Here is a 144,179-nt window from a genome sequence, read left to right on the forward strand (position 1 = left end):
AGAGCTCCAGCAGGGACTGAACGGGAGGTACGGGATCTGATCGCTGTATGGGGAGAGGAATCCGTGCTATCAGAACTCCGTTCCAGTTTTCAAAATGCCAAAACCTTTGTCAAAATCTCCCAGGGCATGAAGGACAGAGGCCATAACAGGGACCCGAAGCAATGCCGCGTGAAACTTAAGGAGCTGAGGCAAGCCTACCAGAAAACCAGAGAGGCGAACGGCCACTCCGGGTCAGAGCCCCAAACATGCCGCTTCTATGATGAGCTGCATGCCATTTTAGGGGGTTCAGCCACCACTACCCCAGCCGTGTTGTTCGACTCCTTCAATGGAGATGGAGGCAACACGGAAGCAGGTTTTGGGGATGAAGAAGATGATGATGAGGAGGAGGTTGTAGATAGCTCACAGCAAGCAAGCGGAGAAACCGGTTTTCCCAACAGCCAGGAACTGTTTCTCACCCTGGACCTGGAGCCAGTACCCCCCGAACCCACCCAAGGCTGCTTCCTGGACCCGGCAGGCGGAGAAGGGACCTCCGGTGAGTGTACCTTTTAAAATACTATACGTGGTTTAAAAGCAAGCATGTGAAAGGATTACTTTGCCCTGGCATTCGCGGCTCTCCTGGATGTACTCCCAAAGCCTGTACAAAAGGTTTCTGGGGAGGGCAGCCTTATTGCGTCCTTCATGGTAGGACACTTTACCACTCCACGACAGTAACACGTACTCGGGAATCATTGTACAACAAAGCATTGCAGTATATGTTTGCTGGTGTTCAAACAACATCCGTTCTTTATCTCTCTGTGTAATCCGCAGGAGAGTGAGATATCATTCATGGTCACCTGGTTGAAATAGGGTACTTTTCTTCAGGGGACACTCAGAGGAGCCCGTTCCTGCTGGGCTGTTTGCCTGTGGCTGAACAGAAATGTTCCCCGCTGTTAGCTACGGGGAGGGGGGAGGCTTGAGGGGGTAGCCACGCGGTGGGGGGAGGCAAAATGCGACCTTGTAACGAAAGCACATGTGCTATGTATGTAATGTTAACAGCAAGGTTTACCCTGAAAGAATGTAGCCACTGTTTTATAAAATGTGTCTTTTTAAATACCGCTGTCCCCCTTTTTTTTCTCCACCAGCTGCATGTGTTTCAATGATCACAGGATCTTCTCCTTCCCAGAGGCTAGTGAAGATTAGAAAGAAAAAAAAAAGGCACTTGTGACGAAATGTTCTCTGAGCTCTTGCTGTCCTCCCACACTGACAGAGCACAGATGAATGCGTGGAGGCAAATAATGTCAGAGTGCAGGAAAGCACAAAATGACCAGGAGGAGAGGTGGTGGGCTGAAGAGAGTAAGTGGCGGGCTGAAGAGAGGGCTGAAGCTCAAATGTGGCAGCAGCATGATGAGAGGAGGCAGGATTCAATGCTGAGGCTGCTGGAGGACCAAACCAGTATGCTCCAGTGTATGGTTGAGCTGCAGCAAAGGCAGCTGGAGCACAGACTGCCACTACAGCCCCTGTGTAACCAACCACCCTCCTCCCCAAGTTCCATAGCCTCCACACCCAGACGCCCAAGAACGCGGTGGGGGGGCCACCGGCCAACCAGCCACTCCGCCACAGAGGATTGCCCAAAAAAAAAGAAGGCTGGCATTCAATAAATTTTAAAGTTATAAACTTTTAAAGTGCTGTGTGGCATTTTCCTTCCCTCCTCCACCACCCCTCCTGGGCTACCTTGGTAGTCATCCCCGTTCGTGTGATGAATGAATAAAGAATGCATGAATGTGAAGCAACAATGACTTTATTGCCTCTGCAAGCAATGATTAAAGGGAGGAGGGGAGGGTGGTTAGCTTGCAGGGAAGTAGAGTGAACCAAGGGGCGGGGGGTTTCATCAAGGAGAAACAAACAGAACTTTCACACCGTAGCCTGGCCAGTCATGAAACTGGTTTTCAAAGCTTCTCTGATGCGTACCGCGCCCTCCTGTGCTCTTCTAACCGCCCTGGTGTCTGGCTGCGCGTAACCAGCAGCCAGGCGATTTGCCTCAACCTCCCACCCCGCCATAAACGTCTCCCCCTTACTCTCACAGATATTGTGGAGCACACAGCAAGCAGTAATAACAGTGGGAATATTGGTTTCGCTGAGGTCTAAGCGAGTCAGTAAACTGCGCCAGCGTGCCTTTAAACGTCCAAATGCACATTCTACCACCATTCTGCACTTGCTCAGCCTGTAGTTGAACAGCTCCTGACTACTGTCCAGGCTGCCTGTGTACGGCTTCATGAGCCATGGCATTAAGGGGTAGGCTGGGTCCCCAAGGATACATATAGGCATTTCAACATCCCCAACAGTTATTTTCTGGTCTGGGAATAAAGTCCCTTCCTGCAGCTTTTGAAACAGACCAGAGTTCCTGAAGATGCGAGCGTCATGTACCTTTCCCGGCCATCCCACGTTGATGTTGGTGAAATGTCCCTTGTGATCCACCAGAGCTTGCAGCACTATTGAAAAGTACCCCTTGCAGTTTATGTACTCGCCGGCTTGGTGCTCTGGTGCCAAGATAGGGATATGGGTTCCGTCTATGGCCCCACCACAGTTAGGGAATCCCATTGCAGCAAAGCCATCCACTATGACCTGCACAGTTCCCAGGGTCACTACCCTTGATATCAGCAGATCTTTGATTGCGTGGGCTACTTGCATCACAGCAGCCCCAACAGTAGATTTGCCCACTCCAAACTGATTCCCGACTGACCAGTAGCTGTCTGGCGTTGCAAGCTTCCACAGGGCTATCGCCACTCGCTTCTCAACTGTGAGGGCTGCTCTTATCTTGGTATTCATGCGCTTCAGGGCAGGGGAAAGCAAGTCACAAAGTTCCATGAAAGTGCCCTTACGCATGCGAAAGTTTCGCAGCCACTGGGAATCGTCCCAGACCTGCAACACTATGCGGTCCCACCAGTCTGTGCTTGTTTCCAGAGCCCGGAATCGGCGTTCCACAGCATGAACCTGCCCCATCAGCACCATGATGCATGCATTGTCAGGGCCCATGCTTTCAGAGAAATCTGTGTTCATGTCCTGATCAATGTGCTCCTAATTGCCAAAGTGAGCTGAGCGGCCTCCATGCTTGCCTTGGTATGGCGTCCGCACAGAAAAAAGGCGTGAAACGATTGTCTGCCGTTGCTCTGATGGAGGGAGGGGCTTCTGACGACACGGCTTACAGGGTTGGCTTCAGGGAGCTAAAATCAACAAAGGGGGTGTCTTTACATCAAGGAGTATTTCAGGCAGGACTTCACGGAGGGTTCCAATAAGAAATGGTGCACCTAAGTTATTGTTCTTATTGGAACAAGGAGGTTAGTCTGGCCTCTGATTGATACATGGCTTGATTTACCTCGCTGCACCTTCTCTGTGAGTGACTGCAGTGTGACCTAGAGGAATGAGTCCCCTAGACGGGGGAGGGGAGGGGAAGCAAATGAGTACAAAACAAATCTGGTCTATTTTTTGTTTTGATCCACTCCATCTATCTTTTACATCTTTGGCTGGCAGCAGACGGTGCAGTAGGACTGCATGCCATCCACATCTCATGGCTGCTCGGCAGAAGATGGTGCAATACGACTGCTAGCCATCCTCATCTCTTGCCTGCCCGGCAGAAGATGGTACAATACGACTGCTAGCCAGCCTCATCTCTTGCCTGCCCGGCAGAAGATGGTACAGTACGACTGCTAGCAATCGTCTCGCCTGCCTGCTCAACATAAGACGGTTCAATAGGACTGACTGCAGGACTAAAGAGAATGACCTGCTCAAGTCACTCCAAATTTAGTCCCTGCGCCTATGTCTGCCCAGACGCTCCCGGCCGACGTGGCCATGAGCACCTCAGACATGACGATGACGGCTACCAGTCGTATTGCACCATCTGCTGCCAGAAGGCAATGGGTTGCTGCTACTGTGTAGCAATGCAGTACCACGTCTGCCAGCACCCAGGAGACATAGGGTGACGGTTACCTGAGCGGGCTCCATGCTTGCCGTGGTATGGCATCTGCACAGGTAACTCAGGAAAAAAGGCGCGAAATGATTGTCTGCCCTTGCTTTCATGGAGGGAGGGAGGGAATGGGGGCCTGACGATATGTACCCAGAACCACCCGCGACAATGTTTTAGCCCCATCAGGCATTGGGATCTCAACCCAGAATTCCAATGGGTAGCGGAGACTGCGGGAACTGTGGGATAGCTACCCACAGTGCAACGCTCCGGAAGTCGACGCTTGCCTCGGTACTGTGGAAGCACTCCGTTGAGTTAATGCACTTAATGCACTTAGAGCATTTTCTGTGGGGACACACACACTCGAATATATAAAACCGATTTCTAAAAAACCGACTTATATAAATTCGACCTTATTCCGTAGTGTAGACATACCCTTACTGTGACAATCTGAGGCCCTGTGCTTAGGCTAAGGCCTTTGGCTAAGCAGCAGAGGCAGCCATAAGCTAGGAAGCGAACAGTCACATCCTCACATTCGAAACTAGTCACATTGAAATCAGGTGCTGTTGGGCTGTTAGGAATACAATCCTGTCCTGATAGTGCCTATCACCTCCAGAGAAAGGGAAGTGCCTAGAAAATGTAAAAGGAAACTTAGTTTGATAGCATCCTGTCTGGCAAGAAATCACTTATCAATAGCTGGGATGTGAAATCCTCACTTCTGTATTGTTTTGTCATTATAGTTCCCACTTTGCTATTGTTTGTCTGTATAATCTCTGTCTGGTACTGTGATTGTTTCTGTCTGCTGTATAATTAATTTTGCTGGGTGTAAGGCTAATTAAGGTGGTGGGATATAATTGAGTACATAATCATGTTACAATATGTTAGGATTGGTTAGTTAAATTTCAGGAACATGATTGGTTAAAGTATAGCAAAGCAGAACTCAAGTTTTACTATATAGTCTGCAATCAATCAGGAAGTAGGGGTGTGGGGGTGGGCATGCGGGTGGGGGAAATGGGAACAGGGAATGGGGGTGGGGAAATTGGAATCATGTTTGGCTAAGGGCAGGAATGGGAACAGGGACACAGGTGTAAGGCTCTGTGGTGTCAGAGCTGGGAAGGAGGATACTAAGGAAGGAAACTGGAATCATGCTTGCTGGAAGTTCACCCCAATAAACATCGAATTGTTTGCACCTTTGGACTTTGGGTATTGTTGCTCTCTGTTCATGCGAGAAGGACCAGGGAAGTGAGTGGGTGAAGGAATAAGCCCCCTAACAACTACCCATATTCAACAAGCCATAGACCAAGTGCTGTAATAGGATCACAAATTTTTAGCTGATTTGTCTTTTAGTGATTAAGTCTAATAAACCAGACTTAAGACCCAATTTTGCCACCTTTGCTCACATTAAATACCTTGCTACCCAAGTAGTCATATCCATTCCAGTTGGATTATTTGCAGAATAAGGCCCTTAATCAATACCCTGGCAACTTTTAAAAATTTAGTCTTCTCTGAACTTTCAGATCTGTGTTGCCCTCCCACCCCATAGGTTTTGTGTTGGTAACACGATTAGGGAGCTAGAGCTATCTAAATATTTCTATGAACAGCAACAATGGCTACCAGTGAAGTCTGGTGTTTGCACTGTTGTGATTTGAACAAAATCCTTTCCAAGAATTTCTGTAGTGGTTTTAGATATTTTATGTACATTTATCAGATACCTTTCTCCTCCACTCTCCAGAGGGGACATTGTCACCCTGGCCGCCAAAAGAGAGTAAGGAAGATAATGCAGAAGCAGGCTCCACTATCGATACCGATGAAAACAGACTTGAGCCAAGATCGGATGATGACGACACGTAAGTCACTGATGTGGATAAGGTAACTTAAGTCAAGTTACTCCAGAAGAGGGAAAAGCTATGAACGGACAGATTCCTTCTCTTAAGAAAATTGGCCCAGCAGGCTAAGTTGCTTAAAAAAAAATTCTGTACCTTTAGATTTTTCAGTGTAATTAAACAGAGCAAGTTATTAGCAGTCAAATTGGATTTTACATGTTGTTAAACTACAGAATTAGGTCGACTTAAATTAGTTCATGAAGATGCCAATACTAATGGCATCTATACTACACCATTAGTGTAGAAAAATGCAGATACAATAATGATAAAATTGGCCGTCTCCATATCATTTACATTGTCGTTTTAGTGAAGCTTAACAGGATGGAGGAATGGGGGCAGGAAAATATTTAAAATTCATACCCAGCTTTTATACTCCTCACAAAACAATTTTTTTTTTAAATGGAGACCTTATGGGCTTTGAGACCAGGACAGCTAATAACAGACACATTTTACTAACATCCATTTTCTCTGTTTAAACATGTAGGAACTTTGAAGAATCTGAAGATGAATTGAGGGATGAACTGGTGGAATCACTAGAAAAAGTGATAACTTCTCTGGCAGAGGAAGTCAGAGAGGTGCCAATCCAGTCAGCGAACAAAGACGAACCAGAAGAAGAGAAAGACAGGTTAGCTAGTGAAATACCTGGGAAACCTGATGAGATTTTAGACAGAAACACTGATCCATTTACTGCTGACATATGTAATGGAGAAGGCAGGCAGGAAGCAGCACTCAGCTAAAATAGGAGATTGACTGCTGTTTCAAGACTTTCATAAGTTGCTGGAAGACACAGCCATAGCAGGGCCAATATTTTAAAAACGGGGGCCTAAAGTTAGGTTCTTCAATCCATATTTAGGCACCTGAAGTGGCAGCCTGCTTTTCAAAGTGCTGAGCACTCATTTGAAACAAATGGGACATGCTGGGCATGCTGCACTTTTAACATTCAGGCTACTTATTCAAGTGGCTAAAATTAATCTTTTTTAAAAATCTTGGGCTAAAATGAAAAGCAAACTCAGCTTCTGCTTATATCTTTACTCGTCTACACTGCCTCTCTCTATCCACTCTTTAGTACATTCCTGATTCTTTTATCTGTTCCACATGACAGAATTGCACTCTTCGGTTATCTACTCCCCTACTTCTCTTCCCCAAAATCCATCTGTTTTGTGAAGCTTTCCAGTCATTATATGTTGTCCTGTGCAGCTTGAAGCTCCTGCTAGTAAGCCATTAAGAGACAGGAACCCATAGTTTGACTTGCACAGATCTTATTTTATATAGCACCAGGTACACTTAAACTCTTTTATAATGATTAATAGCAGCAGCAAAGGTTACTAGTACCCCAGTATGTTATGTATCTGAATTTCTAATTAAAAGTGCCATTATGCAAAAAATTTGACAGCTGGAACATGGTAAAGAGTTATTCCAGCTGTCATTTTCTCCTGTCCTCTCAAATTTTAGATGTAAGCTGTCTGGATACTATTTAAATGGAAGGAACACAAATAATAAAACTTTTTGATTTTAATAGTTTTTGCCTGTCTCTTACTAGCTTTTTTACTTAGAATCATAGAATATCAGGGTTGGAAGGGACCTCAGGAGGTCATCTAGTCCAACCCCCTGCTCAAAGCAGGACCAATCCCCAATTAAATCATCCCAGCCAGGGCTTTGTCAAGCCTGACCTTAAAACTTCTAAGGAAGGAGATTCTACCACCTCCCTAGGTAACGCATTCCAGTGTTTCACCACCCTCCTAGTGAAAAAGTTTTTCCTAATATCCAACCTAAACATCCCCCACTGCAACTTGAGACCATTACTCCTTCTCCTGTCCTCTTCTACCACTGAGAATAGTCTAGAACCATCCTCTCTGGAACCACTTCTCAGGTAGCTGAAAGCAGCTATCAAATACCCCCTCATTCTTCTCTTCCGCAGACTAAACAATCCCAGTTCCCTCAGCCTCTCCTCATAAGTCATGTGTTCCAGACCCCTAATCATTTTTGTTGCCCTTCGCTGGACTCTCTCCAATTTATCCACATCCTTCTTGAAGTGTGGGGCCCAAAACTGGACACAGTACTCCAGATGAGGCCTCACCAATGTCGAATAGAGGGGGACGATCACGTCCCTCGATCTGCTCGCTATGCCCCTACTTATACATCCCAAAATGCCACTGGCCTTCTCGGCAACAAGGGCACACTGCTGACTCATATGCAGCTTCTCGTCCACTGTCACCCCTAGGTCCTTTTCCGCAGAACTGCTGCCTAGCCATTCGGTCCCTAGTCTGTAGCTGTGCATTGGGTTCTTCCGTCCTAAGTGCAGGACTCTGCACTTATCCTTATTGAACCTCATCAGATTTCTTTTGGCCCAATCCTCCAATTTGTCTAGGTCCCTCTGTATCCTATCCTTGCCCTCCAGCGTATCTACCACTCCTCCCAGTTTAGTATCATCCGCAAATTTGCTGAGAGTGCAATCCACACCATCCTCCAGATCATTTATGAAGATATTGAACAAAACCGACCCCAGGACCGACCCCTGGGGCACTCCACTTGACACCGGCTGCCAACTAGACACGGAGCCATTGATCACTACCCGTTGAACCCGACAATCTAGCCAACTTTCTACCCACCTTATAGTGCATTCATCCAGCCCATACTTCTTTAACTTGCTGACAAGAATACTGTGGGAGACCGTGTCAAAAGCTTTGCTAAAGTCAAGAAACAATACATCCACTGCTTTCCCTTCATCCACAGAACCAGTAATCTCATCATAGAAGGCGATTAGATTAGTCAGGCATGACCTTCCCTTGGTGAATCCACGCTGACTGTTCCTGATCACTTTCCTCTCATGTAAGTGCTTCAGGATTGATTCTTTGAGGATCTGCTCTATGATTTTTCCGGGAACTGAGGTGAGGCTGACTGGCCTGTAGTTCCCAGGATCCTCCTCCTTCCCTTTTTTAAAGATTGGCACTACATTAGCCTTTTTCCAGTCATCTGGGCTTCCCCCGTTCGCCACGAGTTTTCAAAGATAATGGCCAATGGCTCTGCAATCACAGCCGCCAATTCCTTTAGCACTCTCAGATGCAACTCGTCCGGCCGCGTGGACTTGTGCACGTCCAGCTTTTCTAAATAGTCCCTAACCACCTCTTTCTCCACAGAGGGCTGGCCATCTATTCCCCATGTTGTGATGCCCAATGCAGCAGTCTGGGAGCTGACCTTGTTAGTGAAGACAGAGGCAAAAAAAGCATTGAGTACATTAGCCTTTTTCCACATCCTCTGTCACTAGGTTGCCTCCCTCATTCATTAAGGGGCGCACACTTTCCTTGGCTTTCTTCTTGTTGCCAACATACCTGAAGAAATCCTTCTTGTTACTCTTGACATCTCTTGCTAGCTGCAGCTCCAGGTGCGATTTGGCCCTCCTGATTTTATTTCTACATGCCTGAGCAATATTTTTATACTCTTCCCTGGTCATATGTCTAAGCTTCTTTTTTATGTTTCAGATCCGCTAGGATTTCACCGTTAAGCCAAGCTGGTCGCCTGCCATATTTACTATTCTTTCGACACATCGGGATGGTTTGTCCCTGTAACCTCAACAGGGATTCCTTGAAATACAGCCAGCTCTCCTGGACTCCTTTCCCCTTCATGTTAGTCCCCCAGGGGATCCTACCCATCCGTTCCATGAGGGAGTCGAAGTCTGCTTTCCTGAAGTCCAGGGTCCGTATCCTGCTGCTTACCTTTCTTCCCTGTGTCAGGATCCTGAACTCAACCAACTCATGGTCACTGCCTCCCAGATTCCCATCCACTTTTGCTTCCCCCACTAATTCTTCCCGGTTTGTGAGCAGCAGGTCAAGAAAAGCTCCCCCCCAGTTGGTTCCTCTAGCACTTGCACCAGGAAATTGTCCCCTACGCTTTCCAAAAACTTCCTGGATTGTCTATGCACCGCTGTATTGCTCTCCCAGCAGATATCAGGAAAATTAAAGTCACCCATGAGAACCAAGGCGTGCGATCTAGTAGCTTCTGCAAGCTGCCGGAAGAAAGCCTCATCCACCTCATCCCCCTGGTCCGGTGGTCTATAGCAGACTCCCACCACTACATCACTCTTGTTGCTCACACTTCTAAACTTAATCCAGAGACACTCAGGTTTTTCTGCAGTTTCGTACCAGAGCTCTGAGCAGTCATACTGCTCCCTTACATACAGTGCTACTCTCCCACCTTTTCTGCCCTGCCTGTCCTTCCTGAACAGTTTATAACCATCCATGACAGTACTCCAGTCATGTGAGTTATCCCACCAAGTCTCTGTTATTCCAATTACGTTGTAATTCCTTGACATCACCAGGACCTCCAGTTCTCCCTGCTTGTTTCCAAGGCTTTGTGCATTCGTATATAAGCACTTGAGATAACCTGCTGATCGCCCCCCATTCTCAGTATGAGGCAGGAGCCCTCCCCTCACAGACATTCCTGCCTGTGCTTCCTCCTGGTATCCCACTTTTCCACTTACCTCAGGGCTTTGGTCTCCTTCCCCCAGTGAACCTCACTAGGTTAGCCAGCCTGCTTGCAAAGATGCTCTTCCCTCTCTTCGTAAGGTGGAGCCCGTCTCTGCCCAGCACTCCTCCTTCATGGAAGACCATCCCATGGTCAAAGAATCCAAAGCCTTCTCTCCAACACCACCTGCATAGCCATTCGTTCACTTCCACGATTCGACGGTCCCTACCCAGGCCTTTTCCTTCCACGGGGAGGATGGACGAGAACACCACTTGCGCCTCAAACTCCTTTATCCTTCTTCCCAGAGCCACTTAGCCTATAGTAGGCTGTAGCAAACTAACCATTTTTGTTAAAAGCAGAAGTCTACTGCTGCAGTGTTTTAACCATTAGACTAAAGTTTCCATGTTACATGAAGCAATAGTTTAAAGTCCAAATTTGTGACCCAATGGAATAGGCTCTGTCTGATCAAGTTTTCAATTTTCTTTAAAAATAGAAAAAACATAGGAGGGTAGGAGAAAACAACAAGATGTCCTTATAAGAGGAAGAAAGAAATGGTTAAAACAAGGGACAACTGCAAGTAGTTATACCTCTGCTCCTGCTTTTTTTAAAAGTACTGTAGGATTAAACTTTAGTGAACACTACAGCTAAGGCTGCAAAATAGTCTGTTTAATCTGATTTGAGATAGCTGTCTGAAAAATTTGCACTGGTGAATGCAAGCAAAGAAACCGTAAACTGAACTTTTCTTTTACATTGTGAAAGGAGAGTACCTAATATAAATATTGGTAGATTTAGGTAATATTTCAGGGAGGATTTGGTAATATTAAGGTTTGCATCAGAAATACAAAGAAGTGTTCATCATGAGAGTTTGTACTCAAAGAGCAAGCAGAGCCATCACTGGAAACTTCAGAATAGTGTTTTACCACTAACCCTGGAAATACATTTTTTGTCTTGAGCATCTGACTCATCAAAATCAGCAAAGTGTTAATCTTTAAAAACTGAATCCCTCTACTGTAGCTACTCCAATCTGTCTTTCTTCAGGCAAGAAGTCTTAAAAAAAACAAAAACAAACAACTTTAAAATAACCTAAATATGAGGAGTTTCCACATGCAGTTCTACTACTCATGAGAAAACATTAAGAATTTAGAAAGTTTAGTAGTGCCCTGTAAATCCATTGGAAAAAAGTTAATTTTCATGGAATGGGGTTTCCTCCCTCTCCTAATAAAAATCTTTTAATGCACAGAGCTGATGTCCTAACAGAAGTATAGGACTCTTTATTGCACCATGATAGCACAGATTAGAAAAAATATTTACAAGTGACATATGTATAAAATTATCTTTATACATGTACACAAATACGACATTTATTTAAATAACTGTTCCACAGACAATAGGAATGCCACTTCAAACTCTTGGTCAGAAAATCTGTTCACAGACTGGCGAGCATTTTGTCTGATTTCCAGCCTCTTTTCAGGAGACAAAGAAAGGATCTGAGCCATGGTCTCAGAATAATCATCCTCATTTTCTGCTAGAAATCCTGTAATATGTCCTTCATAGGGTACCACGATATCTAGTTTCGGGCCACCAGAATTGTGAGCCAGAATAATTGTGCCAGCTGCCATACATTCAACTATTCCTGGAAAGATACAAAAAACATGTTATTAAGAATACAGTTCTCATATGTACATAGAGCTGGTTGAGCTTTTTCAGTAGAAGTGTTTTTTCAATGAATTTTTTGTCAAAATAGACACTTCAGAACCATTTTTTCCAAAATGTTTCATGTTTTTCATTAAAAAACCTACACCAAAATTTTCATTTTTTTTTGGCAACTAAAAAAATGAAGATTTCAGCTGATTGGATAAAAATAAAAACTTTAAGTGAAACCAAAACTGCTTACTCCCTCAGCTTTTTTTTTTTTTGGATACTGGAAAATCAGTTTTCTATTTGTTGTTCCATCTGAACCCCGAAAAATTTTTCTAGATAAGATGACAATTTTTTAAAAAAATGTTATCAAAATTTGGGGGAGGGGAAGTGGGGAGACCATCTCTACTTATGGATTTCAATAAAATTTAAAAATGTAGGGAAAAGACATCCAGTAACAGAATTCTAAACTGGTAATAGGTGCTGTTTTATCATTTAATTTCTTAGCACCTGACTGTTTGACATCTGAGTTCAAGCTCAGTCTGACAAGACTCGGAGGTGTTATAACAAAAGAGAATCAGTTTGTTTGTCAGTGATATCCATGGGCTTGAGCCATATCTTTCAAGATACAGCCAACACGTATTGTGACATTGGATTTCTAGGTTGAGATTTTTAGTATATTTTGCTAGTCTGATTTGTATAATAGACTTGAATAAAAAGCTACATATTGAAAAGAATAGAGGTGTACGGAATGAAGGTGCACTGAACTAGGCATACTACTAACCGCAGGGACCAGCAACACCTGAAGCCAAACAGTTAAAACACCTTTGAAAATTCAAAGAGTGCTGGAATTGAATGGTATATAGCATTTGTATTCGATCCCCATAGATTACACAACAACCCCAACAGACATTCTGATTACTGCCTTGCTGCTTCTTCGCTGCAATTCTGAGATTTTAAATGCTGTTAGCTCAAGAACTGCCAGAGGTAGAAAATAATGCTGTAACTATATCCTAAAGCTTGGAATATAAAGATAAAAAGCCATAAAAGGTGAGCTGCTAAATCATCCTGGAATTCAGGGCCATAATCTGAGTGGGGTGTCTACATGCTATTCTGGCAAAAGGCGAAGTCTTTGGGAAGAGGGAGTGTGTGTGGAAATGAACAAAATTATAATTGTGGATTTAAAAGTCCAATATCTTGTGACCTGCCAGGACTAGAATTCCTTTGAGGGACCATTACAAAAAATTAGAAGTACCTTCAATACCAGTAAGTACTGAGCCTGGACCAGAACTTGGAAGAAAACATTTTTGATCACTGCACAGTCATAAGACAAATCAGCTAACTATGTTACAATTGACACCATTGCTAATATTTATCCCTTTACTGCAACAAAATGGGAGCATGACTGAAAAGTCTCAGCAGTTTTAGTAATGGGAAAAATCCAATAAGAAGTAACAGGAAATGGGAAAAAAGCCAATAACAGAAGACAAAAATTCTCACATGTGGAAACAAAGTAGATATTGTAAAAAAAATATGGCTTGGGGGAGGTGAGAAGCAAGAGTAGGCGAATGAAGACAGTAACAGAGGCAACAGAAAAGCCATCAAGATACTACATAGGAGGAAAATTCTATCAGCTAGAGAGTATGCTTCTGAACTGACTCAACAGGCTTTACTTATATCATGGTCCTGTACAGCGTAAGTCGCTTCTGTTAATTGTAATTTAGTAATGGCTGATGACATCAGTTTCAGCTTGCTGAAGCCACAGCCAAGTAATCAGTCCATCCATTAGGATGCAAGCTTGTCTCATCCTGCATGCATGCCAGAGAGGTATGGTTAGTCTTACCCCATTCCATAAATGGGAAAAGCGAGCAAGTCCCTATTTCTGTGCCTCATTCATCTCCATAAAGCAAGCCTCCCTCCCCTCCCCCAGCTGAAGTCAGAGCCTTAAGGTGCTTGAAGTCGAGGAAAAGTACTCACCAATTCCAAAGTGCTCATTCCACATGGTGTGCAGACCAATAACTGCATCTGCCAGGTACTTCTTTAGCTCCTCAAATGGAATGTTTACTTTGAACTCCACCTTTTTGTCAACTCCTAGCTCTTCACAAAGCTTTTTAAGTCTGTTTACACGCTGCTCATCTTGTTGGTTACGACAGCCTCCAATCAGGATAAGCTTTGGTGAGGACTGCTGCCCCAGAGCTTTCTTTTCCAAGAATTTGGCAAAGGCTCTGATTTGCAAAGGATGGTCCTTCTCGGGCCTAAACTGTCCTACAGAGACAATGGAATATTCTGTGGTGCTCTTTTCCTCCTGTAACGGAATATCCAGGAATGTCTGAACATCACAAGGTGGATACACAACACTTGTGCAAATGCCAGTTCTCCAGAGGGAAAGGATGTGATTTAGGGTCCATGAAGAATTAACCATAATGACATCACTGCGAGAACCAACCAATCCATATACAAAAGCAAACAAGTAGTAATAGACAAATTTAAGTTTGCTGAGAAGGGGATTCCTTGTAATGAAGGCTGCATTGTTAAATCTGGCATTCTGACTCCTAACCACAGAAAGCATGTCAGTGCTGATAGTTGGATAATGAACATAACACCCAACACGGCAACCTCCTAAGTACTTAAACAGAGGCAATGTGAAGGCATAACCCATTGAGTCAATGTAAACATCAGGAACACACTTCATAAGAGCTTCCCAACCAAGAAACACAGACCCTAAGCTTTGACCCAGCAAAGTGAAGTGGGGGTAAAGAGAGGCCTCCACAAGGTAACGTTTTTCTAGAAATACAAACTTCACAGGATGAGTTAATTTGATGTTGAATCTTCTGAAAGCACTTTCTACAATCTGTTCTCCAGTGACATCTTTATCGCCAGTATAGACAACATATATTGCATCTTTGTACCTGAAAGAGTACAGTAAAGAAGAATTTCACAAATCTTTTTCTATAAAAATTTGTCACAAGTTATGCAACTGAGACTTATTTCCGTCTCAAAATTACCAGAAGTGAGAACAAACTTTTAGCCTCGGTCTTAAACATGTTGGCCTTAAAACATATTGGTTTTGGTTTAACTGAACCAGATTTTTTTTTTTAAACCACATTTCTGGAGCCTTAAGAGTCTTTGATCTGCCAAAAAGCATGGTTGTTTTTTGGCTAATTAAAAGAAACCATGTTATTCAATAGAATTCAACTTGCAGGGCAGGATATTCCCATTCCAAAAATGAAATATCAAGACTGCAGAATTGGTCCTCCTAGTGCAAACAAAAAGTAAAAAGGAGGAAGAGTGTAGCATAGACCAATGGATGTGTCAAAAGGGTAAAGAGGTTTTAGATGAGTGTTTGAATGCCTCAGGCAACTGTTTGGATTAGATGTGATTTACTTAAATATATGGGATGCCAAAAATTGCATAGATAATACCATAAAAAGTATCAGGAAAAATCAGACTGCAATATAAACTTGCACTTTGCTAAGTACGTGCACTTACTTTTTCTGCAGTGTTCTTACAGCACACCACAAAACTCTCTCCCCTCCACCACCTGCATTGCAATATGGATGGAAAAATGCAACAACCAGTTGATGTTTCCCATCTTTTCCTATTGAGGCCAACTGATTTTTCCTTTGTTGTAGCCACAGCCGTATTCCCCACAGTAGTACAACCAAACAGAGACATAAAGCTCCACTTAGGAACAATCCAGGGATGAACAATGAGCACAGCAACCTGGAACAAGCAGGGAAAATTAAATTCAAACATCATTTGTAAAAAATAGTATATGTAAGAAAATATTAAAAACAGTAAATACTATATATATTTCCTAGGCAATTTCTCAGATTATTCTCTCAGGGGTAATGGATATCAGTACCTTGTTTTAACAGCTAGCTTATTACTGGTTTGTTTTCAAACCTCTGCTTGGAAGACCGCAATAGACAAGAAGGTTACAACTAAGCTTATGGAGGTGATCTAAAATTATAATAAAGTAAAAAATCCAAAATATAGCTATCTCTAGCATGACTCCTATAGAATTCTGCCAACAGACACTGACTCTTGTGGTGAGTTTACTACATGATAGCAATAAATGAAGCAGGTTATTTCATCCTTCCCTTTCTCATCCATCTGTTCCAGCTTCTCATAGCCACTGTAAACTCTTTGGGGCAGGGACTAATTTTTTTTGGGGGGGGGGGGAGAATATACAGTGCCTTGATCTTTGATTGATGATGCTATATATTTCAGCAACACAGCAAGTGATTTTCTGTTTTATTAACAGTAAATTAAGCATCCCAGCACCTACATGGGAAATCAGTGTAATCCCATTTTGCAGATGTGAAAACTAAAGTACAGAGGTATTAAGTGACTTGTTTAAAGTCTCACAAATGGGTGGCAAAGCTAAGGACAAAAAACAGGAGTCCATACTGCCTATTCTTTGCTTTAGACCTCTGTATGGTCCTTCTGAGCAAGTGGAAGGCACAGAATCACCAAGATGCCACACCTGACTACAGCACATAAGAGATTTGGGGTAAAATTTTCAAAAATGGCTAAGTGACTTGGGAACCTAAGTTTCATTTTGAGAGGTGACTTGGGCACCAAGGACCACCAGGCTTGGTCTGCAGTACAATGTTAAGTCAGCATAACTACACCACTCAGAGCTGTGAACAATGTCACACCCTGTGTGATGTAATTACAGGTTTCAGAGTAGCAGCTGTGTTAGTCTGTATCCGCAAAAAGAAAAGGAGGACTTGTGGCACCTGTGACGGGGCAAGGCCAGATGGCTATTGAAAAGTAGTGGGAGATACATATATTAGCTCCAGGCTAAACAAATCTCTGGTACCAGGTTAAGTAAAATGGAAGCTGCTCCAGGTCATTTAAGTCACCTGGGGCCAATTAAGAGCTTTCCAGAAGGCAGGGAGAATGCTAGGTTGATTGGGACACCTGAAGTCAAACAGGGGCTGGCTGAAACTAGTTAAAAGCCTCCCAGCCAGTCAGGTGGGTGTCTATGTCAGGAGCTGTAGAAGAAAGTTGTGCTATTGGAGAGGCTGAGTAGTACACACCATATCAGGCACAAGGAAGGAGACCCTGAGGTAAGGGTGAAGTAGAGCTTGAGGAAGTGAGGTCTGCTGTGCGGGAAGTAGCCCAGGGATTTGTACATGTCATGTTTCTAAAAGGTCAGCTACCATAGCTGATACTATTAGGGTCCCTGGGCTGGAGCAGAAGGTGGGCCTGGGCTCCCCCCCCTCCCTTTGCCCCCTGATTAATCACTGAGACTGGGAGACAGAGACTGTGCAAGGAAGGATAACTTCTCCTCACCTCCCTTGCTAGGTTATCATGAAAATGGCTCTGTAGACTGTGACCCTTATCTCTAGAGAAAGAAGGGTTACGTGAAGGGTCACAGAAAGCCTCTGAGGCTAGCGAAATCTGCCAGGAAACACAGGACCCATGGAGGCAAGGACAGAGCTTTGTCACACACCTTAGAGACTAACAAATTTATCTGAGCATAAATTTTCGTGAAGTACAACTCACTTCATCAGATGCATCCGATGAAGTGAGCTGTAGCTCACAAAAGCTTATGCTCAAATAAACTTCTAAGTCTCTAAGGTACCACAAGTCCTCCTTTCCTTCCTGTGTGATGTAGTCAGACATAGCTGGGGCACTGGAAGAATTCTTCCACTGACCTAGCTGCTGGCTCTCAGAGAGGATTTCCTGCAGCCATGGAAGAACGCCTCCTGTTGCTGTAATGTCTACACTTAGGGTTGCCACCTGACTGAGTTTTGGCTTCTGTGTCCAGGTGCAATTTAGGGTTGCTTGGTGCCTGGTTTTTAACTGGAAAGCCCAGTGGAAAAGGGGACCTTGCAGCATCCAGTCATAGACTGACTGGACACCAAAAGTCCAGCTACCGCAGGGCTGGGGGAGGTGCCAGGTCATTAATCCAGGCCAGACCCTGCTCAGTCAGGGCTTCCTCCTACCTGCAGACTGCAGCAGCTCTCAGCCCAGCGGGGAGAGGACTCGGGAGTCCCGTTACCAGTAAACAGAAAGGGGGCAACCCTATCTGCACAAAGCTGGACTGCTGCAGTGCTTCCAGTGCAGCCGTGGCCTGCGTCTCACGGACAGCCACCAGGACTTGAGCGCCTGCGTGACTCAGGAGCCTTTCCAGGGGCGCCCCGTGGGGTGACAGCTCCTAAGGCAGGGGCAGCCGGGGAGAGCCAAGAGCCCGCTCCCGAGAAGGTCAGCGGGGAGGGAGCAGACCACGTTAGAGAGGAAGAGCAACAGGGCGCCCGCAGCCAAAGCCGCCTCCCCGCCGCAGGCCCCGGCCCCCACACAGCGCAGCCGGGCGACGCCCCGGCGCGGGACGAGCGCTCGGGTCGCGGGGGCCGAGTGAGCGGGAGGAAACCCCGGCCCGGCGGCTGTGGGGTAGACACGGGGGGGGGTGGGGGAGAGCGGCTGCTTCCCCTGCGGGAGGGGAATGGCGCCCCCGCCAGCGGGCCGGGAGGCGGCGGGACTATTTTCTTTCCCTCCCCCCAACCGTGGAGCTGAGGCGCCCGCCCTCACCTGACTAGCGAGCACAGACAGAACTCTCCCGCCGCCATCTTGGACAACGCCGGGTAACCTTTCACCCGGGAAGCGATCGCGCCGCTGGAGGCCCGGCCTGACTATTCCTCCTTCCCCATTGGCTCCCGCTGGGAGAACCCGGCTGGAAAGAGGGGCGGGGCTAGAACGCTAGCGGGGATTAGGGGGCGGGGCTAGGTCTGCATGGGGGTGGGGCGCGCGCGGTCTCGAGTGGGCGGGGCAGGGGGCGTGCCAGGGTGGGGGCCGTGCTCCCGGGTTTGCAGGGAGAAGCAGGTAAGGACCGTCCCCTCTCCCCCCTCCCCCGCTGGTGACTGGCGCTGCGCCCCTCTCGTTAGGGGCAGCGCCTTTGCCTCACGGTTCCTGTAGCGTGGCTGCAGCCCAGGGGCGTGGGCGTCTGAGAAACCTGCGGCGCTGACCCCAGGTAGCCCCTATATGCCACCCCCCACCTCAAACAGCACTTCTTGTCGAGTTAGTGCCTACTCCTGCCAGGCCACACTGCTTTCCCCCTGCCCTCCCCAGGGGGGATGTTTCCCCCAGAGGGTGGGTGCAAAGGAGGAGAAATTTGCAGCACCTGAGTGAGGTGAGATAGAGGCATTTGTCTCCTCACCCTGAACTGACTGCTCCCAGGGCACAACCTGATGGTTAAATCTCCTCTGGGCTGCAAAGGTTGTGTGCAGTGACAGAGAAGCATATTCCCTGCAAGTGGCAGAGGGGCACATGCACTATAAGGGCAGGGCTCGGCTAGGAAAGAGTGTGGTTTGAACTCAAATTAGTTAACGCATGGGAACTAAAACGAGGGGAAATCCTGTCTCTTTGTGTAAACCTGCCTTTTTTGGCAGTGAAGACATAGCCAAGGCAAAGGCAGTTTGTAGTTTTAACACAAGTTAGCAGGTTAAGGTAAAGTGGAAAGCCGAGGATTTCTGCTGACTCGTGTTAAACCAATGCACTGCCTTGCCTTAACTAGGATTTTACCCTTGTTTCTACTTGTTAGCTAACAAGAACTCACTGTTTTTCCTAGTGAAGATAAGGCAAGAGGATGGTGGGTGGTGTACCCCGGGCCACAGACCACGGTGTATAACTTCACATTACTTCCTACACCACTGGGTAAGTCATGTGGGGAGTGTTTGCTCAAAATACATGAAAACAGTGAGAAATTGCCTACTGGTTAGAGCATAAGCCTGGCAGTTGTACATTCTGGGTTCTACTTCCAGCCTTGTCACTGTTTTGTTGTGTAATGTTAGGCAAATTATGTCACTCCTCTGCCTCAGTCTAAGGATATTTAAGGCACTCTACAAGTGCAACGTATTATCACTTTTTTAGAAAAAGAAGGGCTGTGTTTGTAAATGGCTAATCATTTTCCTGTATGGACGATCTTAAAAAGATATTGTCAGGTCAAATTTGGCCCAATAGTATAAGCTTTTATAATATTTAAAACCAATAGACATTGTTACATGATTTTAAAAGAAAAATCTAATGGAAAGTTTTCTTTAAAACACAAGAACTTCCTTTGTAGGGTCCGCAACTTAAAAATCGCATATTCTGCAGGAGAGCCTGAAAATATTTTCTAGACATAGAAGTGGAGTTAGGCTGTTTTCATTAAAAGGAATGCAAAAAAGTAGGCAATCATAAATGCTGATGAGCTTATTATATTTCTGAAATTGGTAATATGCTTAACATTGTTTAACATAACAGCATCCCCTTAAATTCATGGACATAAGGATTTAAAAAAACGTAATGACAAACTTTTGATCTGAGGTCCTTTAAAAACTACCTGTAAAGAAGAAATTATGCTAGAGCTAATCCATTAGCTCCAAAGAGGCACAATACCCTGTTTTGGCCCTGATCCTGCATTGGTATTTGCTAGCATAGACTCTTGTGCTTAGGCATCTCATAAGCACATTAGCGGATCCCAATGCAAGATTTTTCTCTTTCTTATCACATTTCCATTGTTTGTTTAATTTTCATCCTTTACAGGCATTATTTCTGCATGTGTCTCTTCATTATGGCAAAATGGTATGTATTCACTTTCCTTGCTTCAAATCACACTTTTGATCTCTGACTGCCTGATAAGCCTAAACAAACAGATGGTATAGTCTCCTGGCAAAGTACACATGTAACTCATTAACACTAAGAGATTTAATTGCATATATACTCCAGAATATCCAGCATCTGCTTCTCACTCTTCCTAGACACACACAAATTGCCAGATAGGATTTCCAGTGGCGGGTGTTTTGTTTTATTTCATCTTCCATTTTCCCTGCATTGAGAGACAATGTACGCAGACCAAAGGTCAGAAATGAAATGGAATGTGAAGAGGGCACTTCTGCATTCACCACAGTGAACTTCAGTTTATGGGGAGAAGACGGGAAGAAGATGACGTAGTTGTAGATAAGGTGGCTCATTTTAATAGGCACAGTCATAATGTGGGCTTCTATGAATCAAACAACCCAGAAAAAAACTTCATAACAAAACTGGACAAAGGTCACTCATTGACGGGCTGCTCTGTCTCAGAAATGGCTAAACATGCTCAGAAAGGGATTCTGAAGGGCATCCTCTCATCAGGAGCCTTGCAGGTACCGTACCCAAAGAGGGAACCAGATTTACTGAAAAGTACTATATACGGTTTGAAAAGATAAAAGGGCATAACAAAGCTGTGTTTGTGTCTAACATACCTGCCCAGCCGTGTGCTGCTATACCAACAACCACCTGAATGACCGTTTCCAGTATTATGAATGTTGTTTTTTATAGTAAACGAATTTTTTTAAAAAATTCATAACTCAATAACAAAAGAATGTGAGGCAGAAATGTGGGAATTTACAAGCAAAAACTTTTATCCTGCACTTACAAATGCTGTGTTATTAGAGTCCAGTGGTTGTAAGCTTAGAATTTATATATCTATTTCTATCTTTCTATTTTCAAAGTATCATTAGTGTTTCATCACAGAACAGTTAGTGTGTTTTGCTGTTTATAAATTAATCTTTCACTGAATAATGGGAATGAATCCCACATCTTTCCTGTGTTGGAGGAAGTGTGAAGCTGGCTAAAGCATGGAAGGCAAAATCTAATCATCTGCAATACAGAGAATTTCTGAAGTCCTATGTGGAGCTGAAGATAAATGTCTTCATCTCCATTGTAATATCGGCAGTGTATCACATGAAAGATCCATTCCAGGTGGGTGAATCCTCACTGTCTCCAGTCTGTTACAGAGTCAAGGTTTTTCACATTTTTGAAGAGTTTTCAGTTCATTTTATGAATAGAATCGCTTAGATATGTACTGATCTGTCTGCCTCAATGAAGACAGAGCAACAGTCTTTCTGTGTCATAGTTCTGGCCTGTTTTGCTCACTGAGATTCTGGAGCTGTTAGGGGTTCTCTGAGCCATGACCTGTGAGTTAGATCAATGTCTTTCTTGACTGGGGTAAGCCAGTGGTGAAGTACTGGGTCCATTGCTGGTGGAGTGTGTCAACACATCCCTATGCAGGGAGGCTGGGTGCCTGCTGTCCTTAAATCAAGAATCATACAACAGCTGCCTTAAGAAATTATCACTTGAAGCTGATGACTTGGATCAAACTTCCCATTTGTGAAGCATCATTGAGAAGGCTATGGTAGGAAAACATCAATTTCTTTAGTCATCAGAATTCCTACATTTTGACCAATTGGGTGTCCAGTGGCAAGGAAGTCCAAGACAACTGCGGGCTTCTTCTCTGTTGAAGCCTTCGTCCACCTTCACAGCCATTAAGTGGTGATCCTGCTTCATCCACCTTTCTGCCATTGAGATCTTGTATTGGGTTGTGTTGTGCTGGGCTGCACTTTGTCTGGTATCTCCCCTTTGACCTTACGGCCATGGGTGGCCCTACCAGGAGTACAGGATTCCAGACGGCATTGCTCTTAGGGTCTTAAGTATATGCAAGCTTCTCCACCACGTCTTGGTGGCAGCCCAAGAAGTAGCATCTTTATGAAGCTGAAGGAATGGATGAGGGCAAGCTGGCTGAGGCTTACTTAAGGTGAGATGTGTGGAAGTATAACATTGTATAAGTATAACGTTGTATAAGGGGACATGCTGGATACATTGTATATGAGAGGGCATGCCAAAACATGTTACAAAGTAGCTGAGGGAGCACGCGTAGGGACAGTTAGCTTTTGAATGGAGAAGCAATTAAGATAGAGCCAGCATGTCTAAGAAGCAGACATCAGAATGGAAGGTGTGAAGGGCAATTAGTTAAGTTAACTGGAAGCTGTTAAAGGAGATTAAGGGTGGCAGGTAATTGAAGATACGTGACTGGTCTCGGGGATCTCGAAGGGTGGTGACTAAAATCTTTTTCTTCTTTTGTCTGTAACTTCTCTAACTTGTTCTCCAAAAAACTGTATAAATTAAAAGACACAAGCCCCACTCGGGGGGCTCACTTCTAAATGTATTAGCAGAGCAGCTTTGCTAATAAAACAGAGTGGTCTGATAAATTGTGAGTCTGAGTCGAACTTTGACAATTTGGAGGTTCCACCGAGATGGCAAGCGGCTTCACTGAGGCTGTGTGATCCCTGAGTGCCTTGCAGGACGATCATGGCAGCCGGCGCCTGGACGCTTAGTCCAAGTGATCCTCCACAAGACAGAAAGGTACACACAGCAGCGCAGTCTACGCCATTGAACTTGTTGGTTCCCACTCTGTTCGGGTAGGGGTCTTTGGATCCAGCTTCTGGAATCAGATGTCTCAGGTAATTATTATTTTTGTGCTTTAACCAGTTTGAGGACTGTCTTGTCTTTGTGTCTATCCATCTTCCCCATGGGGTGTGTGTGTGTGAATCTGGGAGCCATCTCTGTCCAGAGACTGGCTGACCAAGGGGTCCCCATCCCCACGGTCTGAATAAGTAGAATCTGCACAGCTGCAGCCGCACCACGTCTTGGGTATAACCCCTGGTGTGAAAGCAAGGGCAGTTGAGGCAGTAGCCTGTGGGCTCCTTTCTGTGTGTTGCACTGGGTACCGCTCTGCTGAGCCCAAATTTCCTTCTTGTGGGAGTGCTGTGTGAAGCCCTCCTGGATGGGTAATCAGAAGTCTAAGGTAGAACAGTTCCCTAAGGGAACTCCAGCTTATTTTATGTATTTTAGGAGGGGTCCAGACTCTTGGACCATTTTTCAAGAAACCTACAAATTAGCTCTAGAGAACCCCAAATTACAGTGGCCACTGTTAGGTTCTTGGGACAAGGATCGAGTGGACGCTTTAAAAAGCAAACTCGTCCTCCCAAAAACCAAATTTGGAGAGAGAAGAAGTAGACTGCTTCATGCAGTGGTGGGAAGAGGCAAATCGTAGATGGACTGAGTCAAAACTCACCTCTCTCAAAAATTCTATCAAAAAACTAACAGTTCAATTGGATGCAGTCTCTCCCACCACTAGTCCGAGCACTCCCCTTTGCCCAGTCCTGTGCAATGATCCGGATCAAACCTGACCCCCACCATACTCCTGCGCAAATAAGAAATCAGAAAAGGAAAAATCTTCGGTGACTACAGATAATGAAAGTGAAGAAGACATACCCTCATTGGCCTCACAGCTCTGCAAAATATTATGAAGAAGAAATCCAAAGCAGACTGCAAAGATTCTCTCGACATCTCTTCTTGGAAAAGAGAACCTGATGGGAGGTTAATGAGAGACTCTGATCAAACTGTTGTGGCACCCTTACGACTCCTTAAGATGGGAGAAAGTGAGTCCATATGGGATTATAAGCCCTGGACTCATACGGAACTTTTATCTATAGTTAAGTTTTCCCAAACCACAGGAAAACTCTGTTAAATTTGCTGAGGAGTTTCTGTTAATCTGTTAAACCTATGAACCCTCTGAGACAGATCTCCTCCAACTGAGTAAATTGTTAGCTCCTGCCAGTTATTATGAAAAATGGTTGGCTGCCGCAGGCTGGTTGAGTGGTGTGCCTCAGCTGGCCATAAAAAGTACTGGCCCAGATTCGGCATACAGAGACCGGTGTATGGCTCTTTGGAAGCGCCTGCATCAAGCCATTCCCAAAGTGTGGTCTCCTAAAACAAACTGGACAGCAATACGTTGCTGTAAGCAAGGGCAAGGAGAAAGCCCAGGCGACTCTAGGTCCCGGCTAACTGATATTTTCCTACAACATTCAGGAATACAAGAGCCCGATGTAAATGGGCCGGGGGCCTTGGCACATGCATTTGTTGATGGTCTTCTCCCTGCCACAGGCAGCATGTTAAAACGAATAAGTGTGGGATGGGAGACTGAAACCATGGACAAATTGCTGGCAGTAGCAGAGCATTGCCACCGCACTTTAAAAGGAAAGGAGGAACAGTCCTCCCAAAAGTTAATGGCTCTGCAGATACAGCATTATTCAGGACTAAGCAACCACACCGGGGACAGGGACGGGTTTGCAGAAGGGGGCGGGGGCTGGATTAACTGGGGTTTGTAACTACTGTAAACAGCCTGGACACTGGAAAAAAGAGTGTCCGAGACGACCTAATAATTGTATGGGAAATCAAGTGAACCCCCCGCTGGTTCCTCCAGCTGATCCCCAACCCTATTTTTCACCCCAACAATGACAGGATGCTGGGGAACCTCACAAAGTTTTAGCTCCCTTATTACCTCTGTCCCCTACTGGAGAATGTGTCCTGACTGTAAATGATTTCTCTCTCCCTTTCCTTGTTGATACTGGAGCTTCTCTTTCTACAATCCACACCACTGACTTGCCTGAGGTTCCCCGATCTGGAAAATCTGTGTCTGCTGTTGGCATTACAGGGATCCCTACCTCTTTTCCTCTCTCAAAACCTTTGTCTGTTCAGGTCGGTCCCCTCTCTGAGGAGCATGCATTCCTCCTCTCTGATTCCACCCCTGCAAACCTTCTGGGACGGGACTTGCTATGCAAACTTGGCTGTTCTATTTACTGCTCCCCAGATGGTGTCTATCTGCAAATCCCTCAGTCTTCCTTATGTGATTCTGTAGCCTCCCTGCTGTCTGAAACTTCCCTCTCCACTCCGGTCCCTTGCTGTCCCTTAACTCTGTCCCTAGAGCACCTAATCTCTCAGGTTCCTTCCTCCCTATGGCCATCTCACCCATCTGAAGTGGGCCGATCTTAAATACTGACCCAGTTCGGATTACTGTAGACAATTCCAAACCTCTGCCTCGCCTGTCTCAGTATCCTTTGAATCCTGAGGCAGAGGCTGGGATTGCTCCAGTTATATCTGCATTAAAAGAACAAGGAATTATTGTCCCTTGTTCCAGCCCCTGTAACACCCCTATCCTCCCAGTTCAAAAGGCTGATGGCAAATCGTGGCGATTTGTTCAAGACCTTCGAGCTATTAACCGTATTGTCATACCTTCTTTTCCAGTGGTTCCTAACCCTGCTACAATACTAGCGTCTATTCCCCCAAATGCAACCCACTTTAGAGTTGTAGATTTGTGCTCTGCTTTCTTCTCTGTCCCAGTTCACTCTGAATCCCAGTATCTCTTTGCCTTCTCCTACAAGGGTCAGCAATATACATGGACTACCCTTCCCCAGGGGTATACAGAGAGTCGATCCTATTTTTCTCAAGCCCTAGCCAGGGATCTTGCTGATCTGGTTTTCCCATCAGGATCCACACTGATCCAATATGTGGATGACTTACTCCTGTGCTCCCCCTCTGTCTGCCTCAGAAACGGATTCACTAACACTTCTCACAGCTTTAGCAAACAAGGGTCATAAGGCACAAAATTGCAGCTCTGCCAAACCTCTGTCACATACCTAGGCTTCCTTCTCTCCCAGGGCTCCCGTACACTCTATCCAGCCCGGGTACAAGCCATCCTTAGCTTTCCCCAGCCTTGCTCTCCACGCCAGGTCAGAAAATTCTTAGGCATGACAGGGTTCTGTAGGCAATGGATTCCCCAATATGCTTCTCTGGCTAAACCACTCCAAGAACTCACTTGATCCTCTGTACCTAACCCCATGCCATGGCCACTTGAAGCAAATGCTGCTTTCATCTCCCTTAAGCAGAATTTAGCCTCTGCCCCTGCCTTAGGGTTACCTAACTGTGACAAGCCTTTTACCCTTTTCTGTCACGAACAATCTGCTTGTGCCCTCAGGGTTCTTACTCAGGAGCACGGTGACAGAAATCGCCCGGTGGCTTATTTTTCTGCAACCTTGGACCCTGTAGCCCAGGGTTTACCCCCTTGCCTATGCGCTGTAGCTGCTGCAGCGCACCTGGTCGAGATGTCTGAGTCCCTTGTCCTCCGCTCTCCTCTCACTCTCATAGTTCCCCATTCTGTGGAAACTCTCCTTCTGCAACGCAACACTGCTCGCCTTTCCTCTGCTTGCCTCACTAGGTATGAACTTTTGCTGCTTTCAGCCTCACATATCACTATTAAGCACTGCTCCCAGTTAAACCCTGCTACTCTCCTTCCTTTACCTAGTGATGGTGAACCCCATGACTGCCTTGCAACTGTCTCCGCTATCGCTGTCCCGCGCCCCGACCTTTCAGATGTACCTCTCCCTAACTCTGACCTGGTATTATTCACTGATTGGGTCCTTTTATAGAAATGACCAAGGCCACCTTCTTGCAGGGTACGCTGTGGTCTCTCTCTCTGAGACCATAGAAGCTGCGCCCTTACCCTCTGTGACCTCTGCCCAGGTGGCTGAACTGATTGCTCTAACCCGTGTCTGCTTTCTAGCCAAGGGGCTCTCTGCCACTATTTTTACTGATTCTCGGTATGCCTTTGGGGTTGTGCATGACTTTGGCACCCTCTGGCAGGCTCGAGGTTTTCTTACCTCTACTGGTACCCCTATCAAGAATGGCCCCTACATTGCCGCCCTCCTGTATGCAGTTTTACTACCGTCTGCCTTGGCAATTGTTAAGTGTACTGGTCACTCAGCGGCAGACACCAAGGTGGCAAAAGGTAATGCACTTGCTGCTGCTGCTGCAAAACATGCTGCCACTATAAAACTTTCACCAGAAGCATTTCTTGGTCCCCTCTCTGTCTCTGTAACGCCACCATCCCTGTCTCATCTCGCTCAGCTCCAGGATTCTGCCCTGGAGTGCTTTGGGTTGCTCTTTGCATTCAGATTCCCTTTGGCGATCACCCACTGGTACCTTTGTAGCCCCCCTCTCACTCTACCCATCTCTAGCTGCCCTGCTAAATGGTGTTTCACATGTCGGCAAGGAGGGGATGGTCTCTGCTATGAGTAAGGCGGGGTGGTGGGCTCCCCATTTCAGCTCCTTTGCAACCCGCCACTGTGCCGCTTGTGTTACTTGTCAAAGCCACAATGTAGGCAAATCTGTAAAAGTAACACGAGTTCCAGGGTTTGCCTCAAGCACCTTTCCTACACTGGCAACTTGATTTTGTACAGATGCCAAAGTGTCAGAAATATGAATTCATTTTAGTTATAATATGTCTGTTTTCGGGTTGGATTGAAGCCTTTCCCTGTAGCAAAGCTGATTCATTGTCCGTTGCAAAATGTCTGTTAAACCACATTATCCCTACCAAGGGAATTCCTGCCACTTTGTCTAGTGACCGGGGAACACATTTTACTGGAAAAATTGTTCAACATCTAAACCAGGTATTACATGTCACCCACCTGTTGCACTGCCCTTACCATCCACAGAGTGCAGGGGCAGTTGAAAGGCGAAATGGTGTGCTTAAAAATAAGCTGGCAAAAATCTGTAGTTCCACAGGGTTAAACTGACCAGCTGCTTTACCACTGGCCCTTATGGAAATTCAGTCATCCCCATCCCAGAGACACAAATTGAGTCCATTTGAAATCATCATGCCCTATGCGAACAATGGCTACTATTATCCCAGCCCCAGACCTAAACCTAACTCACAGCACGCTCCTCCAGTACTGCAAAGGGTTAATGCAAGCTGTGAGCTCCTTCCATTCGCAGGTGCAAGCAGCTTAGCCGACGGAACCCACCTCTGCTGCCTGTCACACTCTTGAGCCTGGTGATTGGGTATACCTGCAGCACCACCTTCAGAAGCATGCCTTGGAACCCCAGTGGAAGGGTCCATACCAGGTACTGCTCACCACCCAGACAGCAGTGAAATTATCCGGCATCGCTGCATGGATCCATGCCGCACAGTGTAAGCCAGTGCCACCTCAAGGGGACCAAGCACCTCTGCAAGACCATGTAGAACCAGCTTCAACCCCAGAAGACAGAGGAACAGCCTGCAATACCTTAAAATCTGCGCTCTCGTAAGGGTTGCCAGAAGCAGAGGGTAAGCAGACGGCAGGACCCAACAAACAAGAAGCAGTAGTGAGCCTAGCGCCTGCTGCCTGGTGGATGTAAAACCGTGACTGCGGTTCCCTCAAAAGGGGTTGTCGGAACCAGAAAGGGTCCTGCTTCCAACATGTGTCCTTTGAGAAGCTTAATCCTTAGAGAAGCTTATTCCTCAGCTACTGTGTCCTGAGGGTCTGGGGAATCCAGAGTGACAGTGACAATTCTTTCATCCAATAGGTGCAGATAGCCCAGATCCTGAATATTTCTAATTGCTGGGTCTGCAGCCACATCCCAGCTCACTCACAAGCTAGTATCCCCACCATGGCAATCCCTTTGAATTCCTCAGAGCTTGCTGGAGAACCCTATCCACTTAAAAGGACATGGAAAGAAAATGACACTTGGGGGCTGGGAAAAACATATGTTCCTAAACTTATAAGTGTGGTGAAAGAAAAGGGCCACTGGTGCTGGGTGTGTAATGGGACAGGGCTGAATCTAGGGAGGAGCAGCTGTCTCCAATACATCGTGTCCCATGGTGTATGGGACTATCCAAACAAGGTTGGAGAAATAAACTTCCTCTCAACCTGGGACCAAACCAAAGATTCAATCTCTTGCTCCCCCTACAGCCTCCCTGAGAAAAACAGCACCATCTACAAATGTCATGTGAATGCTACCTCTTTTTCTCCCCAGTGAAAATCATCCTGTGCCCTTTGGGGGATACTATTCGTAAATTCTTACATGTCAAAGGGTTGCAGTCAACCCTTCCCAGCTTTAATGGGACATCATTGGGTTTGTGGGGAAAATGCTTACACTGTGTTACCAGTAAATTGGTCAGGTATCTGTTATCCTGCTCAGCTTTTCCCACAATTCCGGGTGCTTCAATCCCTCCCATGAAATCGGTTCCATAATTTCAGGCGAAAAAGGAGGGACTTGCCAGATGCTAAATGGTATGTGGATAACATAAGCCCCCAAATTTGGGAAGAAGCTGTTGGCATTTCTTTAGTCCCGGGGGGGGGGGGGGTAATCCACCATGCAAAAAGGCTTTTAAGGTTACAAGCGGTGATTGAGATCATGGCCAATGAAACGGGAGAGAGCTTAAAAGCTCTAGCCAAAGAAGCAGGAGCAGTCGACAAGTGGCCCTCCAAAACCATCAGGCATTAGATATAATACTGGCAGCCAAAGGAGGAACCTGTGCTCTAATTGGAACAGAATGCTGTGTATACATACCTGATAATACTAATGCGGTAATAAATCGTGCTAGCCATCTGGAGCAAATTGCATACCTTCCCCATGAAGAACCAAGTTCCTTGTGGTAATGGATAAGTAACTTATTAAATTTCTCTAGTCTGGGAAACTGGTTGTTTCAAGGAATCCTGACTATCCTATTTGGAATTCTAATAATCTTTGTGTGTTTTCAACTGATTTCTTGTTGTATCCAAAACTGCACAAAACACACCATCCATCAGGTTACCTCTAACCAGAGTGCTAATCTAATGTTGTTAAATGTCACCAGTGAAAGTAATGAAAAAACAATTGATGTATGGAATCCAGTAAGTCATTGGTCATGGGCGTAGCCTTGACCAAAAGGGGGGATTGTGGAAGTATAACATTGTATAAGTATAACGTTGTATAAAGGGACATGCTGGATACATTGTATATGAGAGGGCATGCCAAAATGTTACAAAGTAGCTGAGGGAGCACACGTAGGGACAGTTAGCTTTTGAATGGAGAAGCAATTAAGATAGAGCCAGCACATCTAAGAAGCTGGCATCAGAATGCAAGGTGTGAAGGGCAATTAGTTAAGTTAACTGGAAGCTGTTAAAGGAGATTGTTAAGGGTGGCAGGTAATTGAAGATACGTGACTGGTCTCAGGGATCTCGAAGGGTGGTGACTAAAATCTTTTTCTTTTGTCTGTAACTTCTCTGTAACTTGTTCTCCAAAAAACTGTATAAATTAAAAGACACAAGCCCCACTCGGGGGGGCTCACTTCTAAATGTATTAGCAGAGCAGCTTTGCTAATAAAACACAGTGGTCTGATAAATTGTGAGTCTGAGTCAAACTTTGACAGATGATGGAAGGGATGTTGGAGGGTTGTAGAAAGCAACTGGAAGAGTTAGTGAGGATATCTGCACTCCTGACCAATGAAGTGTATCTGCCACTTGTGGCCCAGGTTTATTAGAACTAGGGCTGCTTTTCGAAGATCAGATAGCAATGGTAGCTAGGGCTATGGCACTGGAGTATTACTGGCTCCCTGTGTGATTAATTGCTCAACAACAGGCAATTGCATTCTGCACTAGCTTATGTTTCAGAGGGCCAGGTGGTCTAGTGAGTAGCACACCCAGTATCTCCCCTTACTGGGAAGACCTTTCAGTCCTGTCCTTCACCTGATAATGTGGAGAGTTTATTTATTGGAAAGTGTATCGTTAACTGTGTGTGTGTGGTTAAATTTTGGGAGTTGCCTAAAGCCCATGAAAACAGGCACGTCGGTAATTGATAAAATAAATAAAAATGTAAATGCAATTTTGCATTTTATATTTCATTCTTAAGATTTTCATGAAAGTACAAAGCTTTTTTTCCTGTTAATGCTTGGCTTATCTTGTGAAGTTTGGCTTAGAGACCAGAACGTGTTGCTCACACATGATCTGAACTAGAGGTAATGCTTCAACACACATAATCTAGTTCTTGCATAATTAGGGTTGCGATATTTCAAGTTCTCAAATAGAGGACACTGCTGGGGAAGAGGGAGGGGGATCTGGAAGGGTGAGGGGTACAATTTCTATTGTACAGTTTCTTTCTACCACCCTTACTTCTGCACTGCTGCTAGCGGCGGTGCTGCCTTCAGAGTTGGGCGCCCGGCCTGCTGCCCAGGTCTGAGGGCAGCGCCACCACCAGAAGCAGCACAGAAGTAAGGGTGGCAATACCATACTTCCTGGACACTTGTTCATATGTCAAAAGTCTGCCCGGACAGAGATCGGAGGACCAAAAAAGATGTCATGTCTGGGGAAATCCGGATGTATGGAACTGGTCATAGGCACTGACTCTGTGGGCACTCCAGCCCTGGAGCACCCAGGGGAAAAAAATAGCAGGTGCTCAGCACCTGCTAGCAGCCCTGTGGTTCAGCTCCTCCCTCCCACCTGCCACAATCAGCTGTTCGGTGACGTTCAGGAGGTTCTGGGAACTAACCGGGACTACTTCAGTTGAGCCAACTGGAGTTTGGACCCTGCAGGAATTTCTCTTTAGGAACCTGTGACAGCACTTGATTCAAGTGACTCAAAAACAACTTATTCAAAACAAAGCATTATTTAGTCTTTCACCCAATGGTACAAAGGGTACAGGGCCAGCTTATAAAACAAGAGTCATACATGCATTTCCTTACCTGTGCTTTAACCTCGCTTTCAATAGCTCAAGGCAGGACATCTTATTCTCCGCCTGGGTTGGGAGAAACAGCCTGCACTTTTTACAGCATGCTCCCTCTATCGCTAAGTAAATCTTAGCAGCCTGTCAGCTTTCACAGACATGCTGGAAAGCCTAACCCACACCTGCTCCCTTTTCCAGGGTCTTTGAGGTTTAAGAGGCCTGGCTCCCCGCAGTTGATGGACCAGCCATTCTTATCTTAACTCCTTTGAAGCTGTCTTTATCTGTTTCAGAGTGTTAGCCTGTATCCGCAAAAACAAGGCGGAGTCCTTGTGGCACCACCTCTGTTTTCTCATCTGTGTCATCTGTCCTGCTTGGTTCCTTACCAGCCCCGTTACAGCCTCCTTTGATTTAATCCTATGCTTCCAGTCAGGTAGCAATACAAAATGGAACAAGGACACCGAATTACACATAGTATCTATTATAATAATAATGCAGATATCTCCCAGTTCATCAGCGATGATGCCACATAAAACTTGTATTGTTCTATCAGTTCAGAGAACTGCTAATGATTTTGTTTCTACAGTCCCTCCTGTGACAGCACTAAAATTGCATCTGATATAAAAGGACGGGTTTTTTTTCCACCACTGTGTTAAACATTCTACTGATTATTTTTTTTTAAATCACAAATTATTTGACTTGTGACTTCAGCCTCTGTGAAAGCTGCAGGGTTGGCAGCCCTAGGGACTGAAAGCACTGTATTTCACATAAAGAAAAGGAGTACTTATGGCACCTTAGAGACGAACCAATTTATTTGAGCATAAGCTTTTGTGAGCTACAGCTCACTTCATCGGATGCATACTGTGGAAAGTACAGAAGATCTTTTTATACACACAAACCATGAAAAAATGGGTGTTTACCACTACAAAAGGTTTTCTCTCCCCCCACCCCACTCTCCTGCTGGTAATAGCTTATCTAAAGTGATCGCTCTCCTTACATTGTGTATGATAATCAAGGTGGGCCATTTCCAGCACAAATCCAGGGTTTAACAAGAACGTCCTGGGGGGGGGGGGAATGGTAGGAAAAAACAAGGGGAAATAGGTTACCTTGCATAATGACTTAGCCACTCCCAGTCTCTATTCAAGCCTAAGTTAATTGTATCCAATTTGCAAATCAATTCCAATTCAACAGTCTCTCGCTGGAGTCTGGATTTGAAGTTTTTTTGTTGTAAAATAGCGACTTTCATGTCTGTAATCGCGTGACCAGAGAGATTGAAGTGTTCTCCGACTGGTTTATGAATGTTATAATTCTTGACATCTGATTTGTGTCCATTTATTCTTTTACGTAGAGACTGTCCAGTTTGACCAATGTACATGGCAGAGGGGCATTGCTGGCACATGATGGCATATATCACATTGGTGGATGTGCAGGTGAACGAGCCTCTGATAGTGTGGCTGATGTTATTAGGTCTTGTGATGGTGTCCCCTGAATAGATATGTGGGCACAGTTGGCAACGGGCTTTGTTGCAAGGATAGGTTCCTGGGTTAGTGGTTCTGTTGCTGGTGAGTTGCTTCAGGTTGGGGGGCTGTCTGTAGGCAAGGACTGGCCTGTCTCCCAAGATTTGTGAGAGTGTTGGGTCATCCTTCAGGATAGGTTGTAGATCCTTAATGATGCGTTAGAGGGGTTTTAGTTGGGGGCTGAAGGTGACGGCTAGTGGCGTTCTGTTATTTTCTTTGACAGGCCTGTCCTGTAGTAGGTGACTTCTGGGAACTCTTCTGGCTCTATCAATCTGTTTCTTCACTTCAGCAAGTGGGCATTGTAGTTGTAAGAATGCTTGATAGAGATCTTGTAGGTGTTTGTCTGTCTGAGGGGTTGGAGCAAATGCAGTTGTATCGCAGAGCTTGGCTGTAGACGATGGATCATGTGGTGTGGTCAGGGTGAAAGCTGGAAGCATATAGGTAGGAATAGCGGTCAGTAGGTTTCCGGTATAGAGTGGTGTTTATGTGACCATCGTTTATTAGCACTGTAGTGTCCAAGTGTGTGGACTGGACCAGGCTGAGGTTGATGGTGGGATGGAAATTGTTGAAATCATGGTGGGATTCCTCAAGGGCTTCTTTTCCATGGGTCCAGATGATGATGTCATCAATATAGTGCAAGTAGAGTAGGGGCGTTAAGGGACGAGAGCTGAGGAAGCGTTGTTCTAAGTCAGCCATAAAAATGTTGGCATACTGTGGGGCTATGCGGGTACCCATAGCAGTGCCGCTGATCTGAAGGTATACATTGTCCCCAAATGTAAAATAGTTATGGGTAAGGACAAAGTCACAAAGTTCAGACACCAGGTTAGCCGTGACCTTATCAGGGATAGTGTTCTTGACAGCTTGTAGTCCATCTTTATGTGGAATGTTGTTGTAGAGGGCTTCTACATCCATAGTGGCCAGGATGGTGTTATCAGGAAGATCACCGATGGATTGTAGTTTCCTCAGGAAGTCAGTGGTGTCTCGAAGATAGCTGGGAGCGCTGGTAGCGTAGGCCCTGAGGAGGGAGTCTACATAGCCAGACAATCCTGCTGTCAGTGTGCCAATGCCTGAGATGATGGGGCGCCCAGGATTTCCAGGTTTATGGATAGAATATCCCAGGTCAGGGTCCAGGGGTGTATCTGTGCGGATTTGATCTTGTGCTTTTTCAGGGAGTTTCTTGAGCAAATGCTGTAGTTTCTTTTGGTAACTCTCGGTGAGATCAGAGGGTAATGGCTTGTAGAAAGTGGTGTTGGAGAGCTGCCGAGCAGCCTCTTGTTCGTATTCCAACCTAGTCATGATGACGACAGCACCTCCTTTGTCAGCCTTTTTGATTACGATGTCAGAGTTGTTTCTGAGGCTGTGGATGGCATTGTGTTCTGCATGGCTGAGGTTGTAGGGCAAGTGATGCTGCTTTTCCACAATTTCAGCCCATGCTCGTCGGCGGAAGCACTCTATGTAGAAGTCCAGTCTGCTGTCTCGACCTTCAGGAGGAGTCCACCTAGAATCCTTCTTTTTGTAGTGTTGGTAGGGAGGTCTCTGTGGATTAGTATGTTGTTCAGAGGTGTGTTGGAAATATTCCTTGAGTCGGACACAAACTTCCTTGTGGCTGGACTTTACTAAAACTAGACAAGCCATTTACAACACACACTTTGCTTCTCTACAAAAGAAAAAGGACACTACACTTTCTAAACTACTACATGCCACAAGGGGCCACAGCAATGGTTCCCTCAACCCACCCAGCAATACTGTTAACCTATCCAACTATACTCTTAGCCCAGCAGAAGCAGCTGTCCTATCTCGGGGCCTCTCCTTCTGCCCCTCCACCCCCACGAACATGATACAGTTCTGTGGTGATCTAGAATCCTATTTTCAACGTCTCCGACTCAAGGAATATTTCCAACACACCTCTGAACAACATACTAATCCACCTTACTAATCACGAAAGCTTATGCTTATGCTCAAATAAATGTGTTGGTCTCTAAGGTGCAACAAGTACTCCTCGTTCTTCTTAGAAGGCTTGTCTCTGGAAACCTTGGGTGGCTAAGATGCCAGAGGAATTATGCTGGCTCCCACCCTCTTCATACAAAATTTTGCATCGGAATTTTGAAGATACTGTAGACTAAATGCTGTGGGAGGTTGAGCCATTCCTGCCTCATTATAGCTGACCTTTAGGTAGGCCTCAGTTACTAACAACATTCCCTCTAAATTTACTTTGTACTAAGTGGGCTACAAATGCCATTGAACACTACATTTGTGTCCTGGGGCAAGCTTACACTTTTTTTTTTTTTAAAGTCTTCTTACTGTACTAATTTGTCCTGCATGTGAGAGGGGTGTGCATAGGGGGGAGGAAGTGTGAAAGGGGTGTGCACCGGGAGTAGGAGTGTGCGCATGTGTGTACAGGGAGCTGCCCTAAGGTGCCCCTCAGTATCATACATTAGTTTCCATCACTGCCATTTGTGGGGTCTTAGAGGAAAGCGATTAGCTTTGTAGTAGGCAGCCCTAGCAGCCTGGCCAGGAGTCCGTGTGTGTGTGGGTGGTGGGGTGTGGTGTCTGACTGCACCTCCCCAGGCCAGGGATTTCAGAGCCCCAAGCTGGAAACGCTCAGGATGGGGCCCAGGCTGCAGCTCCTGTTGGCAGCAGCAACCACTGAGTGGAAACCAACTGCTGGGCGGCATATGGCAGTGCTATGGCACTATCAGGCCGCAGCTCTGGAGTCTCCACTGTCCTGGGATGGTACCGCAGAGCCCATCTAGGCCTTCACCTGAACTCCTGCACAAGGGGTATTCAGGTGCCTTGTCTCCTCCCAGCCAGACTGAGCGTGTCCCTGAGACTAGAAACGCTTCCACTCCTCCCACAGCAAGGAGATGGGCCATGTCTGGGGAGAGCCGTTCAGGGTCTTAAAGGGCCACACCATGTCCCTGCTGGGGCTGCACAGAGGAGACGTGAGTGGAACTGTTTTTGACTTGCACAGTGTAGACAAGATTGCTGCATGGCCCTGTGTGCACACAGTTGATAGAGTACTGGTTATTAAAGCCCTCATCCTGAAATGAATTCCATGCAGTTAGATCCATTTGAAGCCCATTGAAACCAGTGGGGATCTGCATGGGCACAGGGATCCATGGCCAGGGGCTCTGGAACAGTTTGTTTTTTTTTATAGTGGGGTGCTGAGAGCCATTGAACCAAACAGTAAACTCTGTATATGATAGAAACCACTTCAAGCCAGGGGGTGCAGCAGCACCCCTAATTCCAGCACCTATGCCCATGGAACTCTTTGCAGAATTGCGGCCTAAGACTCTGGAGAAAAATGTGTATTTTTTAGTTCCTAAATTCAATGCATGCAAATGACTTGATAAGATAAAGCCACTGGTCAGTAATCAAACACAGAGAAATTGGAGTAATTGCATGCAAGTATATTCATCTGACAGTCATGTGGCCTTTAATACTTGGTTGTACAGTTGAGAGCTTTCTTTGCTCACCATGTGCATTACAATACTGTGAACTTAGGCATTTCTACACGGATGCACTCTTAGCTTCCAAAATGCTTGGGACTGTATGTAACAGGAGGAGTTTTAGATCATGTGAGTACACTAAGGGTTTTTTTGTTTTGTTTTTAATATATCTCTTTTGACTGTGCATTACAGCAGCTTATTGTAGAATTGTTAGATACATAGCATAATGAGTATACATAGCATCGTGCAGAAAGCAAACTGTGCCATTTAACAAGCTCTTTGCTCCAAAGGGCTTGTAGTTTAAGGCCCCCACTGGGACAGTACAGAACAATCCAAAACCAAGGACAGAGAAGTGGATGTGTAAAATGAGAGCTGTGTATTTAGGAAGAAATTTTGGTGGTGTGGTTTTTACTAGAATGTTGTGATTATGTTAAGTTACTGAACACAGTAAATGCTGGTAAAAATAATTTTTTTTTTAGTCAGGCTTATTTAGAGACCGATTCTACTTCTAGCTGAACCAGAGTAAATCTGAAGTAAGTTGAACTGAAGCCAATGGAGATATATGAGGCTAAGGACATGTATACACTTCAAACTTTTACTGATGCAAGTTATGTTGGCATAAAGCAGCTATATATTGCTTGTGATTGTGCATTCTTGGCTCCTCGCAGTGGTGCTGCACATACTCACCAGGAAGTGGTTGTTTTGATGCACAGTGCAGTGTGTCATGGATAGGTATCCCAGTGTGCAACTTGCCACCATCCAGTGCACTGTCTATTTTGGGAAATTTAGACAGTGCTTGGTGGGGCAGAAACACAGGGGTGACAGAGACTGATTTCACCAGACATATCAGGTCCTTTGATGGCACTGTGCATTTTGATGGATTTCTGTTAAGCTTACATTATAAGTCGTTGCCATCTGTATGTTAATCTGTTGGCTATGATACGATGTACACATTTAATTGTTAGTAACAACCACAATCGCAGTTTTGCTTTTGCTCTTATTAAATGGATTGCTGGCTCTGTTTGAATCAATGCCTTACTGTTCTTAACATTGAGTGAGAGTTGAATGTTGGTTTTTTTTAAAATCAGTATATATACGTGTGGCAGGGTGGCTTAAACTACTATAGGCCCAAAGAATGGGGGCGTGATCAAATAAGTTGGAGAACCACTGGTCTACCTGGCCCTGCAGTTTGCAGGCCTGTTAGGAGGTGATGCATATCTGTGAATATAACACTGACAATGCACCTCTTAATTTTGTCGTGTTTGCTGTAAATTTTATAACTATTATACTGTTTGTCATTGATCCTGTGTTGTCACAGAGTACAATAACAAGTAAGTGCATGCTATCACTACTGCCAGGCATTCTGCAGCAATATATTGGGAACTATTAAGATGAATTATTTTCCAATCAGGAGCTTTGGGTAATGAAAACGCTTCATAAATTCTGTGCAAATTAAAAGCAAATACATTAAAACCTTAAGAAATGTGTGGAACTCTTCTTAAAGAAGGGGAAGGAATATTCATGTCCATTTTAGTTATACACACTGACCTGTGAGAGCCAGAGCTGATGTGTATATGTGAAGCTGTGATTGTCCTTACTGTCCCCTGGTGTGGAGTGGTAGGGGTAGGGATGCAGACCCTGATGGCATGTGCGCACGCGCACACATCAACATGCTTAACTACTCACTTTCCCCCAAAATATGTAGTATTCAGTCTGTTTATATGGAATATGGGAGTTGGGTGAGGAGCCATTTCAGCATATGTATGACTTATTAAAAGACAAATTTTAAGTAGAACTGTGTCCTAAACTGCTTTATGGTGTTGTACCCAAACATTGCATTTCAATGGGGGATTCCATTTCTTTTATAGGAACACTGTACTTCAGTGAGCTGTAGCTTACAAAAGCTTATGCTCAAATAAATTTGTTAGTCTTTAAGGTGCCACAAGTACTCCTCTTCCTTTTTATAGGAACAGCCTCCTGAAACTCTTACTAGTCCACAAAAGTGGTCCATAGTCCTGCAAATGGTCCCATTGTCTTCAGTGGGACTGATCAAATGATTTAAGGTTTACAGGATTAGGTTCCAAGTTTGTCAATTGTTCTGGACAAAACTGACAATGCCTGAGCTGTCCGATCAGAAGGAGCTTCATTCGAATAAAGGTGGGCAGATGTCTGGTAAGTCTTAGTTCCGTTGCTAAGATGAACATATTTTTCAGCAAAATTCTTGGCAGATTCCTGAGGCAGCTGGTTTAAGGCCATCATTGTCCGGCATTAATCTTCACTTATTATTCTCTCATCCACAAAGCTGGAAAATTAGGCACTTGTTTTCTTTGTTTTGCTGCTCCAGTTCCAGTTAACAAAATGCATGTTAGACTAGTTTGGCAGCAAAGAAGAATTCTGTGTACGCTGGGGACAACTCCTGATTCCTATCAGGCTGCAGAATTGGGCTGACATCACAATCCAAAAATTCTCTGGTCAGTGCAAGCAGAGGCATTCATCTAATGATTTGGACTTGATGTGATATAGTATGGATGTCATGGATAATTCAGACCAATGGGGAGAAACCGAATCAAAAACATTGTTTAAACACCTTCCATCCCCCCACTTCCCTCTTGAGGACTCCTGATCAACGTAACAGCGTAATACATATGCTAACAAACTTAAACAAAGCCTATGTTTAAGTTTGTTAGCATATGTATTGTGCTGTTAAAGCCAAATAAAGAATGAATGCGCTCCCGGGTTAGCCATGTTCTGCTCCTTTAAGTAGCAGAGCACAGCCCCACCCACCCCCTCCAGTAGGGGCGGGGTTAGCTCCAAGTCTTTCTGGTACCCTTTACCTGCTAAAAATTTCTTGCCTGTACTGTGTACTGGCAGGTACTGCCCTACTTGCACTCTTGGGTTTAAGGCTTCCCCAGGTGTTCCATCTAGGTGGACTCACTGCAGGAAGCTCCTGGTGTCAACAGAGGTGCTGAATGCACTGAGGTCAGAACCAGGAAGCGCTGAACCTGAGGAGGCTTCTTGTCCTGGTGAGTGTGCCCTGAGGGGGAGATGCTGCACTAGAGTCCTGACTGACTTCATTCAGAGCACTGAGACTGTGATTCAATGACAACATACATCACACAATAATATTAATGGCCAGTGTGTTACCAGTTGGCATACAACGCCTTACGTGACATCTTTTAGATACAGTTTATGACAACAGTGAGCTGTGGCCAGGAGTGTGTAAGACCTGATGAGTTATGGTATGGTGTGTCCTCGGCCAGTTGGCATCTGCAGGGCTCTTGTGTCACAAGTATGTGACTTAAACAGCTAATGTCCTATGGCTCAATTGTTCTCACATGGATTATTCTTATAGGGACTATAAACTCTATACAGTTGCACTTCTGCAGTGTCCTTCGCACTGTTCCATCAGAGGGCTCCCTGCTACTAGCTGCTCTGGCAGAATTCGCAAAAAGAAAAGGAGTAACTTGTGGCACCTTAGAGACTAACCAATTTATTTGAGCATGAGCTTTCATGAGTTACAGCTCACTTCATCGGATGCATACCATGGAAACTGCAGCAGACTTTATATACACACAGAGAATATGAAACAATACCTCCTCCCACCCCACTGTCCTGCTGGTAATAGCTTATCTAAAGTGATCATCAAGTTGGGCCATTTCCAGCACAAATCCAGGTTTTCTCACCCTCCATCTCCCCCCCCCCGCCCCCCCCCACAAATTCACTCTCCTGCTGGTAATAGCCCATCCAAAGTGACAACTCTCCCTACAATGTGCATGGTAATCAAGGTGGGCCATGTCCAGCACAAATCCAGGCTTTCTCACCCCCCCCCCCACTTTTTTTCCCAGGGACACACACACACACACACACACACACACACACACACACACACAAACTCACTCTCCTGCTGGCAATAGCTCATCCAAACTGACCACTCTCCAAGTTTAAATCCAAGTTAAACCAGAACGTCTTGGGGGGGGGGGGGGGAGGTAGGAAAAAAACAAGGGGAAATAGGCTACCTTGCATAATGACTTAGCCACTCCCAGTCTCTATTTAAGCCTAAATTAATAGTATCCAATTTGCAAATGAATTCCAATTCAGCAGTTTCTCGCTGGAGTCTGGATTTGAAGTTTTTTTGTTTTAAGATAGCGACCTTCATGTCTGTGATTGCGTGACCAGAGAGATTGAAGTGTTCTCCGACTGGTTTATGAAGGTTATAATTCTTGACATCTGATTTGTGGCCATTTATTTACATGGGGAAAACCTGGATTTGTGATCATCATGCACATTGTAGGGAGAGTGGTCACTTTGGATAAGCTATTACCAGCTAGGACAGTGGGGTGGGAGGAGGTATTTTTTCATGCTTTGTGTGTATATGAAAAGATCTTCTACACTTTCCACAGTATGCATCCGATGAAGCGAACTGTAGCTCACGAAAGTTTATGCTCAAATAAATTGGTTAGTCTCTAAGGTGCCACAAGTCCTCCTTTTCTTTTAGTGGAATGGAAAGAGTGTTATCACCATATGATGAAACTATATCAGTTGTTTTTTCTCCAAATACAGAACAGAAGTATTTATTGAATGCTTCTGGGTTTTTTGCATTATTATTGATAATTCTACCATTTTCCTCTAGTAATTGATCAATATCATTGTCAGGATTCTTTTTGTTCCTAATATATTTAAAAACTCCTTCTTATTGCCCTTACCTCTGCAGCCATAGTTTTTTGCCTTGGGTGTGCAGAAGTACAGATATTGATCTTCCTTGCAGTTCTACTGAACTCGGTGATCTTAAGCTGTTGTAAAACTGGTGTCAGATCAGAACTGGGCACACTCTTATTTTGGGAAATAAGGTTGCTAGTCTTTTGTTGTTAAAAGTTTATAAGACAGATTCCTTAGTTTTTAGTTTGGGGACAGGAAGAGACTCCAAGTTTTACAAAGAATTGAAGCCAAAATTCAGACCTGGTTCGAACTGGGATAAATTCACCAACTTCTGTTGATGCTGTTGCTTAAGCAGGTATGAATTTGGCTCCAAGTGTATAGATTTTATGAAATCAAGTGGTTTGTATAACTTGTGTTATGATGATCCCAGGCTTTTTCATATAAGAAACTATATTGTTTGTGATCATTTCATCTATTAATCTTTTAGAGGAATATGTTTACCTTTCAATTTATGACGACACTGGTATATCTAAGAACTGCTATTATGCTTTTCCTGCAATGTTGTAATGCAGTCAAGAAAAGTTGGTCGAGGCTCTTTTGATCTCCTAGGTCAAAGCTGCAGTTCTGAAGTCTGGGTGTGAATCCAATCCCTCTCTTTAAGAGTGAAGAAAGTCAGCTAAGTGTAAAATACCTAGTTGGTGCCCTGTTCATGATAAATAGATATGGCCTTTTTTTTTTCGTTAAAAAGTATGTCTGTTGGTTTGGAAAAGTACAGAGTGTAGTTAAATGCCCTGAACCTGATTCAACTTTCAATGAAGTCAGTAGCAGAACTGACTGTCTTCAATGGAAAAAGCGTCTAGCCTTGTGTGGATTAATATGAAAGAAAAATGTCATGATATGCAAAGATGTGTTAATACCATAGATTTATTTGAGTAGAAAATGTATAAATGTAATGACCCCAGGCCTTTGATTTACAGAACTCATAAGAATTGTATGAGTGGGATATTTCCCTTAAATTCAGTGGCTGTTTTTCTACAGAGTAAATTTTTGTTTTGTTGTTGTTTTTTCCTCCCAGTCCAAGCAATATTTTGGAAACCAACTGCAAAGTTATCAAGTCTCATGATTTTACTGTGTTTCATGATATTTTGTGGGGGGGTTTCTTAAAGCTCCATCTCCTGGAATCACATGAATATGTGAGATCTCAGCTCATTGAAACAAAAGTATGATTGCAGCTACAAGGGCTAGAAAGCAAATCTTAAACACCAGCTGAGTGGACCTCAGGGCTCAAAAATGCAAAGGCAAATTAAAAGAACCTTATAATATATTCAGATCTCTTGCTTTTTAACCCAACATCATGGTTTTGGGCAGCTGCCTTGTGATTGTTGAACACTTAGGGATGACAATATTGCATTTGTTCTCAATGATGTATCTAAATCAGAAGAATGACAATCAAGGCCATTCTGACTTTGTCAAGTGGTAGATTTTATATGTACTTTAAGTAGTAAAATTTCTCGACTTCCCTCTTCTGTTCCACCTGACATACATGCATCTGAGCCTGTTCTTTTTGTCTGTCAGCTTAAGGAAATCTAACCCCCTAGGTTTATCCTTGAACCCAGGCTTCTCATGTTGCAGTGTAATTGTTTTGGAAATTTTAAGATGTTTTCCTTTTGAGAAGAACCTAGAGAGATTAGAAATGGGCAGCAACCATCTTTTTTAAAATGCAGGCGAGTTCATCTTGGGAACATAATCTGCAAGCAATGAGTGTCGTCTTTTGGGTTTAGAAAGCACTTAGCACATTATGGATGCTACGATAGTCTAAATAAATAATCATGTTTACTAATTCCTGATGCCTTAATAAAGCAAACTCTGGGGTGTCCTTTTAATTTTCTGGCATGTGTTCCTTATCCTCATAATACTCTGCTATTGAAATCCTGCATTTCTGCAGAAAGCATCAGATTACATGCCAGCAAACCAAAATGGACCCTTATTATTTCTAATCAAGCCCATAATGTGCAAAAACAGTCCTAGAGCAATCCCTTTACACCTCTGCACCAAAGACTAGCTCAGTGAAGCCTAAATGAGATCCTTAACTTCAGTCTACTATCCCTGATCACCTGAATGTGTCTCTCCCATCCATAGAGAACTATCTGCATCCAAAAGGCCCTTTTAAAATGCAGATCCATACATTGCAAATACTAAAACAACTTTTTTTGTGCATGCACAAAACCCTATAATAAATATGGCTACTTTAGTCCACATCCAAATTAATATTCAATATCCCCCTCAGTCAGGGAAGATGAAGACACTTGACCAAACTTAGGGCAGATCTACACTTAAAATGCTGTATCAGTGCAGCTGCGCTGCTGTAGCTTAAGTGAAGGTGTTCCTACGCTGGTTGGGGAGCTTCTCCCGTCAGCGTAGTTAATTCACCACTTCTGCCGACAGAGTGCTGTCTACTTGGGGGGATTAGGTTATTATAATTATATCACTCGGGGTTGTATGTGGATTTTTCACGCCCTTGAGCAATGTAGTTATACTGATACAAGTCTGGAGTGTAGACCTGGCCATCGTCTGAGAGTCCAAATTTATCTTAACTGGAAACTTGTCAGAAACCAGAATTTCTGTCCCGCAGAAATTACCAACATTTCAAATTTTGAAACCTTTTGAATCGGAACAAAAAGCTGAAATTTCATGCAAAATAAAATCTCTGAAAAATTTCAATTCAGGATCATTAAATCATTTTTTTGTTGTGATAAGGTAAAACGTGTCACTTTGACTCTTATATTTAAAAGAGATGTTCCGTATAAATGGATTTTACATAGAAGTAATAATAAAAGTACAAAAACATTACATATAAAAGTAACCTTATATAATATATTAAAATATTAATTGTAAATATGTATTATATTAGGTTACTTTTATATGTAAGTATTACAAATAATTAGGGTTGTCAATCGCAGTTAACTCACGCAATTAACTCAAAAAAAAAAAAAAAGTAATCGCGATTTAAAAAATTAATCGCGATTAATTGCACTGCTAAACAATAGAATACCAATAGAAATTCATTAAATATTTTGGATGTTTTTCTACATTTTTCAAAAATATTTCTATTACAATACAGAATACAAAGTGTACAGTGCTTACTTTATATTATTTTTATTACAAATATTTGCACTGTAATATCCCGCTGGAGCACCCATGGAGTTGGTGCCTATGCCTGGAAGCTTAAATTCATAACTTTGCAAGACACTAAAAATCACAGGCTGACTAGAGAGACTGCATTTATGGCTTATTACAACACCCTATAACCCATTAAATAACACCCTCCCCCAGCCAGGTTTTTTTCTGCCTTTCCCCCTGTGACTGGAGAGGTGTTAACTGGCCACTTTACCTTGAATGGTCCTTGGCAATTATTTATAATTATTAATGGGAAAGAAGGCAAAGAAAGGTTTACGTAATTGTAGCAAGTCTTACTAGACTGCTAATTTAGAATTATTTCTAAACTACTTGTTCCACCTTGTACTCAGCATGTCGCAGATAAATACATTTCCCAGACCCGAAGAAGAGCTCTGTGTAAGCTCAAAAGCTTGTCTCTCAAAGACATTACCTCACGAACCTTGTCTTTTTAATAGACAAGAAGAAATTTTCAGTTAGTGCAGCTGACAACAGAACTGTATGCAGGGGGGCGCTGGAACAATTTGTACAGTGGGAGTACTGAGAGACATTAAACTAAACTGTAAATCCTGTATAAAATGGAAACCACTTCAAGCCAGAAGGTGCGACAGCACCCCTAGTTCCAGCACCTATGATTGTATGTTTGCAGTAATTGAATAACTTTTCATATAAATGCAAGTCTGACAGGCTGGGAAATAACTACCTGCCAGTGTAATCTGAGGCATCTCTGAAACATAGAGGGGACTGTATTTCATTCAAGAAATTGCGGTTCGTTTAATAATAAAAGGAAGTGGATTACGTGCTACTACCCATAGGCTGTGTGTCCAGGAGCTGTGGTTATGCACACGGCCACAGTGGAGCTACTGCTTGGCTGTTTGAGTTAATTGTGCACTGGGTTGCTGCACACAGGTCATGTTTGAGGAGCTTGTGAAAGGCAGCCTTGGCTGAGCAAGCAGAAGTGCCGTGTGCAAAGATTAGTAGAGTGCAAAGTGATGCTGATTGGTGGGGAGTATTTAAACCGGGTGTAAGAGCATACAGTTGAGTGCAGCATGCTACTTACATGTAAAGGGGGCAGATTATGTGTTCATGGTGAACTCCTAATTCTAAAGAGGAGAATATTGATGTAAAGGAACAGAATTTTTGTTCTGGATATCGCTGGAACAAGTTTTTCTGGTAATTTATGGAATAACATCTCTCTAAAAACTCCCATTTGGCATTACAATATTTGAAGCCTGGAAAGATAATGGAGAGTGAATCAGACAGTGATCTGAAAAGGGACCAGTCCACCCTGGCTACTTTAAATAACAAAAATGTAACCTTGGTGACTTTTCATAAGCGGCAATCATCTAATGGTGTGCCTGCACTAATGATTGTCAGTGAACCCTCCAAGTCAGGATCTCCTGGAAAAGCAGGCGGCTGTTCTCAGAAAGAAGAGAAAGTTTCACAGAGTTACTCTGTGGGAGCATCAGAAGTCAACAGCATGCATGTAAGTTTGCACGTAAATGTACTGGAACTTAAAACAAAGTGTACTGGATATAGATTGTAAATTGATACATTACCCCTTTATATTCAAAGTTCGTTACGATCCCAGGAGTGCTGAAGTATAACTAATGTCTGTAAACTCCTGGATTTTCTCGCATAAAAAAATTGCTGTACAAGTGCAAAGTATTTTGACAGGTTTCAGAGTAACAGCTGTGTTAGTCTGTATTCGCAAAAAGAAAAGGAGTACTTGTGGCACCTTAGAGACTAACCAATTTATTTGAGCATGAGCTTTCGTGAGCTACAGCTCACTTCATCAGATGTATGCCGTGGAAACTGCAGCAGACTTTATATATACACAGAGAATATGAAAAAATACCTCCTCCCACCCCATTGTCCAGCTGGTAATAGCTTATCTAAAGTGATCATCAGGTGGGCCATTTCCAGCACAAATCCAGGTTTTCTCACCCTCCACCCTCCCACACAAATTCATCTATGCATAAATGCAAAGTTTTAAAATATTAGGCAGTTTTAACTAGTAGGCATCATTACCAGCTCTACCTAGAATAATATAATATGAAGTGGGAATCCCTAATACTTACAACATATACATATAATGTGTTAGCCTTCCTTCTTTTTAAGCTGCGTTTATTTCAGAAGTTAGGCATCTGTCTGTGGTTTGGTTATCCTGTGGCATGAGAGAAATTGCCTGAACAGTTTTCAAAGTCAGATTCAGGACTCACATAATTTCTCAGACCACTCTGTTTATTAGCAAAGTGCTTTGCCAATGCACCCAGATGTGAGCCCCTCTCTGAGGCTAAAGATAACTTATTTATACAGCTAAGCCAAAGCCAATTTAACATAAGAGACAAAAGGAAGCAGAAACTGACAAATATACATACATATCTTATTTGCATACTAATGTTTACCAATCTCCTAGCTCAGTAGGAGCGCTAAGTTAATTAGTTTGAGGACCCATTGTCTCACACGCCTTAATGTTTCTCTTCCTGACAACTGTATTTCAACAAACCCTTCAAGTAGCATTTCTTTAATGAATTATAATTTCAATATAATTCATTCTACTTCCACACAGTGAAAATGATCATAATTATAGATAAGTAACTTATCTAAAACTATACCACTAATACCGGCAAAAGTTCATGGTAGTACAATTGCCACAACTGCCTTCTCACTTGGGCTTGTCTGTAATTGTATCCTAGTTTTGTACAGTAAGTCTTATTAGGAGGAAGTGCTATTTCATTTTGAAAAACCTGAACTTGCAAAATACAGTTGTGATTCTTCCTAAAAATACAGATGATACAGCATAATACTAAAGTGCACATAAACTATAACAGTGTAACTTGACTCACAGTCTGGTGTTTTAACTGACAGGATATTTTTAATGACTTATTTTTTAAACTTGTGTATGTTTATAGTTAGTTTTAAAGTGACTTAAACAATTGCCATCAATCAGGGACAGGCCAAGTAAACCTGAAGGCATTTACTATCTATAGTTGTTTGTTTCTCATATTATAGCTGTTTTCCATAAAACATGACATAAGATTAGGTTACTTCTGCCAGCTGGTCTTTCTACATACTTGGTTCAGGTATTTACTATGTTGGGTATACTGTACTACTAATTATATCAGAAACATGAAAACTGCATGCAGTCAGGCTTTTTTCATTCCAAATCAGAAATAAAAGTACATGTACCATAGAGGCCTTCCCCCTCTGCACCAATGTAAAAGTTTTAAACAAAGCTGCTTAAAGTAATCCATTTTTAATTAAACTTAAACTGAGACCTCAGAGGCATTAAATGTGCGGTATATGGTATAGCAGTCTAGTAAGACTTGCTACAATTACGTAAACCTTTCTTTGCCTTCTTTCCCATTGGTAAAATGGGAGTGACAATACCTCCTTCACAGAGATGTAGCAGGGTTTAGTTAGTAAAGTGCTTTGAAGCTATAAACGATCATACAGAGGTATTGCCTTTTAAAATTAACCTTCTCCTGAAGGATGAATTCCATGGAATAATATTGAGCTCCTGGTTGTGTTTTTAAAAGGGCCGAGGACTGTAACAACTATGTATGGGTATTATTAGCTACTAATAATGGCCAGTAATAATAGCAGCTATTATTACTTGTTAATGGTCTTCCTTTGTTTGTGTTTACTACACTAGGTTGAGAGTGAAGGGAGGAAAGAAATGTCTAGGTGGACACTCATAGCTTTAAACCAGTATGGTAACCAGAACAGGGACCCAGCCCTCACCTTGAGTGAAATCTTGAGCTTGGTGAAGTCAGTGGCCAAACTTCAGGTAACAGTGGTGTCACTTCAGGTGACATTGCAAACAAGAAGCGGGTGGCATTATCTTCTGCAAATTTAAACAAACTTGTTTGTCTGAGCGACTGGCTGAACAAGTACTAGGACTGAATGGACTTGTAAGCGTTAAAATTTTACATTGTTTTATTTTTGAATGCAGTTTTATTGGTACATAATTTTACATTTGTAAGTTCAACTTTCATGATAAAGAGATTGCTCTACAGTACTTGTATTAGGTGAATTGAAAAATACTGTTTCTTTTGTTTTTTTTATAGTGCAAATACTGGTAATCAAAAATAAATATAAAGTGAGCACTGTACACTTTGTATTCTGTGGTGTAATTGAAATCAATATATTTGAAAATGTAGAAAACATCCAAAAATATTTAAATAAATAGTATTCTATTACTGTTTAATAGTACGATTAATCGTGCAATTAATTACACTTAATTTTTTAAATTGCTTCACAGCCCTAGTTTAAACCTTAAGGTATTTTGTATTAAATTCAGATTTCATTTTAAACAGGTTTATTTTTAAAAAGAAAAACATAATTTATATAACCAAATAAAAACACACAATTTTTTTTCAAGAAAATAGGTTTTTATCCCCTTTGTATAAAAATATTTTTTAAAGCCGTGAAATAAACTGAAGACGAGTTCCCAGTGCAACATGGACAAGAGAGCTATTGCAATCCTTGGACATATGAACAAGGGAATCTCAAGCAGGAGTCGCGAGGTTACATTACCTCTGTATTTTGCCCTGGTGCCACTGCGGCTGGAATAGTAGGCCAATTCTGGTGTCAACCATTCAAGAAATACATTGATAAACTGTAGCGGGTTCAGAGAAGAGCCATGAAGAGAATGATTAAAGGATTAAAATCATGCCTTATAGTGATAGACACAAGGATCTCAATCTATTTAGCTTAACAAAGAGAAGGCTAAGGGTGTCTTGATTACAATCTGTAACATGGGCACAAGGTATTGAAGGCGGGGGGAGGCTGTGCCTCCCCAAACAGCCTTGTGTGGCCCCACCCACACTCCACCCCCAGGCCAGGCCCCTTACTGTTTCCCAGGCTGTGCTGTGGGGGGCTCTTCCCCATGGCCAGGGCCCTAGGCTGGGGCTGGGAGGCTAATAGGAGGCGGTCTGTGCTCTGGGGCTGGGGGAGGGAGGCCATGCCACCTGTGGGGAGGGGCGCTGCCCACCCTCCCGGTGCTTTGGGGCTGGGGAGGGCCATGCCTCCCTCTCACCCACCCAGCTCTCCGGGGCTGGGGGCACTCAGGCATCCTGGGAGTATGTAGGGGGGGTGGGGCCTTGGGCAGAAGGGGTGGTCAGGGCTGGGGGATAGGCTCCCGGGATTCACCTGCTGCCCATGATCTGTAGTACGTACATGAAGAACAAATATTTGTTAATGAGGCCTTCAATCCAGCAGACAAAGATATAACCAGATCCAATGGCTGGAAATTGAAGCTAGATAAATTCAGACTGGAAATAAGGCATAAGTTTTAACAGTGGGGGAGCACTAGAACAATTTGCCAAACGCAGTGGTAGATTCTCCATCCCTCGATATTTTTAAAGCAAGTTTGGATGTTTTTCTAAGAGATCATGTTCAGCTTCAAACAGGAATTAATTCAGGGCAGTTTTATGACCTGTGTTATACAGGAGATCAGAGTAGATGATCACAGTGGTTCCTTCTGCCCTTATTTATGAATTCATAAAAAATTTCTGGGTTGTGAGTGTGTATTATTGTTTTTTTTCCCCACGTATTGACATCTTCCCACCCCCCTTTGCTCCCTTTTCCTTTTTTTCCTGTTTTCTTCAGTGGCAAAAGGAAACAGGGGAAGGAGAAAAAAGAAAAACTGTATACAAATCTGAAGATTTTAAAAAAATATTTACACAGAATATTTTTAATTAGAAAAAAAAGGTTTTTTTGTAAAAATTGTTTTGGGGATCAGTCCTAACTCTTACAGATTTTGGGATCACTTCCTATTTAAGCTAAGAATTCAAGTAATGGACAAGCTTAGCAGCTTTCTGTTACTGATGACTAGGATCCTACCTAATTCACAGCTGTGAAAAACGCATAACAGACTGGTTTCAGAGTAACAGCCGTGTTAGTCTGTATTCGCAAAAAGAAAAGGAGTACTTGTGGCACCTTAGAGACTAACCAATGTATTTGAGCATAAGCTTTCGTGAGCTACAGCTCACTTCATCGGATGCATACTGTGGAAAGTTTAGAAGATCTTATTATATACACACAAAGCATGAAAAAAATACCTCCTCCCACCCCACTCTCCTGCTGGTAATAGCTTATCCAAAGTGACCACTCTCCTCACATTGTGTATGATGATCAAGGTGGGCCATTTCCAGCACAAATCCAGGGTTTAACAAGAACGTCGGAGGGGGAGAGGGGGTTAGGAAAAAACAAGGGGAAATAGGCTACCTTGCATAAAGACTAAGCCACTCCCAGTCTCTATTCAAGCCTAAGTTAATTGTATCCAATTTGCAAATGAATTCCAATTCAGCGGTTTCTCGCTGGAGTCTGGATTTGAAGTTTTTTTTTGTTGTAAAATAGCGACTTTCATGTCTGTAATCGCGTGACCAGAGAGATTGAAGTGTTCTCCGACTGGTTTATGAATGTTATAATTCTTGACATCTGATTTGTGTCCATTTACTCTTTTAAGTAGAGACTGTCCAGTTTGACCAATGTACATGGCAGAGGGGCATTGCTGGCACATGATGGCATATATCACATTGGTGGATGTGCAGGTGAACGAGCCTCTGATAGTGTGGCTGATGTTATTAGGCCCTGTGATGGTGTCCCCTGAATAGATATGTGGGCACAGTTGGCAACGGGCTTTGTTGCAAGGATAGGTTCCTGGGTTAGTGGTTCTGTTGTGTGGTATGTGGTTGCTGGTGAGTATTTGCTTCAGGTTGGGGGGCTGTCTGTAGGCAAGGACTGGCCTGTCTCCCAAGATCTGTGAGAGTGTTGGGTCATTCTTCAGGATAGGTTGTAGATCCTTAATGATGCGTTGGAGGGGTTTTAGTTGGGGGCTGAAGGTGACGGCTAGTGGCGTTCTGTTATTTTCTTTGTTAGGCCTGTCCTGTAGTAGGTGACTTCTGGGAACTCTTCTGGCTCTAGCAATCTGTTTCTTCACTTCCACAGGTGTATATTGTAGTTGCAAGAATGCTTGATAGAGATCTTGTAGGTGTCTGTCTCTGTCTGAGGGGTTGGAGCAAATGCAGTTGTATCGCAGCGCTTGGCTGTAGACGATGGATCATGTGGTGTGGTCAGGGTGAAAGCTGGAGGCATGTAGGTAGGAATAGCAGTCAGTAGGTTTCCGGTATAGGGTGGTGTTTATGTGACCATCATTTATTAGCACTGTAGTGTCCAGGAAGTGGATCTCTTGTGTGGACTGGATCAGGCTGAGGTTGATGGTGGGATGGAAATTGTTGAAATCATGGTGGAATTCCTCAAGGGCTTCTTTTCCATGGGTCCAGATGATGATGTCATCAATATAGCGCAAGTAGAGTAGGGGCATTAGGGGACGAGAGCTGAGGAAGCGTTGTTCTAAATCAGCCATAAAAATGTTGGCATGCTGTGGGGCCATGCGGGTACCCATAGCAGTGCCGTTGATCTGAAGGTATACATTGTCCCCAAGTGTAAAATAGTTATGGGTAAGGACAAAGTCACAAATTGATAGAGCCAGAAGAGTTCCCAGACTTACAGATTTCCTGGGACAGCTACTCTGTCTCCCCCAGCCCTTTGTCTGTTGCATACTTCTTGCTCAAAGGGTGCAGAACACACATGCTCTGTAGTATGTGAGTAACTGGAACGTTATTTTCTCATAAGAATATTTAAATATACAAAGTGGGCTTTATACCTCTGTAACTAAGACTTTCTTATTAGATGGGTGAGTGTGGGAATTCTCCTTAATGCCTATCACATCTTTGTAAAGAGAATAAAATCCTTGAGCCCATAAACAAATGTTACATATTTTTGTAACCTTTCAACAAGACTCCTCAAAATGAAAATATGGGCATGTTTGATCCTATATTTTATGGACAGTACTGTACATAAGAGAGACTTATTAAACTTTCAGAAGGAATTCTTTTCCTTCTGTCATGTCACATGCTTATATTTTTAGCTAATAGCTGGGGGGGGGGAACAGTCATTTAAATTTAGCTTCTATTCTGAAATACTTTTTTTGAAATGGGATTGGCAGCTGCATACATGCCTCTGAACCTCCAACCACTTCCAGTTGCACCTGGAAAGGATAGACAGGAAGTCTGAACTAAAACAGGATTTTTGTTGGAGAGAAAGGGAATGGGGATGGGGGTTAAACTTTTACCATTTTGGACCTGACCCACACATCTGGATTCCCAAGCTATCTGCCCATGAGGCAAAATTATATGAATGAATTTGAAGTTCTGCTTCAGATGAACTTGTGTAAATAACTGGCCTAATTCCAATGTGAATGTTGCGATATTAAGGAAGGATTTCTCCTGTGTAATAGAAACACAGGAATTGTCATACTGGTGGAGACCCAACATCCATCTAATCCAGTAGCCTGTCTCTAACAGTGGCCAATGCCAAATGTTTCAGAGGAAGATGTTAAGATCCCTGCATTAGGCAGATGTGGGATAGACTGTCCCCTCACATTAAGACTCATCCTGATTTCTAATAGAGATTATCTTAAACCCTGAAGCATGAGATTTAATATCTCTTCCACAAAAATTTTGTTACTAATTATGATCATTCTGGATATTCTTGATAACCATATAAATGTCTAATCTTTTGTTGAACCATGCATAGTCTTAGCATCAAAAATTTACTGTGGCAGTGAGTTCCACACTCTATGCATTGTGTTTTATCAGGTTTGAATTGAAAGCACCAAGCTACAGAACTATGGCCCTGAATTGTCCACATTTTAAATTTTAGTTACAACATCCTGAAAATTAGTGCTGGATCAAACCAGTGGGCTGCCTAATCTAATATCCTGTCTCTCATAGTGGTTAGTACCAGATGCTTCAGAGGGACGTGCAAAAAACCAAGTGGATAACTTGGAATAATCTGCACTAGGTGGAAATTTCTTCCTAACCCCTATCAGATTATGGTTTGTCTGAAGCATGAATTTATATCCCTTCGGTGGAACAAAGAGAGTTGGGTTTTTTTTTTTTTTTTTTTTTTTTTATGCTACTAATTAGAAGGACTTTTGAGCCTGTACTGTTTTTCAGATAACCTGTGATTGGGCTTTTCTCCTCTACTCCTGTTCCAGACTCTAGAAGGAATTTTTCAAACTGTTTCTTGTGGTTTTTTCAGATTTGGTGAGCATTAGGGGCATGGCTGATTGGGACTTTCATAGGTTCAGAGGTCAAGTAATTCTTCAAAACATCCCTTTACTGTAAATCGTTGAGTGTGAAATAATACTGCAAGGAACAGAGCCATAGTTTAGTGAAAGCATATGTTCAGTGGCCATGGAGAGCTTTTATTTTAAATAAACATGCTGAGAGCTCATAGTTAACTTCACTTTTGCATCTGCTGAATATTTTAAAAATCTCAGTTAGATGCTCATCCCCTCCTTAAATTACTGATAGCATTTGATGTTTTAATTAACTTTGCAGTGCATTTTACTGGCATCTGTTAACTTAGCAGCACTTCCACCTGTATAGAATGTTACTGTTTTAGAACTTAGAAGTTACATCTGTTTTATTTTGTTTCTTTTTCTTGCACTTCAGGCTTCGTCTATGTCTAGCTCCCCTCCTAGTTGTGTATGGGAACCAACCATGAAGCAGAATTTTGCCTTTGACAACATCGGCTACGAAGGGAGCACTGAAAATATGCCCTCTCAAGATATGCTTCCTCAAATGAGCACCGTCACGGTCAATATTTTGGGTATGACTTGCCAGTCTTGTGTGCAGTCGATAGAGGGCAGAATTTCCAAGGTGAAGGGCGTTGTGAGCACCAAGGTCTCCCTTGAGCAGAGCAATGCTGTAGTAAAACATATACAGTCAGAAATAGGTCCCCAAGAGATTTGCCAGGAAATTGGAGACATGGGCTTTGATGCCAGCATTGCAGAAGGAAGAACTACACCATTATCTGTAAGATCAACATCCTTGGGAGAAGCACTAATGAAGCTGCGGGTAGAAGGTATGACATGCCAATCTTGTGTCAACACCATTGAAGGAAAGATTGGAAAACTACATGGCGTGTTGAGAATCAAAGTCTCCCTCAGTAACCAAGAAGCAGTCATTGCTTACCAGCCTTACATCATTCAACCTGAAGACCTCAAAAACCACATAGATAACATTGGGTATGAAAGCACTATTAAGAGCAAGCTAGCCCCATTAAAGCTTGGTACGATTGATCTAGAACGCTTGCAGACTACAAGCACAAAGAAAACTCCAGCCAGCCTGAACAATAGTAATGTGAAGCCAGCGGTAGGCAAAATGAATAGTACAACAACTATGACGCTGGGAGTAGAAGGGATGCATTGCAGGTCTTGCGTCAAAAACATTGAAGGAAATATATCTGGTCTTCCAGGCGTACAAAGTATTAAAGTGTCATTGGAATATAAAAATGCTGTTGTGCAATTTAACCCAAACGTAATTACCCCAGTATCTTTGCAACAAGCCATTGAGGCCCTTCAACCTGGTAACTTTAAAGTATCCCTCCCTAATGGAGTGGAAGCAAATAATGGAGAGCTTTTATCAAAGGCAGCATTTTCATCACCTCAGCTTCGTAGCACATTCTCTGGGGATCAGCTGACAAGCACAACTGTACTTAGTATTGATGGAATGACCTGTGGATCCTGTGTACAGTCCATAGAAGGCACAATGTCCCAAAGAAAAGGGGTACAACATATATCAGTTTCGTTAGTTGAAAGGACTGGAACCATACACTACAATTCAACTGTAACTAATTCAGAAGAGCTAAGAGGCGCTATAGAGGACATGGGATTTGATGCTTCCATTCTCACAGGTACTTACATGTTTTCTATAAGTAAGCTAGGAGAAAGTAAAACAATTACTTTTAAAATTGATAGTTGTGTGTGTGTGTGTGTGTGTTTTGGGTTTTTTGTTTGGTTTTTTTTAAGGCTAGAAGGGACCATTATGATCTGGCCTGCCCTGTATAATACAGGCCGTAAAATTTCACCCTGACCAATTATTTATTTCCACATTCAAGTGAGTGTGTGATTGGGCAAAAGAGTTGTTTTTAAGTTACGGTATTCAGACAAAAGTCTAACCAGTAATGTAGTGGCTTTTAAATAGCAGAGAACCTGAGAAAACATACAAGCTGCACTCCACTGAAACAGGTTTCCACTCTTCTCCTCTCCACCCACCAAGCTGGTGTGAGTATAAATAATATACATGGGAAACAAACACTTTAATAAAATACCTTATGGTTAAAAGCAACCATTTCCCTAACTGGAATTGCTGCCTGGCACTTCAAGGCATGTCCACACTGCAGCTGGAGGTATGATTAGTAGCTGGTGTAGATGTACTTGTGCTAGCAAGCTAGCTAGAGTACAGCTAAAAATTGAAGTTAAGATATGGGCTGCGCGAGCCAGCTAGAGTAAAGTTAGCGCATATATGTCTATATAAGCTGCCGATCACACTCTAGGCTGCAGTGCAGATGTATCCTTAGTAGATCTTCTGTACCTAAACTGCAGAATGGTTATGCCAAGGGTCTAATCCTGCTTCCGGTCAGTCAATGTCAAAACTACTATTGACTTCGATGACAGGGGCGCTGGAACAATTATTATAGTGGGGGTGCTGAGAGCCATTGAATCAAACTGTTAACCCTGTATGTAATGGAATCTACTTCAAGCCAGAGGGGTGCAACAGCCCGCCCTGCACCCCTAGTTCCAGCACCTATGTTCAATGGGAGAAGTATAATGTATAAATCAAGTACGCTGGATTGAGCACCTGTGTTTAATGGTTAAGATGTTGCTATAGTGCATAATCTCATTTACTTGGTGAATTTCAAAACCAAGAATAATAGTAAAAAGCTATGCTTTACTAAGCATATAATTTTGACAGGTTTCCACACCCCTTTCTGCTTTGTCCCATTCCTAGGTCTTATTTTTGGACACGTTGATTTTTGGCACTGTCAGCCATTGGGGTGGGGTGGGAGGAGGTTTTTTTTTTTTAAAATTTTTAAAATTGAGTTTATCTTTTGGATGCATTAGAACTAAATGAATAAATATAGCTTTCACACCCTTTATTTTTAGAGGAAAATTTGCTTTTTTATACATTTAGTGCAATTCTGCATAAAGTGTAGTAAACAGGTGTGCAAAGTCTGAATGACAGAAAAATACAGTTTTAATGTGTGCTTTTAGAAAGGATGGTAACTTTTTATGGAGTTAATACTTTTCTAAATAAAGGCATTAAATAATTGTGCACAGGCTTACTGACACAGAAAGGAAGTGTTTTTATATATATGCACGCACATTTTTAGAGGCAATTATTTGATATGCAATTAGTATATTGTTCAGCTTTGTTTAGCAAATGCACAAATATTCCCAAGTATTAGTGATAAAGAAAAACTATAACTATAGAGCTAGTTACATACTAAAAGGCATAGTCACCTTTCAGAGATGACCAAGAACTTTAAACCACCAAGAAAGGAAACAGACAGAAGAGAGAAGCATTTCGTGCCACAGATTGGTAGTGCCCAAATGGCAGAAACCCCTGTTCTGGGAGCTTGAGACAAAACCACACCTCCCTTGGCTGAACCAATCAGAAGGTATTCTTTAACCTAGGGGCCTCTTGGGGAATCCCACATCATAGGAAATTGTGATGCATTTTAACATTCTGAATCCACTTTATGGATTTATCCATAGATATTTAATTACTCCATATTTTCCCAAGTCACTATGAACACAGCACTTTATTTATTACAGCATATTAAAATATAAATTCGAACTAAAATACCAAACAAAAGGAGTATGCCTGTAGATTTATAAGAACTATGTAAAGTTATCAGTTAGGCTTATATCTGTTGAATTCTGGACCAGAAATAAAATTTCCTCTTTCTACATAATGGCTTAACTTGTATTAGAAGTCTCTTAAATTTTATAAAGTTTTTGAACGACAGATAAATCTAACAAAAAAAAAAAAAAAAAGCAAAACATAGAACACACAGAGACATAGCACCATTCACCTCCCATATCCCTGCCCTACTGTTCAAAACCATTAAGCGTACATTGAAGCCAACTTGTAGGCTATCTTATAATCACTGTAAGTATAATTCAAACTAGTTTTATATTATTTTATATGTCACCCACTTTCACACACATTCATTCTTGTTTTTTCAGCATTCCTTTATACAAAATACACCCAACCTACCTTTAAAGAAATCTAATGATGTAAAATTGGTTAATACACCTCATTTAGAAAAAATACAGAATTGGTTTAAACTGTTCTATGTAAAAGCGTTAATTATACTCTGTACCAGAGAACACTTTTTTCCCACAGGCACAGCACCAACATCCACCCTCCTCTTCTCTTTCAGAAAACAATTACACATACAGTCAAAGAAAATTGTATACTATTTTATAGATAAACTACCTTATGAATATATTCAATTTTATTTTTGTTTTGTAGATAAGACTCTTACACGTGTTATACAGGTTTTTCAGCATTATTCTATATAATATACACAGAGTCTAAATTAAAAGAAATCTAATGGTATAAAATCGGTTAATACACCCAACTATGAGACAAAATGCAGGATAGTTTAAACTATTTTATGTAAAAAGAATTGATAACACTTTTTACTATTTTTCCCACAAACTGTGCCCTTTTTGTAAAGGTCATCTTGCTCTTTCAGAATTGGGAATGTAGATTCAACAACTGATTAAACTTTGATTTAATAAATAAAATAAAACCAGGAATGGGTTATTAGGGAAAACTGTGTTTTAGTATTTGAGGGACAGTAGATGGTATATTTTAAGACCATTTTGTCTGTATTTTAAACGCTTTTAGCTATAAATATTTTGCATTATTAACTTGACTCCTTTAGCAAAATAAAAAAGTTAGAAATCGTGGCACAGACACCTATACCCACAAAATAACCCAGACTCTTAAAGGTAACATGAACAGAACATGAGGATAAGAAAGTTGGTCTGGATTTTTAGGGATATTTTAACAAACTGGCCAGGTGGCAGAGAGGAGACCTTAAGCTTATAGCAGACTTATTATTCATTTCCACCTAGACTTTTTTGTTACCTTTGATTTAAGGTTGCTAGGCTGAAAATCCACATCAACACAAACTGTAAAAAGCAAGGAAATAAGCAGTAAAGTCATTCAGCACTCTGTCTACACTCCATCCATCAGTTCCTTCCTCTTCCCAATCTCAGCTCACCACCCACAGTCCAGCATATCTCTGCCCTCCTCCCCAGTACCCATTGGGCAGCCTGCAAGCCAGATAAATGGGGCAGCTCCTTCAGCTGCTCCCTGGCTTAGTGTAGAGAACTAGTCTATGGATCTGGCTGGGGCTGGGGATTCTCCATCTGGGTATTCTACAGAGGTGGCCTACTCAGTGCCTGAGAAGGGAAGGAATTGATCCCACTGGGCCTGATCCTGAGGAATGCTAAGTACTCACAATAACCTTGACTAAAGTGTGACTTGTGGGTGCTCAGTACCTCTCAGGACCAAGGCTATACACTTTTATACCAGCGCTCGCTGCTCAGTTTATGGAGTAGCATTTGGATTACCTGCTGAGAAATGCACTCGTTTTCTAATCCTGGTTAGAGATCAGGTGCTGAGCTGGAGTCCTGAAGGAAAGAAGATGAGGACAATATGAACATGTAACTGGGCTGCATTCTCTAATGCTTTAACTGCCATGAAGTCACCCTCAGGGTAGATATTAATATCAGCAAACAGACAGATAGAAGGGGATCATTCGCTGATTGAAGATGGATTGCCACTAAATAAAGCAAAATGGTCATGCAGTGTTGGTAGACTGCCCAAAAGTAACAAGTTGCTTGTGACTAAGGAAGCCAAGATCACAGGGTAGTGAGTCACCCTGTCATTTGAAAAACCTTGGATGTTTCTGTTGTTAAATGTGTTTCCAGTTTCCTTCTTTAAACATTTTATCATGTTCTGTTAACCAATGTTAATTCTGTTTATGGTGTGTTTATTCAAGATACCACCACTTGGAAATATATGGATCAGCCTCTTTTCAGGGACGCTACAATTCACCCTAATACTTGGGAGTCAGCTTCCCAGAGAACAGAAAATGTTTCTGAATCCTCTCATCAAGGCTACATGTCTGATGTCCAGCCAAAGAATTCTTCCCTTGATAGTCCAAAGCCACACAGTGTAGCAACAACAGAAAAGTGCTTTATGCAGATCACAGGCATGACCTGTGCATCATGTGTGTCGAACATTGAAAGAAATCTGCAAAAAGAAGATGGTGAGATGTTTAAAATTCCTATAGAGGGTCTGTAAAGTACTTTGGGATCTTCTGGATGTGAAGGATACTGCATTCTGTCAATAATAATTAATACCTAGCTCTTACATAGCTCTTTACATCAGTAGATCTCAAAGCACTTTACACAGATCAGTGTCATTATCCCCACTTTACCTTTGGGGAAACTGAGGCACTAGGTGGGAAGTGACTTGCCCAAGGTCACCCAGCAGGGCAGTGGCAGAGCCAGGAATTGAACCCAGGTCTCCTGAGCCCCTGTCCAGTGCTCTGTCTCCTAAAGCTCTATTCTTGTTATACACATTAAAATGTATTCTTGAGGGTAGGTGTAATTAATATTCTTATTTAGTTAATTATGTACTCATGTTGATACTAGCCACTCTACTATATTCAATCTGTCAGTGACTATACCAGTTGGGGGATATACCGGATAGTAGGGATAGCTGGTGGATAGACCCATAGTAAGACATAGCACCTCCCCCAAAGAGCTTCCAATCTGATTCTCATGTTCTTCTAATGCTAATGGGATTTGCATGAATAAATTAAAGGAAAGAATATGTATCTTGAGAAACGGAAGTTTTTGTCCTATTTTGTCAATATGCTCGTGGCATAACACTAGAGTGGGGAGAGTGATTAAAGCCATTAACTGTCCAAGCATTATATTACTGGTGTGCCCCTTGATTATCAGTTGCATTAAGTGCTCCTCAAAGGAGGTACAAGTTTCTAATATAACCCAATTGCTCCCATTGCAGGTATCGTTTCAGTGCTAGTAGCACTGATGGCAGGAAAAGCGGAGATAAAATACAAGCCAGAGAGCATTCAGCCTCTTGAAATAGTACAGCTGATCCAAAACTTGGGCTTCGATGCTACAGTCATAGAAGACCATACTGATACAGATGGCAATGTAGAGCTTATTGTGAGTATCATGGATAGGAACCTAAGCGGTTTTGTGGTACGTGTACAAATTTGACTGGAATGTGTCTTTGCAAGGGAATCTATTTTAGTGGTTGTGTTTTTGAACAGCTGTGGTGCTGGGTGCTGCTGCTGCTTTTCTTAACTACTCAAGAAAAAAATTATTCTAAAGGGGCAAAAATGTTTTGACTCGGTAAAGAGATATTAACACCTACCCAAGTGCACAGAGAAACCTTTCTTGGCAGGAAAACACTGCACTCCTCATGAGTCCAGTGAAAACTGATTTTTTTATCAGTTTCACAAGCAGTGCAAACTTTTTGCATAACTTTGAAAAATCCCAAACAATAAATCTTCATTAACACATCTTCAGACTTGCTAATACTCTTTTTCTTTATGGCCAGAATAATGGTGATCAAATACATAATAATAATTAGAGCCCTGCAAATCTGTGGATATCCACTTTATATCTGCTGATGCGGTTGTATTGTTTACTATATTTGCGGATCATGGATAGGATGCGGATCCAAAATTTTGTATACATGCAGGGCTCTAACAGTAAGACAGGGTAAAAGGTGGCGCATGGAACGTGGGTCGGATACAAGTTAATTATTGCAGATGCAGATTGGATGCAGATACAAATTTTTGTATCCGCACAGGGCTTTAATAATAATACCTGAAACTTCATGCAAAGATCTCGAATTCTGTATAAACTTTGCAAATTGTTTATACAGGGCCAAATCCTACTATGCTCTATTTCCAACTTCTGAAATAAAGGCTGCTTCTCTGCTTCCCTCTCCCCTCACCAGTCCCACTTCAGGGGCAGTGGTGAGAGAGATTTCTCTGAACTGTAGAGATCACTAACTGCATTTACATTTCTGTTCTTCAGATTACGGGGATGACTTGTGCTTCCTGTGTTCACAATATTGAATCCAAACTAACCAGAACTAATGGCATCTTCTATGCCTCTGTGGCACTTGCTACCAGCAAAGCTCACATCCGGTTTGATCCTGAAATCATTGGACCTCGAGATATTATACAAATTATTGAGGTAAGTTATTAAAACAAACCAATAATAAATATAAGGTGATGTTAAAACAAATGGAAGTGACTAAAAGTGCTGAGGTTCACTGACCTTTGCAGCTTTAGATAAAGTACACTTTCCCATATGTGACAAAGCCAATAGTTTATGGTCAATGGAGGCTACATACTTCAAAGGGTAGCCTCCAGAGACAATAACGATTTCAGTGCTTTTTAAAAGTATCAATAGCTTGTAAAAATGTGATGTACCCCTCATTACTGCTCAGTGTACTGCACCAGGTCCTTCTCTGAACTGCAGATAGTCCAATGGAATGTTACCTCAGATTGCTCTCTACTCCCACCTAGAGACTCTAAGAGCCTCTCTGCAGCAAAAAGGCACTAAACCCAGGTAAATACCACTTTGAAAACGTACGGTAGATCCTCAGAGTCACAAACACCAGAGTTATGAACTGACTGGTCAACCATACACCTAATCTGGAACCGGAAGTTCACAGTCAGGCAGCAGCAGAGACCAAAAGGGGGGGGGGGAAAAAGGCAAATACATTACAGTACTGTGTTAAATGTAAACTACTAAAAAATTAAGGGAAAGTTTTAAAAAAGATGATTTGACAAGGTAAGGAAACTGTTTCTGCATTTCATTTAAATTAAGATGGTTACAAGCTGCATTTTTCTTCTGCATAGTAAAGTTTCAAAGCTGTATTAAGTCCATGTTCAGTTGTAAACTTTTGAAAGAACAACTATAATGTTTTGTTCAGTTCCGAACATTTCAGAGTTACAAACTGTGATGGAGTTCCTGGGGTGCAACCTGGACTGTGGGACTGCTGAGCCCTCTGTCCCACCAATCTGGGGTGTCCCTCTCACACTGTGATGCTGTGTCAAGCCACAAACCTCTGACTGGCACTGCACTTACACAGACATCCACAGGCAGGGACACACCCAACTGAGTTACATGAATGATCTCCCAGCCACTCATGAACCATCAACAGGGAGACTCCAGCCAGTTTTCCCCCACCTCCCCAGCCTTGCACCCCAGAACCGTACTGTCTTGCCCTGGTCAGAAGCCTGGCCAGTGTAAGTTCATTACCCAGTTTGCCTCTTCTGTGATGTGGAGAGGACACACACTAGCCTTTGCAAACTGAGCTGAGATTTCCTAAGCACTTCAACCAAAACACCGTTTTAGATAAAATATAAAAAAGTTTTATTAACTACAGAAAGATAGATTTTAAATGATTATAAGTAGCAAGCATAGAGATCAAAGTTGGTTACTTAAGAAATAAAAATAAATTCGTAGACTGAGTTCTAGAAACTAAACAGGGTTTGAATCAAGCCGTGTCTCACCCTGACAGAGGGTACAAACAGGTCACATATCCTCAATACACAGGCTGGGACTCTTTCCCAGCCTGGGACCACCCTCCCCAGTTCAAAGTCTTTGTCTTCCAGATGTGTTTCCAGGTATTAAGTTGTGGAGGGAGCAAGGCCAAATAAAGATGTCACTCCCCCTCTTCTATAGTTTCTTCCACACCTTGCTGAAAATATATTTGCAATGATGTAGATTAGTTCACCCCCATGGCATATGTGCCTTCTCCAGGAAATCTCTAGGATAGTGGATTCTTTTCTTGATGGATGTTGATGAGCTGTTGACGCTGTCTGGCTACTCTGTTGTAGTACCTGAAAGGCTGGTTGTGGGTGTTCCCATCCTCACAACATATTGCTGTATGTGTTACTGAAATACTTCATAACCTCACATATAATGATAACACATACAATCCAATGGGATATTAGTGTTCAACAGATCAAGACTTTTAAAATCATACCTCACAAGGCATACTTTATACAAAACATATCATAATTATATGATGGTGGTGAATATGGGGATTCCAGGGTGCTACTTTGAGTACAGTGTGTCACACGAACAACCTCCATTCTGAGGTTCTATTGTACCTCAATTTTGATTGGAATTGATTCCCATGGTTGTTCAGAATAATCAGTGAGACGCACAATAGATGTTCAGAGCAGACTCTTAAAAGCAAAACACCTTGTAATATGCCTCTAAAGAAAATAATACCAACTCGGCAGTAACCACTACATCCATAAAATCTGTTGCATAGTGAAGTATCATCATGCCAGTTTTGCTAGGGATGCTTTTAATTCTCTTCAGGAGGGGCAGGAGGGAGTGTAATTTTTCTGTGTGAACAGTATGGCAGAGAGTACAGTAACTCCTCTCTTTAAAGTTGTCCCAGTTAACGTTGTTTTATTACGTTGCTGATCAGATCATAATGGTCCCTTCTGACCTTAATGTCTATGAGTTAGGGAACATGCTTGTTTAAAGTTGTGCAAAGCTGCCTGCTTTGTCCACTGCTTGCAGGAAGAGCAGCCCTGTGGAGCTAGCTGGTGGGGGCTTGGAACCAGGGTGGACCGGCAGCCCCCCATCAGCTCCCTGCTCCCCTAAGTTCCCTGTGCAGCAGCTGCCCAGCAGGCTGTCAACTGCTGGCAGTTCAGCTGTCCCTCCCTCCATTGCCATGTGCTGCTCCTGCCCTCTGCCTTGGAGCTGCTCCCCGAGCCTCCTGCTTGCTGGTTGGGGTGGGGGAGGGAGAAGAGCGGGGCTAATGTCAGGGTGTTCTCCTCCCCCTTGCTCCTGCACCCCACTTACCCCATCTCCATAGAGCAGGGGGTCACATGACAGGGCTCAGGATGGAGGAAGCTTCCTGGCAGCAGCTGCTGCGGTCTCAGCTTCCTGATTAACTCAACAAGGCAGTGCACTTAAGAGTGGGTCAGCCTACTTAAAGGGGAAATGCGCATCTCTCTCACACTCACGGTGTGTGTCTCTGTCTGCCATGCTGTCTCCCCTCCCTCTATTCCTGCTGCCTTGTAGCGTGTGAGGCTACATTAACAACGAGTTAACCCCTTGAGGGCTCAGCCAGTTGCTAGTTCATCATTTAGCAGTAAGGCATTCCCTGGGAAGTGTCCCACCCTCTGACTTCACCACCTCAACCAAGCTTCACAATCATCATTCCTGTGTACAGTATTAAATTGTTTTGTTTAAAACTTATACTGTGTGTGTATATAGAAATATATATAGTCTTTCGTCTGGCCAAAAAAAAAATTTCCTTGGAACCTAACCCCCCCCCCCCGCATTTACATTAATTGTTACGGGGAAATTGGATTCGCTTAACGTCATTTCACTCGTCGCATTTTTCAGGAACATAACTACAATGTTAAGTGAGGACTTACTGTACTATGACAGGGAAACAGATTGTACCAAAATCAGTTAATTCATTTTGTGCTCTAGGATATTCCTTCAGAGAGTGTTTTCAAACTGCAGAATTGGTACAGCCTTACAGTGAGTTGTCAAGTAAATGGTGGGAGTTACTGATAATGGTACACTAAGTTGTAAGGTGGTGGTGGTGGTTCTGTAAAGCAAATCCTACCACTGGCCTTTCAGATAATTCCAGTAATCAAGTATAAATGTACCTGTGCTAACAGTGGTGTTGTTTATATTCCAGTAGCCCTGCAAAGTTCCAGTCAGATTTGGGGCCCCATTGTGCTGGGCACGGTATAGAAGCACATGGAAAGGCAGTCCCATTCTAATTAGTTTGTTGTTTTGGCTCCTGCCATGCTGCTGTTCACTACTGGTTCTTGCTGCTTTCTATGGTGGCTTGACGTATACCTGTGTTATACCAATAAAATAAAAACTAGCAGGATCTTATTAAAGGGAAAAAAGGCAAAATACCACATTTATTGCGACTACAGAAAGAATCATAGTAAGCAGTTAGTTATAGCTATAACGTTCCATTCAATCTCATATTTATTCACACATTCATTCTCTCTCTCACACACACACACACACAGGTTCTGCAAGTTTATCATAGTTACCAGCCTTAGAGTTGCTCATGCCAAGCCACTAGCCAGGTGGCCTGGACATGAGGAGGGAGCAGGGCCTCGTCAGATGCACATCTGATGCTCCTGGAAGTTGGTTTGCAGAATCAGACCCCAAAGTTCTCACTTTCTAGAGTCCATTTTTATAGGAATTTCTTCCTATGCCAGTCTATGGGAATTGCTTCATCATGCTGTTGCTGAATCAATCAGCAAATAGCACATTCCTGACGGCTCCATGCTGCCAGATGTTATCTTGTTCTTTGGTTCTCCCATTCTTGAGGCTGTTGGGTGGATTCCAGTCTGCCCTCTGGGGGTCCTCTGGTTATTTCCACTTGACGCCTTCTTCAGCCGATGGACACTGGATTCTTAGGCTGGCACCTCGCTGATCATTCAGTTGTTATCCACACCAAGCATCCATCCACATACATCCTCTATCTCTATTTTAATCGCAATTGTTAATACAACAAAAGGGCGGGGAGTCTCTGGGTGCTGTTTCTGTTGTTACAGAGTATTGCTTTGAGTCTCTCTCTGTGTGAATTGCTTTGAGAACAGACTGTCTTAGAAGGTACTAACGCAATTAGCATCAAGTTTCACACATAGAGGGAGAGAAACAGTACCAAAAACCAAGAGACCTCTTAATTAGTAATACCCTGGAATTTAAACTATAGGGAATCAAACTCGTTTGTGATTTTAATACAGAACTTCTTTAATATGATCCAACACCTGCAGTACTGTACCGTTAAGGAGATCCTATCAAGGTTATAGATTCATAGATATTAAGGTCAGAAGGGACCATTATGATCATCTAGTCCAACCTCCTGCACAACGCAGGCCACAGAATCTCACCCACCCACTCCTGTGATAAACCTCTCACCTATATCTGAGCTATTGAAATCCTCAAATCATGGTTTCAAGACTTCAAGGTGCAGAGAATCCTCCAACAAGTGACCCGTGCCTCATGCTACAGAGGAAAGCAAAAAACCCCCAGGGCCTCTTCCAATCTGCCCTAGAGGAAAATTCCTTCCTGACCCCAAATATGGCGATCAGCTGAACCCTGTGCATATGGGCAAGACTCATCAGCCAGATACCCAGGAAAGAATTCTCTGTAGTAACTCAGATCCCACCCCATTTAACATCCCATCACAGGCCATTGGGCCTATTTACCATGAATAGTTAAAGATCAATTAATTGCCAGAATCATGTTTATCCCATCATACCATCTTCTCCATAAACTTATCGAGTTTAATCTTGAAGCCAGATAGGTCTTTTGCCCCCACTACTTCCCTTGGAAGGCTATTCCAGAACTTCACTCCTCTGATGGTTACAAACCTTCGTCTAATTTCAAGTCTAAACTTCCCGATGGCCAGTTTATGTCCATTTGTTCTTGTGTCCACATTAGTACTGAGTTTAAATAATTCCTCTCCCTCTCCAGTATTTATCCCTCTGATATATTTATAGAGAGCAATCATATCTCCCCTCAACCTTCTTTAGCTTAGGCTAAACAAGCCAAGCTCCTTGAATCTCCTTTCATAAGACAAATTTTCCATTCCTCGGATCATCCTAGTAGCCCTTCTCTGTACCTGTTCCAGTTTGAATTAATCCTTCTTAAACTTGGGAGACTAGAACTGCACACAGCATTCCAGGTTCACAGGCCTACCAGATTTAACGATGTCTCACCCTCCATTTGGTATTTTTATTTTGTGAACAGTAGAACCTCAGAGTTACGAGCACCTCAGGAATGGAGGTTGTTCATAACTCTGCACAAAACGTTATGGTGGTTCTTTCAAAAGTTTACGACTGAATATTGACTTAATACGGCTTAGAAACTTTACTATGCAGAAGAAAAAAGCCACTTTCCCTTTATTTTTTAGTGGTTTACATTTAAGACTACTGTGCTGTATTTGCGTGTTTGTGGTTTTTTTTTTTTTTTTTTTTTTTTTTTTTGCAGTCTCTGCTGCTACCTTATTGTGTATTTCTGGTTCCAAATGAGGGGTGTGGTTGACTGGTCAATTTGTAACTCTGGTGTTTGTAACTGAGGTTCTACTGTATTTGTTTTAAACATTTCCTCAGTGAAGTTTGAGGGGGACTATCAGTCCTTCAGAATCCCAGCTGCGTCCACTGTTAAACTCAGGATGTTTGATTTCTTATGACTGTGGATGTGTGTCATAATAGAGGTACCTTACCATCCATGTTCTGCCTTCTACTCCATCATCATCGGCATTATCTGAACTCCTCTCACTTTGGCAGGCACTATAAATAAATAAGGAGGCATTCACCAAAGCGTGGATCAGTCCCCTGTTCTGACGTTTGATTTTAAATTTATCCTTTTAGATGAAGTTTTCATCTGTTGTACATAATAAATCTCAATTAACCAAACTCTTTTTGTCTTGTTTTTTTAATAAAAAGGGAATTGGTTTTCATGCTTCCTTGGCCAAGAGAGACCCTAATGCTCATAACTTGGATCACAAAAAGGAAATAAAACAGTAAGTATGACTTTCACAAAGAGAGGGCCTCTACAAGTGTGACCGTAATCTGCACAACAGTTAATCTGGTTTATGTTTGTGCAAGGCATATTTAATGTGCATGTACGTAGTCATTTGCTGTTCAGTTCAATTACTCAACAGAGCTGTAAACGGGAGTTTGAGTGGGAGTTCAAAAGGGGAGTTTGTCTTGTGGTGCTTGTTGGGGGTTTGTTTTTGCTGTGGGTGGTGGTGTTTGGGTGTGGTTTGTGTTTCCCAGATTAACAGGATTTAGGTGGAAAGGCTATGATAGATACAGAGGCAGCAGTGGGAATGATCCATGTAGTGGAAGACACAATGAGGATGACTGGATGTGGAAGCTGCGGTATGTACATGATCCTGGAGGGGGTACCTCGTAAGAGTTTTGTCTGCATTAAATGCCATCTGATAGAGCTGATGGAGGAAAAGATCCGAGGTTTGGAGATGCAGGTGGAAAGTCTGGTTGAGTTTAGGAAAGGGTTTGAGCAGATTTTGGAGCAAAGGCATGAGGTATCTGAAGGGAAAAGCTCAGACTTGCAGATGGAAGCAGGACTGGGGAATTCTGAGGGGAGACTGGGTGAGGAAAGTGGTCAGTGGAAGCATGTGACTAAAAGAACCAGGCAGAGGAAAAGATGGGCTAGTGAAGGCAAAATAGAGCTCAAGAATAGGTTTGCAGAGTTGGAAAATGAAGAAGGGGCTCAGCAGGTAATCACTGAAGATGGAAGGGCAAGGAAGAAGAGAAGAGCAGCTGGCCCTATAGGAAAAGGGGAAGAGTTAATGGAGACTACACCAAATATGAGCCCCAGGAGGATACAGGATGGGTTGAAGAGGATTATAAGGGAGAATAGGAATGGAAAGAACTTGCAGCCAGAGGGAACAGGGGATAGACTGGAGAACAGCACCGTCACCAGGAAAAGGCAGGTCTATGTGATCGGGGGATACAGCCGTGGGTAGGAGGAAGGGCTGTGTAGATACCAGTCTAATAGGTCATACTGGCTGTAGAATGAGCATGCCTAATAGGGTACAGAATGTGAGTGAGGCCAAACAGCAAAAATTTAAGATGTTGGTACACCAATGCGAGGAGCCTAGGTAACAAAATGGAGGAACTAGAGCTACTGGTGCGGGAAGTGAAACCAGATGATATAGGGATAACAGAAACATGGTGGAATAGTCGTCATGACTGGGCTACAGGTATTGAAGGGTATGTGCTGTTTAGGAAAAACCGAAATAAAGGTAAAGGTGGTGGAGTAGCATTGTATATCAATGATGAGGTGGAATGTAAAGAAATAAGAAGCGATGAAATGGATAAGACCGAGTCCGTCTGGGCAAAAATTACATTGGGGAAGAAAACTATTAGAGCCTCCCCTGGGATAAAGAAAAGGAGTACTTGTGGCACCTTAGAGACTAACCATGGTGCCACAAGTCCTCCTTTTCTTTTTGTGAATACAGACTAACACGGCTGCTACTCTGTCCCCTGGGATGGTGCTTGGGGTGTGCTGTAGACCGCTGGGATCTAATTTGGATATGGATAGAGTCCTTTTTAATGTTTTTAATAAAGTAAATACTAATGGAAACTGTGTGATCATGGGAGACTTTAACTTCCCAGATATAGACTGGAGGACAAGTGCTAGTAATAATAATAGGGCTCAGATTTTCCTAGATGCGATAGCTGATGGATTCCTTCAGCAAGTAGTTTCTGAACTGACTAGAGGGGATGCCATTTTAGATTTGGTTTTGGTGAGTAGTGAGGACCTCATAGAAGAAATGGTTGTAGGGGGTAGTCTTGGCTCAAGTGGTCATGAGCTAATTCAGTTCAAACTGAACGGAAGGATTAACAAAAATAAAGCTGCAGCTAGGGTTTTTGATTTCAAAAGGGCTGACTTTCAAAAATTAAGGAAATTAGTTAGGGAAGTGGATTGGACTGAAGAATTTATGGATCTAAAGGTAGAGGAGGCCTGAGATTATTTTAAATCAAAGCTGCAGAAGCTATCAGAAGCCTGCATCCCAAGAAAGGGGAAAAACTTCATAGGCAGGAGTCGTAGACCAAGCTGGATGAGCAAGCATCTCAGAGAGGTGATTTAAGAAAAAGCAGAAAGCATACAGGGAGTGGAAGAAGGGAGGGATCAGCAAGGAAAGCTACCTTATTGAGGTCAGAACATGTAGGGTTAAAGTGAGACAGGCTAAAAGTCAAATAGAGTTGGACCTTGCAAAGGGAATTAAAACCAATAGTTCAAGGTTCTATAGCCATATAAATAATAAGAAGAAAACAAAGAAGAAGTGGGACTGCTAAACACTGAGGATGGAGTGGAAGTCAAGGATAATCTAGGCATGGCCCAATCTCTGAACAAATACTTTGCCTCAGTCTTTAATAAGACTAAAGAGGATCTTAGGGATAATGGTAGCATAACAAATGGGAATGAGGATATGGAGGTAGACATTACCATATCTGAGGTAGAAGAGAAACTCAAACAGCTTAATGGGACTAAATCAAATAATCTTCATACAAGAATATTAAAGGAATTGGCACATGAAATTGCAAGCCCATTAGCAAGAATTTTTAATGAATCTGTAAACTCAGGGGTTGTACCGTATGATTGGAGAATTGTTAACATAGTTCCTATTTTTAAGAAAGGGGGAAAAAAAGTGATCCGGGTAACTATAGGCCTGTTAGTTTGACATCTGTAGTATGCAAGGCCTTGGAAAAAATTTTTGAAGGAGAAGGTAGTTAAGGACATTGAAGTCAATGGTAAATGGGACAAAATACAACATGGTTTTACAAAAGGTAGATCGTGCCAAACCAACCTGATCTCCTTCTTTGAGAAACTAACAGATTTTTTAGACAAAGGAAACGCAGTGGATCTAATTTACCTAGATTTCAGTAAGGCATTTGATAGCGTGCCACATGGGGAATTATTAGTTAAATTGGATAAGATGGGGATCAATAGGAAAATTGAAAGGTGGATAAGGAATTGGTTAAAGGGGAGACTACAACGGGCCTACTGAAAGGTGAACTGTCAGGCTGGAGGGAGGTTACCAGTGGAGTTCCTCAAGGATCAGTTTTGGGTTTAGTCTTTTTTAATCTTTTTATTACTGACCTCGGCATAAAAAGTGGGAGTGTGCTAATAAAGTTTGCAGATGATACAAAGCTGGGAGGTATTACCAATTTAGAGAAGGACAGGGATATCATACAGGAGGATCTGGATGACCTTGTAAACTGGAGTAATAGTAATAGGATGAAATTTAATAGTGAGAAGTGTAAGGTCATGCATTTAGGGATTAATAACAAGAATTTTAGTTATAAGCTGGGGACGCATCAATTAGAAGTAACCAAGGAGGAGAAGGACCTTGGAGTATTGGTTGATCATAGGATGACTGAGCCGCCAATGTGATATGGCCGTGAAAAAAGCTAATGCGGTCTTGGGATGCATCAGGAGAGGTATTTCCAGTAGGGATAAGGAGGTTTTAGTACCGTTATACAAGGCACTGGTGAGACCTCACCTGGAATACTGTGTGCAGTTCTGGTCTCCCATGTTTAAGAAGGATTAATTCAAACTGGAACAGGTACAGAGAAGGGCTACTAGGATGATCCGAGGAATGGAAAACTTGTCTTATGAAAGGAGATTCAAGGAGCTTGGCTTGTTTAGCCTAACTAAAAGAAGGTTGAGGGGAGATATGATTGCTCTCTATAAATGTATCAGAGGGATAAATACCGGAGAGGGAGAGGAATTATTTAAGCTCAGTACCAATGTGGACACAAGAACAAATGGATATAAACTGGCCACCAGGAAATTTAGACTAGAAACTAGACAGAGGTTTCTAACCATCAGAGGAGTGACATTTTGGAACAGCCTTCCAAGGGAAGCAGTGGGGGCAAAAGATCTATCTGGCTTTAAAATTAAACTCGATAAGTTTATGGAGGAGATGGTATGATGGGATAACATGGTTTTGGTAATTAACTATTCATGGTAAATAGGCCCAATGGCCTGTGACGGGATATTAGATGGGATGGGATCTGAGTTAACCAGGAAAGAATTTTCTGTGGTATCTGGCTGATGAATCTTGCCCATATGCTCAGGGTTTAGCTGATCGTCATATTTGGGGTCAGGAAGGAATTTTCCTCCAGGGCAGATTGGAAGAGGCCCTGGAGGTTTTTTGCCTTCCTCCGTAGCATGGGGCATGGGTCACTTGCTGGAGGATTCTCTGCTCCTTGAAGTCTTTAAACCACGATTTGAGGACTTCAATAGCACAAACATAGGTGAGAGGTTTTTTGCAGGAGTGGTGGGTGAAATTCTGTGGCCTGCGTTGTGCAGGAGGTCAGACTAGATCATAATGATCCCTTCTGACCTAAATATCTATGAATCTACTCTTTTATACGCATTTGGATTACCTTGCAGTTTTTACTTGTAGAGAGTTATGTATCTGAAACATGCAGATAGCAAACGAACTTCTTAAGCCAAAGTGTTTAAGCACTGGAAAGAAGTAATGACTTGGAGCCAGTTTTGCCGAGGGCTGAATGCGCTCGGCTCAGCCAGGGAGCTGTACATGTGCAGTATTTGGGCCCCAGTACTACCAAAGTGTACTCTAATACCATGGATTCACTACTTCTACTTTTCAGATGGAGGAAATCTTTCCTGTGCAGCCTAGTGTTTGGAATCCCTGTCTTAATCTTAATGATATATATGCTAATACCTGCTGGCCAACAGCATGGCAGTATGGTGCTGGAACGAAATCTAATTCCTGGATTATCTATTTTAAATCTTCTCTTCTTTGTCCTGTGCACTTTAGTTCAGGTATGTAAATGGTATTTCTTGGGTATTTTCTTTCCTTTCAATGTCCCCTTACTTAATCTGATTTAATACAAAAAATTAGACTGGAAAGCCGTATTGGATTGCATCCACCCCCCTGTAAATTCAGGATATATAGGATAAAGTGGCCCTATATATAAGTGAGTCAGTGACCAAATCAAGAGTTGAACTCAGGACCTTAACTCTTCTATCATAATGTTCACCCCCGCATGCCACCCCTTTATTTTCTCTCTTCACCTGTCATGTCATGCCTGGTTAGATTGTTTGGGGAGAGGGTACCATCTTATTCTGTATATTTTATTATATATATGTAATATGGCACCCAAGTTGTGTTAGTTATCTTTTTAGATAGATAAGATGGTATCCTCTCCCCAAAGAATTCAATCTAACCAGGCATGACATGACAGGTGAAGAGAGAAAATAAAGGGGTGGCATGCTGGGGTGAACATTATGATAGAAGAGTTAAGGTCGTGAGTTCAACTCTTGATTTGGTCACTGACTGTGACCTTGGGCAAGTCACTTAATCTTTATGCCTCCATTTTCCCCTACACTGTAATAAAAGGATAATAATACTGACCTACTAACCTCACAGGGTGGTTGAGACTGCAGCAGTTAATGTGAGAGGATAAAGGAGGGATGTGTACAACACAGAGCAGTGAGAGGGGGAAAGGAGCACAGAGGGGTGGGGATCAAGAAGTGAAAAGTGGGTAAGATAAGAGTGAGACAGAAGCGATGGGTGGGTGGGGTAGCAGTGAACTTAGGTTACTTTTTTCTTGCTGCATTCCTGTTCTGTTGCAATGAGGCTTTAAAAGCATTTCCTCACAGTCCTGCTATGACATGACTACATCTAACTATTTAGAACATTTCTATTTAATGGACCTAATTCTCTCTTACACAACTGATGTAAATCAGGAGTAACTCCATTATTTTTCATTTGTATTGCAGTAGCAGGTAGGGGGCCCAGTCATAGACAGGGGACCCCATTGTGTGAAGTGTTGCACAAAGAGAACAAAAAGACCATCTCTGTCCCCAGGGGTTTTACATTGTAAGACAATTCCATTGAAGTTAGACCATGGTTAAATTAGTGTGAGCTAAGAATCAGGCTCATTAACGTCAGCCTCACTATTTACAGCTCTTTGCTATAATCTGTACTGTACATGCCCTGCTTTCACTGCTGTGATTAATAGGCATTTGTATATACTTTCACTGACAGTTCCTCGGTGGATGGTACTTTTATGTCCAAGCTTACAAATCACTGAAGCACAAAACAGCCAATATGGATGTACTGATTGTGCTGGCCACAACTATTGCTTATATATACTCTTGTGTGATCTTGGTGGTGGCTATAGCTGAAAAAGCAGAGGAAAGCCCCGTCACGTTCTTTGACACACCACCTATGTTGTTCGTATTCATTTCTCTTGGGAGATGGTTGGAACACATAGCAAAGGTAACCAGTCTACACGTTAAGCACTTATGAACAGTAATGAAGAAAATAATATGGCATCTCTATGAACAGAAACTGCTTACATGTATTTTGGTAGGCGTGTTTCTGGCGTGCAGTGTGGCGTACGCTGCAGTTTGATGAGAGCCTGGTGGGTTGCTATGTTAACTGCACACACAGGATCATAGAACTGTGGGTCTGGAAGGGATCTTGAGAGGTCATCAAGTCCAGCCCCCGTGCATGTCTACTTAAAATGTGAGACACATGATGGGTGAGGTAATACCTTTTATTGGACCAACTTCTCAAGCATTTATCTTTATTTATGTTGTTTGCATAGAGTAAAACATCAGAAGCACTTGCTAAACTAATGTCTCTCCAAGCTACTGAAGCTACCATAGTGACTCTTGGACCTGACCACTCCGTCATCAGGTATATATTATTCACCCAAAGCCCTTCAGCCTGCTGGGATGGGCTGACTAGATCTGATGCATTTAATGGTAAAAGCATTTTTGTTCCTATTAACGGGATGGATCAAATTGTTCATCTCTCATAATTCGGTGCTTCTTACAGGGAGGAGCAGGTGGCTGTTGAACTGGTTCAGCGGGGTGACATTGTAAAAGTTGTCCCTGGTGGGAAGTTCCCAGTTGATGGAAAAGTCATTGAAGGCAGCTCTATGGCAGATGAATCTCTCATTACTGGTAATTTTCTTTATGCTTAGCAAAGCTAGCTGGCTGCTGGATCTCCTTCTTAAACTGGTCACACTTGTTCCCTGTATTCATTCTCCTCTTCATCCACTCCTCTTAGCTTTGGGAAAGTTCTGATACAGATTCAGACTACTTTATGGGACTGGCCTTTATACCAGGCTGATTCAAACCCTGATATCTGGTTACACCGGACTTTGGGGAAGACTGGATCTGGATTAGATGCCTCTGTCTAATTCTGACCATCATGACTTCTGTTGATCAGCTAACAGCAGTGTCGCATGGACTTCAGGACTGAGGGGCTTTAGGCACGGTTGTCTTAGACCTAAAAGGTGCTGGGGACCTGGAGGGAGTTTTCTCTGGTAGAATATTTGCAGAAATGGTGCATTTTTAAAACTAACTAATAAACTGTAAATAGACAATATCTCAAATCCATCAGGAAGTGAATGCACGGACTTGAGAAGGACAACCCCAGGCATTCATCAAGGGAGCAGGATAGAAGGAGAGCATTATCTCCTAACATTTGCTATGCTCATCAGAATTTTTTCTACTTCATGACATTTCCACATGGGAAACTGTGATGTTGAGACAGAGACATAGATAGATATTATTTTTTTAACCTGGTTCCTGCCATTATAAATCCTTTAAAGGAACTATAAACCTTAACTATTCATTTGGTTGCTTGCTTTGGGTTGATGTGATTTTTGGAGGCGTGGGTGAAATTTTCTCATTTTGAGAACCAGCCACATCATTAACCTCGTGTGTAGAAAAAAATATGACTAAGGAAATACAGATTGGCTCCCAGTGTACTAGCGCTTGTCACAGTGTGCACATGGGAACTTTGCAAAGGTGGCAGTTTCTCTAGTCTCTGGAAGGGAAGGGGCTAGACCGCTTGCTCTCTGACATAGATGCCAAAAAAAGTTCTCCTAAGGTATCTGCATGTATTGAGCCAGTTTGTCCCTGGCCTTTGTGGGGGTGCATGGAAGAGAAGGAGTGAAAGATCAAGGACCCTTCCCTTTCCCCCCGTGTGTATTTTGTACAAGGGCTAGGAAGAGTCTCAGGCCCTGTGCTCAGAGGAGTATGGCTAAAGCAGATTCTCCTTTAACTCACTGTAATGCAATTTTGGAACATGAAAATATGAATTGCCTCCCCACTAACCTCATGATGTTCTTAGTGGCCAGGCAGTGCAGCATTGTGATGTCCTAGGTGGTCATGGCCTTGTTACAGTATTGTTCCACCTCGTTCCGACTGTCGGCTGAGCCTGAGCAGACTGACTAGTAATGTGATAAATGGTGAATTCCCTGGCTGAGATACATAATTAAAAAACAACCTTACTAGTCTAGCTCATTTGTCTCAAGGTTGCAACTGAGGCACATTGAACTAGCTGATTCTGATCTTTGAGTGGCAGGGATCAGAGGTCATTTGGATACGCTGGGACACGTCCATTCAAGGCTCTAAAAATAAACAATAGGCAGAGCCGGTGGTAGGCATAAACAGAATAAGCAACTGCTTAGGGCCCTTGAGCAGCTCAAGGGGGCTCCCTATTAATTATTAGTTGGGGGGGGGAGAGAAATATTCCTGATTAGGACCCCCAGTGGGCTAGCGCTGGCATCAATAACCTTCAGACTCAATAACTGCTAGCCAAACAGCCTGTAGGTTCTGCCGTGGTGTCTGATCCAAACCTGTTGGAGTGAATGGGGTGACCTCTGTGGGCTTTGGATCAGGCCTCTGGAGGGGAGCGAGTGACAAAGTGAGCAAGAAAGAAGCAGTGGATGGTTGCTGAGGCTCTTGCTGTGAAAATGAACATGGAAAACATTTTCCTGAAAAGTGATACAGCCTTTTAAAAAAAGCAGTCTTTCAAATTATGGTTCAAAACTGAATTATTATTTAGCATGTAGCAGGCTATCTATCTTTATGTACCTGTGCTCCCAGACTACAGGTAGTTGTCCTGACCCTATTGCTCTTTTGTCCTAGGGGAAGCCATGCCAGTCACTAAAAAACCTGGGAGCACAGTGATTGCAGGTTCTATAAATGCGCATGGCTCAGTTCTCGTTAATGCAACTCACGTTGGATCTGACACCACCCTGGCACAAATTGTGAAATTGGTAGAAGAAGCTCAGATGTCAAAGGTAAAAATAAAAATACTGCACTTTGTATGTAAATCAGCAAGGCTTTTGCTGTTGTGATATTTGTTTTAGAATGAGCAAGAAACAGACTTAAAAAAACCAACTCAGTTATGGAATAAGGGTTGGTAGATGTTATCATGTCCACTATGTACTTATCTTTGTTGGTTTAGTCATAAAACAAGTATCTTTGTGTTTTATTTTTATAGGCACCCATTCAGCAATTGGCTGATAAGTTTAGTGGATATTTTGTTCCATTTATCATCATCATTTCAACAGCGACATTGCTAGTGTGGATCACAATTGGTTTTATAAACTTTGATGTTGTTCAGAAATACTTTCCTGTAAGTAGTGCCGTTGGTCCCAATATTTGCTCTTAACAACCCCATATTAGTAATGTAGCTTTTGTACTTTCCAAAGGGCTGATACTGCCAGATGCCAAACACCCTCAACTCTCAAATGCGTTAGGTTTCTGTGTAGAATAAACTAAATATGTTTATGTAGTTAGTTTTTTTGGCCAGCCTCCACAGAGTTGTTAGTCCATCTTCATCTCTGCATGGGATTCTGGCAAAAAATGAAATCGGTGGAGATATACCAGAGATGAATATGGTCCAGTAGCTGGATTGCCCAGAGAGCTGAGGAATTGCTGACAGGTTTGCAAACTGCCTTCACTGCTGCTGATCATGGAGCTGGTCTTTAGAAACATGATTGGCATATTGATTACGTTTAAGACGCGTAAATGGTTCTGCCAGGCTCACAGATTGTGGAAGGCTGTGCATCCCAGAGATGGCATATTTATCCTTGCGAGTGGAGGGGAAAACACAGCAGGTTGTATTATTACCTGGGAACAGATCTGCATAGCAGCACTTTTGCATTTGCAATGCTTATTACTCCAAGGGGTAAATCTCCACAGGAGTGTGGTATAAGCAAAATTTTGGGGGCCCGTGTGGGGACGGAATAAGTTTGGGGGCGTGACAGGTGAGAGGTGTAATGCCAATGGATCTACCACTATGTGGATCCTTTGGCCACAGCTCACTGTGGAACGGGTCGTCTACTTCTGGTGGAGGATCCCTTCTCCCCCAGTCCTAATGGGATCCCAGCATAAAGTCATAGAATTGTAGGGCTGGAAGGGACCTCAAGAAGTCCTCAAGTCCAGCCACCTGCACTGAGGCAGGACCAAGTAAACCTAAACCATCCCTGACAGGTGTTTGTCCAACTTGTTTTCAAAAGTTTCCAGTGATGGGGACTCCATGACCTCCCTTGGAATGCTATTCCAGAGCTTAACTACCCTTATAGTTAGAAAACTTTTCCTAATATCTAACCTAAATCTCCCTTGCTGCAGATTAAGCCCATTGCTTCTTGTCCTACCTTCAGTGGACATGGAGAACAACTGATCACTGTCCTCTTTATAACAGTCCTTAACATATTGGAAGACTGTAATCAGGTCCCCCCTCAGTCTTCTTTTCTCAAGACTAAGCGTGGCCAGTTTTTTTAACCTTTCCTCATAGGTCAGGTTTTCTAAACCTTTTCTCATTTTTGTTGCTCTCTGCTGGACTCGCTCCAATTTGTCCACATCTTTCCTAAAGTGTAGTGCCCGGAATTGGACACAGTTCTCCAGCTAGGGCTGCACCAGTGCCAAGCAGAGCAGGACAGTTACCGCCTATATCTTACATACAATATTCCTGTTAATACACCCCAGAATCACATTAGGTTTTTTTGCAGCTGCATCACATTGATGATTCATTCAGTTTGTGGTCCACTATAATCTCCTAGATCAGTGGTTCTCAACTGTGGTCCACCGCTTGTTCAGGGAAAGCCCCTGGCATGCTGGGCCGGTTTGTTTACCTGCCGCATCCGCAGGTTCGGCTGATCGCGGCTCCCACTGGCTGCAGTTTGCTGTGCCTGGCCAATGGGGGCTGTGGGAAGCGGTGCAGGCCGAGAGGTGTGCTGGCCACCCTTCCCGCAACCCCCATAGGCCTGGAGCACTGAACCGCGGCCAGTGGGAGCTGCGATTGGCCAAACCTGCAGACGCCCGGCGCGCCAGGGGCTTTCCCTGAACAAGCAGTGGACCCCAGTTGAGAACCACTGTCCTAGATCCTTTTCAGCAGTGTTACCACCTAGACAATTATTCCCATTTTGTAGTTGTGCATTTGATTTTTTCCTTCCTAAGGGAAGTACTTTGCACTGAATTTCATCTTATTGAATTCAGACCAATTCTCCAATTTCTCAAGGTCATTTTGAGTTTTAAACCCTGTCCTCCACAGTGCTTGCAACTCCTCCCATCTTAGTGTCATCTGCAAATTTTATAAGCATATACTCCATTATCCAAGTCATTAATGGAAAATATTGAATAGTACCAGACCCAGGACTGACCCCCTGTGAGGCTCCACTAGATGCAACCTGCCAATTTGACAGCAAACTATTGATAACTACTATTTGAGTACAGTCTTTCAACGAGTTGAGCACACACCTTATAGTACTTTCATCTAGACCACATTCCTCTAGTTTTCTTATGCATCATTGTGTCAAAAGCCTTACCAAAATCAAAGTATATCATGCTGCCCTGCTGCTCAATCTGTGCTCTGAGGGTGGGACTTGCCGCTAGATGAATATAATATTCCCAGTGTGCCTGGTAACTATAATCTGTTGTTCTGTTTTTCTTTTCTATATCTGAGATTTCCAGATAGATGCATGTTTGAAATTACTGCTCTTTACTAGACATTGTGTCCTATGTTAGCAAACAAACATCTTTCTCTCTCTCTCTTTTTTTTTTTTTTTACTTGCAGCATCAGAACAAACACCTCTCAAAAGCTGAAGTAATAGTGAGGTTTGCATTTCAAACCTCAATCACTGTGTTGTGCATTGCATGTCCCTGTTCCTTGGGCTTGGCTACTCCAACAGCTGTGATGGTGGGCACAGGAGTTGCTGCTCAGAATGGTATTCTCATCAAAGGTGGAAAACCCCTGGAAATGGCCCACAAGGTTAATAGCTCATCATGGAAGTGTTGTATTATTACCATTTATACTGGTTGCTGGGAAATTTTGTTCTAGCTGGCAAATTCTGTTAATCTATGGAAATGACTTTTTTTTTTTAATTGGTCATTGCTCTTATCATTTTGAAGGTAGATACTTTTCAGAATCACAGAGAGAGGCAGTGTTTCTTTATGGTCACAGCAAAGGGGTGAGAGACTGCAGATCCTGACTTCTCATCCCAGCTGGGCCACTGAGTTGCTGTATGACCTTGTGCCAAGTCACTTTCACCTTTTGTTTCCTCCTCTTTACTCCAGCTGTCAAGTGGTTACTACAAGTACTTCCCTCCCTAGGTTCAGGAATCTTGTGACATTTGATGAGTTCAAGTTTGAACTGCTTCAAAGCACCATACAAATGCTGCTGCTCATTGGTCTTTAGTACAGCATCTAAAAACTGTTCTTCTCATGTTGAGAGAGGAAAATAGATGCCACGATTTAATACTTTAGATATTGTCAGTTGAGTTTAAATAGACATTTCGTGAATTCTGTGCACACGCTGCTTGCCGTTAAATTTGCAATGCTTGTAGTAACTATTATATAGTGAAATACCCCAGTTTTACTTAGACAATGTGGTTATTTCCTATTTTATCAAGATGGAGTAATTTATGGTAAATGCTGACATTTTAATGACAATCACTCAGAGAAGGAAAAGAATATTAGGTAGAATTAGAGCACAGGACAGTTCATGGTATAGACACCTGTAACTTGCGTAGCTTATTCTCTTTTTATACTGGCAGAGGAGGTTGACTGCCAATGATGTGTCTATTTTGAATGTTGTGTGTGCATAAAAAGTAAAATATTCATGAACATTCATTAATTGATCATACTTCTCAACTACACACACACTTGAACAGAGACATTATATTGTACATTATATTCCAACCATTCTCATACTCACTGTGCTTGAGTTTAATATTACAGCAGTAACTGAAATATGTTATTTTGTGCAGATAAAGACTGTGATGTTTGATAAAACTGGGACCATCACCTGTGGCGTTCCTAAAGTCATGAGGATGCTCTTGCTAGGGGACACGGCTAAGCTGTCCCTAAAGAAGGTACTTGCAATTGTCGGCACTGCAGAAGCCAGCAGTGAGCATCCCTTAGGAGTGGCTGTCACTAAATACTGTAAAGAGGTATGTATTTCAAGCATTGCCCAAGGATATCTGTGTGAGCAGCAGTATTGCACTGAATAAGCCAGACACAGCTGGGTAGACCTGGCTTCACAGTGAGACCTGCATCTTTACAAACCTTTAGGACCTTAAATCTGATCATGGGCAGTAGCCCTTAGAAGAACCAGGTTTATGAACAGCACTGAGAATGTGGGTTCCAGCCTGATGATGGTCAGGAAATGGCAAGCCCTAGCTTCTTGCTTCTGTTTAAATGATTTAGACCTGGGATTCCCACTTTCCATTCCCGGTTGTGAATAGGATCTTAGTGTCTGCAGTGAACATAGCTCCCTGCCTGACCTAAGTGAAAGATGTTAGTACTGTTGCATTGTGGGTTGAATCACAGTTCCAGCTGTGTAAGCTAGTAATTAACCTGGCGACTTGCTGATGTTACATGCTTCCTACCATGGGAGTTAGGATCTGCTAAGTCGGTCTCCGTGTCAGTTCCAGGTTTTAAATTTCCTCTGGCTGACGACAGGTCCTCTTAATAAAAGGCTAGTTCATCTGGAATCTGCTTTCCCTTGCTGATTTGCCAGAGCCTGAGTTTGGTGACCTTCAGGTTACAGTGCAGCATTTATTCTGGCCAAGCTTTTGATGACTCTTAATAATGGGTAATTGAGCTGCAGCCGGGGGTGGGAGGAGTTTTACATTGTGATTTATAACTGGTGGGGTTACAAGAAACTGCATGGTTTAGTGGGAAGAGCATTGAGCTGAGATTTCAGAGACCTGTGTTCTAATTCAGTTTTTGCCTCTGATCTGGTGAGTGACACTGGGCAAGTCACTTCACCTCTCACCCTTTGTCTGTCATATTTAGATTTTAAGCCCTTCAGGGAAGAGACTCTCTCTCACGATTTTTGTTACAGTGTCTGACAAAATGGGGCCAGGATCTTGGTTGGAGCTTCTAGATGCTACTGTAATAGTAATAATAATTTAGATGCCTTGGCAACAGCCACCTAGTTTAAACTTTCAAATAAATACATAGAATGGGTACCTAGAACATGGAACTGGACTATGGACAGGTGAAATGGTGATTTTACATTTAATAATTCACAAGAAGCATGTATAGTCCCTTCTCACACACTGCCTGACAGTAGCCAGTTCTGTTAGTCATTTATCTGATCACTAAATTTAGCCAGAAAGATTTTAACAAACCTAAGTATCTCATGAACTGCAAGCCTTTGAGTCTGACAAATGGCTAGTCTCTGAGATTACCCATCTCTGTGCAAATCAGCAAATACTATCTATGGCATGTGTTTCCCTAATACTTCAGGAAGAATGAAAACACAACCAGAAACACAAAAGGAAGGCAATCTTAAATAACAGCCTCCCCTTATGCTTACATAAAAGCTACTGGCCAATGTTAACTGACTTATGAAAAGATAAATTTGGCAGCAATATGAATATCCAACACGTCTAGTATAAACCTTTAGGGGTAAACGCTTAGAAAATTAAAATGCTTACTTGGAAGGAGAAGAATTCTAGTTGGTAATGATCTGGATGCCTGCCTGCCTTTTTTTTTTTTTTAAATGGGCTATCTTCTCCTGGTTGCTGTTTTTGAATCCACTCTTTCTTGTGCGTGAGTCACTTCTATAATATCACATGCCTTACTTGTCACCTGACCATAGCTTGCATGTATAGCCCTTACATATTTGAATATATTTTGTAGTATATCCACTGGCATTTCTAAACTATCGCTAGACTGTTCGATAGGCCATGGGTAGCTCTGTTGAATTCCGTGAATACCTCGGAAATTATTAGGGTCCATTAGCTTTTTAATTTGACTATTTCCTCTTTATAAATTTGGAGTTATAAAAAATGGTCTTGGCATCCTGTGAAGTGGTTCACTCACTGCAGGAGCTCCTCCTCGTGGCCAGGCGTGGCTTAGCGGCTCTCTCCCTATATGGCGCCCCTTCCTGATGGTTGCTCCGTTGGTCTCTCTTCTGTAACTCGGCCCTCTGGCCACGTCACAATATTTATGTCCTCCCATTTCGGGGTAACAAAGTTCAACAAACAAAAGTTCAACAAATAATTCCAAGACCTTGTGTCAGGTCTCTGACCCCTGACTCTGGGCCCAGTGGTTCTCACACCTTTGCCTCAGTGCTTTCTAATGTTCACTTCTCCAGACTCATGCCACCTTGCCAGTGGCCCTCCCACTACACCATATTCCAGCCCAGAGACTGTACAACCAGCAGCTGAGGTCTGGCACAGTCCCACTTGCTGCTCCTGCTTCCCTGGGCTCCTTCCTACCCAGCCTTTCTCAGGCTCTCTTCTCTGCAACTTCCCTAGGTTGACCTGCCTTTCAGGGTTAGGATCCTAGAGCTTATTCTCCTCCCATCCCGGCTTCCTCCTCACCATCTCTGTTCCCAGAAAGTGGTTGCAGACTCTCTCCTTGCCACTCCCATCTGCTACAAACTTCCTCTCTGCATACTAACCTGCCTGCTCCTGCCCAGCTGGGCTTCGTGATCCGTTCACCCTGCCTGTCGCTCCAGGTGCAGCCAGGTAACAAAACTGGCTTCTAAGGCACACAATAACCCATTCAGGGCCTCTACGGGGTACATACTGCGTGTCACAACACAATTCTTTAACTTCTCCCTCTGATTCAATAATAAAGCCTGTTATCATAAGATTTCATTTTCTTTAAAAGTCCCAAAAAGAGTACCAGAGACAAGCTGTTTCTTAGTCCCTTGGTCAAACCAGTAGCTTTTCAGAATTAAATACGCTGGCTTTTTTTAACTGTAGTCATTTTAAAAAAAAGCTCATACTCCCCAACAGCGTAGTTGAAAGTTGATCCTTCCAAGAGGCAGCATGGTGTAGTGGTAGATTAGAGATTGGATCAAAAAACCATAAGGAATATAAACAGTCACGCTTTGGGCAGGAGGCAACTATGTACTGTACTTATTTATGGGCAGGTTTTCCATTTATGGGGTTTTTTCTTCTGCAGAATCTGATATTATCCACTATCAGTGACGGGTCACTGGAATAGATGGACCTCTAGATCTGATCTGGTATGGTGATCCCTGTTTCTAGAAATCTAATAATAGCATTAGAAACCAGTAACTTCTGACTTCCAGTCCCTATTCTGACACTGATGCTGCATGTGGCTTCCAGCAAATCACTTAATCTTTCTCTCTGTTACCTCTTTGTAAAAAAAGGAGGAGGAGACCAACTTTTCTGTGGTGTTTTGAGAATGAATTAGCTGATATTTGTGCATCACTTGGATGATTCAAATGTGTTACAAGTTTTCATTATTATGTTTGCAGGAACTTGGCACCGAGAGCCTGGGATACTGCACAGATTTTCAGGCAGTCCCAGGCTGTGGAATCAGCTGTAAAGTGCGCAATGTGGAAGCTATACTGAGCCAGAGTGAGCAGAGTCTGAGTGAGCAGAATGCTTACCTGAGCAGTGTCAGCACGGTTTCGCTGGGACACAGTTCATCGATCATGGTCTCTGAATCTGATGGTATGTCTGCCCTCAAAGCGTTTAGCCAACTACAAAGAGAGGTTTGAAAAACCAACAATACCAGCCACGGTGAAATAGCTATACACAATTAGAACTTGCTTCCTGCAGCAGGGAAGGTGGGATTATGTTAGAAAATACAAAGTAGCTAAAATGTATCATGGGAGAAAAGCAATATTCTTTTTTCTTAATGTGGCTGGAAAGCTAGCTGAGTACTTAGATAGTACAATGATGGGTGCTTTGCAAGCACATGTGACAAATAGGTAGTAAGATTCATAGACTCTAAGGACAAAAATCATTATCATTTTTCATTTATCATTATCAATCGCTGTTATCATTAAGTCTGACTTCCTGTATAACATAGACCATAAAACTTTCCTGACTTAATTCCTGTTTCAGCTGGAGCATATTTTTTTATCAAAACACACAGTCTTGATTTGTGAATTATCAGTGATGGAGAATTCACCACAACCCTTGGTAAATTGTTCAGTGGTTAATTGCCCTCACTGTTAAAAATGTATGCCTTATTTCTAGTCTGAATTTGTCTAGCTCCGCTTCTAGCTGTTGGATCCCATTATACCTCTGTCTGCTAGATTGACGAGCCCAATATCAAACACTTGTTCCCCATGTAGGTACTGAACGATTGTGACCAAGTCACTCCTTAACCTTCTCTTTTGTTAGGCTCAAGAAGCTCAATCTATTTAGTTTATCACTATAAGGTATGTTGTCCAATCCTTTAATCATTCGTGTGGCTCTTCTCTGAACCCTCCCCAATATATCAAGGGATTTCTTATTCAGACTTCATACCACATAAAAACAAAACAGCAAGTTCCATTTGAAAAGACAAGAAAGCCAGGGGAGAGCACAATTTGCTAATCTGCAGTATAGTTCCCCCTAGAACAGTCCCCACTTTCGCCTATCCTCTTGCCTTGCTGCCCTCCCACCACTTTTTAGCCCATGCTTACTTTAACTTTATGGATTAAGTGTACATGGTTATCTTCTCAAATATCCCTTAAGGTGCTGAATTAAAGGCACCATTGAATGGGTGCACATGTATCCTTGGGATAAATGTTTATTTTACATATAGAATTATAGTTATGTCCCTTTTAAAACTCATTTTGTCTACTAATGTTTTGCTGTTGACAATTCAGTTGATCTCATTGTGGAAGATGCATAGACACCAAGATTTGTTTTCAGGCTGTGGAATCTATCTTGCTCCTTCTTTACAAGTCTTGAAACATCTTGTCCATTACCAGATCATTTTCTCTCCTGTGCACTCCTCATTCCTTCCCACTCCCAACATTACCTCTGCTATAACCTTGTGTGAAAAACCATTGGAAATATATAATTGGGATATCTACGGCCCTGGTTCTGCAAGCACTTTTGTGCATGAGTGTCTTTATGCCTGTGAATACTTCCACTGAGCTCAAGGGGACTGTTCACATGCATAAAGATACTGGTGTGCGCAAGTGTTTTCAGGATTGGAATCCAAAGTAGAAAAGAGCTTTATAATGTGAAGTGCTGTTACCATTCCAGTAGGTCTTGGCAGAACAGGAGAGTAACACTTTCTAGTTTTTGTTGCTAATCAAAACCAAGGCAAGTCTCAATCCATCTAAAAGGCTACAGGATCATTGACGTGTAATAGAAAATTGCAGACATCACCACTGCCAGAGCAGATAATCATAAGGCTTAAATCTGTCTTAGTTTCCAAAGTAGCTCTTTTTAAGATGAAGCAGGTTAGTGACTGATTGCATCCTAATCTGACTTTACCCATCTGCAGAGGTTTCTCCTTCTGGCTTGTGGATGGTTATTTAAGTTCCTCCTGGTTTTTATTTCTGTTTACCACAGGTGAAGCAGCCCCTCTGACCTACTCAGTGCTGATTGGAAATCGTGAATGGATGAAACGGAACGGCTTGCTTATATCCAGTGATGTTAATGATGCAATGACAGGCCATGAAATGAAAGGACAGACAGCCATATTGGTGGCTATAGATGGTAATTAAAATTCTTTGAAGTGACGCAATGAAAAAATAAATACCACATCACATTGACCCTGCAAGTAACCCTGCTTGAATCAGATATCAACTATTTATTACTTTAGAGGGTGTCTTTCTAAGTTAGAGTGACAAGAGGCTACTTACCTTTTGGCCATAAATTGTTTGTGAACTCTAAGTGTGTAATGTGTAATCTGCAAAATGGCTTTAATTAAAAAGTAATTTCCAAGTCTCCTTTTGGCTGGAACCATCATTCTGAAAAGAGATGCTGCCAAAACAGAAGTCAGCTTGCAAACCTGCTTCCTTCCTGCCTTCATGTTGTCATCTAAAGGATCACAAGGTGACCTATTCCATCACTTATCACTCATTAAAATGTTTCATGGTCAAACATGAGCATTCTTGTTTGGTTGAAACACAAAATAAAAGATGGATTAGATTGTGAACTTGTTGGGGCTTGTGTGTAGCACAGTGGGGCCCTGGTCTGTTTGGTACTGTTTGACACTGTTTGGTACAGTGTCTAACACAACAGTTCCCAGATCCAGACAGGAGGCCTCTGGGCTTTGTTACATAAATATTAACTAATAATTCTGGTCTGATCCTTTTGCGACCTTAGAGCTATTTTTGCAGACACTTCAACTTTTCAGCCTGCTGCCCGTTATCAGTAGTGGGTCCAGCAAGACTGAATACCCTTATTTTTTCCCAGCAGCATCAAAAAGAGGGACTTGCTCTACAGTTGCTGGGCCTACCATTGGGAGATCATCCCCTGCCCCATCACCACCCTTGACTTACTACCCTTTCTCACCGTAACGCAGGACTTTATAAAAAAATCCTTGATTGACCACTATTCCACCAGCAATAGTGACTGTAATTAAAGAGTTGGGGGCTGTGACTCATTTCAGATAAGCCCTTAATTTTTGAAATACAACTTGCAGTACTTGTCAACATGAAATATTTCAGACTGGCATGGCAGGCAGCAGGCATGCAACTTTCAGCGAGGCTATCTCAGGTAGAGGGCAAGTGTAATGTAAAAAGAAAAAAATATTCTGAGAGAGCCATCTGCTGAGGAGTTAGGTGGCTCAAAAGAGAGGTAGCTCCTTCCCTCTGGAGACATGCATTCAAATCCAGACTTGAATGACACCACCAGCGCAATTTCTGGCCCAAGTCCCCATTTGTCATCAGAAAACCATCACCTCATATGGCCCATTTTGGCACTGCATGCATAAAAGCCAGCCAGGACTGGAATAATAAGGATGATAAATGTTGGATCTGAACAGAAGCATATAGTCAGAGCAGTGTGTGTGTCTGTTTGCACTGTAGCAGTCTTCAGACAGTGATCATTACTATATTTGTGAACACTAAATTCACTCAAAATATTATAAATGCTGAAGTAATGTATTTGATAGTCCTACATATATTTATTTACAAGCAGGGGCAGGGTGGGGGAATCACACTAGCTTCTTTGAGATGTGTCTGCACTATAATCCGGAGGTGTTCTTGCAGCATATGTGGATACACCTGAGCAGGTTTTTGATGTAGCTAGATCAAAGCTAGCTTGAGTTACAATAGCAGCAGGATGGGTGGTCCAATAGAGTATGCACCCAAGGCCCTGGGCAGGTGGGGCTTGTCCATGCTGCTGTGGCTTCACTACTATTATGAATCGATCCAGATATATCAAAGGTAGCTTGGGTACATCTACATGTGCTGCAGCCACATGTCCCAGTTGCAGTGTAGACATGCCCGTGGCCCTGCTTTGCTTTCCGTGCCTTTCTGCAGCTCTTTAATTAACTGAGTCTGTTTCCTTGCGAAGGTGCGTTGTGTGGAATGATCGCGATAGCAGATACCGTCAAACAGGAGGCAGCGCTCGCTGTGCACACTCTGCAAAATATGGGAATAGATGTGGTGCTAATAACAGGGGACAACAGAAAAACTGCAAAAGCAATTGCTACTCAGGTACTCTTCTTCTGTATAAAACAAATGTTCTAAACACTCGACCAGGGGCAGTGAACTGTTGTTGCTGGTTATTTTAGCCTTTGCATAGATGTGTAAGGTGTTTTACGCAAAGGAGGAAAAAAGATAATCTCTACCCTCATGAGTTTAACCATTAGGTAGGCTCATGCAAGCGAGTTATAGTGGGAGCTAGCAGACAAGGGAGTCTCGGAGCTTCCGTCAGCTCCCATGGAAGCGCAAATGAGCATTCAGTGTCGCACAGTGGCTGTTCAGCCACATGCAGTAGTTGCTGTACCCCTTTGCACTCTTTTCTTGTGAATTTATGAGCCATAGGCACAGCTTCGTAAAACCATTTTGATGGTGCCAAGAAGGAAGTTGCTAAATGAACTGGAAGTGAGCAGCAAGTTGGGCATACCATGAAGTCCTCTTCAAATAACTGAGTCCTAGGACAGCTCGCAAAAGCTCCCCAGAGAAAAAAGAATAATGCAGGCTTTTGTTTTTTGACAGTGATTTCACCCCTAATGGTTAGCCTCCTGCTTCCTTTCACTTAAAGGTAGTGTTCCTTCTAGTGACATCGGAAAACTCCTTTCGGGCCCTCTCCTGCTTCCTCTAAAGTTAATTGGAGTTTTGCTATTGATTTCAGTGGTAACAGGATCAGCCCCTTAAGCAGAGTTGTTACTACTAATGGTTGCTTTCTAAAGTGCAGACAATGGCTTAAATGTATCTGATCATAGCCCATCGATGTCACCTACCAAGGTATAGCTACATCATCGCTCTACTTAGCCACTCCTCTACCCTTTCTCTGTTTTCTCTCACGCTGATGCTCCCATCTTTCCCTCTGTTCTACTGTCCTTTTTTCCTACTGTTGCTCCTACTGTTGCCTTCAATTACTCATTTAAGTAATCCACCAAATAGCAAAACCAGACAATAGCATGGTTCATAATCACCTTGTCTATTACAGTAATATCAGCTCCTTTTTGCTCATGCACGACACTTGTAATCCTTCTTGTATATTGTGTGTTATGTTTTCCTGAGATCTTTGAATAATGAAGGTTTCACTATATTTACTAATCTAGAAGCCTGTTTTTTATGACTCCTATGTTACGAGTGAAGTGAAAGGCTTGTAATTCCCCATCTATCTCTATCCCTCTGTCTCTCATCATATACTTACAGTATACGCTTTTTGGGGCAGGGACTGTGTTTGTACAGCATCTGGCACAACAGGGTCCTGGCCTCTGACTGGGACTCCTAAGTGCTACAGTAACATAAATAATACATAATATTGGGGGAAGGGGATGCCACAGCGCTTCAATACTTACCTGTTTAGAAAATGACTGAGTTAACCCTTAGAGCACTTGCCTTGTGTGTTATGCCAAGGAAGCCTTACAGTAGGAGCTGCAGTACTATGCAGTGCCTGAATCAAGGAGGAACAATGCTTGCTGGAATCTGTAGTCTCTGCAGCTGACGCTCTGGATGTGACTGCGTTCAGTCCCATTTTCTGAAAATTGTGTTTCCCTTCAGAGTCCACGCAAGTTGCTAGTGCAGCCCTCAATGGAGTTCAAGCATGGGGGACCCCAGAATAATCATCACTTTTTAATCTTTCTTTTCTGTGGTTAAAGCATATCAGAAGGGTCATTTATACTTTCTACTCTGCTGGGTTTTTTCTCCTTTCCCTGCTTGTTGTAGGTTGGCATCAAAAAGGTCTTTGCTGAGGTTCTGCCCTCTCACAAAGTCGCAAAGGTTCAGGAACTCCAGAACGAAGGGAAGAAGGTTGCCATGGTTGGAGATGGAGTCAACGATTCCCCGGCATTGGCTGGAGCAGACATTGGCATTGCTATTGGAACAGGCACGGATGTTGCCATTGAAGCTGCAGACGTCGTTCTTATTCGAGTGAGCTCAGTTGTTCAATGTAATCTTCTTCCTTGTTTCAGAGTAACAGCTGTGTTAGTCTGTATTCGCAAAAAGAAAAGGAGTACTTGTGGCACCTTAGAGACTAACCAATTTATTTGAGCATGAGCTTTCGTGAGCTACAGCTCACTTCATCGGATACATCCGATGAAGTGAGCTGTAGCTCACGAAAGCTCATGCTCAAATAAATTGGTTAGTCTCTAAGGTGCCACAAGTACTCCTTTTCTTCTTCCTTGTGTCGGTTCTGAGAAGTGCCTGGGTGGGACTGTGAAAAACTGTCTGTGCTTTTGTCTTGTAGAATGACTTACTGGACGTGGTTGCTAGTATTCATCTATCAAAGAGGACAGTAAGAAGAATACGAATAAATCTGGTCCTTGCCTTAATTTATAATCTGCTTGGGATACCTATAGCGGCAGGTAGGTGACTGCTGGTTCACAGCTTGTCAAAGAGCTCCTGAGTCCTGCTTTCAGATCTGACTCCAATTTGTTGGGAGAGGCAAGGTAGGCGCGATAATCTTTTACTGCACTAAGTTCTGCTGGTGGAAGACAAGCTTTTGAGCTTCACAGAGCTCTCCTTCAGAGCTCTACACAGAGTGTCACAGCGAAATACAAGATTGGACAGATTGTTAAGCATAAGAGGTTCACACAAGCGAGACCACTTAAAAGGAAGTGGACAGTTCAGGGTTAGCCAGCAGTAAGTTGCGTTACAAATTGTTGTAGTGAGCCATATTGCCAGTGGCTCTGTTAAGTCCGTAGCTTTTAGTGGGTTTTTTTTTTTAAGTGGTCTCCTACAGCATGAGTGAACCCCTCATGCTTAACAATCTGTCCCGACTTGTATTTAATGTAGACATTCCCCAGACATGAAGAGCTCCGTGAAGCTAAAAAGTTTGTCTCTTCCAATGACAGAAGCTGGACCCACCTTGTCTCTTTCATATCCTGGGAACAACATGGCTGCAGCAACCCTGAATCCCGTTGGTTGTGCAGCCTTGGGCAAATCACATAAACCCCGTGAGTCAAAGGGAGATAATAATCAGTCTGCCTCCCAGGCATGTGTTAAAGAATACAGCTCTTGCAAAATATCAAAATCTGATGCTCTGCTATGGCATTGAGGGCTGTCTTTATACATGCATACAACAATCCTAATACTCACCGTGAGCCCACCTTTGAACCTGTATTCAAGTACTGTATAAACACAATGAAATAAGCTCTGCCTCAGACTGCTTCCGGTGTAAGTCAAGTGAGATGAAGGATGGCAGGAGAGGGCTGTCTATCTGCCTCCAACCCAGCCATTGCTAACTGGCTGCCTTTCTTACAAATCTTGAGGGCATTGACTCAGGCGCTCAGGACTAGGCCCTAAGTTTTTATTTTTAAGCACAGTGTAAAGCACAATGAGAGACACAGCTAATCAGACCACTGAAAGGGTCACTTCTTTCTGTTTCAGATCTCAAAAATCTTCCTGTTCCCTCTGCTAACCCTCTTCATACACTTGTCATCATCTTGCCTTAATTACTGTCACTTTCTCCTTTCTAGCTTCCCTGCCTCACAAAGTCCCCTTAGGTCTGTCCAGAGTGCTGTTGCTAAGGTAAACATTCTCTCCCACTGCTATGACTATGTCCCCTCCTTGAGTCCCTCCACCAGATTCCTGTCATCCCCATAACTGACTCAGATTTCTCATTTGCAAAGCCCTAAATAATCTTGCCTCCTACCCTTGTTTTCTCTTTTCTCTATTTTATAGTCCTCTCAGCTTACTGCTTTCTCTGTCTCCTTCCCTCTCCGCACCCCCCCTCCCCCGCTCCCAAATTACCTATTTTCTATCATGAAACTTGGAACGCTCTTCCTGTTGTCCTCCATGAAGCACCCTTTCCTTCTCCAAATCCCTCCTTAAAACCTATGTCTTAGAGCAGTCCTCTCCTCTATCCTCAACAATCTTCCCTCACCTGAACTGTTTCAGGCTTTTCTCATTCATTTGCTTTGCTTTATTGCTATAGCAACAGAGAGAGACAAATAGCACGTCTTACCTTTGACCACAGTCCTGCAGTTGGATCCAGGCAGGGACAGATCCTTGCATCTGCACAAAGCACTTCTCATGGGCGCAAGAGTGTCTCCCCATCTGGATCCAACTCTACGACTGAGAGCCCATGTTTTGAAAAGCCCCATGTAAATTTATGTTGGTATGTCCTTGTTTATAGAAGTCCGCACAAGTCATGTGGTGGGACTGTCTGTCCATTTAACGGTTGGACTTTCCCATTTTAAAATTAAAGCGACAGAATATTCTATATTTTAAGAGACTACATTTCTTAGTAATGTATGTGTGATCTGATATATTCTCTGTTGTTAGGGGTGTTCATGCCTATTGGAATTGTTCTGCAGCCATGGATGGGGTCAGCTGCAATGGCAGCTTCTTCCGTATCTGTGGTGCTATCTTCCCTGCAACTGAAATGGCAAGTTTTGCACAAAGCAGTTAGCAACTCTAGACTATTGGTTTTGGAGCTCAGATTAGAGACATGTCTATGGGCTGCCATAAACTTAAAATTACCAAGTGATCCTTTAGCTGAGAGCTATTTTACCTAATCCTTGGTCCCCTCCCTCCCAAAAAGAGCCATCTCATTATGAGGAGAATGCTTGATATATTCCTACTGCAATTATTATTCCTTAAATAGAGGGTAAAACTTTGACAAGACACAACACCTGTGCTGCTGTATTTGAGATCCACTTAAATAGTACCTGAGTTGATGATCAGTGGGGTTTTTTTGGTGAATATCAAATGAGCTAATGATGGCAAATCATTCAAACAGCTGTTCCATTAAAATTCAGCATTAACTGATGCTTTTTAAAAATGAGTTACTAATGGATTTATACTGGTGTTTCTGTTTCTTTAGTCAACTATAAATTAGCCAGAGAGAAGCAGGGAGAAAGGGGAAGCAACAGGAAAGTGCATTTATTTTATTGCATTTGGTCGTTCATAGTTAGGGCTCCATGTTTTTCATGGAGGTCACGGATGTCACAGATTCCGTTACTTCCTGCGACCTCCATGACTTCTGCAGCAACCAGTGTGACTGACCTCAGGGGCCCAGAGCCACCCAAGCAGCTGGCCCCAGGGACAGCCACACTGGCTGCTGCTCGGGCAGCTGCTGGAGCAGCCCTGAACCCATGGCCAGCCGCACCGGCTGCTACTCTGGCAGCCCCGGGCAGCTGGCTCGGGGGCAGCGGGAGCAGCCACAGCTGGGCAGCTCCCGGCAGCTGTCCCAGGGCAGCCAGAGCAGTGGCTGGCCCCCCAGGGCTCCGCACCTTCCGGCAGCAGCTGGAGCAGCTGTGGACCCCCTGGGGCTCTCCCCCAGCAGCTGATGCCACGGGATCCCCTCCCTCCACCCAGCCCACACCCTCCATACCATAAATACCCCTGTTTTAATCTTGTAAGTCATGGACAGGTCACAGGCCATGTTTTTTTGTTTCTTGCCTGATTCTATTTTTGAACTGTGACTAGAGGTGAATATTTTTATAAAATGACTAGTGATTTTGGGTGCCTTCATTTTTGGGTGTCTACTTGAGACACCTGGACAGTTTCAGAAAGTGCTAAGCACCCATATTCTGAAAACCAGGCTACTTTCAGACATCTCAAATTGACACACATCTTCAATAAAGGCTGACAATGAACAAAGCATATTTGTACCTTAGGTGGTTCTGACTGTATTCTTTTATAGGATCTAATATGGGAAATCACTTCTGGCATTATGATCCCAGTCCTGCAAACGCTTAAGCACATGCCTAACTTTTACTTGTGTGTAGTCAATGTGGGAGTATTCATTTGAGTAGAGTTATGTATAAGCTCAGGTGTCTGCAGGATCAAGACCTGTATTTGCAGGGATTTTCCCCTCCCAAAATTCCAGGGATTGGTTAGCCAAAGTCTGGGGAATTTCTCTAAGGTCTTCCCTTTGTTTTCTATCTTATTTGATTCTACACTTCTATATTCTAATACTAGAGGTCATTATGGCAAGGTGTTGCAGAATCATGCAAAATATATATGGCTCTGGACTCAAGGAGACAGTAATGCCTTATACTGTGCAGGATAATTATCTTAGCAGCCAGAAAGGCTAGAAGCTTCCTTTTTTTTTTCAAAACATCTGTGGAGAGGACATAAAATGTTTGCCACTCCTGGGCTTTTCTTGTCCCAGAGTATAAGGGTCTACTAGATCCACCAAGGAAATGGTCCACGATGTGACCAATACTGTGTCATTAATGCTTCTTCTGCAGTGCAAGTAGCAGATGATTAAGGCTAAGATTTTTGTCACAGATATTTTTAGTAAAAGTCACGGACAGGTCAAGGACAATAAAGAAAAATTCATGGAAGCCCGTGACCTGTCCCTGACTTTTACTAAAATATCCCTAACAAAATTAGGAGCTGCTCCCACACCGCCTGCGGCAGCTGTGGGGGCCCCAGCTCAGAGCTCCAGGGTCCCTGCTACCTGTGGCTCAGAGCTGCAGGGTCCCACTGCTGCTTGGAGCTCTGGGGGGCCTGCCACCCACGGCGTCCGGGAGCTGCCGGGTTCCCCCACCGCCCGTGGCAGCTGGGAGCTGTGGGGGGACCCTGTAGCTCCCAGCCACTGCAGGCTGAAGTCATAGAGGTCTCTGGAAGTCACGGACTCCCTGACAAAATCGTAGTCTTAATGATTAATCACAAAAGTCTGACATCTTCTGACACTGTTGTCAGTTCTCTACACAGGCTCTTAAAGTTGTTGGGTGATCCTAAACTTTCCTATTCCACTTTTCCTAGCTACAAGAAGCCAGGAACTGAAAGGTATGAAGCAAAAGCTCAAGGCCACATGAAGCCACTGACTCCTTCCCAAATCAGTGTTCACATTGGGATGGACGACAGGAGACGGGATTCACCCAGGCCAACTGCCTGGGATCAGATTAGTCAAGTGTCTCTTTCCTCTCTGACTTCAAACAAGCTGCACAGACATGGTTTGTTTAGAGAGGAAGAAGGTGGCAAGTGGTCACTGCTCACTAATGACCGAGATGAAGAACAGTACATTTAAATGCTGCATCCCATCACTGAACATGAAGTCACTGTGATTCTTCACCATTGGCAGCGATGACCACAAGACCCACATAAGTATAAATGGAACCCTGATGTTCCAGTTTGCAAAGCAGCTCAGAAATTCAGCATTAGATTGTGTGAATTATGATTTTGTCAGTTCACAAATAATTTCCAGTCATTGAAAAAGCTTGAGACCCTACAATGAATTATGCCCTTTACTTCTTGCGCAGTGGGAAGTTGGAGTCCACAAAGCCTAACAGGACCCCTACGTTGTGGATCAGTTACTGAGAATCAAAACCCCAGCCTGTCCAGTCTCATTGACTCTCTTGTGCTTCTTTATGGAACTTCTGTGAAAAGATTTTTAAATTAAACGACCTAGAAAATGAATTTGGCAGAAAGTGAAAACCATTAAACCGGACATCAAATAGCTCTATATTTGGGGATCATATTTTTACATAGAATCAAATCTAGTCATCTCAACATGGGAAAATTTTATATTTAGGGCTCCGACAACATGTGTGTGTTTGATTAGCACAAAAATATATTTATTGTATATTTTGCTGTGCATAAAAATTGTAAAATTCTGTTTCAAAGATGACCATGTATCTTATAGCATCACTAATTGTATTTTATGAAACGTCTCCATTTGCCAAACTTGCTTGCTGTGTGCAACTACTCCTCTTAGGTTTTCCAGTTTTCTCCTGTGTGTTCTTTGGAGCCCTTTCTTCCCAGTAAAGTTCCACCTTTAGACATTTGTTATGTCTTCAGATTTTTCCCATGGGATGAGATCCTACAAGGCACCGGGGACCCTGCAATTCCTGTTCAAATCCACAGAGTTTGAGCTCCTGTCAAGGTTCCTTCCCCACTCTGAACGCTAGGGTACAGATGTGGGGACCTGCATGAAAACCTCCTAAGCATATCTTTACCAGCTTAGGTCAAAACTTCCCCAAGGTACAAAATATTCCACCCTTTGTCCTTGGATTGGCCGCTACCACCACCAAACAAATACTGGTTACTGGGGAAGAGCTGTTTGGAAACATCTTCCCCCCAAATACTTCCCAAAACCTTGCACCCCACTTCCTGGACAAGGTTTGGTAAAAAGCCTCACCAATTTGCATAGGTGACCACAGACCCAAACCCTTGGATCTGAGAACAATGAAAAAGCATTCAGTTTTCTTACAAGAAGACTTTTAATAGAAATAGAAGTAAAGAAATCCCCTCTGTAAAATCAGGATGGTAGATACCTTACAGGGTAATTAGATTCAAAACAGAGAGAATCCCTCTAGGCAAAACCTTAAGTTACAAAAAAGATACACAGACAAATAGTTATTCTATTCAGCACAATTCTTTTCTCAGCCATTTAAAGAAATCCTAATCTAACACATACCTAGCTAGATTACTTACTAAAAGTTCTAAGACTCCATTCCTGGTCTATCCCCGGCAAAAGCAGCATATAGACAGACAGAGACCCTTTGTTTTTCTCCCTCCTCCCTTTTGAAAGTATCTTGTCTCCTCATTGGTCATTTTGGTCAGGTGCCAGCGAGGTTACCTTTAGCTTCTTAACCCTTTACAGGTGAGAGGAGTTTTCCTCTGGCCAGGAGGGATTTTAAAGGGGTTTACCCTTCCCTTTATATTTATGACAGCTCCTCTCTGGGTTTTACTCTGGTTCAGGATAGCTCACCATTTTGTCGAATCTTTTGACACTCCTGATAACTGCAGTGTTCAGCTATTTCTTTGTGCAGAGTGGCATAAATGTGGCAGTGTAAGCCATCCTGGTGGCTCAATTATTGGTACGCTCATGCTAATGCATTGACGAGATGCTTTCCGACTTGGAGTGTTTTGTTCTTGGTCCTGATGGGAGCTAGAATGTTAGAGGTGACATGCTCAGTCTCTGTGCTGATGGATTAGCCAACAGTGCTTTTCAAGGACTCTGTGGAAGTTGTGGGGACACCTCAAAAGCCAAGGTTCAACAGAGAGGCAGGGTTTGGGAGGCTGTTCTGTGCAAATGGCAGGTGAGAAAGAAGTAGTAGGTTAAAGCCCATCTGTAACTCCATTCAAAATCCCTCTTGATATCTTGTGTTAGAGCTGGGTGCTTAAAGTAAAGTCCATGCCTGAAAACTCACCCTATCCCCTTTAAAAATTACTGCATTATTACAGATCACGTCAAGCTAAAAGGGACTCTTACTTCATCTCTGAGTTTATCTTGGACCACAAACACTACAGCCAATGCTTAAAAATTGCCACTAGGAGGCAATTGTATATATAACAATAATTATACTGATGTAACAGAGAACAGAGCATGACCAAGTGTTCATGGGATTCCAGGGTGGTTGGAGGGGGTGGGGGGAAAAGGGTTTGAGATTACTGTACTGTTTAAATAGCATCACATAACACAGCTTGTTGGTCGTTTAAAATAAAAGTGTAAACCGATTAAAAATGGAGATAATAGTGCATGGCCACCAGACTTTCATTTATTCTGGTATGAATCATCTCAGCAGTGCTAGCTGTTTGTCATTTAATCCTATTCTGGTTTATAGCCCGTGAAGACTTTGGAATTTATTTAAATGGAGCTTTAACATTTTTGTAGTGTTTTATCTCCCTGCTTGGGGTAGTGTAATAACAAATCAAGGTGGAAGAGAAAAGGCTTCTCTCATGCTGCTAAAGTATGAGCTTAATCACCGCAACTTTGTTTCCAAATTCACCCTCCAATACTTGTCTCTTAGTCAGGGCATTTGGAGTTAGGTGCTTCAGTGAGCTGAGTGGGTGAAATCCTGGCCCCATTGAAGTAAAAAAATCTGAAGTTGGGAAGTGGGGCAGGATTTTACCCTGGTAAAAGATCCCAAATCATTGCCCTGGGCAGTGGTGAAAGCACTGGTTTGGTTTGGTTTAAAGTCTGCCAGTTTCCCTGCAAAGGGCCAAATCATGTTTCCACTAAAGTAAATGTCCACACTCCAGCAGACTCTGAGGGAAAGAGTGTTGTGTTCATAACATTGGAAATTGGTTCTAATCGTAATGTTCTATCCTTTGCATGTCCTTTTTAATAATTTCCTTATATTTAGGTTCCTGTAAATGACCCATTCATCTCTGTTGACTAATCACAACATTTGCTAGGATGTAATACACTGATTTTTTTTCACATTTCCGTTTCAAAACTATAAAAACTTTTTAGATAATTTAAAAGTATACAACTGTAAAAATATCCAGTAAAACATGCAATACCTGGCTGGTCTTGGTCCCAGTGAGAGGTTTTCTATTGTTTGGACTAATTTAAAATTTTTCATATCAATCTGTAGAATAAATCTGGGTTTCTTGTCACATTTTTCTCTCTTTTGGGTAAGTGAAACAAAATCTGAGATTAAACAGAAGCTATTGGACCGCAGAATCTGCACATCTGATGTGCCGTGAGTAGCCCAGGTTGATAGGATGCAGCTTTCAGAAGCAATCACTTTTGGCCTAACTTTGCTCCTGCTGAAATCCCATCCCTAAAGCACAGATAATGCCAGACAGATTTGCTTTGCTTCTTTTCTTTTTTAAAATCAAATTGCAGTTTAAAGATATATCTTGTTCCATCAACAAAACTCCTTTGGATCAAGACTAGCTCAATATATTGAGCCATTCTTAATGCATCTGTTACTATATCATCAAAGGTTACTTGAAAAGGATACTGGCATAGACTGTTACAATATAACAGAGACTGGAAACTGGTTAGAGGACTGTAAATTGGTGACAATACCAAATAAAGAGAACGCACCAATGGGGTGGAGCAAGGAGTAGTTTTAGGTTTTATTTAATGTCTTTATTAATGAGCTGAAAGAAGGGATAAATACCGTAATTAAATTTGCATCATGTCCTAAACTAAGAACTATTTCAAACCTCACTGAGAAATAATATAATGGAGCCTTGAATAATTAGACACAGGGAGGAAAAATTGAGGCCCTGGTCCTGAAACTTGTTCCATGTGAGTGGACCCTGTGTTCTCATTGAGCCCCCATTGACTTGAGTGGCGCTGTATGAGGGTGCATGGGACTAGATGCAAGATTGTCTTTAAACTTTAGGAAGTTACTTGAATTGTGAGCTTTTTGAGTAAAGAGTGTCTCTGTTTTTGTACAGCACCTAGCACAATGGGATCCTGGTCTATGACTGGGTCTGCTACGCACTACCTCAATACCACCATTATTACTTGAGTGGGGCCAACATTTATCTTGGAAAAATATAAAGTGAGACATCCGAGGATGAATTACCTAGGCCCCGATATTCAATGGGAGGTTGGTGTTAAGTTCTTACTTAAATTTTTTCCTGCTGCTGGGGTATCTTGTATTGGGAGTACTTGGGCAAATCTGGGAGGCAACATGGACTAATGGGTAGAGCACTAGAATGGGACTCAGGGGACTTGGTTTCCATTCACAGCTCAGCCCCTGGCCTGCTGGGTGACCTTGGAAAAGTCCCTTTATCTCCCCGTGCCTCAGTTTTCCCATCTGCAAAATGGGGATAATGGTGCTGACCTTCTTTGTAAAGCACTTGGAGCTCTACTGATGAGAAGTGCTATATCCGAGCCAGGTATTATGTGGTCTTAATTTTTAAAAATTGCATGTTTTAAGGGCCCCTAGAGCCTGGGATAGGCACTTTTGTTATAGTGCAAAAAATAAAATTAAAAAATGCATGTTTCTTGTGAGCTTTTACACAACTATTTCCTCATACATGATTGCTCCATATTTGTATAAAACATTTTTGGCACATTTGAAAACTCCTGTAAGAATGGGTGGAATAATTTCTATATTCCCCATCCCTCCCTTTCAGCCAAATTAGGCAGAGATTCAGCTTGAATTGTACCCAAGCTAGTTTCACCTTCTTTATGACCAAGTATTCTTGCCAGGAACATACTTCCTTTGATGCATTTGTGTGAAGAAAACAATGAGTAGGTGGTAAAATGATACAATGGAATAGAAGAATGTTACATTAGCTAATACTGAAACGCCAGATTTAATTTCCTCTTCTAAAAAGTTAACAGAGAGACTTATTCCTCATTGGGACATCATTTGAAAGTGACAATGAAAACAGGAAGTGGTGAGGGGCAAATATCCTGATCTTACTTGTAGATCAATTGAGAACAAACACATTCATTAACAAACGGACACATTAATTTCTGTCTGTCTCCTAGCTAGGTAAAGCTGTGCAATTGGGGAGGCAGATGAAGCTAATACGTAGATTCTCAGCAGTGCCGGGTTTACAGTGGCTCCATGGAGCCGAGCCCATGCTGAGAAGGGGCCCTGGCCTGCTCTGCTTGCACTGCGCCCCGAGATCCCGCTGGCTCCCCCCATCCACCACTTGCTCCTCTCAGCCTGCCCACCGGCTGGCTGAGGGTTCCTCTCCACTCCATGGCCCCATCCCCTGCTCCTCTCAGCCCCCTGGCCGGACCCCAGTGCACCTCTGGCTCTGGGCAGTCTCTGCTCCCCACCACCTGTGGGGGCCCCACCTGTCTCCCTGGAGCTGAGCTGCCTGGGACTGGTGCAGAAGCCTGGCCAGTCTCAGCCAGGTGTGTGGGGGAGGGGATGGAGGGGGGGAAGGAGACGGTGTGGGGGGCTGGGATAGAGCGGGGGAAGGAGACTGTGTGGGGGGCTGGGTTGGGCTCTTCCAGGCAAGTGCATCTTGAGGGACCCTGGCCGGGGAAAGTCCTGGCCTGGCTGATCGCACCACTCCCGAGAGGCTAGAATGATTCCCGGCCCTGGGACCGGCCCTGGCTGCTCTGCCGGCTCAGCCTGGCAGACACAGACACCTCCAAGCAGGGCTGGTGAGTGCAGCTGGGAGGCAGGGCTTGGAGGAGTGGGTCTGTAGGGAGCATGGGGCAGGGGGATGTTGGGCTGTGACGTGGTGGGGAGGGTGTGTGTGTGTGTTGGGGCACTAGGGAGTGGGAGTTGTGGTGGGGCTGTGGGCAGGGGTGGTGTGCAGGGTGCTGTGCATTTGAAGGTTGGTCTGGGGGGGGCGCTGGGCATAGTAGGTCCGGGGGGCCTCTGGCCATAGGGAGTTGGGGGGTGTTGAGCTGTGTGGTGTGGCATAGGCCCACCTCTGAGGGGAAGCACAGGGCCGGGCAGGCCACTGTGCATCTGACAACTGCTGGTTTGTAAATAGTGCCCTTGCATTGGGCGGAACAGGGCCGCCCCTGCCATGCCATGCCATGCCCCATGGCCTCCGGCTGTCCCCTTGCTCTGGGGACTGACCTCCCCGCGCCATGCTCCATTGCCTCCATGGGGGCCCACAAATATGTTTGGTGCCAGGCCCACAAAAGGTTAATCCGGCCCTGATTCTCAGTGCAAGCATCCACCCCAGCCACGCATTTAGTTTCTTCTCCAATTTGTGTATATACATGAGGATAACTGGGGAAGTCTTCCTTGGTGATGCAGGTAAAGGAAAAAAGATTAAACATCAGCCTTTTTTTCCTCTCCTGGAATTCATCATCCCTGGCATAGATGAAGAGTAAATCTGCTGAGAGAATATTTGAGCTATCTTATACCACCACTCAGATCCATCATTTTCTAGATGGTGATTTGAGGGGGAAAAGGCCTGATATATACTCTCTTACCCAGAATAACCACCAGATGTCAGTACAAGTATGAATACAAACTACCAGGGACTGGTTGGTTAATTCTTCTTTAATTTTTGAAGCATCTGAAACCCTAAAACATTTTAATGATGAGTATTGAAGAGGTAAAAATGCAGAGGGCAGTTTGTGTCAAATAATAGAGGGTCTAAAGTGAGAGGCTGACTTGCTACTATGACCTGGGAACAGAAGATTTCAGATTCTCTTTGTTTGCCTTCAGCTATGAATTGCTTGTTTGGCATATTTGACAGTCAGATGTCTCCTGAGCTCCACCTATGCTGCTTATTGAAATTGTCATTCTATTGACAGCTGAAATTTTAAAAAGAAAAGCACAAGAGTAGGAAGACTTTACATAGTGGTTTCAGCTTGCATGATAGCTTTAAACTAACTTTTTTAATGAAACTTAATTTTCTTCTTTGGCAGGGTTATTGGCCTAGTGGATGGGGGGAAGCTGTAGTCCTGATGTGTTTTGATTTTTGTATGGCTTTTGACAAAGTCCCACATGACATTCTTATAAGCTGTGACCAGAGTCTTACAGGGGAGCCAGCTATGGTCACTCAATTAGGCTGAACTGCAAAGAAGGGGCAACCAAACCCCCAAAAGCTGGTGGATATTCCAATACTTAGGCTGGCTTGGTAAATCTAAAACAGCTTCTTTTATTACCTTACTGGTTACTCAGAAGTCCAAACAACACCGTTCCCTTGGGGAACAAAAGGTAGTTAGGATGACTCTGAAGGAGGTCCATCACAGGTACTTAGCTATATGAATTAACATAAGGCTATTTGCTTTTTCCTCCACCATTCCCAGTACATTTCAAAGAGAGACGAATAGGGAGATATCCCGTGTTTACAATTCGTTTAAATGCTAGAATCTTCTTTTGACCTAAAAGAAAAGGAGTACTTGTGGCACCTTAGAGACTAACCAATTTAGTTGAGCATAAGCTTTGTTGCATCCGATGAAGTGAGCTGTAGCTCACGAAAGTTTATGCTCAACTAAATTGGTTAGTCTCTAAGGTGCCACAAGTACTCCTTTTCTTTTTGCAAATACAGACTAACACGGCTGCTACTCTGAAACCTGTTCTTTCTACCTCTGAATTATCAGAATACAGCATAGATGGGGACTGTTGATTACATTGTCGACCCTACTCATACATATGCAAATACACAAAAACACAAACATCTCCCCAGGTGTCTTTTGAGGGTTATTTATTTTGCAGGCTGTTTAACCCTTTCTAGCCATGCATCATATAAGCAAAGTAGGGAAGTGTGGCCCAGATGAAGTTCCTATCAGGTGGGTGCAAAACCGTTTGAAAGACCATACTAAAAGAGTAGCAATCAGTCATTCACTGTCCAATGGGGAGGGTGTATATCATGGGATTCCAAAGGGGTCTACCCTAGGTTTGGTGGAGTGGAGAGTATGTTCATAAAATTTTTAGATGACATCAAGCTGGGAGGTGTCGCTAGCACTTTGGAGGACAGGATTAGAATTCAAAACATCCTGGACAAATTGGAGAATTGGCCTGAAATCAACAAGATGAAAGTCAATAAAGGAGTGCAAAGAATTACACTTAAGAAGGAAAAATCAAATGCCTAACTACAAAATAGGGCATAAATGACTAGACAACAGTACTGTTGGAAAGGATGTGGGGGTTATAGTGGATCACAGACTGAATATGAGTCAGGAATGTCATGCATTTGCATAATAAGACTAATATTTTGGTGTTTATTAACAGGAGGGTGGCATGTAAGACACGAGGTAAGTGTCCTGCTCTACTCAGCCCCAATAAGGCCCCAGCTGGAGAACTGTCCAATTCTGGGCACCACAATTTAAGAAAGATGTGAACAAATTGGGAAAGACTCCAGAGGAGAGCAGCAAAAATTATAAAAGGTTTAGAAAACCTGAGCAAGGAGGAAAGGTTAAAAAACCTGGGCACGTTTAGTATTGAGAAAAGAAGACTGAGCGGAGACCTGATATGTCTTCCAATATGTGAAGGGCTGTTATAGCGATGACTGAGTATCAGTTATTCTCCATGTCCACTAAAGATAGGACAATAAGTAATTGATTTAATCTGCAGCATGGGATATTAGAAAAAACTTTCTAACTGTAAGGGTAGCTAAGCACTGGAATAAGCTTCCAAGGAAAGTTGTGGAATCCCTGTCCTTGGAGGTTTTCGATGATGATGATGATGGGTGATCACTCGTTACCGAGTATGATCATCTTCCAAGGGAGTTATGGGTCCTCAGGTGGCTAATAAAGCCAATCCTTGAACCACAAATTCTATTGCAATGAGGGCAGATGTTTTCAGACTCAGCAGGAGGCTGCTGACCATGACTGGAAGCCAGTCTCTTCATCCTTCTGGACCTCTTGTCCTCTTCAGCTCGTTGGCGAGCAAGTTCAAAATGCAGGAGACCATCATATAGGACTTCACTCCATTTTAAGCGATCTTGGGCAAGTGTCTCCCAAGTGTCAATGTCAGTATTACATTTTTTTAGGTTGTCCTTCAGTAAGTCCTTATAACGCTTCTGTTGTCCACCCATGTTATGGTATCCTCCTTTCAGCTGAGAGAACAGGACCTGTTTTGGGAGGCAAAGGTCTGGCATCCGGACAATGTGACCAGTCCAGCGGAATTGCTGACGGATGATCATTGCCTTGTCACTGGTGCTCTTTGCCTCTTCCAAGACACTAATATTGGTGCACCTGTCTTCCCATTTGATCTTCAGAATCTTATGAAGGCAGCATTGATGACGCCTCTCGAGGACTTTTAAGTGGTGTCTATAGGTTGTGCAAGTTTTGGACCCATACAACAGGGTTGGGAGAATAATGGCTCAATAAACAAGAAGCTTGGTGTCTGTTCAAATGTCATGATCTTCAAAACCCCTGTGCCGTAAACGAGAAAAAGCTACGCTGGCACAGCTCAGGCAATGCTGAATTTCTGCATCAATATCTGTATGGGATGAAAGATGACTTCCAAGGTAGAGGAAGTGATTGACATTCTCCAGTGCCACTCCATTGATTTTGATAGATGGGGCCTGTAATACCTCATTTGGAGAAGGCTGACAGAGCACTTTAGTCTTCTTGATGTTAAGAGTGAGACCAAGACATGCGTAAGCAAACTATCTTGAATGTGTTTGCCGATGAAGATCTTTCTCAGAGTGGGCAAAGATTGCGTTGTCATCAGCACACTGAAGTTCCACAACAGATGTTGTGGAGATCTTACTCTTGGCTTTCAGCCTGCTAAGCCTGAACAGCTTTCCGTCCATTGTGTAAATGATTTCAATGCCAGCTGTAAACTACCCAGCAACTAGGTAACGAATGATAATGATAAAAACTGCAAACATGGTCAGAGTGATGATACAGCCCTGTTTTACTCCTGTTTGTACTTTGAAAGGTTCGCTCTGGGAGCCAGTGCTGCTCAGAACAGTCGCTTTCATGTTATCATCAAGCAATTTTAGGACATTGATGTATTTATCAGGACATCCAATCTTAGAGAGTACAGTCCAGAGGGCATGGCGATTCACTGAATCTAAAGGCTTTAGTTAAATCAATAAAAGCCATGTACAGTCATTGCTTTTGCTCCCGACATTTTTCTTGCAGCTGCTATGGTGTGAAGATCATATCCACAGTCCCATGACATGGTCTGAAACCACTCTGTGACTCCGGTAAAATTTCTTCTGACGGGCAGAAGGTGAGTTGCAAGGATCCGTTAGGGTTACCAAATCTGAACATTCAAAAAAGAGGACACTCCATAGGAGGGGAGGGGTATTTGCTCGCACTCCTCCCCCCCCCCCCGACACCTGGCCCTGCCCCAACTCCATGCCTTCCCCGCCCCCATTCCAACCCCTTCCCAAAGTTCCTGCCCCAACTCTGCCCCGCCTCCTCCCTTGAGTGTGCCACATTCCCTCCCCTCCCAGTTGCGCGAAACAGCTGTTTCACGGCACAAGCGCTGGGAGAAAAAGCGGGCACTCTCTTGAGTGATTAACTTTTACTTTCTTTCTTGAATGATCAAATATTGGAGTACTTTCTTATTTAAATAAACTACATCTGACCATCTGCCACATTCTGCTAATTGCCCTATGTCTTTGCCAACATACCTCAACTGTAATCTGCTAGGGCCACCTCTTTGGGTAAGAAGAGGGTAATTCAGTCAGTCTTCACACTCTTGCCATCCTGGCACGTATTCTAATGACAACAGTGCTTGTGTGCATCCAGGAGCACCTCCAAACAACAATAGCACTAAATGGGGATGCAGAAATGGTGATGCCTCTGTCCAAGTGGGTTCTATTTAGCCTGATTTAACAAAAATCTCCTAACTGAGGGCCAGAGCTCTCTGTCTCTTTCCCCCTGCACCCCTGCTACCCAATCCCCACACATACATCCCAGGAAGTGGCTAAGGCAAACACAGGTTCTTCTCATGAATTATGGCAGGATCATGCCACTTGGGGCAGGGTTCCCCTGTCTCCCTTTTGAATGTGCTGTGGCTCTGCTCCCAAATTGATCTCCCTGGGATGCATAAGATACCATCTGTTCTGGCCTTTGGGCATTGCCCTCTGCCAGAGGTGGATTATGGTTTTGTGGGGCCCTGGGCCAGAGCAAGTGGGGGCCCCTCCCCACTCCTTCTGCCTGAAGCCCGCTCTTCCTCATCCAACTCTCCTGGTGGGGAGTGGGGTTGGAGCGTGGGGCTGCCCATTTTTCTGGGACCCCCCAATTGGCTGGGGCTCCTGGGTACAGGCCTCGTTGGCCCAGTGGCTAATCCGCCTCCACCCTCTGGTCCCTGGAAGCGCTGCTTCAGTGGAGACATGCTATCTGGGCCTTCCCCATCCAAAGCAGCTGCCAGAATCCCCTTAAAGGAGCTCGCCAGCATGGAGGGGCACTACATAGGATTCTATTACTTTTCTCTAGTAAACTCATGGAAACCAGTTTGGAGAGGACCAAGTGATGTATGTGCCTCCCATCCTCACCCAGTCCCCTCACATGGAACCCAGTTCTAATGAGAATCCTCTTGTGGAGTCCCGAGAGAAGGGTGTGACCCAGGACACCTTGGTACCAACTGACAGGGGGTGTACTGAGTTTTACAGGGATCCCCTATGTCAGATATCTGCATAATAATTCACTGGAGGGTGGGGAAGTGAGGTCTCTGCTGAGAGCCAGTAGCCCACTGGTCATGATCCTAAACATTAGCCATGTTGCGATGAAGTTATGTATCTATACTAAAAATTATGTTCTTAAGGTCTTGGAATTAAGGCAGGTCACAGGCAGTGATGTACCTCAGAGATGTCCTTTTCAGCCAGGAGGTAACGGACACCGATCTTCTTGCCAGACATTTTGTGCATTGTTTATTGTATGCCTATTTGCACACTGTATGTGACTTTTACTAAAAAATAACCATGAAAAAATCTTAGCCTTAATTATTATCCAGTTTAAATGTGTGTATCATTATTGTATGTGAAGTTATGAAACTTTGCTGTGTTTGAAGGCCAAGCATGTTGTGAGCTTGAGAAACATCCACCGGTTACCTCGTCAGGAACAACAAAGAAATGACAAACAAGGGCAAAGACACCTCAGACGGCAGGGGGCAGAGGGGTGTAAACAAAGATTTGCAATTCTGATAAAGAGCAGTTGGAAAAGCACGTAGCCAGTGGGGATGCTTAATCTTATGGGAAAACCTGTACTTTTCCAGCTACATGGATCAAGATATCAAAGGAGAGGACAAAGCCCCCTGCCCATCTCTTTCCTCCCTGATCTCTGGGCTGGTCAAGAGCTCAGTGGTTTGAGCATTGGCCTGCTAAACCCAGGGTTGTGAGTTCAATCCTTGAGGGGGCCATTTAGAGATCTGGGGCAAAAATTGGGGATTGGTCCTGCTTCAAGCATGGGGTTGGACTAGATGACCTCCTGAGGTCCCTTCCAACCCTAACCTTCTATGATTCTATGACTGAGGTCCCCAAACTTTGGGCAATCCAGGGAGATTTATGAAAACTAGCAGATTTAACATTCTTGTTGTTGCTTTGGACTGTATGCTCTGATCTAACTGTAATGTATTTTATCTGATTTAACCATTTAATAACCCTCATTTCCTTTTCTTAATTAATAAGCCTTTAGTTTTAGTTTACTAAAGGATTGGCTGCCAGCGTAATTTTGGTGAAATCTGAAGTGTACCTTGACCTGGGGTAAATGACTGGTCATTTGGGACTAAGAGAACCTAATGTGTTGTGTTTTTTGGTTATGGTAACCTTTCATCACAGAAGTCCAGTTTAGGGGGTAATATAGTCTGGAGTGTCTAAGGTGACTGACTGTGGCTCTAGAGTAAACTAGTATAGCTATCCAAGAGTACTCTTTGGCTGCTGGTTAGATGAAATCTAATTATAGAAAAAACGAGGAGTCCTTGGGGCACCTTAGAGCCTAACACATTTATTTGGGCATAAGCTTTCGTGGGCTAAAACCCATTTCATCAGATGCATGGAGTGGAACATACAGTAGGGAGGTATAAATACATTGCATATGAAAATCTGGGAGTTGCCTTACCAAGTGGGGGGTCAGTGCTAACAAGCCAATTCAATTCAGGTGGAAGTGGGCTATTCTCAAACAGTTGACAAAAAGGTTGGATACCTCCAGTTTGGGTCTGCCCTGTTTTCTGACAGTCTGTCCTGACATTGTTTCAGAGTAACAGCCGTGTTAGTCTGTTTCCACAGTATGCATCCGATGAAGTGAGCTGTAGCTCACGAAAGCTTATGCTCAAATAAATTGGTTAGTCTCTAAGGTGCCACAAGTACTCCTTTTCTTTTTGTCCTGACATTGGCACTCACAGTTGGAAGCCACTCTGGGCACTGTGAAACTGGGAGCTTATATTTCTACATTTACAAAGCAAACAAAAACCAATTCTCATAAATGATTGGTAGCCATCACATTGGGCACTGTTTGTTATCCTCTCCCGTACCTGCAATGAATTTTCTGACAATTCTGTGGGATAAAAAGTTTATTGTGCTTAATCTGCTTCATGTATCTTCCTCTTCGGCTGTATTCAATATACTCCTCCAACAATGCATTAAAATATCTACACAGGTTTTTAGCAAAAGTCAACTGACAGCTAATGGCAGTAATATTTATTTTTTACTTCCTCTCAGGTGGCATTTTCAAAACCTCTCATTGGGAAGGAGTAAATTGAATGATCTGTGGCCAATTTTTTTTCATCCTTACAGAAAGCTATGAATATTCCCTTCACAGAGGACATGCAAATTGTTAAGCATTCATAATTTGCCCTCCCTTAGTATGAGCATTATTTATCACTTTCCAAAGTGCTCCATGTTCCATTGAGCTTCACCACAGACAGTAGATTAGTTAAAACATATGCTGGCCATTGCACATATATTCTTATTTATTAGACACAGAGGCCCAGCTCCATAAATGGTCTGGAGAAAGGGGTAAACAGTGAGGTGGCAAAGTTTGCTGATGATACTTAACTGCTCAAGATAGTCACAGTCTGCTTTGGTCTTAACTAACTTCAAAAGATCTCACAAAACTAAGTGATTGGGCAACAAAATGAAATGTAAAGTAATGCACATTGCAAAAAATAACCCCAACTATACATACAATATGATGGGGGCTAATTTAGCTACAACTAAGCGGGAGAAAGATCTGGGAGTCATCATGGATAGTTCTCTAAAGATGTCCATCCAGTGTATAGCCGCAGTCAAAAAAGCAAACGGGATGTTAAGAATATTAAAAAAGGGATAGAGAATAAGACGGAGACTATTTTATTGCCCTTATATAAATCCATGGTATGCCCATATCTTGAATACTGCATACAGATGTGGTCCCCTCATCTCAAAAACTATATACTGGCATTAGAAAAGGTTCAGAAAAGGGCAACTAAAGTGATTAGGGGTTTGGAACAGGTCCCATATGAGGAGAGATTAAAGAGGCTAGGACTTTTCAACTTTGAAAAGAGGAGACTAAGGGGGGCTATGATAGAGGTATATAAAATCATGAGTGGGATGGAGAAAGTGAATAAGGAAAAGTTATTTACTTGTTCCCATAATATAAGAATTAGGGGCCTCAAAATGAAATTAAATAGTAGCAGGTTTGAAACAAATAAAAGGAAGTAGTTCTTCACTCAGCGCATAGTCAACCTATGGAACTCCTTGCCTGAGGAGGTTATGAAGTCTAGGACTATAACAGGGTTTTAAAAAGAACTGGATAAATTCATGGAGGTTAAGTCCATTAATGGCTATTAGCCAGGATGGGTAAGGAATGGTGTCCCTAGCCTCTGTATGTCAGAGGGTGGAGATGGATGGCAGGAGAGAGATCACTAGAACATTACCTGTTAAGTTCACTCCCTCTGGGGCACCTGGCAATGGCCACTGTTGGTAGACAGGATACTGGGCTGGATGGACCTTTGGTCTGACCCAGTATAGCTATTCTTATGTACTTATGAAGTTAGGCATCTAAATACCTTTTGATGATCTGGGTCAGAAAGCCTAACACTTGCTCATTTGAATAATTAACAGCTGTGCTCTTGGTCATCACCGGATTGATCCTAGAACCCCTAGAGCTGAAAACATGACCCTGCATATCCTGAGTTAAATGTCCCAGCTTAAGAAGGTAATTAAGCATGTGCTTAACTTTAAGCACATTGGTTCCAATTCAGAAAGCACTTAAGCCCAACTTGAAGTCAATGGAAATACTCACATGCTTAAAGCGGGGCACATGCTTAAGTATCTTGCTGAAATGGGGTCTACAACTTCAAGCACCTGCTTACAGTTTCACAGATGCTAAAGTGCTTTGCGGAATCGGGACTGTGAGAAGTCTCATGGAAGTCCATGGAGCTACTCAGGTGCTTAAAGTTACACACATGCTAAGTACCTCGTTTAAGTCCTCTCGCTGGAAACTGTAGCAGGCTTGTATCTTCTTTGGATCAGGCCTGGGGTGGGACTTATAGTACACACTGCCCAGTGGGTTACATTATGACTGAGTAAGGGTTTGCAGGATCTGGCTCATACTGCCTGACCAAACAAATCTTTACCCAGTGGAGCTCCTAATGCAAACAAGAATTACTCAAGGGCCTGATCCAAAGTCCGCTGCAGTCTTGCCATTGATTTCAATGAGCTTTGGATCAGGCTGCCAGTGAGGAAGGAGTTGTAGGATCAGGCCTTACATTGTGAAGGCATGTCACTTTTTACAAGAAACTGGAACAGTCCTTTCAAAGGGTTAATGTTATTTTAAGATACCTTGGCAACGCAGCTGCAAATCTGAACGACTGGGTCAGGGGAGGGAGATATGATGACAGGGGGACCTGCTCGCCAGGAAAGAGCTCATTAAATATATACTGTCACTGATTTATAAGAGAGCATCGAGACAATATAATTACTGTAATTATGTAAGATACATACTGCAGAATTGCCATTTGTGTTGTTTTTTTCTCTCACTTTGTACGATAGTAGAATAAAAATAATGTAACTGCCAAATTTAATGAAGCCACAAGTAAAAGTAAATGTCTTTCACTCCATTGTTTGATTGTTTTGTTTGGAGCAAAGGTAGCTTGTTAAGGGGCACCATCTTGGGGGCAAGGGGAAATGGTGGGGGTTTTGGTAATGCTCTATTTACTGTTAACATCTGTGATCTGGGTCAATTAAGTACCTTTCAGCAGTAAAGGTGAACTGACTCACCATATGCTCTTCTTAGAGTATGTGCAATGTGACCAGGATTCATCACTGAATTTGGTCCGCTGGTTGGATCATTAGCTTCCCTGGCCTGGGCCAGGTACTGACAGGGGGTGTGACGTGAATACTGATCCATGTCCCCTTCCCCTACCCAAATGCTCTGAAAGTAACTTACAAAACATATCCATTACCTTTAACTGTAGCAGCCATCAACAAGTTGTCAGTGGTTATAATAACAGTTCTGGGTGCTTACACAAAAAGGAAGAAATTGGAGACTTGAGAAACGAATTAGAGAATGTGTGCGTTTCACATGTGGGTGTATTGAGTTTGCTAAGCTGCTTGATATTCTTCACAGCAAAGCTGCATTAGGCACATTTTGCTAAAGGTCGGTGTCTATATGGTTCTCAGTGCAACTACATCTGGAGTAGTAAGCTCACTTTGGGCAAGTCATTGCTAGAAAGATACTGAAGAAGTAGAGAGAGTGCAGCGAAGAGCAACAAAAATGAGCAGGAGGCTAAAAAGAGTCAAGCAGCTAAGATAAGCTGCACAGTTTGGTTAAAGAACAACAAAGGATTTTGTGTGTGTATGTGGGGAGACATGGTAACTGTCCACTAATATGTGAAGGCTGTGTAAATCCCAAGCAGGGAGGAATTATTTAGTGTGGCACATGGGAGAATGGCTAGTAGTAACAGGATGAAATTAAGACATGGAAAATTCAGGCTGAATATCAGGAAAAGCAATGTGACTTATTTTATTTTTAGACTTTCCTAGGCTCCTCATCAACATGGTATCTGAGCACCTCACACACATTCACGAATTTATCTTCACAATGGCCCCATCCTAGGTGTATTATTATGCCCATTTTACAGATGGGAAACTGAGGCTCACTTAAAAGCCTGATCTACATTTAAAAGTTTACTGGCATGACTCTGCTGGTTAAGGGGGTGATATTTTACCAGTATCATTATACCTGTAAAAGCTGTACTTGGATAGTTCTTCCGGTATACAGGTGCCTCATACGGGTGTCATTGTTCTCTTTTCGGTACAGTAACAAACACTACCCATCTAACCACGTCTATGTCAATATAGCTGCATGCTCACTAGGGGAGTGGTATTGCTTTAGCTACACCAGGATAAGTAAAGCAGTACAGGTTTTCTACGTAGACAAGCTCTACATTTCTTGGCCAAGGTCACGGAGGGAGTTTGTGGCTGGGAACTGAATGTTCCCACATGACCATCCTTTCTCTTCCAGATGTGTTAGGTTGTGGGATAATCTCTGCAGGGAAGTAACGGAAACCCCTTCATTTTGATTTGTAAAACCAGACTGGACAAAGACCAAGGCGTTCGTAAACCTACGTTATTACTTTCAGGTGATCCCCTCTAGGCAATCACAAAAGTGGCTTTGCTCAAAGCACCATACCAGTATTCCAACCAGAGGGAATGTAGCCCAGAGGAGCTCATTGATGGTCATGGTTGGGAAATAAGGAGTTAAAATGAGGGTGATGCCAAAGTAATGCTTCTGCTTCCCCTCTTTAAAGAAGTGTTTTATGTTTAATGTAACATGAAAGCATAACACTGCTTGCTGGAGCTGCCCGTGTGGCGAGTGTTGTAACTGTTTAGCTAAACACAATTGTAATTGTTTAGCTGTGACTCGCTGAGTACCTTACTGCCTTTCTGCCCCCTTACTGCCCCCACTGTGGACGCACTTTGCCGACAGAGGAAGCGAGTGTGAACGTGAGAGTCCGATTTTTATTATGTCAACTTTTGGGTGTTGACATCACTTTTGTCAGCAAAACTTGGTAGTGTAGAAAAGACCTAATATCCTGGGACTGACACGGCTACACTACTATGGCCTGCAACATTATTGTAAAATATTCAAGAAGGGCTTTTCCTTTTTCTCCCCAGTCCCCATCACCACCACATTTTTAACTATATATTTTAGGAATAAGTTATGAAAGCGGTACCTCGGGAAGCACTGCAGTTTGAAACTGGAATAGCAATGGAAGGAGCAGATTAAAAGTTCTTCCAAAGGGTTTATGCTATATCTACATTGCAGTCACCCATCTGTTTCATTACTAATTACCGTGCTTCATGGGCGCATCGCTGCTCAACTTATTTCTTCATTAATTAAAACACATGATGCTTTAAAAATGGCAACAAAAATGCAAGGATAATGGTAATTCTATGAGCACTATTTAATGATATGATTAATTATTGCATACATTGTTATTAGGCTTGGAAGGATTAGATTTTTTTATCAGTAAATGTTAGTAAACATCCATTTCACCATTCACACATAAACCAATGAAAAAAATATGTCCATCAATAATAATAGAAATTTACAGATAGCCAAAGTAAGAAAAATGCTGCTTGAGAACTTATTAGAGTTTGATTTAAGGATATTTACCTAGTATATTTTGATGTGATGTCTATGCAAACTCTGAAGTGTGTGCGCATCTGAATGTACTGATGAATCTCACACCCATCACAAACACGTTTCAAGCTGTTGGTAGATATCCATTTAAAGATCTGACACAATAAAATGGGAAGAAAATGAAAATCTGTATCAGAATATGTTTCAAAACACAAGGAAGTATTTGAAAGTTTTAAAAAAACAAAACCAGGAGAAAAGGATGAAGTTGAGTGTATGCTCTGCAAATGGTGTGGGCCAGTTATTAAGTGTCAACATTTATAGTTTAATAGTTCTAAGTCTACAACAGTAAACTGTTTATTCAAATGAAAATCTTTGTTTGTGAATTAGAGATGTATTGTTTTCTTAAACTCAGAGCATTGTGTTTGAGTTCTGCTTTAGTTCTGCAGCAAACCACTTTGATGAACGGAATTCAAAGCATTAATCTACTGAATACCCCCCCCCCCCCCCGCGGCCTTTCTTTTCACCAAAATAAACTCCCAGAAAAATTATTAATAGTTTTTTGCACTGATTTACACCTATTGTTTATTGTTGTGGTAATAAACATTGATAAATTCCTGGGAAAAATTAAATAAAAAAATAACTGAAAACATTTAGACTATTCATTTGGAAGTGGGGAATGTGGCTTGTTTGGCTATTTTAGCCTCCAGGCCACAGTCACACAATAAACTCCGAACATTTTGTTAGTGACCAGAAGGGTTCAGCATCTCTTAAGCAGTCTATGTGACATGAGTCTGGTTGTCTCAAATCAGAAGCAGTACAAAGGACACACATCCAATTAAAAAAAAATCCTTTGTGGATTACCTTTAACTAATTTAGCTTGATACAAATAATTAATTCAAAACGCTCAGTAAGGGACATAAGAACTTTACCCAATTTACACAGACTTTCGGGCCTAAATTTTCAAAAGTCGCCTTGCATTATGGGTGCGCAAATTAATACACCTGTTATGTTTTCATGCTGTGTAATGCTTTGGTTTGCTCACCTAACGTATCTAGGGCTTCTGTTTGGGTGGGGGGGTTATTACTTTCATTTTTCAGGGTTTCTTTTTAGCAATTTTGTGAGTTTTATGGAGATGTCCGAAAATCAGGGCTGGGAGGGAAGGGGGGGCTTTCTCTTTGTATAGACTTAAATATATACAATATTCTTTACAGTAGTATACACTAAACTTTGGTGCCTCTCAGAACCAACAAAGTCAGGAAATCCAGAATTAAGTGCAAAGATCCAAACCCTAATTCCTATGGAAGAAAAGGTGTGTGTTTTGTTATGATTTGGAGTTACCAGAAAACAGACTGTTCTGTGCAGAAAAGGAGGGTCTCTCTGACCATATTAAGGAGAAAGGAAGAGTCTGAGTTCATACTGAAGACTTGCTGTGCATTGTCTAGTATAATTGCTCCTAGCAGTGTGTAATTAGTGTATTGGTTTTACGTATCAAATTTTTCTCTATAACAAAGCAATCTGGAAAGGGCTGAGAAATGTCTAGAGACTTTGGGTATCTAGTCCCGATGTTAAGCCTTTTGATGTTAAGACCAGCAGTAAATTTTAAATGCAGGGCAATATTTATGCCTTGTGTAATTTAAATTCCCAAAATGTGGTTGTCCTCCAGCATGGGAAAAACAGTTTGAACTGTAATGCAGATGTGACTTAGCCTTGTTTTAAGCATGTCCCCAACCTTGCTAAAGCACTGCTTTGTCTATGTGTGTCCCCAATATTTAGCAATGTTTGGGACACAATTAAATCATGGTAAGTTCCCACCTGCACTACATAACTGACCTACGTTTTATCTTTGACATGGGACCACCATGTTGAAACTGGAGCTCTGAATACAGTTGTTCTGCTAGACTTGTAGTATTCCTTTCCTTGAAATTCCTATGTAAGTACTTCTAATTAGACCCCCGTAAGCAAATTAATTGTTAATACAACTACAAATGTTCATCATGATAAGAAACTGACCTTCAAACTGATATTTTGGAAGCATTTTGGAATGGAGGAGGGGGATAAATGTGTACAGTCCTTCCTAGTTTGTAATGGTAGTGAGTAAGGGCAGAAATACATGCTGCTTTGATCACTTGCACTAGCTCTTCATTTGTTGAAGATTTTAACAGCAACCGATGTCTGGCTCCCCGGCTGCATATCAAGGCAAGGCTGATCCAATACACTGAAATTTAAATAGTGCAACATGTTCCTTTAAATGTGACCACAAGAATTTACAGTTTCATAAGGCAGGTTTGTTTCTATGGTTCCTTTGAGGCTGTGGTTGAAATATTTAAAAGAAGCAGTTTTTTCATTGCACATTGCTGATTTCTCCTGGCTGGTTCAGGGGAAGGAGCGGGGGAAATGAGACTGTATCTGGCCCTTGTACTGTGATGATGAGGGTTGTATTAACACTCAGATGCTGTGGTGATGAGCATGGTATAAAGGATAAATGGATCACATGGAATTTCATTATTAACTTTTTATTATAAGCTATAGAGAAAGTGGGTTACAGTACTTTCTGCCAGTCAGCTAACACAAAATGACTGCCACCAAAGTACAAGTGTGGCATGTATAACCTGATACCGAATCATGGGAATTTATGCACATCAAGGTCTAGTCTCCCCTGAATAACTCTCCTCAGATTGCTGAGAATGTCAATGACTTCAATGAGATAATAATACTTAACAGTTTATCTAGAAAACCCCATCCAATTCTGCCTCAGTGGATAATAAAGGCCCAACTTAGAATCTAGATATGAGATATTGAAGAAATTAGTTAATTTGGACTGAATGGAAAGTCCATATGTGACCAGGATCCCAGGGAGCCACACTGAAGTTACTCAGTTAGGGTGAACTGCAAAGAATGGGGCAGACAATCCCCAAAGCTGGTGGATATTCCAATACTGAGATTTACCAAACCAGCTTCTATAATACCTTACTGGTCACCCAGAAGCCAAGAACACAGTTCCCTCAAAGAAACCCAGCCTTGGGCCTCCACCCAGACCCCGAAGTCAAATATGATGAAGATTACTGAAAATCTTATTCATCATATAAGAAAGTTCTACCAATCCCAAAGGATCAGACACATTACCTCCCAGGTTAATGAATATTCCAGATCTTACCCAAATACATGCTTACAGCCAATCCTTATTAACTAAGCTAAAATTTATTTAAAAAGAAGAGAGAGAGAGTGTTGGTTAAAAGATCAGTGTACATATAGACATGAGTACAATTCTTGAGATTCAGATTCATAGTATATATGGTGAGCTTTGTCATTGCAAAGAGTTCTTTCAGAATTAGTCCCTAGGTTATAGACCAATGTCCATATTCAGGATGATCCAGATAGGACTGGAGATCTCAGTCTTACAACTTACGCTTCCCCTGCATGAAGCATCAAGCAGATCTGAGATAAAAAGGATTGGGACCCAAGGGTTTTTATACAGTTCCAGGCCTTCTTTTGACAGCTCGGAGTCCTTAGGCAAACAATAGGCAATCATGGAGACTTTGAAGTAAACTTATTTCCTAAGCATCACTGGTAATCAGCTACATGAATTAACATAAGGCAATTGCCTGTTCTCCACCATTCACAGGTGATTTGCTATATATTTCAGAGAGATGAATACAGTGATATCACTATGTTTACAGTTCATTTAAATGTTAAGATGTTGTTTTGATCTCTGAATTAACAGAATACAGCATAGACAGGGACTGTTTGATTACATTGTTAACCTCTAACAATATATATGTAAACACACAAAAACACAAACATTGTCTACCAAAATATCTCTAAGGGTTGAATTTGGGTCATTTATCTGGCAGGATGCTTAACCCTTTCTGGCTGTGCGTCACACCATAATTCAGTTTTGGCAGGCTGGTGTGGAACATTTCTCCTACTTGACATACTGCAGTTAGTTGTCTTTGCATGGCAGTCCTCAGTGCAGATGTTGAAGGTAATGCTGCATGGCTAAATGATCAACACTGGAGCAGGAAAACAGAATTTGTGTTATAGCACATCTTGCTGCAAGACCTCAGATGAACAAAACTTTCCTACATAAACCAACATTGGAACATTGACTTTCATTGAACTTTCATGTGGTTCTGTACAAACTACACAAGTGATCCTTTGCTTCCTAGGGTTTTTCACAGCATACTTCCAACAAGCTAAAAAGTGGGTGGGAAGTCTTTGTTGTTCTTTCAGATATATGCAAAAAGATTTCTATATGTTTTTTTATAATTACACAGGATGACCTAGGTAATTATAGGCCTGGCATTGACTCTGGACCCCCCCCCCCCCAAAAAAAAAAAAAGAGAATGGATGATCTGGGACCTAATTAATATAATTAATGCAAGGATATTTCCAAAAATGTTAGTGGCCCAAAATAAACTGCAGTAGCTTGAGGCTGGTAAGAACACTGTTCTTGGTTAATTTCTTTCACCATTGCTCATTGTATCACATCTCAGCAAGTAATCTTTCTTCCTACTGGGAAAAAAATGCACAAAAAATAATCATGGAACTGCAGAATTACTGCAAACGCCTACACATTCTAATAATATACACCACTGATGATATAGACTTCATTATGTATTTTCTCTGTCCTGGAGGTTGTGAACTAATAATTTTGCATTCTAGCACTAAATTCAGGAGTCCTATTTCTTCAGATGCAAATACAATACTGTATGAATTTGTCACTCTTGTTACGCGTTTGCTACTCAGTAGGAAATAGGAATATTGTGTAGTGAACTAGCCTTCGAGCTTTTGGTATCCTAAATAGGAACAGGTTAGAGTGCTCTGTTCTGAGTCAGAACTAGAATGCTTTTAAAAGCAGGGATTGCCAAAGGCAGGCTGAAAGTTTTTAAATTTTCAGATGAGCATTTTTCAGGGAAATTTTATGTAATTTCTTTTAATTACCTTATAGAGCTGGCCAACATTTTTTGAAAATCTGAAACTTTGACAAAAAATTTTGTGTGTGAAAATTTGTTGCCATTTTTTGATCAGCTCTAGGATTTTCATTTAGAAAATAAAAGCTTTAGCATTTCATTTCAAAGAAAATAAATCAATAGAAGCATGATCCTTAGATTATAACTCTTTAAGTAGATTCTTGATCTGTGTTAGAATTATAGAATCATAGAAGATTAGGGTTGGAAGAGACCTCAGGAGGTCATCTAGTCCTACCCCCTGCTCAAAGCAGGACCAACCCCAACTAAATCGTCCCAACCAGGGTTTTGTCAAGCTGGGCCTTAAAAACCTCTAAGGATGGAAATTCCACAACTTCCCTAGGTAACCCAGGTTACTTATACCCTCCTAGTAAAACAGTTTTTCCTAATATCCAGCCTAGACCTCCCACCACTGCAACTTGAGACCATTGCTCCCTGTTCTGTCATATGCCATCACTGAGAACAGCCGAGCTCCATCCTCTTTGGAACCCCCTTTCAGGAAGTTGAAGGCTGCTATCAAATCCCCCCTCACTCTTCTCTTCTGCAGACTAAATAAGCCCAGTCCCCTCAGCTTCTCCTTGTAAGTCATGTGCCCCAGCCCCCTAATCATCTTCGTTGCTCTCCACTGGACTATCTCCAATTTGTCCACATCCTTTCAGTGGCACAAAATTGGACACAATACTCCAGATGTGGCCTTACCAGTGCTGAATAGAGGGGAATAATCAGTTTCCTCAATCTGCTGGCAATGCTCCTACTAATGCAGCCCAATATGCCGTTAACCTTGGCAACAAGGGCACACTGTTGACTCATATCCAGCTTCTCATCCACTGTAATCCCCAGGTCCTTTTCTGCAGAACTGCCGCTTAGCCAGTCGGTCTCCAGCCTGTAGCAGTGCATGGGATTCTTCCATCCTAAGTGCAGGACTCTGCACTTTTCCTTGTTGACCCTCATCAGATTTCTTTTAGCCCAATCCTCCAATTTGTCTAGGTCACTCTGTATCCTATCCCTACCCTCCAGCATATCTACCACTCCTCCCATCTTAGTGTCATCCGTGAACTTGCTGAGGGTGCAATCCAGCCCATCATCCAGATACTTAATGAAGCTATTGAACAAAACCAGCTCCAGAACAGACCCCTGGGGCACTCCACTTGATACCGGCTGCCAGCTAGACATTGAGCTGTTGATCACTACCTGTTGAGCCCGATGATCTAGCCAGCTTTCTATCCATCTTATAGTCCATTCATCCAATCCATACCTTTTTAACTTGCTGGCAAGAATACTGTGGGAGACCATATCAAAAGCTTTGCTAAAGTCAAGATATATCTCATCCACCACTTTCTCCATATCCACAGAGCCAGTTATCTCATCATAGAAGGCGATCAGGTTGGTCAGGCATGACTTGCCCTTGGTGAATCCATGTTGACTGTAACCGATCACCTTCCTCTCCTCCAAGTTCTTCAAAATGGATTCCTTGAGGGCCTGCTCCATGATTTTTCCAGGGACTGAGGTGAGACTGGCCAGTCTGTAGTTCCCTGGATTCTCCTTCTTCCCTTTTTTAAAGATGGGCACTATATTTGCCTTTTTCAGTGATCCGGGACCTCCCCTGTTCGCCACGAGTTTTCAAAGATAATGGCCAATGGCTCTGCAATCATATCAGACAACTCCCTCAGCACCCTCGGATGCCTTAGATCTGGCCCCATGGACTTGTGCATGTCCAGCTTTTCTAAATAGTCCTTAACCTGTTCTTTCACCGCTTAGGGCTGCTCACCTCCTCCCCATACTGTGCTGCCCAGTGCAGTAGTCTAGGAGCTGACCTTGTCTGTGAAGACTGAGGCAAAAAAAGCATTGAGTACTTCAGCTTTTACCACATCATCTGTCACTAGGTTGCCTCCCCAATTCAATAAAGGTCCCACACTTTCCCTGACCTTCTTCTTGTTGCTAACATACCTGTAGAAACCCTTCTTGTTACCCTTCACATCCCTTGCTAGCTGCAACTCCAGTTGTGCTTTGGCCTTCCTGATTACACCCCTGCATGCGTGAGCACTATTTTACACTCCTCCCTAGTCATCTGTCCAAATTTTTATAAGCTTCCATTTTGTGTTTAAGCTCACCGAAGATTTCTCTGTTAAGCCAAGCTGGTTGCCTGCCATATTTGCTATTCTTTCTGCACATCGGGATGGTTTGTTCCTGCACCCTCAGTAAGGCTTCTTTAAAATACAGCCAACTCTCCTGGACTCCTTTCTCCCTCGTATTAGCCTCCCAGGGGATTCTGCCCATCAGTTCCCTGAGGGAGTCAAAGTCTGCTTTTCTGAAGTCCAGGGTCCATATTCTGCTGCTCTCCTTTCTTCCTTTTTTCAGGATCCTGAACTCAACCATCTCATGGTCACTGCTGCCCAGGTTGCCACCCACTTCTATTTCCCCTGCCAATTCTTCCCTGTTTGTGAGCAGCAGGTGAAGAGGAGCATGGCCCCTAGTTGGTTCCTCCAGCACTTGCACCAGGAAGTTGTCCCCAACACTCTTCAAAAACTTCCTGGATTGTCTATGCACTGCTGTATTGCTCTACCAGCAGATGTCATGGTGATTGAAGTCCCCCATGAGAACCAGGGCCTGTGATCTGGATGTGATGTTGCACTCCATATGTTTTATGGAAATATGCTTATAAGTGTGAATATGATGTAACTGGAATATACTTTATGCAAAAGATCTCTTATAAGGTATCATTACAAAGATTATAACTTACTGAATAAATTCATCCTATTTGTATGGATGTATCATTCTTGTATCTGAAATTACAAATATGAAGTATAACTCTGAGGTCCTATTGTAATTATACAGAGTGTGGGCCATTAATGGTGGTTTAGAATCTTGATGGCTCCCATTGACTAGGACAATTGGTTTTAAAAGGTTTATTTACCTGCAAGCTTTCTGGTGTACATGTGAGCCAGCCCGTGGGTAATGAAGAATGAGGTCTTACAGTGACATGTGACCATGTCACATGATACTGGAATCCATCTTAAATCTGGTACTTTTCCATTTAGAAGGAGGGGTGGGGACCCAGAGAGAAAAAAGATTCCTGCCTTGTACTAAAGCTATAAAAGGGGATGGAGCAAGACAAAAGGGCTTCCAGTCATGAGAAAACCCCTCCTTTCCACCTAAGATGTCTGCTGGAACGAACAAGGAATGTACCAGGGGAAAGGATCGGGCCCAGACTAGGAAGGAGTCTAGTCTGTGAAAGAAGCTTATTGGAACATCTCTGAGGATGAGATCTTACCTGTAATCAGTTTCTTAATGTATTAGGCTTACACCTGCATGTTTTTGCTTTATTTGCTTGCTAACTTACTTTGTTCTGTCTGTTATTACTCAAAACTACTAAATTCCTACTTTTTATACTTAATAAAATCACTTTTGTTTATTACTATACCCAGAGTAAGTGATTAATACCTGGGAGAACAAACAGCTGTGCATATCTCTCTAACAGTGTTATAGAGGGAGGACAATTCATGAGTTTACCCTGCATAAACTTTATACAGAGTAAAACAGATTTGTTTGGAGTTTGGATCCCATTGGGAACTGGTTGTCTGGGTGCTGGAGATAGGTAACCTGCTAAGTGGTTTTCAGTTTAAGCCTGCAGCTTTGGGTGCATGATCCAGACCCTGGGTCTGTATTGCTAGGCTAGCAGGCTAGCATGTCCGGCTCAACAAGACAGGGTTCTGGAGTCCCAAGCTGGCAGAGAAAACAGGCTCAGAGGTAATTTCAGCACATGAGGTGACAATCCTAAGGGGGTCTCTGTGACCAAACCTGTCACACTGGAAATTTCTGTTAGTTGTTCAAAGAAAGAAAGTGTTACTGCAATGTAAATGCTAACTAATTCCATTGTGCATTTACTCCGTATTTACACTCGTGTAACTGAGACTGTGGAAATAGTGTGGGCTAGATTTTTTTTTTTGTCAGTAAAGCATTATGCATGCCTATGACAGTGTATAAAGAACAATGATCCTTTTATTACAATTGGTGTTCAGAGGTATTAGCTAGTTAATGTTAATAATCTAGTTAAGTAGGTAAGCTAGTTAGTGTTGTATAGCATTTTGAACATGTAAAGTGCTATACAAATGCTAAGAGTGGCATTATTAATATAATCGATATGAAAGCATAGGAAGGCTGGAATTCTGTAACCATGTGTTTTAAAAAAGTCATCAGGCATGACAGCCCAGATCTTGAACACAGGCCTGAGCGTGCCCAGACAGATGCTGCCTCCTGGCCACCACCCAACATCTGCTAAAACATGGTGAGCTAAGAAGCTTATAGTACTGCAGCCTCAACCAAGCCCCACCCCCAGGAATCCTGATTGGAGGATTGTATGGCCCTACTGATTGGTCCAACCATGCTATTTGAGACAGAAGAAAGCACAGAAAGTTGTCTGAGCAGTAAGGTGATTTTCTGTTGTGGCTGTATTGGACCCTGCTTGTGCCTGCATTCAAACCTGTCCCTGATTCTTGCTCTGCTCCTGTTCCCAAGGTGCTCCTGCTCCATACGTGATCCTTGTCTCTACTCCAGTTCCTGCTCTTACCTCAATTCCACCATCAGCTGCCAGTCCTGCCTCTGACCCTGGCTTGATGCTTGACTCTTAGCTCTGGCATTTGGTATCTGACCTCAGCTTCAATTCCTGGTTCTGACTCTGGCTTGACACCAGCTCTGGCTCTGGTGCTGATCCTTGTCTTTGTTCCCCAACCTGGATTCCTGCTCTGCACATGAGACGTGATTCCTGCTCTGAGTACTAGGCCAGATTGCCTACATTCTGTTCTATACCAATAGCTATCTAAATCTAAGAGGCAATGGGTAATTACAGTACAATCCACTTTATATCCAGTGTTTCAAGTAGCTTCAAAATGGATAGCAACAAGGAGAAGATGGTCCAGTGGTTAGGGACTAGTGGTTTTGGGACCCAGGTTCATTTCTGTGTTCTGCCACAGACTTCCTGTGTGACCTTGTGCAGATCACTTAGCCCAAGGCTTCTCAACCTTTCTCTTTCTGAGCCTTCCCCCCACCCCAGCATGCTATAAAAACTCCACAACCCACTTGTGTCACAACAACTGTTCTTCTGCATATAAAAGCCAAGGCCGGCATTATGAGGTACCACGCCTGGCAATTGTCTGGGATACCACACCACAGGGGGACCTGCAAAGCTAAGTTGCTCAGGGTTCAGCTTCCACCCTGGGTGGCAGGGCTCAAGGCCCCAGGCTTAAGTCCTATGCGGTGGGGCTTCAGCTTTCTGCCCCGGGCCCCAGCAAGTCTAATGCCAGCCCTGCTTGGTGGTCCCCCTGAAACCTGCTTGAAGACCCCCAGGGGGCCCCGGACTTCTGGTTGAGACCTACTGACTTAGCCTCTCTGTGCCTCCATTCCCCATCTGTAAAATTGAGATAAAGCATTTCCCCATCTCACAGGGATGTTGTGAGGATATCTAGAGTAAAAATTGTGAAGTGCTCAGATACTACAGTGAGGATGGCCGTATAAGTACATGAGAGTGAGCTCTTAAATTCAGACTAGAAACTAGGTGAAAATTTGGAATAGGATTGCATTTGGAATAGTTTACATAGGGTGATAGTGGATTCTCCATTACTTGAAATCAAGTCTTTAAATCGAGACTGAATGTCTTTCTAAAAGTTATGCTGTAGCTCCAACTGAAGTTATAGGCTTTGATGCAGAAATTGTTGTTGGAGGTTCTTTGACCTGTGTTATGCATGTGAAACTAGATGATCTTAATGGTCCTGTTTTGCCTTAAAAAAAAATCTAGGAATGGAGATTGATCCATTCCACCTATTGACACCAGAGGGCATAACTATGCTTTAATTCATTAGTAATCCGGTTAGCCAGGAGCAGCTGGATGGCATTTACCTGTATTTATTTGGGGACGGGGGGGACAAATAAGTTAACCAGCACAGTCACACTTGTGAGTCCCCCATAGGACTGACAAACAGAGTGTCTCCATGGCCTCAGATTAGCACACAGACCTTGAGTCAATGTCCAGAGCAAGGTTTGGATTTATTTATAAATATCAAAAATCAAGACAACAGGAAAAAAACCATCCTACACTAGAAAGCTTTGCTGGCATGACTATGTTAGTAGGGGTGTGATTTTTTTATAATGACATCGCTATGCCAGCTAAAGCCCTGGTGTAAATGAAGCTATACTGCCAAAAAAGTGCTTTGGCTGGCATAGTTTATTTTTCTCACCAAATTGGAATATACAAGTGTGACTGGATCTACACTGTAGGAGGAGGTTACTGCTATAGCTATACTATCAAAACTTTTCTAGTGTAGACTAGGCCTAATGTCTGTTTTCAGGGCTTCCCTCCAGCACTTGTTCTGTCTTAGTTGTGACTGGATCCCCAGGGTACACCCTGGAACTGTGGGACCGCTGTTCCCCCTTAACTCTCCAGCCTGGGCTGTCCCTCACAATTCTATGCCAGTGACAAGCAGCAACTCCTCTGGGTGCTTTGATCACTGAGCCATTAGCATGTGGAGCCCCACACCCAAATAAGTCGCATGGATGCTCCCTGAGCCACTCATCAATATACAGAGAGACACCAGCAAATCACCCAAGCCCCCAACCTTGCACCCCAGAAATATACTGTCGTACACTGCTCAAGACTCCCTTGGACAGTGCAAGCTCATGAATTAGTTCACCACTCCAACAAAGAATACTGGACATGCAACAGCCCTTGTTAACCTGAGATCAGATTCTCTAAGCACTTCAACTGAAAACACGCTGTTTTAGGTCAAATATAAAACAGATTTGTTAACTACAGAAAGATAGATTTTAAGAGGTTATAAGTGTTAGGCATAAAGGTCAAAATTGGTTACATGAGAAATAAAAATAGAATTGCAGTCTAAATTCTAACTTTAACAGACTAACCAAGATTTGAATTAAACAGTTTCTCATCCCACTAGATGTTCCAAGCAGTTTATAATTCCTTTTACACAGGCTGAATTTCCTCTCATCCTGGGACCAATCTCCCTAGTTCAAAGTCTTTGTCTTCCAAATAATCTTCCAGGTGTTGAGATGGGGGAGTAGAGAGGCCCTGTGGTGATGTCATCGACCTTTATTTATACTTTCTCTCCAGGTACTAGAAAGATCCTTGCTGTGACATGGAGGTTAGGTAGCCCCCATTGTGTATATGTGCTCTCTGAGGAATCTCTGGGAGAGTGGATTATTCTTAATGGGCCATCAGCGCCTATCTGGCCAGTGTTAGTTGCTCCTTTGGTGCCACAGAAAGGCTAGCTGTGGGTGTCTCCCAACCCCACAACATATTTCAGTAATACACACATAGCAAAACTTCAGATACGATGGTAGCATATGTAATTCAACAAGATAGTAACATTCAATGGATCATGACTTCTCAAATGATATCTCACAAGGTGTACTTTGTACTGAACACATCATAATCATATCATAGTGGTGAATACGGAGGTTCCAGGGTGCTATTTTGAAGTAGTTTGTCTCCCACCTCCCTTATGTTTAGAGTGGATTCATAGATTTTTAAGGCCAGAAGGGACCACTGTGATCATCTAGTCTGACCTCCTTTATAGCACTAGTCACAGAACTTCCCCAAAATGATTCCTAGAGCAGATATTTTTAGAAAAACAGTCAGTCTTGATTTAATAATTGTCCTTCTCCATAACCCTTGGTAAATTGGTGCACTGGTTAATTACTCTCACCGTTAAAAATATATACCTTATTTCCAGTCTGAATTTGTCTAGTTTCAACTTCCAGTTGGTGGATCATGTTATTCAATGAGCTAAGACGGGCTCCAACGCTGTTAATGCAGGGAGACAAAAGCAGCCCTCCTGTTATACTTTTAGCCACTTTGGTGTCATACACAACGGGAAGCAGGATTTATGAGGTGTGAGTTTGTGATATGTATTCGGATGCTCAGCAATCACAATGCTTATTTGAACATATGAGTTGTGCACATTTAAATCCCAGTGAAAGATTAGTACATTGCCCACTGAAAACCAGTAAGCCCTGGGATTCTCACCTGAGCAGAGGAGGCTGGTGAGCAGCCAGAAGAGACATAGAACAGCCCCTGGAGTGGTGCAGGCTCTGGTGGGAGGTCCTAGAAACAGGGCAGGAACTGGACTCCCAGAGAGGGAGCCCTAAGAGACATTTACTTAGGAGAGACGTAAAGTTACTTCCAGGGAGGTTGGAAGTAGGTTTTTGTTTGTACTTCTATCCTGGGGTTTTGTTAGAGGATTCCAGGGGAGGGTCCTGAGAGTCCTGGCCCTGAAACAAGGTGGAATCTAGAGCTGTTGCAGGGGACAAGGCCTGAGAAAGGCTGGGTAGGAAGGAGCCCAGGGAAACAGCAGCAAGGAGTGGGACTGAGCAGACCTTGACTGCTAGTTATTGGTCCCTGGGCTGGAATCCAGTGTAGTGGGAGGGCATAAATGGGTCTCAAGAACACTCTGTACAGCAAAGCGCGAACTTCAGGGTTTTGCTAAATCGGGCCAAAGATTTGCAAAACTTCCCAAAATCATAATACATTCAGAAATCCCCCTTCTGTAAATCATCCTCTTGATTCAATTAGCAAGAAACTGAAGCTAGTCAAAAAAATCAAAGTATAATTTCTTAATGTATTTTTCTCTTTATTAACCTCCAATATACTCCACAGATTTCAAAAGGCAAAGCTGGGTTAATTTTTTTTCTCTGATGTTGTTCATAAAAATGTTACACTTATACCTTCAAATAGAATGACACATAATCTGACTTTTCCACAGCGCTGTTGGTCACTTTGTTTGTCACGTTTCGTGACAGATTGGACTATTTCCATACCGCCTATTTCCCATCAGTCACAGTCCTGCCTCTCAGGTTTTGCTGTTCCATATATTTAACTGACACACAGACTTGTATAATTTCTTTATTTCGTCACATTCTTTTCTTGTTTGACACGCACCCGGTGTCTGTTCTACTTACTCTTTACTATGCTCCATGCTTTATCTCTCCCACAAGTTAGCTCTGTAGATGTGTCAGTAATGCTTTTCGATGACGATGCTGCCATTTAAAAATGGGCACGTCTTCTCACAAGCTATTTATTTCTCTTACTAAAGGATTTATGCTGATCTGGCACTAATGATTCAGGGCCTTTATCACTCCCTGCAGAAGCAGTTCAGAGCTGTCAGCCAGGTGCTGGAAGGCTCACCCTCCTTTGACTCTATCTGCCTCCTCTAGCAATGCTAACTAGCAGTCAGTAACTCCCACATTCTTCATGTCCTTATATATAGGATTGTGACATTCTACAGTGAATTTCTTGCCAATTAATGGTGGGGGGAGGAGGAGGGAAAGGTGCCTTGAGCATTATATGCAGATATGACTTTTAGGTTTCTTGGCCACTCACTTGTTTGGTAGCTTGGCCCTTGGCATCCTTTTGGCGCACTCTTTTTCCAGTGCATGAGGAGAGGGACAAGCCAAAGCAAAATGCTGCCACCTTCCACCTGTGCAACCACAGAGACAGATGGCTGGTTTGTGTGCAATCTCCTGAGGGTACAGAGAGCCCCTCCAAGTCAGAGGAGGAGGCAATGGAAAGGGCAAGCAGAGCCTTCATCTGTACCACATGGCGTGGTACCTTCTCCATTGCCTGTGCCCAGGCTCCCTGTCCCACTGCTGTACACTCTCGGCGTGTCCTGCAAGCACCTGGAGCAGCAGTAGCTGGGTAGTGAGGGTGGGAAAAGGAGGGGGAGGCCTCTCTTGTCCACTCCTCTCCCCTTTCCCTCCCTCCAAGCAGCAAAGAGAAGGTCCCAGGGAGGGAGGCACAGGCACCACAAGGCATGTTTGGGTAATGGAGGAGTGAGTGACAGTTGGGCAGCTACATTATTCACAGAAAGGAGAGGAGAAGCCGGAAGTGGAACAAGCCCTGAGCTGCTGGGCTGGTCACAGGCTGGAAGGCTCCACTCCCTGCTTTCCCGTTTCTTTTCCTGTGCCCCGACTGCTCCCTCTGACTTCCCCCTCACTGCTCTCACAGGGGAGGCGAGGAGTGGCAGTGATGACCTGCAGGGGGCAGCAGCCATTGCATTGGCATAGGGTGAGACAGTGGGACTTGAATTAATTGTCTATTGGGGTGGGGGTGTCACAATATGGCTGGCCCTTGTAAATGAAGCAGGTCCAGCCCGCCCTGTGCCAGAACAGGTGCTCCCAGTTTGGCCGAGTGAGAGGGTGGGACAGTGCCTGGGAGAATCTGAGGGGGAAGAGAGCTGGGGAGAGACCGTCAGGAGGCTGGAGGAGGTCTCTGGGAAAAGTTGCAGAGAGCTCTCTGCAGGCACTCCCTGGACAGAGGGAGGAATTACCAGGAAGCCAGGGTGGGGGTGGCTTGCTAACCCAGAGAGCCATGGCCAGAGAAGGCAGGAGAGAGCTGAAGGCTGACAGCAGCAGAGGGAGATGCCTGTTGGCTCTCAGAAGACCAGAGGGGGCTGAAGGCTGGGAGTGAAGCATGGTGAGGGACTCTGACGCCATCCTGGAATGCTGGGCCCAGAGAGGAGCAGGGGTGGGGTGCTGCTGGACACTAGAGCTGTACCGGAGAGCTGGGGTGGGGTGCTGAGGGACTCTGGGGGACTCTACCTTTACTTGATGTATTATCTGAAAAATGGTTATGAGACTTGGGCTATGGCTTATGAGCTGCGGCTTGCTTTTGGACTAGAATAACCCCCCATTTGCACACAGAAAGACTCTTTGACCTATTTTGGGGGACACTGAATGAGGGAAAATGAGGCAGGTGTGCCTGTCATACCACAGCCTCCCACAGGAGGGCAATTCTAGGTGGGGCTGCCCGATGGGAGGTGGCCTAGCTTGAATTAATTGCAATGGGGGCAGCCTGGGAAGAGACTATCCCTAAATCCTCCTTCTAGTGCCCAGAGAAACCCAGACACAGCCCTTCTCCTCAAACCCACCAGTCCCTGAGCAACCGGTTGGGACACCACCCCTCCATCTGTGGCCAAACTCAGACAGTGAAAAACCATTATCATTGCCAAGTATGGCCTGACATGCAACGGAACAAGGGTACCCCAGGCTTTGGCAGTTTGTCACGCCTTTGGTGGCTTGTGTCACACATTGGCAGACTTGCAGATTGAGATGTCCAGTGTCCATCCCGCCCCAGTCTGCTCAGACTCCCCCTACGGCAAACTCTGGGTGCAAATGAAAGGACCCCCCACCTCTGAACCTTCTCCCACTGCAGAGCAAAATGAATGGTTTGCATGGGCCTTAGAGGCTATGAAAAAATATACATGAGGTGTTATCCTCAACTTCCACAAGGATTTCTCTGCCTTAGCTCTTGTTTCTCCAGAAGTCAGGAGGTGATCGTTATGGCTCCCACCAGGAAGACCATCTGGAATTTTCATGTGTCATAATCTTCTCTCCCAGATCCCTCAATCCCACCCATGCTTAATACATTGAACACCGCCAGAGACCTTTAATGCACACCCAAAATTATATCACAGGGATGCAAAAATTCATGGCTTGTTTTAAACTTAAAGCAAGAGGGGCACCCTGGATCCAGTGTGTGCAGTTCAAACACTCTCCCATTAGTCTCTGTTACTTACCAACAGATCTATTCAAAATGTATATGCTTTGGTAAGCAATCAAACACTTCTTGGCTATATTTTGTGTTATTTCATTAATTTAGAATAAATGGCACTGTTGCCAAATAACCCCTGTTTTGTTTATAAAAGTTCTCAAGTGTAAGGGGTGTATCCCTGAACCTACTGTGATGTTACAGTAACATGTTTTGAGGACTGATTCCCTACCTCCTTAATTACCCTTTCTTATAGCTGTACAAGCAAGCCCAAGAGGAAATTTACATTAGAGTGAAGTTGGAATAACTCCGCGACAGTCCATGTCTCCATTCTATCCATGTACATTTGGTTAAATCAATGGATTTGCTCTGGGTTTGAACAGGTGTGAGATTGGAATGTGGAGTGGGGTGGCATAACAGCTGCTACAGAAACTGCACACTGCCAGAGGATTCCTCAGTGCAGGTTTAGATCAGATCTGCACCATCCTAAGGGACCTGTGAATTGAGCCCAGTGTGTGTGCTTTCCTAAGATTCTGGAGCAACTGGCTGGATCCCTTCTACAACATAAGCACTGTAAGGGTGGCCTTCTAGTATCTTTATATGCTGAATTTAGGGAGGAGATTGCTCCAAATTCGTTTTCCTATTTAATCCTTTTGGGGGGCCACGGGGTGGGTGGGGACGACATGCTTTTAACATCTTTATTCCATCTGGTATATATTCAGCTACTTGCCATGAGTTAAGACCCACCTGCACCAGATCATGCTTTTGAAAGAGAGAGAGAACATTTTTCTTACCTGCTAACTGTCATGGCTGTTGATCTGGTTGCACTCAGTATTTATTGCAGGGGTGCTAAATATAGCTGAACTTTCTTTCTTATGACATTTCTTTTACTCACTCTCATTAAAAAAACCCTCAGAAATTGCCAGAATTAGGGGTTAAATTTATGACCACAAGGCTTATGTACCATCTGAGTTCTACTCAAGCCTCGGGAGTGTCCTATGTACCACAGCGATTTCCCTACACTCACTCCTGAACTCCCCCATCACCCCCCGCTCCCCAGTGGTCAAACCAACCAAGATGAAGACCATAACAGAAACCAAGAATATACCAACACATCATCTGGTTCAAGTGGTGTATCTACTTCTAAACAGTCCGAAGCACAAATACAGCTACCTACCAAAGAAACAGTGTCTCCACAACCTAAAGGCAGTTCCTGATGTTTGTTGGTTAAACTTTTCCCATTTATTGAAGTTGCAAAATATGATAACTGGTGCACCTCTTGCAAAAAAGCTTACGAAGAAAGAAAGCTTCCTACTGCTACAATTGGTAAAACCGGAGGAACTGGTTTGCCAGACAGATCAGCAAAGCCAATACTGACAAACTACGTGAAAAGGCTGCAAAACACCAAGCGTCTGGAATGCATCGACATGCATAAGCCAGTCACTGTCAAAGCCAATTTTAGAAGTACTTTATGAGGCTGTTAAAGAATGCTGGAGATGCAACAAAGTTTATGCAAACAAACATGGCTGTCACATCTATTCTATTTAAGCAAGAGATACCACACACTACTAACTGGAAGACAACGTTAAATACATTGACACTTGTTAACCCTGAAGTTGGACACTGGTTCCAAACAAGACTAGCAAATGCTCCCTATCTTTCTGTAAGAAACTCATCTGACTGGTTAGAAGCATGCAGTGCAACAGTGAAAGACTCAGCAGTTGAAAAAGTGAAGAACTCTTTCACCTCATTCAAAAAATTTGCATACATAGCTGATGAATTCGCCGATGCAAATGGGCATCAAGTATGAAGTCATTGCGTGCGATATCTTGATGTCAGTGGGAGGCCAGTAGATGCATTTCTAGATGGCCAGGTTATAGAAAACACATCAGCTGCATCTGTGATAACCCACATCTTAGATTTAAATGGTTGTAAATTGGACCCCAAACAGATGGCTGCTTGTGCATTTAATGGAGCTGCAAACTTCTGCAGAAGACATAGTGAAGTACAAGCTTTGTTCAGAGAAAAGTGTAGCCCTAATCTCTCCTATATACACTGCAGAGGCTATTTTAACTTCAGTACCTGAAAAGATGATGGAGCAAATAATTAAGCAATCAGTTTGCAAACACCTAAAAGATAATTAGGTGATAAGTAACAGTATGGATTTGTTAAGAACAAATTGTGTCTGTGAACAACCTAATAGCTTTCTTTGACAGGGTAACAATTCTTGTGGATAAGGGGGAGGTTGTAGATGTGGTATATCTTGACTTTAGTAAGGCTTTTGATACTGTCTTGCATGACCTTCTCATACAAACTAGGGAAATACAACTTAGATGGAGGTACTATAAGGTGGGTTCATAACTGGTTGGAAAACTGTTCCCAGAGTGTAGTTATCAGTAGTTCACAGTCAGGCCGGAAAGGCATATCAAGTAGGGTCCCGCAGGGATTGGTCCTGGGTCCAGTTCTGTTCAAGATCTTCATCAATGGTTTAGATAACGGCATAGAGAGTACACTTATAAAGTTTGTGGACAATACCAAGCTGGGAGGGGTTTCAAGTGCTTTGGAGTATAGGATTAAAATTCAAAATGATCTGGACAAACTGTAGAAATGGTCTGAAATAAAAGGGATGAAGTTCAATAAGGACAAATGCAAACTACTCCACTTAGGAAAGAACAATCAGTTGCACACATGGGCAATGACTGCCTAGGAAGGAGAACTGCAGAAAGGGATCTGGGGCTCATAGTGGATCACAAGCTAAATATGAGTCAATAGTGTAACACTGTTGCAAAAAAAAGCAAATATAGTAGATGCTTGTTAGTAGCAACATATTGGTGCCCTTTTGCCATGTTGCTCCTAAGCGGTAGTTGCTATTATGGGGAGTGTCGTCTGACCAAAGGTGTGTGGAGAGTTAAGGGTGTTACGGAACAGGTGGGGCAGCCACATTGTGGGGAGAGAGTTGGAGGATGGGGGGTGGGGAACCCCAAGTTTGGGGGCAATGGGGCAGGGGAACCCTGGGTTTGGTAGGGGAGCCCCAGTTCACAAAATGGCTGAGCCAGCCTGGCTGCCTGGGACAGGCGGAGGATGCTCCTGCTGGCAGTTTTGTGCTCCACCCTGGCAAGGGATGGCTGGCTGGAGAGCGCACCGTGTGCAGCCTGCAACGGAGGAGGGGTGGCGACTCCTAGCAAGGACTGTGGACACGGAAGGGGAGTCCTCCAACCCCTCACTGCAAAACAGCACACCCACACCTCACTGCTGGCAACCGAGATGGAGGGGACAGCTCAGTGTATGGGGTGGGGGGTCCCCCGATACTTCCGTCTGCAAAATAGCAACCCCCCTCCCTGCTGTCTGAAAACCAAATGCTTAGGAAGGGAGGAGGAAACCTTCAGCTGTGTCTCTCCTGCTGCCCCAGCCCCAGCTTCCCCCCAGTCCCTCTCTTCCAGACCCTCCCCCCAAACTCCCTCTTACACACGCTCTCCATGTAGGCTCTGTCAGGCAGGGCAAGTGGACATGTCTGTGTGTCCTGGAGAGGCTCTGAAGGGCCAGGGTTGGCAGGGGAGTGAAAAGATACAGTTTGGGGGGGCAACACCCCTATATGCTCCCCAATCTCCGCCCCTGGATGTGATGTCACAAACGTTGCCTGTACGCAGCATCTATATTGATGTTACCAGGTGGACAATTCAGTGGGGGAAGCATTCCCAGGGGAAATATTGCTCATAAGCAGCGATTACTCTTACCAGGTGTTGCTGCAAACAAGTGTCTAGTGTATCATTCTGGGATGTATTAGCAGGAGTGTTGTAAGCAAGACACAAGAAGTAATTCTTCCACTCTACTCTGCGCTGATACAGCCTCATTTGGAGAATTGTGTCCAGTTCTGGGCGCCACATTTCAGGAAAAATTGGAGAAAATCCAGAGGAGAGCAACAAAAATGATTAAAGGTCTAGAAAACATGAGCTATGAAAGAAGATTGAAAGAATTGGGTTTGTTTAGTCTGGAGAAGAGAAGACTGAGAGGGGACATGATAACAGTTTTCAAATATGTAGAAGATTTTCACAAGGAAGAAAGAGAAAAATTGTTCTTGTTTACCTCTGAGGATAGGCCAAGAAACAATCGGTTTAAATTGCAGCAAAGGCAGTTTAGGTTGGCCATTAAGAAAAACTTCTTAACTGTCAGGGTAGGTAAGCAGCAGAATAAATTGCCTAGGGAGGTTATAGAATCTCTGTCATAGAAGGTTTTTAAGAGCAGGTTAGACAAACACCTGTCAAGGATGGTCTACATCGGGGCGGCCAACCTGAGCCTGAGAAGGAGCCAAAATTTACCAATGTACATTGCCAAAGAGCCACAGTAATATGTCAGCAGCCCCCCATCAGCTCCCCGCTGCTCCCAGCACCTCCCACCCACCGGCAGCCCAGACGATCAGCACCTCCCCATCCCTCCCTGCACCTCCCGATCAGCTGTTTCGTGGCGTGCATGAGTCTCGGAGGGGGAGAGGGAGGAGCGAGGGCATAGCAGGCTCAGGGGAAGGGGTAGAGTGGGGGCAGAGCCAGGGGTTGAGCAGTGAGCACCCCCTGGCACATTGGAAAGTTGGCGCCTGTCGCTCCAGCCCCAGAGTCAGTGCCTGTACAAGGAGCCGCACAGTAACTTCTAAAGAGCCGCACATTAACAGAGTTGTGCAAAATTACAACTAGAAGCCATGAAGGATGTAGATGTAGTGCTTCACTGAAGGCTTGAGTAGCCAACTTTAATTTGTGTGATGATTTTAAATCTAATAAAATGGTCATGAAGCATTTTTCAGATTTTACTGTGGTTCCATACACTCCACCTTTCCATCACAGTCTCATCCTTTGGCCCTCAGCCCTTCTAAATTCAACCCCCTCCCGCTTCCTGGGGAAAATACCTGTGCAAACAGCCAATCAAGCCTGCCCCCTTCCTAAGCCATAGTCTTACAAGGGCCAGTCCCAATGCCCCCTGAAATCCATACATATTTTAGGCTAAATGATTTTTAAGGGGAGCTACTAGAGGTTTGAAAGCATATTGATGTATCCTTTTCTCCTACTAAACTTCTGGCTTTTCTGCACTGAGTTGTGTAACTCCTTAAGTAGCACAACCATTGTATTATAATGACAGCACTGTCACCGATAACACTCCACTTGGCTATATGAGAAAAAATGAATAGGATCTCTCTTAAAAGCATTTCATATACTTCAGATTCTTCATAAGGAAAAACATGTCTAATTTTAGTTTAAATGGATGTTAATTTGACATGCTGTTTGAATAACAGAGATAAATTCCCAGAGGTTTTTTGCATTAAAATATATGAAATGACAGGTGCCTTTTGAATATTCTTATTTTCGAAAGGATTTTTTTTCTTTTTGCAGTGTCTAATGATACAGCTCTCAAATGTATAATAGGGAATGCTCCTGGCTGTATTTCAAGGAATCCCTGTTGAGGTTACAGGGACAAACTATCCTGATGTGTTGAAAGCATAGTATATATGGCAGGCGACCAGCTTGGCTTAACAGTGAAATCCTAGTGGATCTTAAACATAAAAAAGAAGCTTACAAGAAGTGGAAGGTTGGACATATGACCAGGGATGAGTATAAAAATATTGCTCGGGCATGTAGGAATGAAATCAGGAGGGCCAAAGCGCACCTGGAGCTGCAGCTAGCGAGAGTTGTAAAGAGTAACAAGAAGGGTTTCTTCAGGTATGTTGGCAACAAGAAGAAAGCCAAGGAAAGTGTGGGCCCCTTAATGAATGAGGGAGGCAACCTAGTGACAGAGGATGTGGAAAAAGGCTAATGTACTCAATGCTTTTTTTGCCTCTGTCTTCACTAACAAGGTCAGCTCCCAGACTGCGGCGTTGGGCATCACAACATGGGGAATAGATGGCCAGCCCTCTGTGGAGAAAGAGGTGGTTAGGGACTATTTAGAAAAGCTGGACGTGCACAAGTCCATGCGGCCGGACGAGTTGCATCCGAGAGTGCTAAAGGAATTGGCGGCTGTGATTGCAGAGCCATTGGCCATTATCTTTGAAAACTCGTGGCGAACGGGGGAAGTCCCGGATGACTGGAAAAAGGCTAATGTAGTGCCAATCTTTAAAAAAGGGAAGGAGGAGGATCCTGGGAACTACAGGCCAGTCAGCCTCACCTCAGTCCCCGGAAAAATCGTGGAGCAGGTCCTCAAAGAATCAATCCTGAAGCACTTACATGAGAGGAAAGTGATCAGGAACAGTCAGCGTGGATTCACCAAGGGAAGGTCATGCCTGACTAATCTAATCACCTTCTATGATGAGATTACTGGTTCTGTGGATGAAGGGAAAGCAGTGGATGTATTGTTTCTTGACTTTAGCAAAGCTTTTGACACGGTCTCCCACAGTATTCTTGTCAGCAAGTTAAAGAAGTATGGGCTGGATGAATGCACTATAAGGTGGGTAGAAAGTTGGCTAGATTGTCGGGCTCAACGCGTAGTGATCAATGGCTTCATGTCTAGTTGGCAGCCGGTGTCAAGTGGAGTGCCCCAGGGGTCGGTCCTGGGGCTGGTTTTGTTCAATATCTTCATAAATGATCTGGAGGATGGTGTGGATTGCACTCTCAGCAAATTTGCGGGTGATACTAAACTGGGAGGAGTGGTAGATATGCTGGAGGGCAGGGATAGGATACAGAGGGACCTAGACAAATTGGAGGATTGGGCCAAAAGAAATCTGATGAGGTTCAATAAGGATAAGTGCAGGGTCCTGCACTTAGGACGGAAGAACCCAATGCACAGCTACAGACTAGGGACCGAATGGCTAGGCAGCAGTTTTGCAGAAAAGGAGCTAGGGGTGACAGTGGACGAGAAGCTGCATATGAGTCAGCAGTGTGCCCTTGTTGCCAAGAAGGCCAATGGCATTTTGGGATGTATAAGTAGGGGCATAGCGAGCAGATCGAGGGACGTGATCGTCCCCCTCTATTCGACATTGGTGAGGCCTCATCTGGAGTACTGTGTCCAGTTTTGGGCCCCACACTACAAGAAGGATGTGGATAAATTGGAGAGAGTCCAGCGAAGGGCAACAAAAATGATTAGGGCTCTGGAACACATGACTTATGAGGAGAGGCTGAGGGAACTGGGATTGTTTAGTCTGCAGAAGAGAAGAATGAGGGGGGATTTGATAGCTGCTTTCAACTACCTGAGAGGTGGTTCCAGAGAGGATGGTTCTAGACTATTCTCAGTGGCAGAAGAGGACAGGACAAGGAGTAATGGTCTCAAGTTGCAGTGGGGGAGGTTTAGGTTGGATATTAGGAAAAACTTTTTCACTAGGAGGGTGGTGAAACACTGGAATGCGTTACCTAGGGAGGTGGTAGAATCTCCTTCCTTAGAGGTTTTTAAGGTCAGGCTTGACAAAGCCCTGGCTGGGATGATTTAATTGGGGATTGGTCCTGCTTTGAGCAGGGGGTTGGACTAGATGACCTCCTGAGGTCCCTTCCAACCCTGATATTCTATGATTCTATGAATTTGATCTAATGGGGCATTTCCATCTATATTATTTATGACTATAATAGGAGGTTGCAAACGATGCCTACTTTGGTTGAGCCAGTTAATGAGAAGGTTTTCCTGGGGTAGGTATTCATCAGGAGTTGTGTATTCATGTATTTCTAAGATAAGCCTTTGTGTACAATTTGTTCTGAACACTATAAAACAGGAGAGTTTAGCTCATCCTTCAGCAGATCACAAATGTAAAACTGTATTTGAAGGTGTGCTTGATTTATCCTGTATACATACCTAACAAATGCAGACGTCTCCAAATTCTTTAGCAGGGATTGTAAAGGGCTTTCTCATTATGGTGTAAACCTTTTGAACGCTGTCTAAACCTCAAACATGTTATTAAAGCTACCACACCAGATGCACACTCAACAACCTTGACTCTTAGTGTTTACCAGGTTGACTCTGATTAACGTTTTTCACAGTCTGCCGTTGTCCCTCTCCCCTTTTCGTCCCACCTCTATCTGCAACAAAGAGGGACAAATACAGAAGATTTATTTCTGTATCAACTTTCATGGCTCTGAATTTGGAGAAGAGCATTTTGTTTCCTCTTCAAAAATAGTCTGTCAGATCTGAAAGAGCGAGAGAACAAGCTCTGTACTGTGGTACTCATGTCTTTCCTGAAAACTGGACATCCCCAGAGTTCTGTTCAAAGTTTCTTCTCTTGCCTTTGTTGCAGACAGGGATACAGACATTAACTACACATCACACCCAATGGTTATCTAGGATTTTCTATAAGGAGCTCATGAGGAATGAATTCCCAGGAGAGGATAGTGCTCCCTATCTTGTGTCAGACAATGGCATCTCTGCAGCTAGATATGATCCAGGGCTATGTATGTTACCTTTCTTCTCACTCCCCAACATGCGTGCTCCCTTCCACTACTATCTTATTTCCTCCTTTCTGAGTGACCCACTCCCACCAACTGACATCTTTTTCCTACTATTGTTGGGTTCCTTGCTCCCTCCCAATTTTCAACAGATCATCTTCCCATGTGATTCAGGGGTGAGACCCAGACAGATGGAGCTGGAGTCCTGGAAGAAACTAAAGGATGACCAATAATGACCTATCCACATCAGACTCCAGAGAGCAATGAGGAGGAAGATCAAAAGCATAATGTTGGGGAAGAGCAAGAGTTTTCTCATCACTGACTTTAGCACAATGTCTCTTAAATATAAAGAGGGGGCCTAAAACACCACTGCCTTATTCCAGTGATATGCTGGTGTAACTCCACTGACTCGCATTACACTGGTGGATCAGCAGATTTATAATTATGATGATCTTGGACTCCGCTGGTAAATCCTCTTTCTTTGGTATGTTAGCACCCACTGAACATCAACCACCTGTTTTACAGATGAGAGGTTTGGAAACTGGGGTGGTGCATGACAGCTTCATGCCATTTACCAGTGCACAAGATCCCAGAACAATAAATAATGTAATGAAAACCTAAATGCAATCATCTTAAAGCAAATTACACTGTAAAATAGTTCTACTGAAATTCCATTAGGCTTTTATCAGGTTTCTGGGATCAAAGAGGCTATTTCAGAAGGGTAATCAAAGCAAAGAGGGAAACTGACTAATTACACAGCTGCTTCAGCATACGTGACTTTCCAAATATTGGTTTTTGCGTCCAGCAGAATAATTTACATCTTGTTTTCATTCCCTTGGGCTACCCTCTTCCTCTGAGAATATCTGGACCATGACCCCCAGGAGCATTGATAACTACAGCTAGCAGTAATTGTTCTCCTCTCAGAAGGCCAAATGCCCCTTCCCAGATAGATTTTTCATCTTCTTGGAGGGCTTTTTCATCTTCTCGGAGGGCTTCCTCATCCTCCCAGAAAGCTCTTTCCTCTTCTAGGAGGGCTTTTTCATCTGCCCAGAGAGCTTTTTCTTCTGCCCACAGGACCTGGTGCTCGTCCAGGAGAACCTTGTCCTTTTCCCAGAGGACCTGATCCTCCTTCCAGAAAGCCTTGTCCTTCTTCCAGAAAGCATTATACCCCTTCCAGAAGTCCCTGTACCCCTCCCAGAAGGCTTTTCCGTCTTCCCGGAAAGCCTTTTCTGCCTCCCGAAAGGCATTTTCCTCCTCCCAGATGGGGTTTTCCTCCTCCCAGAAGGCCTGGATCGCCATCCTGAAGGCCCTGATCTTCACCTGAAAGGCATTCATCTTCTCCCGAAAGCCCTTGATCTTCTCCTGAAAAGCCTTGATTTCCTCCCGAAAAACTTTTTCATCCCATAGCTTCTTAATGAGCTGCTTCTGGCGGGAGGTGTAGGACATCTAGCAGCAATGGCAGTTTTATTCATTCACTTGCCAACCTTGATGAAAGCTCTCACCACTTACGGAGCCTTGTGAGGGCAAGGCATGGTCCAAGCCCAGTCCAGCCTGTCACATCCTATAGCCCATCAAATAGAGAAGTGTCAAGATGTCAGCAATGACTATCGTAATTGGAATTGCTCAAACATATGCAGTAATTGTGTAAATCGGGGGGTTTAAAATATGGCTTCACCATAAATACAGATGTTTACAAAGTCAAAAGCCTTAGCTTTGGATGGCACTTATATAGCATCAATTAGCGCAGTATTTGGGCAGGGATCCTGTATCTCATTGTAGGTGTAACACCTGGACCAAGATTTTCCAAAGTGACTTTCAAAAATGACTTTGGGTGCCTCTGTTTTTTGAGTGCCCAACTTGAGTTCTTGGCAGTGACCTGGGTTTTTTGAAAGTGCTGAGCACCCACCCTCTGAAAATTAAGCCCCTTGAAGGTGCCTTGAAATAGGCATCTCAAAATGGAGGCACACAGAATCACGAATCACCTCACCAATGGCGAGATTAAATATTCTGATTTTCTGTTGACTAACTCTGCCTCCTAATTACTGAATTGAGAGAAAAGCTGATTACTTATTTATACTGTTATATTTATTATGAATGATTGTACAATGCCTCAGGCTCCAGAGCAGGGTGTTTTATAAATAAAATGTCTTTTTATTATTTGATTATGCAAGAGTTCCTCTCTCCTTTGCTGGAAATTTAGAGGCTCCAGGAATAGCAGGGGCAGTGCGGGGAATGGTGTCTTCTCTTGCCAATGGTGATTATCAAGTAGATAGGAAGTGTGTGATCCCTTAAACCCCCTTCTTCCTTGATTTCCCCTCTCCTCTTGTGAGATCTAGGTGTTGAAGGGACTTACCAGGATAGGACCCAGTAGGCCCTTCCCAAGCCTTTCACGTGGATGTGGGAATCTATGGGGATGGTCTTCTAGCATCATCCATTCCACTCCCACCATCCACTCCCCCTGCCACTGCTACCAGTGATCACCGGGGTGAGTGGGGGCAGAGTGAATGAAAGAAGCCACTTCTAGCCTCTCTCACAGCCATTAGGATGAGCTGTGTGCCTAGCAGCCCCACAGTTGGAGAGAACCACTGCTGGGAGCCCTGTGTGGATGAAGAGGAACTATTGGTTCTCCTGGTCTCACCTACTCCTCTGATACTGCTTTGCTACTTCTCTGGCCTCCTCCTGAGAAGGGAGATTAACCATTCACTGGCACAGTGAAAGCTAGGTGGCTGTGAATGTGCTGCCTGGAGTAGGGAAGAGAAAGGGGGATAGAAGTGATGTTCCACTGCATCCTTGCAGGGCTCCTAGCAGCACACCTCAATCCCCGCTCCCTGCGAGGCTCTCAGCAGTCACTGAAACAACAGCGATTTCTTCTCAACAAAGGCGATTGCTGGCAGTGGCTCCTTTGCACCCACCCCTCTTGTGGGACTCCTGGGGAGGCAAGTCCTTTTCATCAAGAAGACCAATAAGTAGCATCTCCTCCTTTCCCACCCTCTGGGATCCCTGTTGGTGGCAGTCAGTGGGATAAGGAAAATTCAATTCCGTTTATCTCCATACTAACAAGAAGCTGCCTAAAAACAAAGGGGAAAGGGTGCCAGACCTGATCCCAACATATGCTCTATACTGGGGAGAGGGAGGGATCCTTGGAGAAGCGGCAGTGGCAGATCAGTCCCAACTCTTTGATAGACTTTTGAGGAGTGATGACATAGCAGAAACAGCGAATTTTGCCATTCCATGCACTGCAGCTGCTTAAGCCAAGTCCTTCCCTGAGGGTCCAGGCAGTAAGGAGACAGAGGCAGAGTTAGCAAACAGAAGACAGGATTGTTTGAGCCTTTTAAATAAAAAACCCACACTTACTCACACCCTACCTTGCCTGTGAGTGAGTCAGCACTTGTTCCATTTGTTCATACTCACACCTTAGCCACGCTTTAACTTTTATCTCTCAGGAGGAACCTTTTCCTCCCACATCTCCCTCTCTTCCAGCAGGGGATTGGAGGAATCCAAAGGACATGAGTCCCCTACCTCAGGATACAAGTAATTCACACAGAGCTTTTAATGGGAATTATTGTATCATGTAGAGGGAGAATCAGATACTGTATTAAAGGAGAAAGATTTAATTCTGAGTTTCTTACACTTATCAGTCTAATCACCAGTAGTGTGATGACAGCCAATAAGGACCTCAAATACAGCCAGTCTTCTTTCAGGTTAAGTATCTCACATTTGATATTTCTATTAACAGGCAGTAGGTTTAAAACAAACAAAAGAAAGTATTTTTTCACACAATGCACAGTCAACCTGTGGAACTCCTTGCGAGAGGATGTTGTGAATGCCAAGACTATAAGAGGATTCAAAATAGAACTAGATAAGTTCATGGAGGATAGGTCCATCAATGGCTATTAGCCAGGATGGGCAGGGATGGTGTGCCTAGCCTCTGTTTGCCAAAAGCTGGGAATGGGCGACGGGATGGATCACTTGATGATTACCTGTTCTGTTCATTCCCTTGGGGCACCTGGCATTGGCGACTGTCAGAAGACAGGATACTGGGCTAGATGGACCTTTGGTCTGAATCTGTATGGACGTTCTTATATTCTTCTCTCTTCTTTAGGCCTCGGTGTCTCACCTCCTGGACTGCATACTTTTCCTTCTCCTTTTCTTTCTTGCCCTACCTCCAACCAACAGGAGCAGAGTGAAAATGGTATCTGCCTTGTTAGTTTCACTTTGCTGATCCTGTTAGGCCACTAGAGAAGTGCTATGCGCAGAGCAATATATTCATTATCTTGCTCTACCCAGCATGTTCATTTCCAGTGTTTTCTGGCCTGCCACAAGTCAGGGTAATTGAGGTAATCTGCTTTTGGCAACTGGTTTCGGCACATTTACTCACCTCATTTTGCCTGAGCTATAAAAACAATTGCATAAGACATGCTTCTATAGTCCAGCTAAGTGAGGCACATAACCAATGTCCCATTTTATTTAATACAACCTGATGAACTGATTTTTTCCTCATGCATGTATAGTATGTTAAATGCTAGAAAGCGAAGACAAATCAGACATCTTCTGGTTGCTTAGTTCTACTTCTAGGGAAGTAATGAAGAAGAGTTTTACTGATGCTTCAAGAGCAAGGACTAAAACAGACAATGAATATACAGTGGGGATCTCTTCCAAATCAGATCTGGTGCTCAGAAGACCAAACTAGTAAGACAGCAGTCCCACTTGGAACCTCC

The 144,179-nt window shown here is 43.3% G+C and overlaps 4 protein-coding genes across 10 annotated transcripts in view; 2 read left to right on the plus strand and 2 right to left on the minus strand.

Annotated features, from left to right (window-relative positions):
* NEK5 (NIMA related kinase 5) overlaps nucleotides 1-9,816 on the plus strand; it is a 56,112-nt gene extending 46,296 nt beyond the window's left edge. The window contains exons 22-24 of the mRNA XM_084637506.1: nucleotides 5,670-5,784; nucleotides 6,305-6,445; nucleotides 9,300-9,816. Coding sequence (XP_084493632.1) covers nucleotides 5,670-5,784; nucleotides 6,305-6,445; nucleotides 9,300-9,777 — 734 coding nt within the window. The 3' untranslated portion in view covers nucleotides 9,778-9,816. The remainder of the gene's footprint in view (nucleotides 1-5,669; nucleotides 5,785-6,304; nucleotides 6,446-9,299) is intronic.
* Nucleotides 9,817-11,524: 1,708 nt separating this feature from the next.
* ALG11 (ALG11 alpha-1,2-mannosyltransferase) lies at nucleotides 11,525-18,580 on the minus strand. The gene is made up of 4 exons (XM_084629628.1): nucleotides 18,463-18,580; nucleotides 15,409-15,642; nucleotides 13,897-14,828; nucleotides 11,525-11,914 (listed from the first exon to the last, which is right to left on the minus strand). The coding sequence occupies exons 1-4, from the start codon at nucleotides 18,498-18,500 to the stop codon at nucleotides 11,643-11,645; spliced, it is 1,476 nt and encodes a 491-aa protein (XP_084485754.1). The 5' UTR covers nucleotides 18,501-18,580; the 3' UTR covers nucleotides 11,525-11,642.
* Nucleotides 18,581-18,706: 126 nt separating this feature from the next.
* Nucleotides 18,707-98,427, plus strand: ATP7B (ATPase copper transporting beta). 7 transcript variants are annotated; one of them, XM_084616898.1, is made up of 24 exons: nucleotides 18,710-18,753; nucleotides 19,499-19,584; nucleotides 20,455-20,493; nucleotides 48,480-48,614; nucleotides 54,352-55,594; nucleotides 59,765-60,034; nucleotides 60,799-60,962; nucleotides 61,845-62,006; nucleotides 68,279-68,355; nucleotides 72,986-73,160; nucleotides 74,389-74,622; nucleotides 74,954-75,045; nucleotides 75,187-75,314; nucleotides 77,292-77,446; nucleotides 77,650-77,784; nucleotides 80,227-80,421; nucleotides 81,419-81,601; nucleotides 84,895-85,093; nucleotides 86,939-87,085; nucleotides 88,892-89,034; nucleotides 90,718-90,921; nucleotides 91,238-91,355; nucleotides 93,277-93,379; nucleotides 95,710-98,427. In XM_084616898.1, the coding sequence occupies exons 3-24, from the start codon at nucleotides 20,491-20,493 to the stop codon at nucleotides 95,972-95,974; spliced, it is 4,530 nt and encodes a 1,509-aa protein (XP_084473024.1). In that variant the 5' UTR covers nucleotides 18,710-18,753; nucleotides 19,499-19,584; nucleotides 20,455-20,490; the 3' UTR covers nucleotides 95,975-98,427. The 7 variants fall into 7 exon arrangements, with proteins under 7 accessions (XP_084473026.1, XP_084473024.1, XP_084473022.1 ...); XM_084616900.1 differs by lacking the exons at nucleotides 20,455-20,493; nucleotides 48,480-48,614 and having other exon boundaries at nucleotides 18,707-18,753; XM_084616894.1 differs by lacking the exons at nucleotides 18,710-18,753; nucleotides 19,499-19,584; nucleotides 20,455-20,493 and adding an exon at nucleotides 45,867-46,307.
* A 41,874-nt stretch (nucleotides 98,428-140,301) lies between these two features.
* On the minus strand, nucleotides 140,302-140,907 carry CCDC70 (coiled-coil domain containing 70; the record flags this gene model as incomplete). Its single annotated transcript, XM_084619162.1, has 1 exon — nucleotides 140,302-140,907. The coding sequence occupies one exon, from the start codon at nucleotides 140,905-140,907 to the stop codon at nucleotides 140,302-140,304; it is 606 nt and encodes a 201-aa protein (XP_084475288.1).
* Nucleotides 140,908-144,179: the final 3,272 nt, after the last annotated feature.

Source organism: Lepidochelys olivacea (genome assembly GCF_965140295.1).
Source record: "Lepidochelys olivacea isolate rLepOli2 genome assembly, chromosome: 1".
In the NCBI taxonomy this organism is placed as follows: Eukaryota; Metazoa; Chordata; order Testudines; family Cheloniidae; genus Lepidochelys; species Lepidochelys olivacea.

Coding starts and splice junctions, on each gene's coding strand:
- ALG11 (XM_084629628.1), bottom strand. CDS start 18,500: ATGGCGGCGGGAGAGTTCTGTCTGTGCTCGCTAGTCAG. Junction 15,643..18,462: donor TGTCTGTGCTCGCTAGTCAG/GTGAGGGCGGGC, acceptor TGCTTGTTCCAG/GTTGCTGTGCTCATTGTTCA. Junction 11,915..13,896: donor GAATGAGCACTTTGGAATTG/GTGAGTACTTTT, acceptor GTATCTTTCCAG/GAATAGTTGAATGTATGGCA.
- ATP7B (XM_084616894.1), top strand. CDS start 46,065: ATGGAGAGTGAATCAGACAGTGATCTGAAAAGGGACCAGTCCACCCTG. Junction 48,615..54,351: donor AGTCAGTGGCCAAACTTCAG/GTAACAGTGGTG, acceptor CTTGCACTTCAG/GCTTCGTCTATGTCTAGCTC. Junction 55,595..59,764: donor TGATGCTTCCATTCTCACAG/GTACTTACATGT, acceptor TGTTTATTCAAG/ATACCACCACTTGGAAATAT.